Raw genomic sequence first — 143,309 nt, 5'->3', positions numbered from 1 at the left:
TATAGTTATTGAGAATGATTTTCAGAATATTGCAGATTATATGTCAATATTCAGTTACAGCACAGAATAAATTACTGTCTGTGTGGTGAAGCTCACAGAGCTGATGGGTTAAAGTACTCAAAGTATCCAAAGTAAAAGTACTCATCATGCAGACTGGCCTGTTTCAGCGTGTTAAATTATGGAGCCTGTTGACCTGATAGATGATGACTCTTTGGTTTTATGTGCAGTAGATAATATTTAGCTACTGTGTTGTGCAACCAGATAAGACAATAATGATATCTTGTTCAGCCTGTTAGTTTTACTGCAGGACGAGTTACAACTTCATCCTTCTTCATGTGAGCTCACATCAATCCCACAACTCGCCTTCAATCAGTCACATGACTGAGAACAGCTGTGATGCTGTGAGACGCCTTTAATCTGCACTCATTAATCACATTTCATCTCTTAATCGTGTGTAAGACAAACATTTAGCTATCAGACAACAGAGACACAAAACACAGCACACACTGAGGCCGGATGTGTCAGCAGCAGCAGCAGCAGCAGCAGCTCTACCTGTGGTTCACCTGTGCTTGTTTGTGTGCAGGCCACGCTGCAGGTGGGCGGTCACGGCGAGCGGCTCCATCAGTGTAAAGAAGTGACCCTCACCACCTACAAGTCCATCCCCATGCAGGTGGATGGAGAGCCCTGCAAACTGGCACCGTCCATCATCCACATCAACCTGAGGAACCAGGCCAACATGGTTCAGAAGGCCAAGAGGAGGATCTCCATGCCCCACCTCAACGAGTAAGACTACACCCGTCTTCACAGTACTAACACACTGACCTGCAAAGGTGGAGGAAGCATTCAGATCCTTCACCGCAGTAAAAGTACTAATACAAAATACTCCACTACAAGTAAAAGCATGCATTCAAAAACTCTATATAAATAAAAGTATCTAAGTATTATCAGCGGATTGAACTTAAAGTACTTAAAGTGAAGTGTTGCTGTAGCAGTAAAGTGCTGTCCTGTGAGAACCTCGTATCTCAGAAAAACAGCCTGTTTTCAGCTTTGTGACGATGCATTTTCAGCTGATCCAAGAGGCTTTTTAAACAGTTTATTTAGCTGAAGAAGGGCGAGAAGTTTCTCAAGACATGAAGGAAAACTTCATCCTTCAGTTTATCACAAACATTCAACTCATCTGGAGATACGAGCTTTTCACTGGAAAGGAAGGAATCTGAAGAGTAACTAAAGCTGTCAGACAAATATAGTGGAGTAAAAAGTCATAATCTGTGTGTGTGTGTGTGCAGTCAGCAGCCCGTCCCTGAGAAGCTGCAGATCAGAGTGAACCGGATCAGCATGGCGGCGTACGAGGCTCTGCACTACGACAAGGACCAGCTGAAGGAGGCCTGTGAGTCACTGAAGGGTTAACTGAGTCTGCATCAATAACCTCAATCAAACAATAACATCATTAATCTGTCACACACACACACACACCCGATATGTTGTATCAGCTGACACGATGACATCACATCAAGAGTTCAGTTCTTTAGCGTCGTCACTCTGACCTCGCCGTGTCGTCCATGTCTGCAGCGACACCTCTGGGCGTGATCACCGTCCCCGGAGACAGCGACCTGGAGACCTGCCGCCTGCTCATCGAGAGTCTGCACGACAACCTGGACCAGGTACAGCGGAGCAGAGGTGGAAGAAGTACCAGCAGTAAAAATACTGCAGTATAATACCTCATATGTAAATACAGCAGCAGGGATGTGTGTCAGGGTCTGTCTGAGGTGAAAATAGTTTTTGATTTGATTGATTGTTTTTGATGTGAACGTTGCCTCATTAAGGTTCAAACAGTGACTGTTGATTATTATTATTATTATTAATGTTCAGTATCATGTTGGGGAAAGTAGAAATAAATGAGTCAGGACACTAACTGGATGTTTGTGTTCAAGTGTGAGTCGTATTTAAGCTGCTGAAGTCGTGACGTTAATGTGACGACATTCTAAAGGTCAAAGGTCGCAGTCAGCTTCAGTCCTCCAGAGGACCAGCTTCATCAGGCCTCGCGTGTCCTTCTGCTCTTTCAGGACTGCGATGAGATGAAGGAAGAGTGTCTGTCCTCACAGAAGTTGTCCATGAAGTGGTGTTTCCTCGACTGTAAGTCCAAACCGACACGCAGCTTTCTCGCCGCAGAGTCGCACGGAGCACGTGACCCCTGATCTTTGTCTTTCAGGTACGACCGCAGATCGTTTCTACAGGATCGACCGAGCTCAGGTGTGTCGGGAGGACTGGACTCTAACCTGAGTGCACCGATTCTTTAACAGAACCAGTAATGGTTAAAACTGTATTTTCAGCTGATCACTGGAGAACGACACAGATGTAAACATTAACCTGGACTGTGATCAGCAGCACAAGCTGCAAGCTTTAGTGACAGTTTTAATTCTAGTTTTGGTGATTTTATTCTTCCAGTGAAGAAAGTTTAAAAGCATTTATTAACATGTGAAGTCTGTGTGAACGAGCCTTCAGTCACTTTGTGCTGAATCCTGTTTCAGATTCATTGACATCAAAATCACAAAAATGATCGTAGACTTCAGAGAAATGAACCTTTTTAATCTGCATCCAATGAAAAATGAAAAACTGGAAGGAAGCTAATGAATAAATGAATAAAAGGCTCAATTCATCCATTAGACTGAGGAATATAAATGATAATAATATTGGTAATAATAACAAGTGATAGTGACAATAACACCACTCTCAATAATAATGACAATTAAAAATCTTTGTTATTCTAATTCAGTTTATTCAGAATCGTCATTCATTTCCTTCTGCTGATTGATTATTGATAAGAATAGTGAATTCATAAGATAAGATGAACTTTATTAATCCCCAGCTGGGGAAATTTGCTGTAACGGGCAGCATCAATAAAAGGCAATCGAAAATAAAAAATTCCAGATAATAAGTTAATTATATACATGTACATTTTAAACAAAAGACTGTCAATGGAACGTATTGAGAAATATTGAAAAAAAGAACGTCGTGTTGCACGGGATAAACGAAGGACCTGCGTCACAATAAGTGACTGTGGAGACAACGTGTCCTGTAGACAAACCCAAAACCTGGACCGGGTGCTCCGGGTGTCCTCTTTCTCTTCCAGGAGCACCTGAACTACGTGACGGAGATCTCTCAGGAGGAGCTGTACATCCTGGACCCGGAGCTGGTCGTCAAGGAGACGGTGGGGACCTCCCCCGGCATGCCTGACCTGGTGGACTCTGAGGAGCACCAGGACCAGCAGAGACAGTTCGCCTTCCCCTGCTCCCCGTCGTCCCCGTCGTCCTCAACCACAGCGAGGTGAGAGGCAGGACGGGACCTTTACTCCTCTGAAATCTCTGAAACAGTCTTATTATACGTTATGTCCAGTGAGCACAGTCGGCAGCGTGTGATTGGACCACAGTATCATTGGTTCAGTGGACTCCATGTGGACTGAGCGCCCCCTGCTGGGTAAAGCAGGTCCCGCAGCAGCTCAGAGGCTGAACGGATGTAACGAAGCAGCTGTGATGAGACGAGGTGGTATCAGCAACAGCCGTCACACATAAAATGAGCTCCTGCAGCCGATTGAAGCCTGTTTCCATGGAGATGCTCATCTCAGCGTTTGGGCCCTGAGTGGGTTCAGGTTTCTGGGTCACCTGATGGGACCACCTCTGCAGGTTTACTGAAAGAGTCAGAACAGCAGCATGATACGCTCTGTGTGTGTGTGTGTGTGTGTGTGTGTGTGTGTGTGTGTGTGTGTGTGTGTGTGTGTGTGTGTGTGTGTGTGTGTGTGTGTGTGTGTGTGTTAGGGTGAGAGACTTTCAGAGGAAGAGGATTTCCAGTGACAGTTCAGTGGCTGATGCTTTGTCCCAGAGCTCCTCTAAGACTGCTCTCTGCAGGTAGCATCACACACACTCACACACACACACACACACACACACACACCCCCACACACACAGTCACGTAGGACATTGTATTGATTTACACTCATTCAGAATCAATAGGATCAATAAGAGTTTCACATGTGAGGACTCAGCTTTGGTATTTGGTGCATAACAATCAGTATAGTAAGTGAAAAAACAAATACTGCAAAAGTCGAGAATTATAAATGTAAAAAACATGTAGACGTACGCAAAATGTGTGTTTTAAAAAGGAAAAAGCTGCACGTTGTTTGATACAGAGATCCAACGAGCACAACAAGGTGATCTGAAGACAGTTACTGTAGATCCTGTAGATCCTGATCCGGCTGGACTGTGGCTGATCCTCTCTGGGTCTCTAAGCTGAAAGACGTTTGATCAATAGGTTTTTATCGTTTGCTCACGCAGTAACAGGCTTGCTTCTTTTGCATCTTTAATTAAATCCTTAAAACACTCGCGGCTCTTGATTTTGTGGATGTCGGACTTCTCCTCCACTTATCTCCGTCACAGTGGATCCATTCTGCCTGGTTCTCCTCCCCCACCTTCGGTTAACGAAGCTGAGTGATGAGGAGGCAAAGCTTTTATCAGAACTGGATCATTTGTGGTGGTGGAGGAAGTATTCAGATCCTTTACTTCAGTCAAAGTACTAATACCACACTGTAAACGTACTCTGTTACAACTGAAGTAACAGTACCTGTGAGTGCAGTGTCATGTATTGTACTATATTATATATAACTGATGCATTAATATATTTACTGTTGTGGAGGTGAAGCTATTTTTTACTCTTTAATTTACTGTTGGTGAGTTTAATTTGTAGTAATTTGCCACATTTTAGAAGCCTCACATGTGCTTTTTCTTTAAAATCTTCATCTGTAAAGTAACTAAAGCTGTAAATGTAATGGAGTAAAAAGCACATGATCCGAGTAGATACACAAAGCAGCATAATTTGGAAGTACAAGTACCTCAAAATTGTCAAGACTTTGTGTTGTCATCGTTATGAGTCTCATCATGTGTACATATATATGAATGCATGTGCACATGTATTGATATATACTGTGTGTACATATATACGTGTGGTTGTGTGTGAGCTCTGAAGTACTTCATGGTACTTCAGTATCTGTGGTACCGTGCTGCTGACGCCGCCACTCAACCTGTCACCTGTCCATCTTGTCCTCGCTGTCTCTCGTACGCGGTCCGAAGAAGAGGGGCAAAGATTCTCAATGTCCACCGGTCCAACACCACCCTGGCTGATTTCAGGCCCATCATTAGGTACGATGCGTCGCCGCATCTGCTGAGGTTTTCCTGCTTCCTGCTCGTGTCTGACGGTTTGTTCTGCTTTGTTCTCTCTGACAGTCCTTCCAGTGCTACCTCACACGACCCTGACAAAGGTAAACCTGAATGATTTTTACAGCATGTCATTAATTCTGCTCGTGGTCTTCATCGAGGGTTCAGCTCAGCTCTTAAAACCACGTCAAACTTTACACCCACAACAAACTCAGCAGGGTGTGCTGGACGAAGGCGTGTCAACAGCTGCTTGGTAGTTTAAATTTCTCACAATCCCTAAAATAAAGAAATGAATTTACAGTGTGATGCTCCGAGGTTCCCAACCTCTGGGTAGGGGCCCCTGCCAGGGCCACAAGATGAATCTTTGGGGTCGTGCACACACTATAATGTTTGAAAATTGACAGACAGGACAGTTTAACTCCTTCATGCCTCTAAACAGACACATCCAGCCTACAGTAACGTGCCCTCGTGTTCAGGGGTCAGAGGGTTTCACAGAGGGGATCAAATCATCTGGTTTTGATCTGGCTGAATTTAATTTCCTGTTTTTCAGATGCAGAGTTGATCGACTGCATCAAGACTGAAGACCTGAACAGAGTGAGTCTGAATCTTCAGAACCTGAAGACTCGTTTTCTCTCAATCTTCTTGTTCTTTACTGGATGTTTTGTTGGTGGCTGCTGGACTGAAGTTTTGAAGCACTTTTTCTTTCTGTGTTGATGTGCAGCTGATGGAGCTCCACCAGCAGGGGGCAGACATCCTGCTGCAGGACGCCGCCGGCTGCACGCTGCTGCATCACGCTGTGGAGGCCGGCAGCAAAGAGGTCCTCAAGTACCTCATCGACAACGGTGAGAGCTGCACACACGCACTCACACATACACAGACACACATACACACACACACTCACATACAGACACACACACGCACACACACACACACACGAATGCGCACACACACAGGCATGCACACACACAGGCATGCACACATACACATACACAGACACACACAGGCGTGCACACAAACACACACACAGAGACACACACGCAAATGCACGAACACACACGCACACACATGCACGCACATGAATGCACACACATACATGCACAGGCGCACAAACAAACAAACACACACACAGACACACACACACACACACACACACTGTACTTTGCTCAGTGTTTGTGGCCAAACTGCTGAAACTTTCTTCATTTTACACAGTTCAGACACATTTGAGTGTTTTTTTTTTTTTTTGGCTCTTTAATTTGATCGAATTGGGAGGAGAAACAGATTTTTCTTTTGTTACCTGACGGCTCAGGATGAAAAGAGAAACGTCTGCAGACAAACCTTTAAAGATGTGATCAATAGGTGAAATACTGTAGTGGCCACTGGAGGCCTGTTTCAGCCCCAGAGGCTGATGCTGACTCAACATGTTCTAAAGAAGCACAGAACAATGTGAAAAGGTGATTATAAACAGGGTTTCTATGTCAGATACTAGAATAAAAGAGGGAAGCTACGGGGCAGAGTAAGAAAGGAATGAAATGCCCAAACTTTATTTAACAAAGGCAGAGAATAAAGTAACCTTCAGAGCTGTGTGAGTTTGTGTCTTGTGGCTCTTTAACCAACCAGTTTGACATTGACATTATTTCACCTGTTTTAAGAGAGTTTTCTCTGATCAGGTTTGTTTTTCTGTTCCAGAAAATCCCTGAAACAAAGAAAACTCACTGTTTTACTTTCTATCTGATTCCTTCCTGAGAAGCTTCTGATAACAAACATTTAGTTTGTAGGAAAATGGGAGAAAATGCCTGTGAAGTCTGGTGAAGTCCGTGTGTTCGTGTTCAGGTCAGACTCAGACTGTTGATGTCGGCCATGATGTTTTCTCGCTGTGGCCACCGGGGGGCGCCAGCAGCAGCTCACAGTGTGATGAGACCCCTGGTTTGATGCTGCAGAGTCCAGCTGCATACACACACTTCAACTCTGTTCTGGAGACAAATCAAACACACAGTTCAGTTTCTCAGTCATTTAGCTACTGCGTTTCAGTCATCAGCTGACATCCTAAATGATTTTCAAGGTGTTCATAAATCAAAATAGATTAAATGTGACTTTTTTAAAGTTAAATGAAGCAAAGTGAAAATGTCTTTTTTTAAAAAGCCACAATAAATCAAAATAATAAAATATGAAAACTTCTCAGCACTGTGATTAAAATATGAATGAGAAACAGTTAAAGTTTGAGCTCTGCAGCAAAGTGAAGGCATTCATCTGACAGGATGCACTGAAAGCAGTCATTGAACTGCTGACACAGTTCGTCGTTAATAGAGTAAAACGGGCAAAAAACACCATTGAGTCTGGTTCTGGTTTGCAGTCGACTGAACAAAGACTTTCCCACAGTGCACCTGCGTGTTACTGGTGTCAGACTGGTCCGGTTTGGCAGTTTTCGCTGGTTGGTTGCATTTGTCACGTCCGCGGTCGTTAAAGCCGAGTGAATGCAGCTCTGTTCGGCAGCAGCGGACTCGTATGTGAAGCATGTCGAGCTTCCCAGCAGCAGGTGAACATACAGGCTCCGTATAGAACAGCTCTGACGTCCGATTAATCACTTGAGGTGTGATTGATTAGTTTGCTGTGTGACAGAACGCTCACGGCGCTCTGCACGCCGCGGCTCCGTCGGCGGCTTCGCTTTCCTTCTTATAGATTTGCAGAAGAGTCGACACGAGCAGCACAATGCATTCATTCATTTATTCTTTCAGTCTCTTCCGTGTAAAACTCAGCATTAGATACAGTAAGTGCAGCAGTGTGGAGCAGCGTAACACACATTCTGTGCTGCAGAGAAGCTGGAAGACCCCGTGAGACCTGATACAACCCCCCCACAACAAGTAACAATGTCGTTTAATGTCGCCCACTCTGCTCAGGTACAGCAAGTTTAAAGCACATTTTGTCAGGTTGTAGAATTAGCTTATCACAAGGCCGGTATACATGGCGGCATAATCAGGTGCTGAGAAGCTTAGCCGCAGGCATTGAGGAGAGAAGGAAGCAGGTGAATTCTGGAAGTTCTAGAAAGGAGAGGTTAGATGTGCAGTTTGTTCGAGAGGGGGAGAAAAATAGAGCTGCTAAGTCAGGGAGAAAGCAGGGAGGTGGCTGCCTGGTAGGGGCTGATGATTGGCAAATGCAGGTCGACTTGGGAGGACAGCTAGTTGTGCCCCAGGAAATAGTTTATAGTAATCTGAGGCCAGACATTGTCTTATGGTCCATGAGTAAAAAGACTGTGTATTTTATTGAGTTAACAGTCCCTTGGGAAAATTCAGTGGAGGCAGCTTATGAAAGGAAGAAGACTAAGTATGCAGATTTAAAGACAGAATCTGAGCAGAGGGGATGGAAGACCAGGGTCTGTCCGGTTGAAGTGGGGTGTAGAGGTTTTGTTGCAGGGTCAGCTGTTTCACTGTTGAGGGAGCTGGGAGTGCATGGGCAAAATTTAAGAAAGACAGTGAGGGAGATGTCAGATGAGGCTGCTAGGTCTAGTCAGTGGATATGGATCAGGAGAAATAATAGTAGTTGGGGGGTGAAATAGGGACAGTGGGGGGGCAGGCAGAGGACATGCATGCCTAACCCGGCAAGAGAAGAGGTTAAAGTCTGAACAAGACACCTCTCCTCTGCTCTGCTTTCCCCGCCCCATCTTCTCGCTCTGCCAATAGGAAGAGAACCAGGAAGTTTAGATAAGGTGGGGGTGTGGCCAGCTAGAGTCTCTCTTTGGGACCATGCGGCCTGTTCAGGTGAGTTTGCGTGGTAAGACACAGAGTTGGCTTGTTTTTTGATCTTTTTGGTTGTTTTCCTGTTTTGTCTGCTTCTTGAAGGAAATGTTAGGGTTTGTTTTCCTGCTCTGTTTGCTTTTTGAAGGAAATGGTAGGGTTTGCTGCTTCTTGAAGGAAATGTTAGAAGAGGCTGTTAAATCTAGTCTGTGGTTTAGGCCTCCACCTTCAGCACCTTCTAAATTTTCCACCCCCTACCCGAACAAGGGTCTGTATCCAATCCCTACTTTCATCTTTTGACTCTACCTCTTTATTTTCTATCCCCTACCCGAACCAGGGTTTGTATTCCCACCCCGCTTTTTCTTGGTGCAGTTGGTGAGAGGCAGGGGTAGATGATGGTAGTGTGGCAATCGGCAGTTACATGTGGCATCTAGGCCTGTGGTAGCATTGTAGCAGCTAACAATAGCTAAAGCGGTGAGAGTATGATAGTATCTTAGCAGTTAGTATTGGTAGCTAGCAATTAACATTAACAGTATAGGTGAATCTAGCGTTATTGTCTTCTTCTGTTCCTCTTAGCAGGTAGCGGTTAGCACATAACATTAGCTAAATGGTAGCATCGGAACTGTATTGTCTTCTTCTGTTCTTCCTAGCGGTTAGCAGTAGCATTAGCAATAGTTAAATGGTAGCATCGGTACTGGCCACTACCTGGAGCATCTCTGGGTCAGTTGAACGTGGCGGTGCTGTTTGGATTGTGTAGGAGCAGTGTGAACTGGCACTAGGGGGGGTGACTCTGGGACGCCGGAGTTCACTGCCTAACCTCCTGGAGGTGTAGTGGGACTAAGTAGGCGAAACACTGTTGAAGGGAGGTTTCCACCTGATGACCCCCAGAGACGTGTTAGGAATCACTGCTCTTTGGCAGGTATAGAGGCAGATTAGAGCTCCAAGGTTCTTCACTGAGAATGAATCCTCTTTTTGAGCACAAGTATCTTGTGTTTAAATTAACAAAAGTTTAGCTTTGCGTTGACGTGTGTAATAGTTACATGTTACAGGCGTGATTTTACAGGTTATCACGTCACAGTTTATTGATGAACGCTGTGTTTCTGTCTTGTTGCGTCCAGTGCCGACGTCTCACCTGGACATCACAGAGAGAGAGACGTGAGTCCTGTTTTTCACCTCATTCATTCAAACCTTCGTCAGCCTGCAGGCCCGCATCCATGTTTCTGTGTCGCGTGTTTCAGAGGCGAGACGGCGCTCCATAAAGCCGCCTCCTCCTGTCAGAGGAGCATCTGCCACTACCTGGTGGAGGCCGGGGCATCGCTCATGAAGACTGACCTGCAGGTAAACCAGCACTCACCTGTAGCACACACGGCGTCACACAGCGGGCGGCTCAGGTGAAGTCTCAGTGAGCAGAATCGGCTGTCAAATGTATTTAGTTCCAGTCCACCACTGAGAAAAGGAGACATTCAACGAGCAGCCAATACTTTGGAGGGATTCACTGATCACCCGGCAGCTAATGTTAGCTTAGCATCAGTGACTGCACACAGAGCTCCAGAAGTCTCATCTGACCACACGGCCTCCGACTCTGATGTCAGGCTAACAGGTGTTTACCTTGTTCACCATCCTAGTTTAGCATGTTAGCATGCTAGCATTAGCTAATTAGCAGTAAACACAAAGCAGAGGCTGACTGAAGTTAGTACAGTTCATCCTCTGGGGAGCGTGAACATGTGAACATTTCCTCACAGCGTTTCAGACGGAGGACAGATGCTAACGTGTGTCTGTGCTGAAGCTACGCTAAGCTTAAAAATGACTTTATCACTGAGGTAAAAATAAAACGGTTTAACTCTTGATTTTATTTCCGGCTCTGGAAGTTTTCTGGGGTTGGTCATTCTGACTCTTATCGCGACGTTGATGATGACACTTGTTTTCCCGTGTGGCGCCCAGCGGCGGCAGCTTCCTGCTGTACGAGGCGGCTTCGTGCGGCGTTCTCAGGCACAGTGGCGGCCACCAGCCTCGGCTGTCCCCCCGCACTTTAAATGGATCTCCAGCAGTATTTGACCCACTTCTATAAAGTGATTAATGTTGTGTGTCATTGAGAAACGAAGCGCCGCGGGATCCCCGGCCTCGCTCCGACACACACAAAGGCCGCGGCTCACCGTTGCCATGGTGAAGCCCGTGGTAACAGGAAGCAGCCCATAATCTGAGGTTTTTTCTCCTCTGGTCTCCAGCGAATGAAAAGAGTTCATGTGTTTGTTAGTGTGTAAACTGTTGGTGTGAAGCCGAGACTCAGAGCTGTTAGTTCCCTTCATTTCTCACAGTGTCATTATTGATCTTCTACTGATCATCATCTACTGATCATCTTCTACTGATCATCTTCTATTGATCGTCTATAAACTGTTGGTGTGAAGTAAAGACTCAGAGGAGCTGAGCTGTTGTTCTCTTTCATCTACTGATCATCAAACATCGTCTGTTTTTTGATCATGTGTCTATTGATCATGTGTGAACTATTGATCATCTGTCCTGACTGTCCTCTCCCACATTACACAGACGGACTGAGTGCAGTTCTGTCTCATGATCAAAGCTTCTCAGCGTCTCTCACCTGTTTATATATATATATATATCTAATTGATGCTCATTCACTCAGTAAATTGATCTCACCTGTTTGTGTGTGTGTTTGTGCTCCGCTCTGTAACACCACCGTGAAACCAGAGTTAGAGTGAGACTCTACAGATGATCTCAGTCACTGAACCTTTCAATTATAAGAGATCAATAATTGAAGCTGATTAACTTCATGGTTTTGAATCAGGACCTGCAGGGTTTGGATCCATTAAGATCAGATCCGCAGCTGTTATTCAGAGTGTCAGATGCACATTTCATCATCACTCATCACATATGTGATCAGACTCTGCAGGACTAAAGAAACCTTGACTGGGACTGGGTCATGTCTGTCTTTCAGGGTGAGACCCCCAAACAGCGCGCTGAGAAGGCCAGCGACCAGGAACTGGCCGAGTACCTGGAGAACCGGCAACATTACCAGATGATCCAGAGAGAAGACCAGGAGACGGCGGTCTGAAGTCCACCCTGTCTGTCCGAAGCGTCTGTCCGTCTGTAGGTCTCACATTTGTTTCCTCCTTCCTCCCCGTCCATCTACAGCCAGGGTCAAAGGAGAAGAGTCCGCAGACCGCAGACACACATGAGCCTGGATCATCCTGAATTTGTTGCTTCGTCACGGATGCTTTTGGTTCGTCGACGGCTGAAAACGCCTCCGTCCTCCGGCGGGGTCCAAACTAAAGAACATAAAAACCTCTGGACACTAAAGTGGATTCAAACTGGTCTCACACAGACCTTCAGATCTCCTCCAAACTGCGTTTTGAATGTGGCTTTTATGAAGTGAACGTCGGCGCTCTGAGCTGTGTGTCGAACGATGAAGACGTGCGTACAGAAAGAGAAACAACAGCCGCTTTGACCGAACAGTGAGCGTATTCATCCGTCTGCAGCTGAACGCTTTTCGCCATATCAGATAAAACGGCTGCGAAAACGTGTCTTCGTCCGAGCTTGTGGTGACTTTTTGATGTGTTCGTTTACTCGACAGAAGCAAGTGTTCGTTCAAACTTTGGATATTTAACGTAGACACAGATGAATTTAGATATTTATGATTTCTCTGTAGAGATAAAACACATTTTGCTTGTGATCAAACACAGTGAAGCGAGTCGTCGGCCGCTTCGGTCCGAGTTTTAGATATTTCAGATTTTTTTGTAACCTTCTGTCTGTTACATAACTGTAAAGGCTGCGAGCAGGACGCTTTCGTTGTGATGTGTATCTGCTGTGTAACTCGTCAGTGTTGGACATTTGAAGCTGAAGCCAGATTCTGCCGAAGCGGTCGAGTCTGTATTAATGCTAATTCCCTGACAGCCAGGATGACGTTAAACTGTACGATGCTGGAGTGATAACTGTTTGCTTTGGTTTTATCATTTCTGAGTGACCTGCAATAAAGCATGTCAGCTGCAGCTCTCCGTGAGGACTGTGACGTTTTTCCCAAGAAGAAAGCGATTGATTGACAGACAGTTAATCAGCAACTATTTCTCAATGAACCACTGAAGCAGAACTATCACATGAGTCCAGCTTCTTAACTGTTTAGATTAGATGATTTTCTTTCTTACATGATGCGAAATTGGTCATTTTGGGGGTTTGAGTGTTTTTTATTATTATTTGGACAATTTCTTGACTTTTTCTTTTTCTTTCTTTCTTTGTTTCGGGCAGTGATGAACTGAATGTTTCGCAGAACTCGAGACTGTTCTTAACTTCAGAGCTGCAACAAAAGTCTGTTTATCTCTACTTTTATTTAAAAAAGAAACTTCCATCACTTTCACTTCCATAAGAATCAGCTTAACACGTCACAGTGAAGGCTCTGAAGGTGCAGCTGTGGACCAGCAGGCTGAGGCTGTGGCTGAAGCTGAGTCTGAGGCTCAGACTGAAGCTGAGTCTGAGTCTGAGGCTCAGACTGAATCTGAGTCTGAGGCTCAGACTGAAACTGAGGCTGAAGCTGAGGCTGAGGCTCAGACTGAAGCTGAGGCTCAGACTGAGGCTGAGTCTGAGGCTCAGACTGAAGCTGAGGCTCAGACTGAGGCTGAGTCTGAGGCTGAGTCTGAGGCTCAGACTGAAGCTGAGTGTGAGTCTGAGGCTCAGACTGAAGCTGAGGCTGAGGCTCAGACTGAAGCTGAGGCTCAGACTGAGGCTGAGTCTGAGGCTCAGACTGAAGCTGAGTCTGAGTCTTAGCCTCAGCTTCAGTATGAGGCTCAGACTGAAGCGGAGGTTGAGGCTGAAGCTGAGTCTGAGCTTTTGCAGCACGTATATCAGGATGAAGGTCGGACATTTCCTGTCGTTTATTCACATTAAAACATCATCGTTCCTCGCCGTCGGTGGAGAGAGAACAAAGCGAGTGAACGCGAGATAAAACTTTATTTTCTGATTGTTTCATGTCAGAAGTAAAACATTCATCAGACTGTGGAGACGCACCGAGACGACAGGAAATACAAGCTAACGTCAGTCTACGCTGGTTCAGCACTTCCTGGAACCTTCTGGTCAGAAAGAGGTTTTAGAGAAACCTGAACTGGCCAAAAGGTCGGTGACGGTGATCAAACCTCTGACATCATCATTTTCAATTGATCGTTGGCCGAGTTGTAACGTTTTGATCACATGTCACCTCACTGACAGTTACTTCCTGCTCGTCACTCGATGGTTGATCATCAAACCGTAACGATGCGTTCTGGGAGACCTGGAACCTGGAGGTCTGAGGTCTGCAGTGCGTTTAGTCTGAGAGAGTTGGTCCATGTCCTGAAGGGGGACGGGAAGGCTTCCCTCCCTCCCGCTCTGGGTTCCCAGTGCAGACTTTAACAATGGCCTCCACGCATGACTGAGCCATCAGAGCGCTGCCGGACTTTCTCTTCTTCTGCTGCTTGTTTGTCACCAGAGAGCCTCGAACGCTCGAACGCTCGGTTCTGACGCGAAACTCAGCAGAACCTCGTGAACTAAAGAGATCTTAAACCAAGTGCTGCAGTCCAGGATCTTTGTGACAAGGTCGAGTAATGATTGGAGCTTTGTGTAGCCAATGAAATTCAGGAAACAAGGCCGTGAGTCGTTCAGTCAAATCAAGAAGTGCAAATAAGGCAATGAATCAGGGTTTATGATCATAAATACAGCAAACAGTGTCAACAGGAGCATATATAGCCGAAATATAAGTACAGATATTTATGGAGAGCAATGTGTAGTAAATTGGCTTTTTAGAGAGATAAGACTGTTAGAGAAGCTCTTCAGAACACACAAGTGGGGGGTGGGGGGTGCAAATGGTATTGGAAGGTGCAAATAAGAACAATGTAATTGTGCAAATAGGTAACAATAAAAATAATTTTTAAAAAAAGGTATCTTATGTACAGGTTTTATTGGGACGAGTTTCAGGTGTCATGCTTTGGTCTCGCTGTGTTTTCCGGCGGATCTGGACCAGACGTCTCATGTGGAAGCTCCTCGGGTGGCTGTGCTCGGTTCCTCTCAGCCAGCAGCACTAACACTCACTCTGATCCGTCTTTGAATGAGTTACATTGTCAAAGCTGTCGGCAGCACAAACAGAAAAGAAGAAACACTTTGTTTTAGAATATGTAGAACATTTACACGTTTGATCTACTTGTACTCGACTTCAGCATTTCCATTTTACAAACTAATATACTTTTACTTTATACTTTACAGAATATGTATTTTAGAGCTTAAGTTACACTTTAAAGACTTTCGTATAAAACATATCAATGTGAATGTGATGCGTTAAAGAGCGTGAACGCGTTACATGAACGAGCATCAGCTCGTCATTAAAAACAATAACACAGTAGTACATGAAGAATACTTGAAGTTTGCTGTGCTGATGGTACTTCAGTCGAGTGCTGAATGGAGGACTTTTACTTGTGATGCAGTATTTTCAGTCTGTTGTTGGTACTTTTACTGAAGTAAAACATGTTGATATTTGCACACAGCAGGAAGTCAGTGCAGTTAAACACTGTGACTGAGTGAACTTTGCTCCAGTCTCCATCACACACCTGCAGCACACCTGCACACCTGTACACCTGCACACCTGCAGCACACCTGCACACCTGCAGCACACCTGCACACCTGTACACCTGCACACTGTGATTCAACTGTTTGAGTTTCAGCAGCCACAGTTTGAGTAAATATTAGCTCTCACAGTCTGTACCCACACACACACACACACACACACACACACACACACACACACACACACACACACATTTTATGCTAATGAGCTGAGCTTGCTTTGTTCCTCAGGGTATGGACTAAAGCAGGCATCTCAAACCGGTTCCATAAAGGGCCGCGTGGCTGCAGGTTTTCATTCCAACCCAGGAGGAGCACATCAGGCCAACCAATCAACATCAAGGGATCACTTAGTTATCAGCTGAAGACTGAGATCAGCTGATTAATTGATTCCAACCAGGTGTGCTCCTCCTTGGTTGGAATGAAAACTTGCAGCCACGCGGCCCTTTATGGAACCGGTTTGAGATGCCTGGACTAAAGCTTGTGATGTCACTGTGAGGCTGGTTTTCAGCATTGTCCATATGCTGTGTGTGCGTGCATTTGTAGAACCAGGTTTAGGTTAAGATCAGGGTAAGAGGCTGTGTGTGTGTGCCTCTCTCTCTCTGTCTGTGTGTGTGTGTGTGTCTCTCTCTCTCTCTCTCTCTCTCTCTCTCTCTCTCTCTCTCTCTCTCTCACTCTCTCTCTCTCTCTGTGTCTCTCTCTCTCTCTTTGTGTGTCTCTCTCTGTGTCTCTCTCTCTCTCTCTCTCTCTCTGTGTCTGGGGGGGTGTTGTTGGGCAGCTGAAGGCATCGTCAGCGACAGAAGGCTTCAACTCCTCGGCTCGACCGGCTGCTTCTCTGAGCTCAGAAAGTAAGTTTTCATGTTTTGATCAGTTTAGTTTTTGCTGTTTGTTTGTGAAAGATGAAGAACAGAGTGAAGGAGAATTAGCTGATTAACCCTCTGATGATCAGCAGAGAATTAATCTCTGCTGTAAAATAAAGAATCATTTGAGTCACTTTACCAACTGAAAATCCAAATGTGATCATTTCTGGATTCATTTCCTGTTTCTGAGCTGTTGTTCTGACAAAACTTTGATTATTTCTCAGCATTTATTCAGGATTGTTTCCTGTTTTATGGACAAAACAAGAATCTTGATTAATCTGTTCGTTAGTGATGAAAATAATCAGAATAAGCATCTTTCAGCTAACTGAGGCATAAATAAAGCTCATGGAAGAGCTTTATTTTGAAGGAGTGAATTCTTTGAATATCAGTCGATTCAGAATGTTAACTTTATTTTGAAAGGACGTCACAAACAGGTATCATTTCAAACTTCTTGAAGTTTTTTGTGGCTGAAAAGAATCACTTTTCAGTTTTCCCACAACAATTAATGTTCAGTTTGAGTCAGCTCGCATTCAGACGTTTGATTTCATGTGTGATGTTTGTTTCGTCTCTTAATCTGCTTTTATTAATTATTATTATTATTATTATTATTATAACTATTATTTTTATTATCTACACCGTTTGAATCGAGTCTGTGTTTTTTCCACCTGATGAAAGAAGAGACATGTCTGGAGTACTGTTTGTAGTACTGTGTGCAGCATTGTGTACAGTACTGTGTGTAGCACTGTGTGCAGTACTGTGTGTAGTGTTGTTGTCAGGTGTGCAGGTGTTTTGGTCTCTGGCTCAGTTTATATCACCTTCATGTTGTTGTTGGTCTCCAGCTTTAGATGTGGTTTTATTTTAATGAACCTCGCTCTCCATCAGTCCTTTTCCTCCCAACAGAGACGAGAATCAACGTTTTGTGTTCAATCCAGGAAACGTTTGTTGTCGCACGTTAAACATCCGCCTCCTCGTCACCTGCTCAAAGATCAGATCACACCTTTGACGTCAGGCAGATTTTCTTTTAGCCTCCACATGTTTGTTAACGGCTCTGCTGATTGTTAGCTGCTGCAAACGAGCCGAAAGCGAGCCGAAAGCGAGCTCTGCAGCAGTGAACTCCCCAGCTTCTCGTCTCCAAACTTCGCTTCGTGTTTCCGGATGTGCGAGTGAACCCTGAGACTCAGGAGGAACTTCCTCTAAATGTTGTTCCTCGTTTGGAACCAAAGGGAGCATCCCTCTCCTTTTCTTCATGCTAAGATTTCATTGTTTTCTTATGCAAATAAGTTTCTATTCAGGGCGGGGGGCACAGGGGGGAGCGTGGGGGGGGGGGGGGCATGGAATCTGTGTTCAGCCTTAGAGAAATGAAACCAGGCTAGAAGAGGCTTTGTTTTGGGCCAATGAATCAGTATTCTTTTGAGTGGAAATCTAAAGGGCTCTTTCAGACGCTGCTTGGCCTCCTCCCCCCTCCTCCTCCTCCTTCTCCTCCTCCTCCTCCTCTTCTTCATTGATGGAGGACAGACTGGAGGCCTGCTGAGAGCCGGTTCTTTCCTCATAAAAGGCCGCAGGAGGAGCGAGAAGAGCAGGATTTGCTCTGCCAGCTGACATGTGAAAGAGGACCATTGCTTTAATGGAGGCCTGAAAGAGGAGTCTGTCATTTCTCAGCACAATAACAACAGCGAGGGAGAGAGGGGCTTTATGGGTAATTGACTCTCTTTTTTTCACCGCGTTTCTCCTCTGAGCTGATGGTGCCGCCACCAAACACTGAAGAAGCTTTAATCAGGAGAAATAAACCAAAACCTGAGTGAAAAACATCCCGTAAACATGTGATCTGAGAGCAGCAGCGTGTCTGAATACATTAGCCTACTTCCATAATCCCGCTGCTGCTGCTCTGAACAATAGTCAGATTATTGGGTTTAAGCGTTCTGAGATTTGGGGGCCCGATCTGAAAAGAGCAGATTTGATTTGGACTAAATTTGGACCATCTGGCCGAAGACAGACCAGACCGGGTCAGATCACGCTACGGTTCAACACCCTGTGGGCCAATCGCACAACAGGATCAGATTAGGACCAAACCTTTTTGATCGGAGGGTCGAAAGCTGGCAGGATACTCTGGACCCTGTCACGGACAGACCGTGAGACCATGTCCAGCACCTGGCCCACATCGGAGCGAGGACCCCCAGACTGAGGGGATGTCCTTTAGTCCACGTCACTTCTTCCTCCTGGTTTTCTGTTCAAATGTTTTGTTCCAGATTGTCACAATTTCCACATAAAATCACACATTTTTACATTCAGTGAGTCCACGTAGAGATGAGAGTCATCATCAACATGTCCCCCATCAAGAAACATCCCGATTAAAGACACTCCACAGAAGCCCCCCGAGAAGCTCCATGTTTTTAACTTCTCTCCAGCATCACAGTGATCCAGCGAGAGTCGACTGAACGTCCATAAGTTCACTGCTAACAGGTGCTGCTAATGGCAGCTGCTAGCAGGAGCTGCTCACAGGCGCTGCTAATGGTAGCTGCTAACAGGAGCTGCTCACAGGCGCTGCTAATGGCAACTGCTAACAGGAGCTGCTCACAGGCGCTGCTAATGACAACTGCTAACAGGAGCTGCTCACAGGCACTGCTAATGACAACTGCTAACAGGAGCTGCTCACAGGCGCTGCTAGCAGGAGCTGCTCACAGGCACTGCTAATGACAACTGCTAGCAGGAGCTGCTCACAGGCGCTGCTAGCAGGAGCTGCTCACAGGCGCTGCTAATGGCAGCTGCTAACAGGCACTGCTAATGGTAGCTGCTAACAGGAGCTGCTCACAGGCACTGCTAACAGGAGCTGCTCACAGACGCGGCTAGCAGGAGCTGCTCACAGGCGTTCCAAACAGGAGCTGCTAATGACAGCTGCTAACAGGAGCAGCTAACAGGTGTTGCAAACAGGAGCTGCTAATGACAGCTGCTAACAGGAGCAGCTAACAGGCGTTGCAAACAGGAGCTGCTAATGACAGCTGCTAGCAGGAGCTGCTAATGTGCATACTTTCCTGAAAAACAGTTTTCTGCTTCAATGAAGGTTAAATATATAAAACAGATTTCAGTAAATGCTAAATATCACAGTCAACAGCGTCGCTGCAGAGACCACAGTCACTGCAGGAGGGGCTCCGGTCTTGTTTCAGATGCAGAAAATATCCTTTGTAATGTATGTATAATGGAAATAATGTCACATGTTAAGCAGATAAAAGCCAGCTTTTCATTTGGTTGGTCCTGGTTCCTGCTCTTATGCTCCGGCGGAACGTTAGCTGCAGCGTGTTCACGTTTCTTTCAGGATGAATCACAGCTAGCTTTTTATTTTCCAGGTAAAGTCGCTCATGTTTGTGTCTCTGCAGAATGCGAAGCTTGTTCTCAGTGACGCTGCTGCTGCTTCTGGCCCTGACGCTCACCGCCGAGGCCAACAGAAGAGCCAAAGCTCACAAAGGTGAGGGAATCACCTGATCACCTGGTCTGAAAGAGGCTTGTTCAGATGCTTCTGCTGATTCTCGCTAAAAGCAACCAAAACAGAATACAGACTTGCTTCAGGAAGAATCTGGTGTCTCCATGTTCATTCACTGTTAGATTCAACCAATCAGCAGCATCCTGAAAAATAAAGTGACAAAAACTGACTGCAGTTCCTAGAATAGCCTCTTGAGGCTCCAAAAGCGAGTCAGTCCCCATAGACCACCACATTAAAATTTCAACTGAAGTAAACAGAAATGGTTTTGTTCTCTGTAGTTAATTTCTCTGTTTATAATGACTGTACAGGTTTTATTTGACTTGTTTAAATTATATTAAATTCAAACATGGCTGCTTCGAGTGACAGCTAGCTGCTTCATTTCAGTAACCAGGCAACCATGTTCATGTTGAATCAATGTCCATAAATCTACTGCAAAATCAGAGAAAAAAGACGTTTCAGCTCTCACCAGAGAAAAGTTGATCAGTGATCCACTGATGGCTGTCTGAACATCAGTGAGTTCAAAGATGAGTGTAGTCCAACCCATCAGTCCTGAGTACTGTTGGAAGAATGTAGAACTGACCACTGTGTACTGCTGTAATAATGTAGTAATAAGTACTGAGTACTGCTGTAATAATGTAGGATTTTTACAGTTTTGTGAAACCACATCAGACTGAAATTGTCTTTCTTTAAATTAGTTAATTTGTGTGTTTTTTTTTTTAAACATGTCTGGAGGGAATCTTAAAGTATCATCATCAGTACTCAGTACTCCTTCAGGTGTGTCGTGTTGAGTATTATTGGCTGGCTGTGGTGGTCTGACCCCAGCTGTGGCTCTCTGCTCCGCAGGTGGGAAACATGAGAAGTCCAGACCTGCTTCAGAGTGCTCCGCTGCAGAGACGCAGTACGGGAAGTGTGTTCCAGAGCACGGAGACTGTGGAGACGGTCTGAGAGAGGCCACCTGCAAAGACCGCACGGACAAGATCCACTGCAAGATCCCCTGCAACTGGAAGAAGGACATCAGTAAGACTAAGACCACCACACCTCAGAGGCACCTGACTCACACTGAACCATCTTACTGATGCAGTCACCAATATCTTCGTAGGAACACTCTTTGACGACGACGATGATGATGATGATGATGATGATGATGATGATGATGATGATGATGATGATGATGATGATGATGATGATGATGATGATGATGATGATGTCTGCTGGGATCTGAGGGTCCAGTGCAGAACAAACTGTGTTTGACCAGGATCTCATTTGAATTAGATCAGGACCCTCGGAGGCCTGGAGGTGTCATAGAGAGAAGAAAATCTGATTTGTGTTCTAGATTTAATATTTTATCATATGTTTTGCCTCCTCCTGCCTGCAGGGGGCAGCCTTTGGTTTGTTTTGGAGGCAGCCTCCGGTGGTCATTACAGGAAGTGCAGGCTGTGGCCCTGCAGTGGATGTTTGCTGAACATTTATCTGCTCCGTGTTTGGTCGTCCAGATAAACTTGAACCTTTTCCAGTTACTGTTTGGGTTTGGGTGTTTGGGAGGCGAGGCCTCGTTTATCCATGAATGACTCTTTGATAACGATGACGATGTTTTCAGTGTGATTATTGATTTCAGTTTTTAAACAGGAACAAACATCACCACGTCCACATGTAACACCTGTGTGTATTTCCTGCAGGTGACTGTAAGTATAAGTTCGGTCCGTGGGGATCCTGCGACGCCGCCACCAACACCAAGAGCCGATCAGGAACGCTGAAGAGGGCGCTGTTCAATGCTGAGTGTCAGACCACCGTCAAGGTGTCCAAACCCTGTTCCCCCAAAGTCAAGAAAACCAGAGGTGAGGGCGTACTCAATGAGTACTCAACTTCTACTCAAGTGAAAGTACTAACACCACAGTGGAGAAATACTGGAGTCAACATTTTACTTCAGTGAAAGTTCTATACTACAGTGGAGAAATACTCCGTTACAAGTAAAAGTGATTGAAAATCTTACTTAAACATGTATGCTAATAAAGCTAATATCTTATTACTCAGTACAAGTACCTAAATTTGTACCTCAGTTCAGTACCTGAGTAAATGTACTGCATGAAACACCAGAAGTCAAAGTTTACATCAGGAAATATTGTATTTATTGATCAACGCGATGATCAGACCGTGTGAAGGCAATGACTGTGAACATCTCACTGACTTAAAAACAGAACGTGAAGTTTAGCATCATTCAGTCAAATCATTTGTTCTGAAGTTTGAATTTGACTTTCAAAAGTTAAATAACAAGCAGATTTTTGTTTAGCTCTCAAATGAAAGTTTTGAAGTGATTTAATCAGCAGATTTGTGGTTTAAAGGTTCAGAAACTTTCCCTGAGATCACTGAGAGCTGAGCAGCCAAAGACAGCCAAATCCTCCAAACATCAATAGTGAGACATGAGAAACTGCATCAAACTCTATCAAACTTTATCAAACCGATTCAAACTGCATCAAACTCTATCAAACCACATCAAAACCGCATCAAACTGCTTCAGTCTGCATCAAAACCGCATCAAACTGCATGAAACTGGCCTCACAGTGGGACAGTTTGCTCTCAGCTCAGTGTTTCCACAGCATTGTTTGTTTCTGCTGCCCCCAAGTGGCCAAAAATCATTCAAGCAGGTTTAAACAGCTGCTGTGTTTTACAGATGACTCAATATTTTAACTTTTACTGCACTTTATTAACAAACAACAAGATTTTATTGCAATGTTTTTGGGAGGGTTGGATTTTCAGAAAGCATCTGTAGATTCAATCAATAATCAGAAAACACCTGATCAATAAGGAGATATTTCCCAGCAGAACTGCATTGGTTGGTGATCTGTCACAGCTGACACACAGTGGAACTTTAAATCTGAATTTTATGACAAAATAACAAAAAGGTTTCAGCTCACGCATTTGGAAAAACTTTAAAAATGAATATTTAGCAGCAGAATTTTACTCCTGTGGACAGAAGTCAGTTCAGTTAACTGAAGAAATTAAATACGATTAAACTCAAAACCCCAATATTCCTTTTCTACAACTAAAGTTCCCCGAGCGGAACCTTTTCTAACCTGAAGCAGCTTCACCGTCTGCAAGAAACACAAATAAATCTGATGAGTTTTCAACAACATTTTATTGCAAAATTCAAACATTTTAGCAGAAAACATTTGAAAAAACTCAATAATCACAAAAACCCCTCAGTGAGAGCCTGAGGAGTCAATCAGGACTGAAACAGCCTGAACTCATCCTCCATGTTTCTGGTTCCTCCTGCAGGAGACAAGAAGTCAAACTGAAGGACGAAAAGAGACGCAGAAGACGGCAGGATTCATTTTCTTCCTCCAGCCGAACAATCGTCTTCCTCCTCCATCAAACACAAACAACCGAGAGACTCCTCCAGAACACAACAACCACCTTTGACCTTTGGCCTCCTTTACTTTTCTTCTCGTGTTACAGATTTGATGTTCTTGTGTTTATTTGGATGAAAGTATGAAAAGATTTTCCAGACTCCTCCCACTAGATTATAATGAATAATTCTGTCCTCATAGCCGATAGTTTGTATTAACAGTAAATTTCCGATAGTCCTAAAAGCTTTGACAGTAGCTGAAGTGAAATTAACATCTGAGAAACGTTGTGATCTGCTCTGAAACTCGACGGTCCAGGACGTTCTGCTTAGAATCACCTTTAAAATGTGTCCAAAATGAGGACACCTGGATGGATCTGTCCCCTGTCAAACCTATTTTTTTGAACTGTAGATTGTTGATGCTGTGAATTGAGACGTGTATAAATGAACAAATTAAATACTGTACATTGTTTTGGTGAAGAGTTTGTTCTGTTTATTAATGAACTCGTCCACACAAACGTCAGTCTGAGCTGAACCTGGTTTTAATTCAGCAGTGAAATAAGGTTTGATTAAACTCTGAGCTGCTGCTCAAAGGCACTTTGGCAGGAAACATGTTACATGTACGTTAACGACCAGACATCGACATGTCTGCATGTTAACTCAGCATGACAGCATATCTTAACATTTAGCATTAGCCTGGTTCCAAAGTCACTCAGTCATGACACAAACTTGCACTTTTACTGTCCAACGTTTTGGGTGTAAATTTATGGACAAATTTCCAGTTTTAGCAACAATAAAAGCAACGTTTGCAGCAAGAAGAGCAAGTAGCAACAGGCGCAGCAGCAGCAGGTCGACGGACACGCTAAAACAACCTGCTGGAAGCCAGAAAAAATTCAGTTTAGCTGTGAATTTGTATGTTAGACTTCATGTCTGACCACACACCACCTTTCATAGACACAACAGCTCTGGTTGGCTAACATGCTACATACTCTAGCGCACGCTAGCGGTGTCATCTGATTACCAGGCTATGTTAGCATGTGGACACATTTCTGTTATTGTTAGCATGCTATGATAGCAACAACAGTTCAGTTTTGTGCTGTCGAGCTAAAGGTATTAACAAGCACGATGATGAGAGCTGTGATGTTGGACCGGCTGCTGCAGCGTCAGGTAACTGTCAAAGTAGACAACTACAACTCCCATGATGCATTTCAGCAAAAAACATCCAATCAGAGTTTCACATGCCGTGAGTGTTCTGAGGCAAACTGAAGCTGAACTTTCAGTGTTGGAGCAACAAAAGACTGAAAAAGATGTGGAACGCTCCAAAAACACCTGTTTGGATCATTCCACAGGTAAACAGGCTGGTTGGTAACAGGTGATAGCATCATGATTGAAAGGCTCAGTGGTTCACAGCGAGGATGGAGCGAGGTTCAACACTTTGTGATCACATGATTGGTCAGTAAACACCGTGACCAGTGGACTGAACTCGTCCTCCTTTACCTGCCAGACAGCCATAAACCACACCGTGAGAAGACACACCTGGACAGCCTCATCGGAGCTTTGACCGGCGGCAGCGCAGGAGGCTGCAGAAGGTGTTTCTGAAGGTGACGTTGCACAGAGCGTAGCAGCCGGGGTTGATGGCGCTGTTCACGTAACAGAGCCAGTACCCTGTGGTCCACAGGACGCCGGGGACGCAGACGTGACAAAAGGCAGCGATGACGGCCAAGATGTTGTACGGCGTCCAGGTGAGGATGAAGGCCAGGAGGATGGCCAGGATGGTTTTGGTGACCCTCCTCTCCCGGGCCATCACTCGACGTCTCCGTCTCTCCTGGGACCTGAAGCTGGGACAGGAAGAAAAGGCTGCAGAGGCCGTCCTGTGGAGGTCAGTGTTGGACGAAGAGTCGTTTTCAATCTTGTTGTAGTCTTCGTCCCTAGGGTGGCGGGCAACGGCTCGAGGGTGCCACTGATGAGGGGACAGACAGACGTCCGTCAGCTTAGAGGTGTCCTTCTGGTTCCTCCTGGGTTTCGGAGTGCTGGGCTCTAATTGGTTCAGAGACTGGTCTGAGCCCGGTTCACTGGTCACCCGGCTCCGTCTTTTCAGGAGGAAGTCTTTTATGGACGGACTGGATGTCCTGAGTGCGCCTGGCTCTGAGCGCAGCGCGCTCAGTCGACCGCGGCTGGCGGCGGACAGACGGCTGTACAAGCCGATCATGACGAGCGCCGGCAGGTAAAAAGAAGGAAGCGTTGTCCCCAGAGTGACAGCAGGGCTGGCGAGGAGCTGGGTGTAACACTCTCCATCAGGGACCACACGTTTGCCCCCGACATTCTGCCAGCAGAGGATGGCGGGGGTCCAGAGGACGAAGGACAACAGCCAGGCAGCTGCGATCATCAGCCTCGCCATCCTGCCTGTCCGCCTTGCCGGGTAGCTGAGCGGCCGCGTCATGCAGAGGTACCGATCCAGACTGATGATCAGCAGGTTCAGAACAGAGGCGTTGCTCACCACGTGGTCCACAACGAGCCACATGTCACAGACAGCGGCCCCCAGGGGCCAGCGGCCCCACAGCAGGTACAGCGTGTACAGGTTCATGGACGACAGGCCGACGATCAGGTCGGCCACCGCCAGGCTCAACAGGAAGTAGTTGTTGACGGTCTGCAGTTGACGGTTCACCTTGATGGACAGGATCACCAGCGTGTTGCCCAGGACAGTGACGAAGCTGAGGGAGGTGGTTACCATGACGATGAGGATGAACTGAGCTGTGCTGTATGAACACGCTGCTCTGATTGGCGGATTACAGGAGGTGTTAACGCTGGAGTGGAGCCAGAGGGAGGTGTTGAAGTCAGGCTCAGGTGCTTCTCCCATGTTTCCTGAAAACCCACACACACACACACGCAAACGCACACGCACACACACACGAAGCGAATCAGTGGAGGACTCTCACTTTGTTGTTCATTATTTTTTACTTCTTCATCTGTTTCTCTGCCTGATATCAGACGAAACTGTCGACCCGTCACTCTTTGTTTCTATATTCATCTGACATCTCGTCCACTCCAACTGAGTCAGGGAGGGAGATTCACCTGTTCATCACTAGAGACCAGCGGCATTTTACATCCACACTGACGTGTGGCCATGACAACAAGCTGGTTTCGGAGTTTCAAGAGCTGAAGGAGCAAAGTAAGAACAAACTATGACGTCACTGTTGTTCTAACTCTTCATCATCAGAATCATCAATCAAGGATCAAACAGAAGATGAACAACTGTTAGAAGAGATCTGATTCTAGACCCGAAGGACAGAAGTCAACTACGACTCCCAGGGTGCATTTCACCAACTAACATCCAATCACAGAGCTTCACGTAAACATTGAGCTGAAACTAGAGATCAAACTGAAAAACGTCAGATTCTGGCTCGGTTTCGGATGAATTCAGTAACCATGGTGACAAGTGTTCAACTGCAACAAGGAGGGATTTTAAACTCGCCAACACTCTGATTGACTGGCTTCATCTCCATAGCAACTGCAGCTGAGGCTCATGGGTGTTGAAGTGTTTAGAGGCAGAAAGCACCTGATTGGTCAGAAACAAAAGAACTGAAGGTGGAGGTGTGAACATGAAGCTGAACACAGAATCCAGCCGTCTCAGTGTCAAATCTTCTACAAAGTAAATGTAGGCGAATAAAAAGTACAAGATTTATCTCTGAAAGTCAGTCGAGGAAAAGTGAAAATAATGATTTTTAAAAAGAATCCAAATAGTTGATTATATTTCTGTTAATCGATGAATTGATTACTCAACTATAAGTTTCAGCTCAGTAAGTCATCACAGTACAAATATCATCTGAACAAAAGGTTCAGTTCTGGATCTTTAAAAATTGGAAAATCTGTTTTTTCCATAATTTCACACTAAAACACCAGTGAGCAGATTCTGAGTGTCGAGACTGAAGGGAAACATGAAGGGAGAAAAGTTCAATGCAGCTTACATGCTGATCTCAGACCAGGTGATGTCGGACCCTCTGACTTCAGACCAGTTGGTGTCGGACCCGCTGATCTCAGACCAGTTGGTGTCGGACCCTCTGACTTCAGACCAGTTGGTGTCGGACCCTCTGACCTCAGACCAGTTGGTGTCAGACCTGCTGATCTCAGACCAGGTGATGTCGGACCCTCTGACTTCAGACCAGTTGGTGTCGGACCCGCTGATCTCAGACCAGTTGGTGTCGGACCCTCTGACTTCAGACCAGTTGGTGTCGGACCCTCTGACCTCAGACCAGTTGGTGTCGGACCTGCTGATCTCAGACCAGTTGGTGTCAGACCTGCTGATCTCAGACCAGGTGATGTCGGACCCTCTGACTTCAGACCAGTTGGTGTCGGACCTGCTGATCTTGGACCTGCTGATCTCAGACCAGTTGGTGTCGGACCTGCTGATCTCAGACCAGGTGATGTCGGACCCTCTGACTTCAGACCAGTTGGTGTCGGACCCGCTGATCTCAGACCAGTTGGTGTCGGACCCTCTGACCTCAGACCAGTTGGTGTCGGACCTGCTGATCTCAGACCAGTTGATGTCGGACCCTCTGACTTCAGACCAGTTGATGTCGGACCTGCTGATCTCAGACCAGTTGGTGTCGGCCCTGCTGATCTCAGACCTGCAGTCTGTGTTCAGCTCCTCAGCTGTGCCTCCTCCGTCAGTCACCAGCAGCAGCAGGAGCAGCTGTTTATATGCAGCGGAGGAATCCCTCATTTATTCTCATTAACCGACTCGACGCTCCGCCTGAGTGTCTCCCCAGCAGACGTCACCTGCTGCTGTAACTGTCCTCAGATCAGACTTCATGTGGGATGTAATGACTCTCTGAGAATAGACAGAGTCCTGCTTCCATTACAGACTTTCACTTTATTTTCCTTTCAGCACTGGCGCCACGAAAAGACTCCAGAAGCTTTTACTGTCTGTTTATCTGCAACTGTCATCAGAGCTGCAGGAAGAACTCAGGTCCTGTACTTCAGTAAAATACTAATACCACACTGTACAAATACTCTGTTACAAGACATGCATTGAAAATTCTACTTCACCTTTAATCAGGGAGAAGTGAATGAACCTCCGACAGAAGATCTGGATCAGATCTTGGATCCTTTTTAAACCAGGAGATAAACAGTAACTGACGACTGATGACGACACATTCAGCGAGAACACGAGACGACTAAAGTGTTTGGACATCTCATCGTCGTCGGTTATAAATACACCATAAACACAACATTCAGCAGACGGCAGCGAAACAATCAGGTGTGAACACAGAGACGTTAGACAAAATAATGTGAACACCTCATGGAGACAAACTGACTGGAACAGTGGAGGAAGAAGTTTTCACATCCTTTACTACAGTACTAATACTGCACTGCACAGGTCCTGCATTCAAAGCCTTACTTAAAAAAAAGTATCTAAGTATACTCAGCAAAAAAGTTCTTCAGGTACAGTGGATTCGCCTAATGTGGGAAATTTTTGCACCTCTGTCTTCTGGTCTATTTTGCAATATGAAGCAAACATTTTTCATTTACAACCAGCAGCATCCTGACCTCAGCAACCACAGCGGTGGACAGGAAGTGATCATGTTTCGTTGCAGGTCCGGATATGTTCGGGAACGTTTTGTAAGCCCAGTGTCTCAACCAGTTCATGATATATGTCAAACCAAGCGCTCACACGAGTGGGGTTGAATGCAGCTGCCCTTGCTGCTGAGAGCCCCTCTGGTTTGGGGATACTGAAGTTGGGGTTTCTCCTCAAAAATCCCTGAAACCATTTGTAACCTGCCTATTTAAAATTCACTATAACCTTTAATCTTTTTTCTCAGCAAACTGGTAGGCCAAACCGTGTTCATCATCCATCCTCAGAGGGAATCCCCGTTTTCCGAGGCTGGAGATCATTTGTGCCAGTTCTTCTTCATCTTTTACAGAAATGAACTGCTTCCTCCCAATGGTGTGGTTGTAGTGACTATCACCTGTAGCTCTCCGTTGAAGGGCTGATTTTGGGACATTCCAGGCCCCGGCTAAAAGCCTCAGCCGAGGGACTCCACCCTCTTCTATAGTTTGCCTATATTCAGCAATGGCCCCGCTCATTCTTCCCTCCCTCCGCTGATTGAGTTTTCTCAGCTCATTCTTTTTCTGCCCCTTCCTCTCAATACAAAAATATTCAGGAAGAAAACAAGTGTCCGAGTTGTTTGAATTAGAGTGAGTCCCATTTGGTGCTGCACATCTTGTGAATTAGAGGAGGCGTGGTGTTGTTCCTGAAGCATGACGGGCTAGTTTCTGGTTAATGAAAAGCTGGTCGGCTTCGCTTCGGTTGAAGTTAAATCTGCGGGTGTCTGGGAGCAGACAGACATGTGGCAGAGGCCTGCATGCCGTGGTGGGTCGTAAGTGGAAGACAATCCTGGGCATCGTAAACCAAAGAGGAACATTGATTCGAGGGTCGAGTCGGTGGAAGGGGACAAGTATTCTACATGAAGGGTTTGGATGCAAACCTTTTATGTAGCCTGGAATGTGGGGACATGAAGGGACGTGATGGCGGCGAACAGGGACTGTCAGTTGGCGAGGAAAGATGGACCTTGAGGGATGATGCAGAAGAAGGAGTGTCTGAGCGGGAAGAGGGCACAAGCGGAGATTCGACCTGGTCCTCGCTGAGGGCTGGAGCGGTTTGGTGGGTGGCACTGGGTAAGGAACCTGGAAGCGAGCTGGCCTGAGCGGTGATGGAGGAGGTCATGAAGAGGTTGAAAAGCCTGGTTTCACTGCTGGTCCGGTGAGGACACACTGGAGGCGGGTGACTGTCCAGTCCAAGATAGTTTTTGTACACGGGAAGGAGTAGATCTGGAGGGTGCGACTTGGCCACTGTGTGGTCTTTCTCCTGAAGAACGGCAGCGGTGACTACAGCCTGTGTGGATCCGGTGGTGCCCGGTTGGAGCTACTGGATGGAGAGTAATGGACGACACAGTGTCGTGGGACATGGAGAGCAGAGCGCAGACCTGATGTCCACGTTGCAGTGGAGGCAACTATGGACAGAAGAGCTTCAGAGGCCGTGGACCAATCATCAAACAGATAGCCGTTGATTGGTTGATTGAATTACCTCAACACATACACAATATGCTCTGTGCTGTCCGGGTCAGGAGGGCCAGCTCCGTCCTGGGCTGCCCACTGGAGGAGGCTGTCGGCCAAGCTCTCAGCCACTGCAACGGACTGTAGAGGAGCTGAGCAGCTCCTTCAGTGGCCGACTGAGGCCCCCCCAGTGCAGGGAGGAGCGCTACCGCAGGTCCTTCATTCCCACTGTGATGGAATTTTTGCATGTTTCTATACTTTTCTATTTTGTTTTCCGAGTTTATTTAGTTGATCTGTAGTCATAGCTGTTTTACTGTTATATTGACTAGAGGATGTCCTGATGGATTTGTTGTTGTAACCTACAGTAATTAACTCCCAGGGTGCCAAAGTAAATGACCTGATGTTATCACACCTAACTGTAAAGTCCTGAGAACAGGACATCATCAAGTTTTATTGCAGACAACTGTTTTTCTGTTGCCATCTGTTAAACCAGTTCTGCTAAGACCAAAGGCATGTCAGACTATAAGAATGGGGTGAAAACATCTGATCAGGGAGCACAACTCTGAACTGCTTACTGCCGTGTGGTTCTGTGGCTGTGTCTCCTTTTCATAGAGATTAAACACTTCGTGCACGTTACTTGCTTTCCAGAGTGGTTTGTTTGGCTCTCTATAGGCAGACCGGGAAATTTTTCCACACCACCGCTGTCAGACTGTACAACTCTACTGTACAATTATTTTGTGCAATAACCTCTGAATCTGCTAACACCTGGACTCAGTGTCACTTCATCAAACACATCTACCTCCTTCCTTTTGCACTAGAAGGCATTTTTATAGATTTCTATTTTTTTTCTTGCAATACCTTATTTTTAAATTCTTTTAACTTTTGCCTATTAGCACTGTTCTCATTTGTACCTTTAATTACTGTTTGCGCCCCCGTGTGTTCGAAAGAGCTTCTGTGACACTGAATTTCTCCACTGTGAGATCAATAAAGTCTAATCTGTTTAATGTTTGACCCATTCACTGACTCATTCATTGATTGTTGTAAATATCTGCTGATTCTGAATCTGATGCAGCAACACGTTTCAAACACATTGTGACAGGAGCAACTAAAGACAGGGAAAGATGTGGAACGCTCCAAAAACACCTGTTTGGATCATTCCACAGGTAAACAGCTGATTGGCAGCAGGTGATAGCATCAGGCTCAGTGGTTCACAGCGAGGACGGAGCGAGTTCACCGCTTCAGAAAACTGCTGTCAGGAAACACAGTTTGATCGGAAATGATTGATTCTGGTTTTATTGGTTTTACAAAGTCCAGACTGGAATCAGGGTCGTAGATACTGGAGTCACGTTTGATAGTCTGAACACAAACAGCTGGTCTGGGAGGCTGACTGGATCACTGAAGCACTGCAGCGAGATCTCGTCTTCATTATAATTTTTTTTATTTTTGATTCATTCTGAGCTCTCCAGCACTGCAGTAAATGTTTTCTACCAGTGATTTCTGATGTTTTTGATGATCTGAAGCTGTTTTTGTATTTCTGGACCTTCTCTGTGCTGTTTTTAACGCTGCGCTCTGCTTCTGGCTCGTATGACTTCCTGTTGTCTTGTAGGCTCATGTGATCTGGGCGGTTGGAAGTATGCCGAAAGCAAAACGTCATCAACAGAGGGCTAAAAATTCTTGTTGGAGGGCCTGATTTGGTCCACGGGCCACTATTTGGCTACCATCACCTGAATTTCAATCCATTTTGGCTTTAACAGAACTTGGAGTTGACGAAGTCAAAGACCAAACAGCCAAAGAACTAAAACTCCGGTTTTGCCTGATAAATTATTTATTAACTATTCATCTAAATGACTACCTGAGTGTGTTTTTACATCACTGTTGCTAAGAGGAGTCGAGATAAACAGGAGATAAAAGATCTGATTGGAGGTTTGGAGCTCAACACATCTGGATATTTTAAAAGCTTAAAAATCAAAATGGTCAGAAACTTTTCCACTTCCAGTTTTAACACGTCATCATCCAATCAGAAACAGCTTCACTTAAAAATCTTCAACAACTTCATCCGATCACAGAAAAACTCTCAAAGCTCTTTAATTACATCACGTCTAAAAGTCAAAGCAAAGAATCGAGCTGTACAAACTCCAGTCTGATGTAGCAGAGGGGGTTCAGGGGGGTTCAGGGGGGTTCGGTGACACGTGGTACCTTTGATATCGACCAGTTGCATTATTGAATACGGTGGCGCTCAGTTCATCATTCACAGGAGAAGAAGGGCAGAAAACCCCCCGAAAACCCGAACAAACACACACAGAACAGACACGAGGTCACCCGAACAAACGCTTTGTAAAATGTTCATTAATCAAGTAAAGCCAGGAGGAGCATTCAGATCAGTTTGTCACCCGCTGCTCGTCTCAGACAGATTCTCACATGCGCCGCTGGAAAACGAGATCCCTGATCTCACCTGGACTAACCTGCAGAAAATAAAGGTTAAATAAAAAAAAAAAAAAAAAAACAGAAGGTAAACAGCTCTGCCTCCAATCACACAGTGTCTCTGCACAGCTCCAATCAGGGCTCTCCCTCCTCCACATCTTCATTTTCATAGGTCCGTTACCAACCCCCACCCCCGACCACTATATACACAACTTAAACACTATCAGTACATGAACCTCTATGCAGCCGTGTGTGTGTGTGTGTGTGTCTAAGCACGTGTGGAATAAGAATAAAAAACAAAGTAAAAGCAGCAGAGCGTTGGCGGCTGTACAGTCTCCGACAGGCTGGAAAGGAAAAGTAGCACTTGATCAAAAAATTCAAGTTTTCTTCTTCAGGAGTTTGAAGGGAGAGAGAGACAGGTGGGGTCGGGAGGGGTGGGGTTCAGCGTGCACACACACCAATCAGAGAGCCTTTCCACTACAGGAAACAAACGCGTGACGCCCGCTGTCGGGATTGCGATCAGGTGATGCGTTCGAGGACGCTCGGAACAGATCAAACAGCTGGTTTGTGCTGCTTCTCCTGCATCTCACCTGTAGACTGTAGCTTGATTTATGGAGCGCATAATTAAACAAGACATCACGATATGTTTAGTCCACTTCCTCGACTTCGGAAGCTTCACTCACTTCCTGTTCAACGAAAACACCCTAAAAAAGGAAGTGATGTCACAGCTCTGAAGCAGGTAATAAATATTGATCAGAATGATCACAAACTATAAACAGTGTGTGTGTGAGCGGTTTGTTAGTCTGTAGTGTAACAATGAAGTGATGATCACGAGGAAACACAACACGACTTCTGCACACACAGAGCAGCGTTCCTATTGGCTGAACAAAAATGACCTCCGAGCTGAGAAACGCTCGAAGTCGTTCGTCGTTTGATGCAAAATGAAAACAAAGGCGGAAATATTACGCGACCGGACATACGTCACAGCAGCGTTTTAATACAGAGCAGAGAGAGACCAGGACCAGGAGTCAACTGTTCTGAAGGACTCAGGCGGCTCTCTGGAGCTGGCCTGGAGTCAGCTTCACGCTCCATTCTATGGTTATGGCTCTAATGGTTAGCTTAAATCTTCATCAGTTGTCTATGCTGTCTGTCCCACAACTCGCTGACCAAACAAACTGAAACGCTCTGGTTTGTAAAACACAGTGGAAACCAGAGAGAACACAGAACCCAGAGTGTGCAGGTCCCTCCAGGTTCAGGTTCTGGGATGTTCCACACATTATAGTTCCTGTAGTGGAAAAGAGCCACCAGATACGAGCAGAGAGACGCTACACGAGTCTCCTGCCTGGTATCAAAACAACAGACAGACACACAGACACTTCACTCTGCAAACACTCACTCGTGCTCCGTTCACACCTGGTTGGACCACATTCATCCACGTGTTCAGATTAACCTCAGACGGATTGTTTTCGTCTCAACTGACACTTGTGAGCAGATGTCACTTCACTTATATTTAACGTCAAACTGTTTCCAAACTACTGAACATTTTCAGAGGATGTAAGTCATCGTCAACATGTTCAGACTCAGTGAATGCTAACAGCTAACTGCTAACTGTTCTGATTTATCTTCTTCGATTCAGCTCCAACTCATCAGTGAGCCTCACTGCTGTTCCTCCACCATCAAAACACACATTTCTTTAAACACAGATTTATGTCTTCAGCAGGAACCAATCAGCTGAGAGCCACAGACAGGAAGTCAGAAAGTGCTGAGAGGTCGACTTAAGTGTTGTCGGTTTCAATCTGAGCTTTTCCGACAGTGAGAAAACCTATTAATGTCTCCCTCATCCTTCAGGCTGTTCAGTTCCAGGCAGCCACTGCTGATATAAAACTCCATCAGGAGACTCTTGAAAACGCGCTTCAGTCATGTGATCAGTGAACATCATTCATGAAAGTGGTGAAAGCACCATGAAAAGTAAAACATCCGACTTGATGTGGCCACCTGGAACTGCAGGAACAGATTCAGAAACGTTTTCTTGTAGTAAAAACACATCAACAACCATTTTAAAATGGTTATTTAAATATTGATGACCGTAGTTCAGGACTGACTAACTAACCATTGTTGTCATCATTAATTAATCTGCCAATCATCTTCTTGATTAACTGTCTGGACTATAAAACACGGTCAACATCATTTCTCTGACTGCAGGGTGACGACATCAGCTGTCTGCTTACATTTAATTTACTGTCGCTTTTAAAATCGTGTTTCAGAAGATGGCGCATGACGGTGGTATCGACACACTTCCTGTCTCCTGACTGGGCGTGGTCACCTCCTCCCACCTGAAAGACTCAGTTTAACATCAGAATGTTCAGGTGATGTGAGGCTTGACCTTCACCTCAGCGAACAGACTCAGGAGTCAGGAAGTGGCAACGCCCACGTGACAGACACAGGAAATGACCGAGTGCGCCGCCGTGTTTCTGAAGCCTCTCCTGAAGGTCCGTTTAGTAGCTGTTAAGGAGCTTTTAGTCATACTGAATGATCTTCATCAGTCATTGGAGTCATCAGTTGTCAGATGTTGACGTTTCTTTTTTTTCCTGTTAACACTTGGAGATATTTTATCTTTAAAGGTCATGTGATATGAGCGAAAGCTCCGGAACAGCTTCTAAATGGACGTTCAGGTGAGACTGTTTTGTCAACGGCGGAGAAAAAAACTGAACCTCAGCTGATGACTGAATTATCATCGGTTTGTTTTATGTGCTCAAAGTAGTTTAACTTCAATTAGTGGGGTGGCGAGTTGCACTGTGGGTAATGTAGGCGCCAGGTTTCGCCAGTTTCTGCTGCGTCTGATCAAGAGTCCGACTGTCACAGCCGGGAAATGATCAATCAGATCAATAAATAAAAACAGCCAACAGAGACGCTTCGTCTTCTTCCGTGTGAACATTGTGAGGTTTGCTGACTCGTCTGTGAAGACCACAACGTAAAAACTACACATTTCTGAAATCGTCATCGGCACTGGGAGCGAAACAAAGTGTCGAGACAATAAAGACAAGATTAAGAGATAATGTTAGTCAGTAGCAGCCATGATTGAACAGGAGGAGGAACTCGCTAACAGATGATGAACGTGGTCTCTCACACACACACACACACACACACACACACACACTATAGTGCAACAGGGTTGGGTGGGTTTTTAGAGGGGTGGGGGTTTGGAGCAGGGCATGATGGTCCCCCCCCCCCAACTAAAAAGGAAATAATTCTTCTCCTCTTCAGCCTTTGTTTTTAAAAATCAACGTGTTTGTTTGATGAACTGCAGCATTACTGAAAGACATGCAGCAGATTGAGTCCATTCAGTCTCAGGTGTCCGTTCAGTCGTCGGCGGTGGATTTTCCTCGCGGTGGGACACGGTAACTTCCTCCATTAACTGCAGGCCGTCATACAGAGTCCAGCCAACATCATAATTACACACGGTACAAAAACAGGCTTCAAAATAAAGTAGTGCTGAATTCACTTTTAAACACTTCAATCACACACTATTTCACATCAAATTTCAACATCACATGGCACCGAATGCAGCACGTTGGAGTAAATGTGTGTGAGATACCTCGTCCCACACCCCCCTCGGACACGGCACTTTGACAGGAACCTCGTCCTCCGTCGCGCTGACGCTGAAAGAGAAACGGGCGGAGAGGAGCTCAGCGCTAACTGGCCTCCGTTCAAGTAGGAGCCCGTTCTGACGAGGAATGATGCGGTTCAGCTTCGGTTCAGTTTGTAAGTGCAGAGGAAGTGCGGCCGACGCCTCTGACGGTTCGGGGCTGAGGGGGGGTGACGGGGGGGTTTTGTGTCCCTTCTTTTCCAGGCGGGAGACCCTGTGCAGAGTCAAAGCAGCACCCATTTCTTTGTGAGATAAGGCTTTGAGGAGCACCCTCTGCTAAACCCATCGGCCAGCGCTCTGCTTCTCTCGGCCGACGGGGGAACTACCTGCTGTACGGGTCGCCCGGGTAACTGTTGGGGGGGCCGACCCCGCTGCCGGGGAGGGGGCTATGAGAGGAGGAGGAGGAGGAGGAAGAGGGGGAAGACAACAGGAGGGAGGATGAGGAGGGACCCGGCAGGGAGTCGTCATCTGTTCGCCCCCCGTCAAACACGTCGTCCATGTCCACAGCCAGAGAGAGGCCGGAGTGCCGGGGGCCCGACAGTATCTGGGGGCCCCACATGGGGGCCAGCTGTTCAGACGGGTTGGAAGCCTGGGGAGGGGCGTAGGTTTGGGTCTGGGTGATGAGCAGAGGACCTGAGGTGGAGGGGGCCGTCATGGTGGGGTCGGCCGCAGGCCTGGAGGCCCCCGTGCCCGTCTGGGAGCCGCGGTGGATGCGGTGACTGACGATGATGTTGTTTCCGAAGCCGCCCATGGAGGCCATGGTGGTGCTTTGCTCCCGCTGGACCACGGCCGTCATGCCGCCTTCAGCGATCAGCCGGCGTATTCGAGCCAGAGCGTCTTCCCCCGAGCCGAACTCTGGAGACTCCCCTGGACCAACGAGAGCAACAACAGAGGTCACATGAAGTTCTCAGTGTTCCTACATCACCTTACAACATGTTACCTCCACCTTAAGACACGACTGAAACAAACGGCTTTTAGCACTTTTATTATTACCCCTTGTCTTTTTGGGGATAATCAGGCTCTTCAGTTTGGAACTACAGTTCCCATAAAGCTTTGGGGGTTGTAAACAGGAAGTAAAATATCACCATGGAGTCAGTTAGCTGTGGGCAACACGTTCAGCCCCGTTTTTTTTTTTTTTTTGCCTATATTTGTTTACATTAAGTCAAATTGTCTCCATTAACAGTTTGTTGAATTAGCTGTTAGCAGCTCCTGTTAGCGGCTCCTGTTAGCAGCTCCTGTTAGCGGCTCCTGTTAGCGGCGTACTCATGGATGTACAGACTCTCACTGGATCACTATGATACTGAAGGAACCTTCAAAACATGAAGATTTCAATACTTTGGACCTCATGTTTATTCATATATGCATATACACACACACACACATATATATGCATATACGCATATACACACACACACATATATATGCATATGCGCACACACACATATATATGCATATGCGCACACACACACACCACACACACCACACACACACACACACCACACACACACCCCACACACACACACACACATATATATATTTCCCCACATTTGAGGACACTTGATCACTTCCCTCTCATATACATCTCATATCGGTTTATTGATGAGGATCAAAAACTGGAAATCAGCCAGAGTTCAGTTCTGGGCACCTCTCGTGCAGCATCTTCAGTATAAACAAAGGTGGTGCTAGTCATGCAGATGTTTATTGCACGCTTTATCTTTTAAAGTTTAGTGAGTCTGTAATCACTTCATACGAGAAGTGGCTGTACACAAACTGAGCTGAGAAGGACAACCAGAAACCAGAAACCAGTGTTGTTCAACAGAACAGGTTTAGAGTAACATGACAATCATTTTGGTTTTGGCTTGACTGTAATTTTGGACACTACAGTTCAACTGGAACATAAAATAAAAATGGCCGTCATTAATTCATATCTCTAACACAGCTGTGAATCACCTGCTCAGCGTAGTGCCGCTATGAGCTCATATATTACTGATTTAATTTCACAGAAAGAAAGAAGAAATAAACACTGAACAAAACAAACAACACTGAAACAAAGATGAGCCAACGTGCACGTCACAACAGAACAGCCAGAGTTAATAAAGTGGTGTTAAACCCTCAGTGTGGCTGTGTAGCACACAGTGGAGCAGTACCAGTACTAGCTGCGGATGTGTTCGCCTCCGCTGCAGCCTCGGCCTGGCTGCCGTCCGGAGCTCCGCCCGTCTGGGACGCCTCCGGCTGCCCCGGAGCTCCTCCGCTCGTGGATGGAGTCTCAGGAGGAACGTCTGAGGAGAGGAGCAAAGATCGCGCTGAACAAAACTTCAGTGATTCATTAAATCCAGACTGTACAACACAGAGCAATAAAGGAGCAAATGTCTCATCTGAGACATCTGAGCAGCAATTAATAACTAGTTTCACTGATTATTATTTTCTACATGAATCAACTGTTTGATGACAAGACATCAGAGAGTAGTAAAAAATCCCAAATGCAAGTTGACAAATTCAAATCTTTTTTGTTTTTGTCAAAAAACCCAAAAATATTCAATTAACCATCATAAAACCACAAAAAGCTGCAAATCTTCAAGAACCACCAAACAATTTTACACTTTTAACAGTTCACAAATCAACAGTGGCAAATATTCTGCAGCCTAGAGACTGGGATCAATGGGATCAGTGGGACCACTGGTTTTGACTCTACGGGGGGGGGCAGGTAAGCTCATTGAATGAAATACTGATGGCAGCAGTTTGTGGCCAACAAGGATCAATATAACTGAAATACATCTGCTGCAGTGCTGCAGCTGGTTTAATGCAGGTATGATAGAGGTTCAGTACTGAGTGCTGGCTGGGAGACGCTGGGCTCTGATAGGTCCCGCTCCGTTTGCGTCTCGGCGTTCTGCAGCTGGATGATCGGCGTCTGGGTCCCTTGTGATGTCACTGAAGGGACGGGGTGTCGGGGTTGAAGACCAATCGCGTTCATCAAACCCATGTCTCTGTCCAGCCTCCAGCCAGAGCGATTCGGCCTAAAACAACAACAACTCAATGTGACTACAGGAGTATTTTAACGGCTTTAAGATAAAGTCAGGCCACAAGAAAAACCCCGCGAGCAGACTACAAGGCTTCATGCAACACTCCTACGGTGAAATGCTCAGGATAAACTAAAGTTTGAGGTACTTTATATAACCAGGCACTGTTCTTTAAATGTGGCTCAGCTAATCCAGGCTAACGGTTAGCCACAGTTTGTTATTTTGTTGTGAGTTTCATCATTAATTCTGTTGGTATTTAGCTCGTTACTGTGAAATTAAAAAGAGATGACCAAAAAATGTCTCAATCAGTTGACAGGTGTTGAATTTCTCACCCGGGTCTGTCAGAACCTCGAGTCCGGCTGGTTCCACTGTTGTTGACAGAGAATAAAGGTTCACTGCTCGACTCTGCAGGGCTCTCGCCATCGCTTCGGTAGAACCTGAACACACACACACACACACACACAGACACACAGACACGTTAATTCGCTTCCATTCAGGAAGTCTTGAAAGCAGAGGAGGGATGTCTTCGTGGAATCACAAAGTCAACGACCTCATTAAAAGCTCTAATTGACCTTCTCCAAATAATGGTCTTCCTGTTCGGTTTGACCATTAGGATAATCACATCAGTTCACGTCTCAGTGTGGAGGAGGTGGAAGGGAAGCGCTCTGCGGCTCACAGGAAAACCCGACAGAGCAGAAGGATCGAGCTAACATCTGGATTCCTTCTCGTTCGAGTGCAGCGCTTTTTCTTTGAGTTAGTGCGGAAGCAGATTCAGGGAAGGACGAACTGCGATTAAATCAAATCAGGTTGTTGACGACTCGACTGAGCAGAGGAACATGAGAGCGCGGTTTGTACAAGCGGCTCAGGAGAGAAAATCAAACACAACTCTTCCACCTCAGGACAAACATTCTCAGCAACGCACTTTAGGTTCTACTTTTGGCACAAGGAGCTTTTCATCAACTGGCTGTCTAAAGTTTAAGAGAGCTGTAGAAGAGTTTAAATCAGGGGGGGGGCAAAAACTTTTTCACTTGTGGGCAACAAAGGGTTCTAAAATTTGACTGGGGCGGACCAGGAGCAGATGGATGGAGTGTTTTGGTAATCCACCTCATAAGAGAAAATAAAATATCACGGGATATGTAGAAAACATGTAATTTAATTTCAATTGAAAATGAACAAAAGCATTACAACTAAATATCTGTCTTTGAAGTCCCACAGAACTGAGCGATTTATTGAAATGACTCTTAAAACACTGAAAATTAAATGAATAAAATATTTTTTCATTATTTTAAAGCACTGAAAGTTGTGTTATCCTTCAGGCTATCATCCTCATCACTCTCCTCCTGACTGTCTTTATTTAACAAACGGTAGGAGATGCAGGTCTACTGTCCTCTCCTTCTATTCAATCATCCCTAAAGCCAAAACTCAACGAGCAGCGCGAGGACGGAACAGTGACAACGCGCCAGTATGTGGAGCCGTTATATTTGATGGCGCTGCATTTGCGCTCTTGGTTTTGAGAACGTACATGCACCTGAGCACCACATATGTGCATCCCTGAACAGACAGGACATGTAACATGTCAGGCTGATTGACGAAATTATTTTCAGATGCATTTTTTACATAACACAACGGAGAAACGTACTTTTAATTTCAGTGGGAACAGTGTTGTTGGTCTCCATTTTTATCCAGCGCATCAAAGTCTGGAGTCAGTTTCATAGTCTTTAAACACCGCCACAGTCTCTTGGCATATCAGGCATACAGCAGCTGATCGGTGTTCAGTAAAAAACATTTAGTTGTCCTCTCCTTATTAAAAACTGGACATTCTCTGTCCACTCTTCTTTTCTTAGCTCGGCTCATCTTTACAGAAAGGCTGAGGGTCGAAGAGTAAAGCACAAATGTGGAGAAATACACCGCACCTCAACAAAGCTCAATGTATCTAGAGTGCGCCATCTATTGGGAAAAACAGAATTGCAGGGAAAATAAAACATTAACAAGGTTTATTGATATAATTTCTTCAAGGTCGACAGGCCGGATTAAAATTTTTAACGGGCTGCATATGGCCCTCGGGCCGTAGTTTGCCCATGCCTGGTTTAAACTATTGGGAGCTGCAGGAGCTGGTTTCCAGGCAGAGATCATCTATGAGAGGCTCTGAAAACACCCGATCACAGTCAGCTGATTCATTTTTGTGACTGACGCAGAGTGGGGTCTAATAGCTGACACATGTGTTTCTATTGTTGTGTTATATTTCCCAACACTGGGTGACATTACAGAAATAAACCCTCCCTCCTGTAGGGGACAGAGCCCCACAGCCCACTGAGGACTATCAACATCAACATCATCTGTGCAGAATCACACAGCACATGCACGATGCAGCTCAGACATAATAAAACCAGAGGACTGCAGACGGCTGACATGATTATTACTGAGGCTACCCAGTGCCTTTCCAGTGTTTACCTGCAGTAATACTGGGATTCTATTATATAAGCTTCTATCTGTAATAACAAAACACACATCTTATATCACCTGCCTGCATGCAAGTAAAACCAGAAACAAATGATTAACCAGAGACAGTAACACGATGCTCTGCTGAAAGTCTGAAAACTTCATGAATAAGACTCAGTCCAGCAGTTACAGTCACAGGTTAACTCTGAACAGGATTCTCAGGAGACGTTCTGAGACGTTTGATAGCTACGGGTCCAGAACCTGAATGTAAAGCAGACATTCAAATCTAACATCAGGCTCACGGCTGAAACAAGTCTGTGTCTGCAAACACCATGTGCAATAAAACCAGCGACTGAAATCAGAAAGGAGACTCACACGGGCCGGCAGATGACCAGGTCTCCCTTGTTGGTTCCATAAGCCAGACCCATCCCTGGATCCGGCAGCCAGCGAGCAGAGTTGATACTGACGTGACGCCTCTGGTCCGGAGCCATGGGGTAAACCACGTTGAACACCATCTGAAACACACCGCAATTCAACACACACTGACGACACGCTGCAGCTGTGGTACATTTTAGGTCTGCAATTAATGAGCATTTTCACGATCAATTAATTTACTGATCACTTTCCGTGTATTTAACTGCTTCATCTACAACATGGCAGGTTCCCTGAGCTGGAACAGACAAACGTCTGTTGCAACAACCATTAAAGGGTTATAAATGTAGTTCTCAATTCATTTTTTGTAGCTTTACTGATCAAATCATTGACAAATTGTTTCAGGTCCATTATTTACCCTCAAATTTGACAAAAGCAGACGAAATTAAAACATTTGTCAAAGGTCAGTTTCCCCACATGACTCTGAGACTTCTGCCTCCTCCAAATACAGTTTGTTTCACTGTATAGCCATCAATAGTGACTGATAATACACTGAAATACCTACAGCCAAGTTACATCCACACATTCCACATTAGTAAACCTTTAAATAATTGTGATTAAATTAATATTACCGTATTTTCCGCACTATAAGGCGCACCTAAAAGCCTTTAATTTTCTTGAAAACCGACAGTGCACCTTATAATCCGATGCGCCTTTTATATGGATCAATATTGGTTAATTATGGCTATCGTAGTCAGGGGGCGTGGCCGAAGTAACAGTAAAAGTGTAAAGGGTGTTCCACTCTCTGTGTGCCGTCATCCTTTTACTGGCGCGTGCAGTCAGCTGTCAACCTGAATAATAAAATGACTATTTCACTGGACAAAGAAAAAATATGAATATATGCTAAATAATAGGCAATTAAAATATTAATCAAAAGTGGTTAATGTGATTTCTGCTCCTGAACCTCAGCGCACAGCGTCTGCACATCAGCGCTGTGCGACGTCACCTGCATCTTTACGCATCATAAGCTGTCATCTGTGAGCGCGCGGTGTTTGTTTCAAAACAAACAAACTAAAATAAAATACATTTTAAATAAATGCTCATTAATTATTTTCAGGAGCCGCATCAGAGGGATGAAAGAGCCGCGGGTTGCCGACCCCTGATCTAGTGGATGCATAACGCAACCCCAGACACCACAGGACGGTACTTTCTGTCTATGCGCCTTATAATGCGGTGCGCCCTATATATGAAAAAAGTTTTAAAATAGGCTGTTCATTGAAGGTGCGCCTTACAGTGCGGAAAATACCGTATATAGAATTAACTTATTAAGCAAAGCTTCAGGGAGTTACAGTTAATTGCGAGTTGATTTTTGGCTGTTCGGCTGCTCAGAGACGTCGTCATCTGATTGTTTTATTACAGTTTTTTTAGTCTTGCTGTTTCTTTAAGCATTCGTAGGTGAACTAGGAGTCCTGTCCGACCCTGCTGGTGGTCTGTCTGTCTGTCCTCTGTCATGAACTGTGCAGTAATTACAACAGCGCCAGTAAAGTCAGAGAACTGGTTGTTCTGTCTCACCCTGATGGAAGTCTCTCCTCCGTGAGGCTGCTGCAGGCGGAAGACTTGCGCCACCATGTGGTCGGTGGTGGGATGCAGCAGGATCCTGCGAGAGGCCAGGCCGACCATCACGTAGCAGCCCATGGGAGACAAGCTAACAGAGATAGCATTGGGACCTGTTGAAGGAAAAATAAACCTTTTCAGATCAATAATCTGACTGGTATATACATTTTAGTATAGAAGTAGAAGTTCTATAGAAGTATATTCAGCTGTTGTTGGTATATTTTCTTGTTTTAGTATATTTTTATTTCTGGTATATTTTTATTGCATTAACGCATATTTTTACTGCATGTAAGTTTAATTTATACTATTATGTTTATTTCATTATCTTTCTTATGATCTTGTTTCTAACACCGGGGTTGCAATGCAAACTTTGTTGACATGTCCATACTCAATGACAATAAAGGCAATCTTGAATCTTGGCAACATTACACAAGAAAGACCTTTAATTTCTGAATCAATACAAAGTGGACAATTTCCTATTGAATTTAGAGATTTGTGCATAATTAGAGTCACAAAACTGCGAATTATCCCCGGTTCAGACCCGCCTGGGATCTTTCTGTGTGGAGTTTGCATGTTCTCCCTGTGCAGCGTGGGTTTTCACCGGGTTCTCCGGCTTCCTCCCACAGTCCAAAAACATGCTGAGGTTAATTGATAACTCTAAATCGTCCGTAGGTGTGAATGAGCGGTGTGCGTGGTTGTTTGTCTGTAAATGTAGCCCTGTGGTAGGCTGGCGACCTGCCCAGGGTGTCCCCTGCCTTCGCCCGAGAGACGGCTGGGATAGGCTCCAGCCCCCCCGTGACCCTGCAAAGGATTCAGCGGTGTATAGATAATGGATGGATGGATGGAAAACTGCGAATTATCTTTCAATCTGAAATGGAAAGGGCATGAATGGAGGAGTAACAGTTGCCGTGTCGAACATATTTACAGTCTGACACTGTACCGAATCTCTTGGTGTAGAGCATCTCTCCGAGGTTGTGGGGAGCTAGAGAGTAGATGGCCAGGATGCCCTCGTCTGGGAAACCCCGCTGACTGCTGGGAATGAAGACCGCCAGCAGCTGACCGTCTGCAGAGATGTCACAGCTCGCATCGTTGTAGATTTTACAGTTTGGCACCAGAACGTTGACGGACGCTGGACGGGGAACAAAAAAACCCAGACATGTCTCTCTTCAGCATTTCACCCACGTTTGGATCATCAGCACGACTCTAAAACAGGACCCAGACCAGCATTATTCCAAACTTTTTGGCCTTAAAATGAAGCATTGCTTGTGAGCCCACGTCACAGCGATAACAGGAAGAGATGGTGAACAACATGCTACACATGGCCCCGGTTGGACGTGAACCAGGGACATTGCTCCCAGGTTGTCCCATCACATCTCAGATTATTTCAGTTTGGACTAACTCGACCCTACCAGCGGCTCTAAAGCTTACTGACGAACATGTGATATCTCTCAGACTATTTCTTGGTCAAGACCAGTTGCACAAATTACCGGAGATTCCAGAAATGTTCTGGTCCTGGTCAAGAAATAGTCCAGCACACGATGTAACGTGTTAATCAGTGATGTCGATCTGAACATCTAACTCTCAGCAAAGAGGTGAATCTCATCTCAGATGGCCTCAGTGACTACAGGACAAAGTGACAAAGGAAGGCGAGGAGCTGCTGTACCGTTGCTGATCTCAGGCAGGTCAAATTTGGTGAAGTCCCACCACTGCAGGCGGTAGGTGGTGTTGGCGATGTTGCTGGCGACTGCAGACTGACCGTCCCCTATCGACGCTCCTGAGAAACAGTAAACACTGCCAACGTTAATTTCTTCTGATATACATACAGAGAGGAAACAAAAGTGCTCTGTGTTTTCTGATAAGAGAATAAACACTTTTTATTTTCACTATCCTACCAGTCAGCTCGACTTCAGAACTGAATGTTTCCTGAAACCGAACAATAAGCATCAAACATTAACAACATCTGGCTTGCAGCTGGTGGTGACCTAAAACAGGTAGCAGTGCAAAGTGTGTGTGTTTACCGGCGAGCACTCTGTTGACAGAGGAGTGCGTGGCCAGGCCAGGCTGCCCCCTTTCATGGAAAATCCCAGCGTAGGGAAGGTACTCAGGGAGGAGGAAACGCCTGGAGCAAAACACCACAAAAGATATAAAACCAAACCAGGGCTGGAAACAATAAAAGACTTAACTAAGATTTAACTTTCTGCACACGTAACAATGAAAACTGAAACCACATAAAACTAAAACGTGCTCATTTGAGGCTGTGTTGTGCATGAACTCCAAGAATCTCCACTGACAGCGTCTGCAGACTGTTCTGCACAGACGCAGCAGAGAAGAGTTCAAGTCTGGATTAGATCTTCCAGCAGACTCACCGTGGGACAAAGCGACCCAGTGAGGGCGCAGACATCCTGGCATTACGTGGCGTCCTGTGCCTCGCTCTGTCTCCATTGTCACTAGAAAAAAGACAGTAGAATAAAACTACAAGCACGGCTTAACACACAGGATGGGTTATACAGCAGAGACTATTATCTCCTCCTCACAAAGACAGGTTGTGCTGAAACTTTGAAAAAAAAAAACTGTTAAGTTTGTGGAAGTTACAACTAAATAAAAGGAAACTTCAAATCTCAGGAATCAGGGCTGATCGGGGGATATTTAAAGGATTGTTTCCAGGAAGTGGAAACAAACAGTTTGATGAGTAAACCGGACTGTTCACAGTTTCAGTCTTAACCCGGGGACACATTACTGCAGTGCAGACTCCACAGAGAGAAGACAACAGGACACATCAGTTAACGGTTGTCTTGGCACAAATCAACCACTTCCATTACCTTAATGCTTCAACTCCCTCGAGCGACTGTTCTGATAGAACACCAGCTTTACTTTACAGTGTTTTTACAGTCCACACACACTTCCACAAGTTCAATCCATGGAAGAGATAAAAATTAAGCTTACTCCAGTTCCTCAAAGTCCACATCGCTGTTGTCCATGGAGTTGGACGGGTTGCTGGCGGGGCTGTCGGATGAAGACGACATGGCCCGTAGGCGGTTCTGCTGGTAGCGGAGCGAACGCTGACGGATGCTGTCCCGCCTCGAGAGATACTGGATCATTCTCTGGGCGTAGTAAGCAGCTGGAGAAAGCCTGGACAACACAGAGGACGAGTTCACGTTCAGACTTTTAACAACAAACTCGAAAAGCAGGAGTACAAGGTGCGACTGGGGTAGTGAGAAGGTACAGTCGGCATATGACAGACAGTAGAAACCGTCTCCTGTAGTGAGTCAGAAAGGCTCTGTGTGGTGAACATATGATTTCCAATCTATTGTGTCTTATCTAATGTCAGAACCAGTGAGGGTGCAGATGGGGAAGAGAGATGTCAACAAACTCAGTGACCCCTGGCTTTCTGCCTGGCACAGGAAGCCCCTCTACTATCCACTGTTATGAGAAAAGGAGTGCAGAGCCTGTGCAGCGGGCATTCATTTCATACAGGCAAGAGAAGTCAAACAGAAGTCAGTTTGAAAATTGTCCGACAAAATAATTACAAGGTTGTACGAACTTGTAAACCAGATGGAGCTCACAGACTCTGTATCATGACTGCCGGCTGTGCGGTTTATTTAGTGACAAGGCACAAACCTCCATCACCCAAATGATTCAGCTGCTCCAGAACACAGCCAAGAGGACTGCTAATACAGTGATCCCTCGCTATAAAGCGGTTTACTTTTCACAGTTTCGCTACTTCACGGATTTGCATCGTGCATTGTGTTCTGCATTCTGATTGGCTAAAAAGTCACTCCGCTTCTTCTCTACCTGTGCGTCAATAACGTTGCAGTTTAAAATGTACACGTACGTAAAACAGCTCGCCAAATTTACTTTACGTATGTGCAAATTCTCTAAAACCCATAATGTCGACAAAACGCTCTGGACCGACAAAAGCACCTGCAGCAGGGCCCAAAAGGCAGCGGAAGATGCGGAAGAAAAAAGAGCGACAACAACTGCCTATCACTGTGTTCTTCTCCCGAACAAACACACCTGCACCGCGGGCTTCAAAAGAAGAAAACACTGCAGAGCGGAGTCAGGATGCAGCGGCTCAGTCTGAGGAGCAGTGAAATATACCTGAGTCACTATTTGTCCGACTGTACTTTGTATTTTTTTCATAATCATTTTTAATTTTCTCCCGTTTAATCCAATTACTCGGGTTGAGGTGGGCGGCGCTAATCTCTGCAATTTGAAGCTTTCTGTTCACATCGATGATTAAAATTATTATTTGCCAGTACAGTACAGAAGTTATTTGTTTCAATGTATAATAGAGTATTTAATTGTATAATAATTGTAAAAAAAAAAAAAGGTTTCTACTTCGCGGATTTTGCCTATCACGGGTTCTTTTTGGAACGTAACCCCCGAGAATAACAAGGGTATACTGTACAACAAATCCCTGTAACATCTTTAATAATGGTGCAAAGAAACCGTCCAGTTTGCACATGCCGATGAGTAATGATTATATTACATTATCTAGCTGGATCAGGGTAAATCCAGTGTACTAGTGTACCTGGCTGGATCAGAGTAAATCCAGTGTATTAGTGTACCTGGCTGGATCAGGGTAAATCCAGTGTCTTAGTGTACCTGGCTGGATCAGAGTAAATCCAGTGTATTAGTGTACCTGGCTGGATCGGGGTAAATGGGGTGGTCTCTTGATCCTGACATGTCATAGCGAGACAATGATAACAGAGATGATTCCAACAGGCGCCTGTTTGAAAGAAAGCACAACGTTATGACTACATAATAACTCAATAAAGTAATCTGAACGTTGATATTTAACTCACACTGTGGCTAAAGGCAGCATGTCGGCCATGGATGTTTGACGGGCCGTGACACAGAGAGTCAATCTCACAAAAACTAAGATTAACCCAAAGCCAGATATAAACTTCTACTTATTACACAGATTGAATTTAAGACTTGAAACTTCGGGTGATTATTGTGACTGTGTTCAAAGTAAGAGTGTAGGTATGCTTGTGATGACACAAAGAGATCGTACCTCCTCAGGGAGTCCTCATCTGGGGGGTCAACAGGCATTTCTTGGCTTAAGGCTTCCGGTGGCTCTGCCGATCTGCCAGCAGCAGCCTGCCGGTACACCCTCTCCCACTGTGCTGTGTCCTGGTTGTACACCAAGCCTACTGTCTGCTCTCCAGGCTGGCTGGGGGTCGGGGCTATCGGGAAGGCCAGCGTTCCTGCTCCTCCGCCTCCAGGGGGAGGCGGCTGCTCGATGGGCTCTGGAGGCACCCTCCTCTCTTGGGACTGGGCTTCTAGTGTTCTCCTGCCTTCCTCAGGCTGCCAAGGGGAGGAAGAAGAAGGGAATGAGGAGGAAGAGGAGGAGGGCTCTAGAGCAGAGGCAGAGGTGGAGGAGGCCTGGTTGGTGCGCTCCCAGCGCTGAGAGTCATGGTTGAAGGTCAGCAGGTTGTGGCAGGCCCGGCAGCGGTTCAGGTGGCCTCGGGAGGCTGGGGGAGGGACATTGTTCTCCAGGCTGTGGGAGGAAGGAGGAGGGGGGAGAGGAGGCTGGTAGTGGATGATAGTAGGGGAGGAGGTGTTGGAAGATGAAGAAGGCCCAGGTCTCTCTGGGTCCATGTTGTTATTCAGCAACTCTTGGCTCTGCTCCTGACTTCCATCTGTAATGCCGCCACCTAATGGTGGCTCCAGGTCCTGCATGCGGTCAAACTCCATGAAGTAGCGGCTCAGATTGCACTGCAGTACATTGCGGAAGGAGGCTGTGTTGCTGCGAGAGCCGTCCCAGAACGGATGGTGGCCGCTGCTTGTACCGGCACCATCTCGGGCCCCCGGCTCTCCTTGTTGGGGGAAACCCCGCCCTTCAGAGGCAGAGGTGTAGACAGGGGACTGAGAGGAGCCATCCTGCTGACGGAGCACTGAAAGCAGGCTGATGGAGGAGGAGGAGGTTCTAGGGGGCAGCATACCCGGACCAACCCCACCCTCCCTCATACTTAGCAAGTTGCGTGTCCAGTCAGGTCCTGGCCTGGAGGTGGAGTGCGGCTCGATGCCGCTCGGCGCAGTGGGATTGAGAGAAGTGCTGGCACTGTAGTAGACCGAGGTGAAGGCAGAGGGTCGTTCTGAGGGCTGTCTGGGTTCTGTACGGGCCGAAGAGAAAGTGGAAGCTGGGGGAGGCTGGGGAGTGTCAGATGACATCCTGGGGTCAGAGGGGGTCGCACTGGCAGCCAGGGAAGGGTTGCGACTGACGGAGCAACGACTACACAGACAAACCATGCCCAGGTGCTGGGTGCAGCCCGGGAACGGAGGCCCACGTTCAGAGCTGGGGTACTGAGCCAGAGGTATGCTGGGAGATTCTCCTATATTGCTTCCATTTTCACCGAGAGGGCGTGGCTGCTCACCTCCCGCCTGAGCCCCCGGGGAGCGAGACGACAAGATGTGGAGGAAATTGTGGAGGATGGGTGTGCGACGAACCGGTTGGGAAGGCAGGAAGGAGCGCTGCCGGAAATGAGGCATTTCAACACTGTCCATAGGAACCTCGGAGTCCTCCTCATTCTGAAAGAAACAACAGCTCTGAAACCTCCACTCGACAAATGATTAACGACAGAAACACAGAAAACAGTGCTCACCTGCTGATTGGATGGATTCACGATCGCTGTCAGTAGGTTGTGACCGAGAGGGTCAAACCTCACCAACCTGAAAGGAACACGTGTACAAATAAATGACAAAGGAAAACACCGGTTTGGGTTGGTGTTAGGGTTACGTGTATTCAAATAATAGCGGTCAGCACAAACAAATAAAGGCCCGTCACTGATGGTTAACACCAGGAGCTCACATGGTAAATTGATAAATGTTTTAATTCTGATTAAAGCTGACCTATTCTGAAGATTTGAGTTTCATCCATGGTACATTAACATCAGTGGGGAAATAACTTGAAGTGAACACCTGACTGCAGTTGTTGCAGTGTTGTGGAAGAGGACATAGCGATTTTATCAAAACAGGTAAACATGGAGGCAGCGTTGAGTGGAAAAACAGAAATAAAGGCCTAGTTCTTATACAAGCCTGTCCCACATAAAGGCCCGGTTCGCTCTGCCACTGAAGTAAACAAAGGAATGGTTATGATATGGTTCATTGTTGAACAAGAAAAATATATTTCAAAATAAAATGAGGCTACAAATAAAAGAAAAAAATCAGACATTTAAATCAGATACAGTTTGTGACTATTATTTTACAAAAATAAAAACACCCTGAGACGCAGACATTTGTGATGTTATTTTGTAAGTTGGGCCTGTTCATTAAAACGTCCACGCCGTGACTTGGAGGAACGCTGTTGGTACAGTGTGGTCAACTTGCAGCCACATGTGCTGACTCTTACTCTCTAAATCTCACTAGTAAGCCCTCGAACTCATCGTAGTGACTCAGAGATACCACAGCTGCTCTGCCCAACCCACCGGACTCGCTCTGTGTCACTGCCCGTCTTGACCACGGCGAAGGGCTCCGGTCGGCTCCAGTCCCAGAAGTGGAGCTCGTTGTTGGTGGCGATCAGGAGGAGCTGAGCGGTGGGGTGGAAGGCCAGCGATGCAATGGCAACATTGCTCTCTGTGAACCAGCTCTCGCTTCCGCCCTGCAGAAAGAACACACACTCCTGTTATCACTGCAGATAATCAAATACGTTTGTTTCTAAAAGGGTCATCTGCTTGACTTCAGCACTGACTGAGTCCTTGGTTGGTATTTTTATTCACTTGATTTTAAGCAAAAAACTGCAGTTTTATATTTGACTCCTGCAGATCATTTTACCACAGAGAGTCACTCCAGATGTCAAAGTCATGTGACAAACAGAAGTAATAGGAAATATTACACCAGTGGCAGCAAATCTCTACAGCTGCAGCTAACAATTATTTTAATTACTGATTCGTTTCTCGATTGATCTTTTGATCTACAAAATGTTGAACAGTGAAACCATCAAAACATCCGAGGTGGTGTCATCTAATTTCTTGTTTTGTCCGGCCAATAGTTCAAAACCCAAAGATGTTCGTTTTACGAGACAAAGAAGCAAACTGTCACATTATTGATTGTCAGAATAGTTGCTGAATCAATCTAATCAACTTATTGTTATAGCGCTACAAATCACTCAGTAGGAGTTTAGACACAATCAAAACAGGTAAATAAATAAAAACTATGACACTCAGGTAAAGCTAAAGGACAAAATAGACACAGGTACATCATGCTGTGCTTCACAGGGTAAAGTTACGTGGAATAATACCTGAGAGGAAGGTTGTAATTGTCCACACTGTAGGACACCAAAGCATTACCCTCCTTCAGAGGATGATACTCACATGCAGGTCCCAAATGCGGACTTCGCCATCAAGGCACCCTGAGGCCACGAGACCGGGGATGGTGGGGTGAAAGGTCACACACCAGGGGGTTCGACGGTGGCCCACTAGGGAATGTAGGCACTTTCCAGTCTTCACCTCCGTTATATAAATGTTGTGGTTGACGTGTGTGGAAGCCATAAGGGTCCTAAGAGAAGCAAGAAGTTCACAGCATTATTCAATAACTACTAACTTAAAGTTAAAGTTCTTTCTCTTCACTGCTGATAAAAACCTAATCAATAAATAAACAGCATGCCAGTCTCACTAAGGAAACAAACTCACTCATTTAAAACAAGCTTTTAGATGGACAAGCTACAGGGTGCTAAAAACAGCTGGGACTGGAGTACTTCATGACTGCAGTTTTAAGTGTTCATGCTCAAATAATATGTTTCCAGGACGATTTCTGAAATGTTGTTGATGGATATCCTCACCTGTCGGGGCTGAATGCCAGCAGGAAGGTTGACCGAGGGCTGTCCGGCAGCTCCACTTTCTGTCGGGGGCACAAACAAACATTTTTATAGTCAGCTAAGTGGATTCAAACTATGTAGCAGCTCTAGAGAAACAAATTAATGCCAGCTAATAAAGGGAACAGAACAGTATTAATCAATGCCAGGTGAACCATATATTCAACATAAAGTACTTGAAGTGCTGCTGTAGCAGTAAAATGTTCCTGTCAGTGTTTCATCTCTGATGTTTGTGGATTAATATTCCTGCTGCATTAATGCTGTATTTTACTGCTGCAGATGTTTCAGGTTGAGCTCATCTGAACTACTTTATATACTGTTGGCTGGTTTAATCTGCAGCGATGCATCATATTCTATAAGATCATCATATGTTTGTCCTGTGAGAACCTCGTATCTGGTCTGTGAGAACCACATATATCTGAACAGTCTGATGAGCTCAGAAAAACTGTTGACCAGTTGTAATCTAAACAGTAACTAGTATCTAAAGCTGTCACAAAAATAGTGGAAAAAAAAGTGGAAAAGGGATATTTTAATAATAATAATAATCATAATAATACATTTTTTTTGCTTAAAGCGCCTTTCAGGACACTCAAAGACACTGTACATCACAAGAAATATCAAACAACAATACGATAAAATACAATAAAATAAAATAAAGTGATAAAACAAATTAGTGTAAAATCAGGCTGACCAGTTGACCTCATGTAGGATAAGCGAGTCTGAACAGGTGTGTTTTGAGTGTGGATTTAAAACGGGAAAATGAATCAATGTTTTTAATTTCAGGTGCTAATGAGTTCCAGAGCCGGGGAGCAGAGCGGATGAATGCTCTGCTCCCCAGTGTGGTTTTAAGTATAACGTTCATGGGAAATGGGAACACAGATACCTAAAAATGGTACTTAAGTATATATGATCTGATCTCTGATCTCAGGTGAGTTGAGTTTTTGTCCTTCTGTCCCGTCCTGATTAATTCTGTCTTACTTCCACTCGGTCTCATGACGTTTTTTCATGAAGTTCAGAGGAATCACTTCTCACATGTTCCTGTTCTTTACAAGAACATGTGAAGGTCTAAAACAACCAGGCAACATTTTAAATGTAAAAATGTTCTGAGTTACAGCTCGACTGATGTGGCGACACTTAGTAATATTCTTTAATTTAATAAAGGTAATAATCCTACATCCTGCTGAAATGACTTGTTGTCCTGTCCAACACACGTCACCAATAATTTTATCAACAACTTCTCCCCTGAAACGTCCTGAGAGGCAGAGCATTTGCTCTGTGAGGACATGAATAAATGTTTCTGGTTGTTTGTGAAGGCGGCTCTTCACTTCCGCCCTGCAGTCCGGACTGAGACCGGACATTTATTCTGAACAGGCCTCGCTGGGCAGCGTTTGAATAGTGTCGTGGTGCGATCCAGGCTTTAGAGGTGCACACACAATAAGACCAGTGTTGGTGCAGAGGGGACACACTCGAGGTGGTGGAGGAGAGAGGGCCGACCGTTGTTTAAGTCTGGCTGATTTAGCTTTAAATACAGCAATCACAGTGTTTGGGTTCACAAACAGACACAATGTGCTCGAGTCAGTGGCTACAGCTTGAACAACAGTGTCTGAGGCAGACTGTGGCAACGAGACGGGACGGCCGGCAGTTTGTTACTGTGTCTCCAGGATCACACATAAACACGAGGAAGAATAATAATCCGCATATTTAATACAAACTGCACATCTACTCAAACTCTTTTAAATCCAGAATTTAAACTTTTCTGTTTGCCTCTTATTAAATGATCATCGGGACTATTTATTCAGATTTTGCACTACACTCAACATTTATCCTCCCACTGCAGTAGTTTTATTCTGTGTTAGCTGATTTTTATCTTGTTTTTTTACTTTATATTTTCTTTTTATACTGTCTCGTTTCCTTTTAATGCCTTTTATGTCTTCTGTGAAGCACGCCGTCTTGCCTTGTTGCTTAAAGGCGCGGCACAAGTAAACTTGCTTTGCCTTATTAGTATGTTGTCAAGCAGCATGTCTTTAATGTTTAGAGTGTGTTTACATTGTTAACATAATTCAGTGAAATTTATTGGACACACTGAGCTGAAACTGATGCAACAGAAGCCCTTCTATAAATCCAGCAGTCATCAGAAGTCATACATACGTCAATATTTCTCTAAGACACAAGATATAACTGCACACCGTCCCCTCGTTTCCAGACACGACAGTTCTACTACAACCAGTCTTCCTCAGGTAAAGGTGAGGCTGTGAGTACACCTGGATATATAAATGAGCTGTGATGACAACTGTGAGTGATCACACAACATCCATGTGTATATAAAATCAGTCACAACACAAGAATGACTGGGAACAGAGTGGTGGACTGCAGATTATAGCTCACAGATTATTTTATTTGACCATTTTTTCTTGATTTTTGTGCTTCTACCATGGGTCAGTAGGCTTCGTGGTTTTATTATTTCTTTTTTTGTCTGTTATAATTGTGTCTATTGTTGATGTATGATCACGACTCTGCTTATTTTTATTTTGAAAATTGACTGGACTGTCGTGACGTCGCCAGCATATATTCTCCGCAGAGCAGAGGGATGCTTCTGAAACGGAGACGCCATGCGGCCAGTGGAAATGCACTAATTGACTAGAATGAATAGAACATATTAATACAGCAAACTGAGAAAACAGAGGTCACGGTCAGATGAGGAGCTGAACAACAAAGCAAATGTATTTAAAACCACCACACGAAAAAACTGATGTTCATAGGAAATTAAGTTTATTTCACGTTATTTATCTTTTGTCTCTGCTTGTCCAGCTCTCATGTTTGATTGTTTTGGTTTTCTTCTTCTTCGTTGTCAGTATCCGGACAGGTGTGTTACATGCAGGTCGTTTATGACAGAATAAAAACAAGCTACACCCAACTAATGTTTTTACTGGCAGATGTAGTGCAGCCTGCTGCAGCTGGTCTTTCAAGGCCATCATCCCTATATTCAGGACAGTCAAGCAGCTTGGATCAAACGCAGAATGATCATCTACAGAGCAGCTTCAGACACAGAAAGAGGAAGAGCGGCCGAGTTTAAAATGACAGCAAGGACGAAGACTTGTTCTCTCTCTATGCGCATTTCCATCCACCTGTTTTTATGTTTTTATATTTGAGTTTTGACTCTTGGCTGAGACGGAAAAGTTTGTTATCATTAAAAACAAAATGCAACAAACAAACGTCAGAAGGTGTGAACTGTGCTAATGTGTTAGCTGTTGGTCCAGAGTCTGTGGATCAGGTTGTGTATACTGGGCTAATGTGTTAGCTGCTGGTCCAGAGTCTGTGGATCAGGGTGTGTATACTGGGCTAATGTGTTAGCTGTTGGTCCAGAGTCTGTGGATCAGGGTGTGTATACTGTGCTAATGTGTTAGCTGTTGGTCCAGAGTCTGTGGATCAGGTTGTGTATACTGGGCTAATGTGTTAGCTGTTGGTCCAGAGTCTGTGGATCAGGGTGTGTATACTGTGCTAACGTGTTAGCTGTTGGTCCAGAGTCTGTGGATCAGGGTGTGTATACTGGGCTAATGTGTTAGCTGCTGGTCCAGAGTCTGTGGATCAGGGTGTGTATACTGGGCTAATGTGTTAGCTGCTGGTCCAGAGTCTGTGGATCAGGGTGTGTATACTGTGCTAATGTGTTAGCTGCTGGTCCAGAGTCTGTGGATCAGGGTGTGTATACTGGGCTAATGTGTTAGCTGCTGGTCCAGACTCTGTGGATCAGGGTGTGTATACTGTGCTAATGTGTTAGCTGCTGGTCCAGAGTCTGTGGATCAGGGTGTGTATACTGGGCTAATGTGTTAGCTGCTGGTCCAGAGTCTGTGGATCAGGGTGTGTATACTGTGCTAATGTGTTAGCTGCTGGTCCAGAGTCTGTGGATCAGGGTGTGTATACTGGGCTAATGTGTTAGCTGCTGGTCCAGAGTCTGTGGATCAGGGTGTGTATACTGTGCTAATGTGTTAGCTGCTGGTCCAGAGTCTGTGGATCAGGGTGTGTATACTGTGCTAATGTGTTAGCTGCTGGTCCAGAGTCTGTGGATCAGGGTGTGTATACTGGGCTAATGTGTTAGCTGCTGGTCCAGAGTCTGTGGATCAGGGTGTGTATACTGTGCTAATGTGTTAGCTGCTGGTCCAGAGTCTGTGGATCAGGGTGTGTATACTGTGCTAATGTGTTAGCTGCTGGTCCAGAGTCTGTGGATCAGGGTGTGTATACTGTGCTAATGTGTTAGCTGCTGGTCCAGAGTCTGTGGATCAGGGTCGTGTACTGGAGTGCATGTAAGAAAACATCTAACATTAGCATAATGAACATAAACAACAAACATGGCTATTGTTAGCACTCACAGCTGTTGAGCTAGCATGTTAGCATTGGGACATTTTGGCTGCACTTTCTCTGCCATTCTTTTGCCACTAGCTCACAACAGCTTTAGCAACATATCTGCTGAACCTTGTGGAATGAGCGCTCACTGGTGGGCAGGTAGGTCGACAGACAGGCGGGTAAAATATCCGATCATTTCATTTGAGCCAAATAAAGTGATTGGATGGGTTTGTTACAGGCCTGCAACAGCCACAGAAACCAGATTTAGTAATTCGATGAATTGATTGTTGTCAGAACGCAAAGAGAATTTCAACAAACATAACAAAGCAAGCCTCTACAATACGCTAACTGCTCTATCCATCTTTAATACATGAAACTAACAAACGTCTGATTTCCATCAGGTTTGTCATTCATTGAGCTCTGACTGGAGCTCTTTTATGACCTCATTTCGTTGTGCCTTTTTCTATGATGGTTTAATGGCACCAACTGGAGATTTAGCTCCACCAGCTGTTTATCTCCATCAACCAATCAACTGATAAGCACAACAGGAGTGGACGGACACAAGCGTGAATTTGCATTTTCTTCTGATGATTTTCCTTGACACAAACATTTGCACCACGTTTGGATGGAGACTGGCGTCAGGCCTTATTTAAGAGGCTGCAATTGTTTGGGAACAGCTGGAGTCCATCGACTCGTGAGCCAAACAATCAAGCCAAAAAATATTAAAGAGGTTTCAGTTGTTTTTGTTGAATTGGCCATTAAAATACCCATAAAACGAATTAAATATCTACAAAGTCATCATTATGCTCTATTAACCATAGAATAGAGCCATCATGAGGAGATTTAGGTCATAGTCCTCAAAAAAAAAACAAGCTAGACCTATTTCACTGGCAATGTCAGACAATCATGTTCCTTCACAGAAGAAGCCAAATTAATTGTGTAATCATAGCCAGGTGTGAACATGGTTAAATTGATGGTCATGCTAGAGCCTTAGGACACAGCCGTGTGATTCTTTTGAATGTACAAGGCCGATCTTGCTCATTAAGTGAATGGTCACATCAGGGTTTTGTCACTGAGGCCACACCACCAATTGATATAAATTCAAAGGTTTTAGAAGTAGTCTTGAAGCACATGTTGCTCTTTGAGCATGGCTAAGGTGGAGAAGGAGCAAAAGAGCTTGAATAAAGGCAGGAATCTGCTCGAACATTAAAAATGATGGACTGGCCTCCTTAAAGTCCGGACCTCAACCCCATCAAGCAAATTTGGGGCGAGTTGGAAAATAAACTGGACAGATCTATTGTACATTCAAAGGAAAGCCTTTGTCTTGAGTTGCAGAAGGCATGAGAAAACATCAGTGTTGAAGTTTCCAGGAAATATAGAGACTCGATGCCAGAGAGATGTGCTGCTGTAACCGCTCCACAAGGTGGACGTACCAAATATTTAAGTTAAATGTGGATAAAAACAGCAGGACTCACTTAATCTGATATTTGTTGTGCTCAGAGCAAACATCTGCATCTGTTTCATGAACATTATGAAAAGAAATCAAGTTTTGGAGGCAAAAAAGGGTCAATATTTTCACCACTGTATCGATATGAAAAGATTTATTTTTTTGTCAATAACGTGAGCAAACACTAAAGAAATCCAGCTAATGTTATCCTCCTCTTAACAGAAGCATACCTGACTCTGCCATTTCATCCAGCGGACTTTCTCCTCCACCAGCAGCTGCAGGAGCCTCTGCGAGCCGAAGGTCTGGGAGCCCCGCTCCCGGCTGGACAGGATCCGGACAGAGTTCCTCTGACGGGACGCCATGCTGCTACCGGAGGCCTTGGACGATTGGCTGCTCACTCCCACTACTTCCAGTCCGTCGCCATGCAGAGTCTAGGCTGAGAGAGAGCAGAGCAGTTGTTCAGAGTGAATACGTGAAAGGAAGTCTGCCAGTGTCACGAGCGCAGGTCACGTTGCTTCATAAGCCCAACACAAACTGAGATAACAAAGTCAAAAACAAGCCATTCTGGGGTTTCTAGTCAATTTAAGAGCAGCCTCTTCCTGCTGCATCATGGTATTTCTCAACGGAACTAACTGTGTAAGTATCTCAAATGATCTAAAAATATGTCTAGAAGTACAAAGAATATTTTTTAGATACTACGATTTAAAAGGGTCAAAATCACAACTGATATCTTTACATGTAAATTGGTTCATAAGAAGCTGAAACAATCAGTCAACTAATGTTGATGTGCAACAACAGCGATAATCAATTATCATCGTTTAAATCCTTTTACAAGCAAAAATGACAAATACCCACAGGTTCAAGATTCACAAAAGTGAAGATTTATAGGATTTTCTTTGGTTTCTCTCATTGTAAACTGAATATTTTTGGCATTTAGACTGCTTGAATATGTCAATTTAATGGGAAACTGTATGGCATTTTTCTGATATTCTTTTAGACAATTAACTGATTAATCATTAAAAAAATCGTTAGTTGCAGCCCTGGATACAGATTTTTATTCCTACTGGTTATTATGCACATGAGCTTCAGTGTAGAGAAGTAGAATAACCAAAACATCACGAAATGCAGCTGATGAAATAGTCCACACAAAAAACACAAGCAACGAACAGGTTCATCAAGGTTAAAGCTGATTATTTTCAACACTTGACCAGAGGTGAAAGTAAAGGTTAATGAAGGGCTGCAACAATAGTTTTCATTATCGATTCAATTGACAATTATTTTCTCTATAATCAATTCATTCTCTGGTTAACAAAATGTCATAAAATGCTCCAAAACCTACAAAGCTGTTTAGCTACAAAGCTACAGTTTATGATCATACAAGAAGGAAGACAGACAACATTCACACTGAAGAAACTGGAGGACAACAGACAGACAGACAGACAGACAGGTCCTGTCCCAGTCAGGAGTCAAGCCCTGGAGCTTCTGGCTGTGAGGTGCTAACACTGAGCCACCGTGCTTCCCACTGCAATAATAACCCTCCCAGATGATCATTCACTGTGATGTAAAACTGCAGCTGGAAGAAGCTCTGCAATGTAACAGACATCAATAATCTTAATGCGCTCATTCATTTTAACTTTCAAAGTGGTGGTGAAAGTTTAATCAGAACTTTAAAAAAAAACTGTCCTGATGTGCCCTTGAGCAAGGCACTTAACGTCCCCGGGCACTTGAATGCAGCCCACTGCTCCTGTGTGTTTCACTGCATGTTGCATGAGTTTCAATGGTGGGTTAAATGCAGAGAAGTAATTTCCCAGTTTGGGATCACAACATTAAATTACAAAACACTGCCATCAGAGAGTCAGCCCTGATCAGTAGAGCTGGCAGCTTTCCTACAAGGGAAAAGTCCTGTTTCTGTGACCTCCATTAGTTAACTGAATGTTGGTCAACCACAGTTAAATTCACTAGAAAAGCCCTAAATGTTCTGTAGCTAATGCCTGCTGCTGATGACACATCCAACTCGTCAATAAAGTTCACATCTTGATGCTGGAACAGAAGGCATGCCAGCAGATAGGCTGTAGTTAATTTAGCCTCCAGTCAGTGATGCATAGTTATATGCATGCGTAGAACATACTTAGCTGCAGCCCAAATCTGGTCCCTTTTCTCTTTGTGTTTGATCAAATATATCAACAGATCATCCCATGCAAAGCTCGAATAGAGTCCTGGTGACACACACTGCTGAAAACTCTGGACACAGTGGCGAGATGTCACAAATATCAAGCGTGAAAGGAAAAGTAAGTGTGATACAGAGAGACTGCTGCAATTGTTCGGGAACAGCAGGAGTCCATCGGGTCATGGACCAAACAATCAAAAACATTTTGAATTCATTTGAAAAACATAATGTTAAACCAAAGGAATAGTTTGCGCTGTCAAACCTATGTAAACTAATTTTACATTCACATTGACTGATTGTCTGATTGACTGATTCTGTTAACCCCCGTTCGACAGTATAAAACACTCCATGAACTCACTGAGAGTTTCGGACTGTAAATGTAGCTGGGGATGGAAACAAGTGCAAGTTCTGCAAGCCGGTGTGCACACACAGTAACAATTACAGGCAAATACAGTACTTAATACTGTTTGCAAACCAGCAATTTGTCTAAGCAAACACACCAAATTCAGTGTAATTTTCAGGGCAGTTTTAGCATGCGCCCAGGCAGGTTTGGGCTGTTTACAGCTTGTCCTTCCAGAGTTTTGGATCATTTCCTGTTAGGCTACTGCCAGACATCCCAGCATGGGAAGCAGCAAAGATCAGATCTAAACCCCCACAAAGGGAGAGCTCAATCTGTCCAGATAACATTTTGTAAAGCTGCAACAAATAGTCAATTAATCTATTGGGTGATTGGCAGCAGATTGATCTGCAACTATGTCCATAACCTTTCACTGAAGTTCAGATCATTGTTAACAAACCTGCCAGATGTTTGATGGTTCCAGTTTCTCAAATGTAAAAATGTGTTTCTTGTCCTTGTCTTGAATCATAGCAAACTGAATGTCATTGGGTTTTGAACCGTTACTGAGACACAACAAGGCATCTGATGATGTTGCAGCATATTTTTTTAAGAAGGCTGTTATTACACTCATATTGCAGAGTAGCTGTAAGGCGTGTTGAAAAAGATCATATTAGAGCCTCTGCAAACAGCAGTGGCTTAAGTGGCTTTGTACTTACTCAGTACAAATTTGAGTTTTTCCATTTCATACCACTATATACTTATACTCCACTACATTTGTCTGACATCTTTAATAGGTAGTTGCTTTACAAATTAAGATCTTTAACACAAAAAATATGATTTTATAAAACATGTTTTGCTATAAATTTAACTACCCAACAGTTTATGTAAGTACAACTGAAACAATTAGTTGTTTAATCAGTTGACAGAAAATTAATTGGCAACTATTTTGATAATGGTTTAAGTCATTTTTCATGTTGACCAAACAATCGATCAATCAATCAATTAATGGAGAAAATAATCAGCAGATTAATCCAGAATGAAAAGAATCATTAGTTGTAGTCTGATACAAAATAGTTGAAAATGAACCTCAACCAACTCAAACAGTAAAATCCTGCTTTGGCATGAATGCATGAGTAATTACCATTTAAAGACAGACGCAGTAAGCTCAGTTTAGTTCCAACAAAGACAACCAAACACAGATCAACACCATCACAAAGGCTTTCTACAGCCCAGACAGAGCACATCACATTGCACTGCGACTCTATGACACAGCACATCACGTACTGCTTTTAGATTTTGCCATGTCATTTAATTTCAAAGTCTCTGCGATGGCAGCAGTCTGAGAGGTACAGACACAGGATCGCAACTGGAAAAGCACCAGTTCGGATCGGCAGACTGGCTGGGAAACATCGAGGCAAAGCACAAGCTAATGAAGTAAAATCTCTCAACAACTTTCATCAGGCTGTTGTTGACCCCACCTGCTCCAGTGGAGCAGCTCGGTGACCGGCAGCAGAGCCCTGTGGTCACAGTGCTCAGTTCCCACTGTGAATGTTTGGAATTTTTTGGAACAGAGTGAATGTGGAGGAGAGTGGAGCTGAGTTCAATCAACTTACACTAGGAAAAACAGTGTAAGGACAAAACCTTCAATGCCTTAGAAAGAAGGCAAATACAACAAGCGTTTCTTTACAGCTGAAAACATTTCCCATTGTCGAAACTGCACCTAATTAATTAATTCACACTGTACAATACAAAACAGCTGCACTACCAAAATCTCTACAGAAAGAATAAATTCTCTATGACCTCTGACAACAAGCCCAAAGTGCAACCTGCACCTGAAATACTCGAAGGAGCCATGACAAGCATGTATTTCACATGAAATATAAGTTTAAATGATTCCTTCTGATACCAATGTTAATGCTAGTAGTAATTATGACTGAGCTACACCAAATCATCGAACAGCTCATTTCTACACACCCTGCCATTCAAACCCAAAACAGCTGTCTCAAAGTCTGGCTGATGCTTCATTAATTGCACATTGCCTAATAAAAGACAAATGAGCCATTTTAGATGCAAGCAGCACCAAAATAAACACTCGACAGTTAGCATTCTCAAATTTACCTATTCCAAACAAACAAACAGACACCAATTTGTTCCTGGCAGCAGTGTTTTAATCTTACCTGAATGGGTGTGTTTACTTTACTTTGGCTAACATGACACTCAGCTAAATGTTAGTTTTTACAGAACCACTGACAACCCCCTATAAAGTTAATTTAGGTGATGTAAGCTAGCCTTTTAAACCCGTTCAGAGGCAGCTAACCACAGAGCTAAATTAGCCCATTCCGGATATAGTGACCAGCCAACGATTTGGTAAATACAACGCCAGGTTCTTGAGGGTTTCAATAAGATTGGCGTTTACTTACAAGCATAAAGACATTATTAACGTATGCTTTCAACGATATTGATATTTTAAAAATCCAATAAAATAACTGTATGGCCTACCTTCCTTTATCGCGTCGCTCCCCGGCTGTGCCATCATAGGCGTTGCTAACAGGCTATATTGAGTTAACAGCAGCTATGCTAGCTAGTTAGCTAGCTCGGCCAAAAACGGAAAATGTGGCCGCTGCAAATAATAAGCTGTCTGACGCTAACATCGGTGTTTTGCGGTTTTTCTAGTGAACAGCGTCCATTGAAATCAATGGAAAACATTCATATTATCTGAAGGAGTCGAAGAAAAAATGTTTTCTAAGGCATTGGTCCAATGTTTCACTAGCTGCCCGACGCCAAACTGCTACTGCGTAACTAGCTAGCTGCTAGCTACTCACACACGCAGGCTTATAAACAGAACACCGAGTACAACTAATCGAACGCGCCGTAACACAACCGTTCATTCAACAAAAACTTAACGTTTTTTTGAATAATACAGTAACCACATTAAAAATATTTGTGTTTGTGTGTCTGGAAATGTTTCAATTTCTTTGAGATAATGATACAATGAAATGCACTGGGAAATATATTAATTTGCACCAGCAAGAAGCCACTCTTACATTGACTAGAAACCCTGGACATGGTTTCAGTCTGGGTTATATTTTTATTTATTGAAGAAATAAGACTGGGCTCATTATGGAAGTAAGCAAATTCATTCCAGTCATTTAGAAGGCATTTCACTGATACAATCAGCTGTTAGACAGACCCCCCAAAATAAATACACTGTAATAAGACATTTTGAAAATTAACATTGATGGATAATATTATCTCAATATAAGATGGGTTCTTTATTAAGTGGGTAAAATTGCTGATAAGCGAATTTCACATACAAACAAAAACAGATTATGTTTAAGTAAAACTGAAGGGGTCATTTGCAAAAACAAACGTTTCCATTTTTATTTATTTTCCTTAATCATGCTGTGTGTGTGTGTGTGTGTGTGTGTGTGTGTGTGTGTGTCTGTGTGTGTGTCTGTGTGCTCTTTTCAGCAGCAGAGACTGGGCAACACTGTTCCTGGCAGGAAAAGTCCAGTATGTAATTTCTAGAGGAAAGCAGCTTTTGAAGAGCAGAGAGCAGGTCACATTCGAATGTTTCCTGTTGAAAATCAGTTGACTGACTTGCAGAAAGCTTTTACCGTCGTCTTGATGAAATGTCTGACGGGACTGAGACGAGCAGGCTTTCTTTCCTGTGGAGCTCTACAGTTTTCCTGCAGTGATGCTGACAGACGTTCTGCCGAGTGCAGGTGATCCTCACAAACACACTCACACACCTGCACTCAGTGACGCCAGCAGGACGTGAAGTTACTGCAGATTCATTTCACTTTGTATTGCTGCTGTGTGAGTTTTCCTGGACTGTAACCTGCTGCTGTTTGCACAAAGTCAAAGGTATCAGGACTCGTTCTCTTTCAGAGGAAAGACTTTACTGAAGGTGGAGAGTAACAAAGTACATTTTCCCAAGAACTGTACTTCAGTATTTCCATTTCATGCTACCTTATAGTTCTAGTCCACTACCTCTCAGAGAGCATTATTGTACATTTCACTGGACTGCATTTATCTGACAGCTGGAGTCACTGGTTACTTCTGAGATGAAGATTTCACATTAAAAACAGGATCAGTTTCTATAAACCATCACGTGTGGATCAGGTCTGCTTCCTGTCATAGAGTCCAGACTGAACCTGCAGAAGCAGCTTTCAGCTTTTCAACACACAGATCTGCTCTGACTCTCCGTGCTTTTCAATCAGGGCTTCAAACTTTTCTGTTTCTCTTGTATTAAATTACATTTGGGGCTATTTATTCATATCTCACACTGCAGCATGATTTTTACTCCACTGTTTCATCTATTTTAGCTTATTTGTATGTTCATTTTTATGTTAAAATCCTGTTTTAATATGTTTTTAAATTGCTGTGTGTTTCTTTTCTTGATGCCTTTTACATCTATTGTATCATCGTCAAAGATTGATCAGATCAGTGAGGAGATCAGAGGAAAAGATCATTTAATGAGAGCAGAATGTACCTGATGAATTCCTAATACAGACCTAAATGAGTCATCACCAGGTCTACACAGGTACATTAGATAATGATGTGTCACCAGTAAAACCACAGCATCAGCAGTGCATATGTGAGGTAACAGCTAACACGTCTTCTTCTACTGTCCAACAAACAGGCAGGAAACACAACACACACACACAACGTCATGGAGAAAAACACAGCAGAGGCAGGCAGACACACACACACACACATATATATATATACTGTACATACACATACGCAGGCACACACACACACACACACACATATATATACTGTACATACAGATACGCAGACACACATACACATATATATATACTGTACATACACATATGCAGACACACACATACACACTTTCTCACACACACATATATATATACTGTACATACGCAGACACATACACACACACACACACACACACATATACACACACACATACACACACAGACACACACACATATACACACACAGACACATATACATACACACACACACACACACACACACACACACACACACAGCAGGAGTTGTGTGCGGAGCAGCAGGTGACCTCCTCAGAAGTTCTCCTTGTAGAAGTTGAAGCTGAAGTGTTCACACTGAGCTTTGATGACTTTAGCCAGAGCAGGAGAGCCGCAGTAAAACACGTGGACTTTGCCTTTATTCTCCTCAGACACTTTCTGAAACACCTGACACACAACAGCATGTCTTACTGGAGAGCTGAGTCAGGTTTAAACCACACTTAAACCAGGTCTGCTGTAGGTAAGTTAAACCTCGGTTAAACCAGGTCTGCACCAGGTTTCAGTCTAACCTCAGCTAAACTAGGTCAGCTTCAGGTTTAAGTTAAACCTCAGTTAAACCAGGTCTGCACCAGGTTTGAGTTAAACCTCAGTTAAACTAGGTCAGCTTCAGGTTTAAGTTAAACCTCGGTTAAACCAGGTCTGCACCAGGTTTCAGTCTAACCTCAGCTAAACTAGGTCAGCTTCAGGTTTAAGTTAAACCTCGGTTAAACCAGGTCTGCACCAGGTTTGAGTTAAACCTCAGTTAAACTAGGTCAGCTTCAGGTTTAAGTTAAACCTCAATTAAACCAGGTCTGCACCAGGTTGATACAGATGTAAAACAGTTCTCCGTGCTTCTTTATCTTTCTTTTCTCCTGCTGGATTTATACAAAGTTGTTTCTTTGGTGGTTAAATGCAACAATCTGTTCACTTTTAAAGGAATAAAATACACAAACTCTGTACTGAGTAAATAAAATTAGAGCTGAAACCATCAATTGATTCGTCAATCAAAAGAAAACTCAGTATTCCTTCCGTCTTCTATCTCAATAAAATGAAGATCTGAAAGTTTTGGACTGTCAGCTGGACAAAAGGAGGCGTTTGATTAACTAAAGGATTTATCAATTAACTAAAGACCTCCATGAATAGATTCATAAAGAAAATCATCCTTCAACATGCTCATTCCTAGAACGCTCCGGATGAGAGCGCGTCCTCACCTTCCCCCACTCAGGTCGTCCAGGTTGGGTTCTGGTCCTCAGTCCAGTGATGGAGTCTCTCTTCTCCTTCTTGGCCAGAAGGTCCAGCGCCATCTGCAGGCCGATGGCCTTCATGTCATTCTTACTGAGCGCTGACGTCATGTACATGTGCATCTCCAGGAAACGACCTGACAGACAACAGAGCTTTATTTCTTTCTGCACGGCCTTTGTTTCTTTACGTGTCGCTCAGCTTCCTCCTCATCTCTTTTATTTCCCACCTTCTGGCTCCTCGTCGGCCTGGTCCATCTCCAGTTTGGTCAGCAAACTGACGAACCATTCAAACGATTTCTGGTCTCTGTTGATCCAGATGAAGTCCACCTGCAGGGTCCAAAACAGACTCATGTCCTCGTCTACTCACATCAAACACATTTTCTCAATGACTTCAGGAAAACGTGATTAGTGCTGCGGCCTTCGCCTCGGGGCTGTTTTCTTACTTTGCGAAGCTTCATGTCGCTGTCTTTAATGTTTTCACACCACGAGTAGTTGCAGTTGGGACAGTTCTGCTTCCTCCTGCGATATCTGTACCAGAGAAGCACATACGATACATATGAAGGTAGTTCCACACATACAGTACATGAAGAACTCATTCGTTCTTATAGAACAAAGGTCTGCCCTTTGATCCATCCTCATGTAGACCAGCTCAGATCCCCTTCGGCGTCCTCCATGTTGAGAGACAGAAGCTGTGCAGTGTGGATGTACGTAAACTCATCAGAACGCAGTAAAGTAGGTAAAGTTCACGTCACTATCCCTGAACTCTCGGTTCTCTGACTTCATCTGATCAACAGTCCAAAAACCCAAAGACCTTCAGTTCCTGATCTGATCAGACCAAGAACACAAACCTGCACCACTGAGCAGCAGAGAACTCTTCAGCGTCTCTGCTTCAAATGCCTGAAATCAGAAACTGATTATCACTGACAGTTCATTCATTATGTTTCTGTGGGTCAAACTGAAGGACCACTTACTACCTTCCAGAGCTTTCGACCATATCACACAGCTCTATGTCCTGGTGACAGATCTGCATGCTGGGCCCACACAGACAGGCGGATCCACGGCAGCTGCTGAGCTCCCGCATCATCAGATTGATCTCCATGACAACTGAGATAAACCGATGAAGACTGTGTGATACAGCTGAGAGCTCAGGAAAAAAGGCCTCAATTGCCATTTAGTCTTTTCAGCAACTCATCTGAAGCATGCTGGGAAATGTGGTTTCCCTAAGTGAACCGAAGGAGGCTGTTCTACCCGCTGCCCCTGCCCTCTGAACCAGAATCCTGAACCAGGACCACAGTGGAGTGAGAGTCCGGTCTCACCGGTACATGATGCTTTGCAGGATGGAGGCGAATGGCGTGATGCCGATCCCGGCCCCGATCAGGACAGCATGCTCAGAGGCAAAGATCTGTCTGGTAGGAGTCCCGTACGGTCCATCTACATAACACTGACACAGAACAGAGAGCAGAGCGTGTGAAGACCACGAGACCACAGGTGCACACCGTGAGGCGAGGAGGCGCCACAGTCGGGCTGTTTCAAATCCGACACTCAGATGAACGATGAGTTTGTTCATGTCCTGACACTTTTGCTCACCTTGATGTTGCAGAATCTGTGATTCTCACCAAACTTGGCAGAAACCTGCAGTTTAAACAGCAGAACCAGCTGATAAAAGTTAGTTTTCCTGTTTGAAAAGTGACGCAGCCGATATTCGTTAACAAACTGAAGACGCTCTTGACCTCTCTGAGCGGAGGAGCCTCTCCTCTCTCCGCCGGGCCCGGCTCGTCCGGAAGAGGCTCCGCCGGCCCCGGAGACCCGGACATCGGGGCCGGGTCCGCATCGGGCCGGGCGCCGCTCTGACGGTACATCATCAGCTCGATGGCGTCGTCCTCATTAGAGGCGACTGCTCCGTTACAGTTTGTAGAGTTAAACAAGTCGTCCTGTAAGAAACTCACAAGTAAGACAGTGTGTGTGCATGTCTGTGCGTGTGTGTGTATGTCTTTGTATTTCTGTGCGCGTGTGTGTGTGTGTGTGTGTGTATCTTTGTATTTCTGTGTGCGTGTGTGTGTGCAGGTCTCTGTGTTGAACCTGGGCCTTCCTCAGCTGTCGGTGGTTCCTCAGGCTGGTGGCCAGCCTCTTGGGACTGATGGTCTGGCTCTCTGGTTGTCTGAAGTACTCGTACAGGCGGTTGGTCCACTGACCCATCGAGCGGATGTGAAGCCAGAGAGAATCTGCAGGTCAAAGGTCACAGCGGTGAACCTGTGTCGCCCTGATTTTGGCCTTGAAGGCAGTCAGTAGAGGTGTGTGTCTGCAGAGATGCTGCACTCTGCCTGAACTGTCTTCTTCTGCTGTGTTTGAGACGTTTCTGGACGTCAACATTTGGGCTGCGGGTGTGTCGCCCCCAGCCAATAACAATGTGCAGAGTGTGAGGGCGGGACTTAAATAACGAGGGACCGAGAAGGTAACATCTCTGTCTCCTTCTCTGTAGCGACATAAAATAATCAGAGAAAAATGTTTTATTTCTATGACTCACTGCTTTGTCTTTGTCTCTGTCTCTGTCTGTCTGTCTGTCTGTCTCTCTCACTCTCTGTCTCTCTCTGTCTGTCTGAATCAATGCTGCTGTCAGTCAGAGCAGCAGTTCACTAACATGCTTCAGTGTAAAAGGTGTGTGCGTGTGTGTGCGTGTGTGTGAGACAGAGCTCAGGTGTACCTGACTGCTCTGGGGCGCTGCTGATGGTGAACGGATGCCACTCGTACTTTGCTATCACTGGGATGTTGATGTAGACGTAATCTCCAGGTTTGAAATGGAAGAACTGAGGACGTTTGATCACCAGGTGAGTCACCTGCACACAGACGGAGAAGCAGCTGAAATCACTCCTGACACACCATCAGACCTTCATCCAGCACAGGCTCTCATCTTATTCAATATACACAAGATAATCGAGACAGAACTTCAACATCGACCATTTCTCAACTTTAGGTCAGTAAACATGTTACTGCTGCCGGAGCTCGCTGAGCAACTGGCGTTCAGATCCAGTGCTGGGATCTGTCAGAGCTCCGCACCATAATCACACCAGAAACAAGAGAACACACGGATATATTCAAGTTATGAAGTACAACAAGTACAAGTACTGCATCCAGCAAGAGTAATAAGATTCATGTGTTGTTGTCAAAGCAACATGCCCCGAGCCATCATCCAACAGATCTGAAATCAGCCAATTATCAGCCAATGATAACTGTACACCTGCTTTAGGTGGACGACACTGGTGGAAAGGAAGTAAGTACATTCACGCAAGTACTGCAAAAAAGGAAAATTCTGAGGTACTTCTACTTTATTTGAGTATTTCCATTCTATGCTATTTTATACTTCTACTGCAGTACATTTCTACTCAGATTATTAGTACAAAAGATAATGAAGTCATAAATGTTGATATTTTATTACAGGTTAAACCTTAAAGTGATGAACACATTAACGCATCAATAATTACAGTCCAATCATATAATATCTTATTCTTAGTACTTTTACTTTTAGTACTTTAAGTATACATTGATGTAGTGTTATTGATGTCAAGTTGTGACTGCAGGACTTTTACTTTTACTAACAGAGTATTTCTACACTGTGGCATTAGAACTTTTACTGAAGTAAAGAATCACAGTACTTCTTCCATCACTGAGTCTAAATAAGCTTTCTTCTAAATGGAAACAATGTTGCCACCACTCGGACCAATCAGACACAAGATCCTCCTCTCTCTGGTATCCAGAGAGAATATCACAGTGTGGAGCACAGGCATCGACAGATCACACCTGGCCTGTCATTTAAACTGTAACATGCCTTTAAAGTGAAAAACATGTGATGTGGAAGCAGCTGTGACACTGAATGATTGGTGAACAGGTGACAGGTGACAGGTGACAGGTGTCGGCAGACTCAGTGTTCGTCACCTTGGACGGCAGCAGGTTGACCTCCACGATGTAGAGACCTCCCATACGAGAAACAGCGATTCCCACGATCTTCTCCAGCAGGAAGACCAGACCGGGAACCACAAACCATTTCCAGAAGTTTGCACAGTGAACCATCAGCAGAGACCAGACCCACACGTAGGACAGGTGAGACCAGTAAAACACCTGGAGGACAAACAGGATCATCCAGTCAGCTGTTTGTTAACACTGTGTGCGGCTCCTTCATATTGATCCTAAATTGAGAGGAGTTTGTTAATTTTTCTGTAGCACATACAATAGATATAAATTTAGGTAGGTTCCCCAACTAGAACAGGGTTCAAACAAACAGTATATGTCCACTTTTTTCAATGCTTAAATGCAGTAAAAACATCTTTTTTGTGTATTCAAAATTCTTTTATTTCATCAAAACAGCAACAAAATTGGTTCACAACCATTACATTGTAACAACAATAAGAACAGGGGTTCTTTCACTTTGACCGGTCCGACGAGGAACCAGTGCTTGCAAAAGGTTCCTAGGTGTGTGTTTAATAAGCACAAACCGGCATTAGAGGAATGCAGCGTGATTTGGCTTCAATGTGGATTAAAGCGGTGTGATGCGATTTCTCGACAATAGACGTTAAGGGGATAATGCCGTCATTATTACACACTTCAGCAACACGGCGGAGAAAACGTGGTTATTATTATAAGTACTTGTATAGCGTCCTTCAGTCTTACTTCAAAGTGTCCGCTGCGTCGCACGAAGGTGCTGGAGCAGAGCACCATGAGGCAGATGACGAGCTGCAGAACGACTCCGGTCACTGAGGCCGTCCCCTTCACCCAGCCGATCCCCGGCCTGGTGGTCAGCAGGTACTCCCACAGCCTGAACTCCCCGCTCTGAGAGAGCTGCACTGCAACACAGCAACACACAGCAACGCACACAGCAGCACACAGTGACACACACAGCAAAACACAGCAACACAAAGAGCAACACACACAGAGCAACACACATCAACACACATAGAGCAACACACAGCAACACAAAGAGCAACACAAACAGTGACACACAGAGCAACAAACAGCAACACACAGCAACACAAAGAGCAACACACACAGAGCAACACACAGAGCAACACACAGAGCAACACACACATCAACACACACAGAGCAACACACAGCAACACAGAGAGCAACAAAGAGCAACACACACACAGAAACACACACAGAGCAACACACACAGCAACACACAGAGCAACACACACAGAGCAACACACAGCAACACACACAGCAACACACACCAGAACACACACAGAGCAACACACAGCAACACACAGCAACACACAGAGCAACACACACAGAGCAACACAGAGCAGCACACAGCAACACACACAGAGCAACACACACAGAGCAACACACAGCAACACACACAGAGCAACACACACACAGCAACACACAGAGCAACACACACAGAGCAACACACACAGAGCAACAAGCAGCAACACACAGACCAACAAACAGCAACACACACAGAGCAACACACAGCAACACACACAGAGCAACACACACATCAACACACACAGAGCAACAAACAGCAACACACAGCAACACACAGAGCAACACACAGCAGCACACAGAGCAACAAACAGCAACACACAGAGCAACAAAGAGCAACACACACAGAGCAACACACACAGCAGCGCACAGCAACACACAGCAACACACACAGAGAAACACACACAGCAACACACACAGCAACATGCACAGCAACACACAGAGCAACAAACAGCAACACACACAGAGCAACACACACAGCAACACACAGCAACAAACACAGAGCAACACACACAGCAACAAACACAGAGCAACACACAGGAGGAAAGTCATGAAAACCTTGAACATCTGGACTGAAGTCCCGCTCAGTCCCACATCGTGATCGTCTGATCAGCACTCGGTTTGTACCAAAGTTGAAGATGTGAGCGGTGGTGTGGACCACCGTGTAGCAGAGGATGGCGTAGCCCACGATCTGGTGCAGCAAGATGTTCTGGTCCAGAGGCAAAACCCGCACCACCCACGTCGCCCTCAGCCAGGTTAAACAGCGACGCAGCATCAGCATCTGCACACACACACACACACATACACACACAAACGCATATATACACACAGACACACAGACACACACACAGACACACAGACACACATGGACATGTGTTTCCATCAGTTTGGGGACATCACATAGACATAAATTCATTTCCTGGAGACTTACCATAACCTTAACCACTACTCACCTAAACCTAGACCTAAACCTTAATTACTTTTAAACCAGTGACTGAATTTTCTTTAGAAGCTGAAATAATTCATATTGAGATTTGAGTCAGTTGTTCATTCACACCTTAACATAAATAATGATATATCTATATTAACTCTCTCTATATATCTATATCTATATCTATATCTATATATATATATATATATATATATATAGAGAGAGAGAGAGAGAGACAGAGATGTATAGTGGTATTCACACGCCTTCGTCTGCAGGTCTGAGCTGCTGCTGCTGGTTTTTTCCTCTCTGCAGGTTTTCAGGCGTTCAACTGGTCTATTGAGAACCAAAAAGCTCCCCCTGGTGGAGAACCTGAAGCTTGTTTTGTAGGTTTTTGTAATAAGACCTACCTGTTCACCCCCAGTGTTCCCCTAACATTTATTTTCTGCCCTACGCTGCCCCTCATTGGCTGGTACTCGCTGCCGCTGCGGGCCGGGCTGGTTAGGTTCAGGCATGGGGCGTGATGATTGGTTCAGGTTAGGGCCAGAATGTTTTTTTCATATGTGTGACTGTATCTTTATTTATCTTTGTTTCTGCACTGGAAAACACATTCTGCTCCTTAAATAAGGTTATTACTGTCATTAAGAGCAGATGTTTTCATGTGGAACAGCCTGAAATTAAGACCCCCCCACCGGACTCGTACCATGACAAAGGTGCAGTTGAAGTTGAGACACTGCCCGCAGCCTTTGGCCACCATGTACCAGGCCCCCCCCTGTCTGTGCTGCAGCACGGCCCCCGTGAACAGCAGCAGGCTGAGGCAGGCGTACAGACACAGGAACAGCAGCTTCCGGCTGTTGTTGTGCCAGTAGGCTCGAGTCAGGTAGCGCGGAGCGTGACGCTTCTTCTGATCCAGATCAGGAGGCTTCAGCCAGTTCGCAGCACTGAGGAGAGGACGGGCGACAAAATGAGCCACAACACCAAAAGACCAGACCACGTGAGTCCAGCTCAGCCTCGTCACTGGTTACCAGTCAGGCTGAGAGTTAACATGTTGCTGATCAAACTTTAAACCACTTCAGGGTTCAGCTCCCAGCTGGAGCCTCAGATCCAGATTAATCTGCTAATCAAACAAGATCCAGATATTATCATTTCTTCTTCTTGATGCTGCAGCAGACTGGACGTGACAGCTTTAACCTCCGTGGAGAAAAGCAGAATTCATGAATCAAACACGTGATGGGAATAATGAATGAAAGGACGCACTGGGAATGAGGGCAGACAGTAAACGTCTGTGCTGGCTGACCTGATGGTGAGGTTCTCCATCACCTCGGGGAAGTTCTCCAGCTCCGCTTTGAGCTCCTCGAAGGTGATGGCGCCACTGTTGTCTTTATCGGCCGACTCGAACAGCGCCAGCGTCAAGTCGTCCAGCTTCTCCTCCGGCAGAGAGATGGCGCTCTCACGCAGACACGACTTCAGAACAGTTCGCAGCTCGTCGGGATCGATGGAGCCGCTGCCTGCAAGAGAACCACCTCCGTTCAACACGAGGCTGCAATGAGTTCACTGACCTCACCGCAGTTCCTGGCCAGCTTCCTCCCATAGCTACTGCTGAGTTCACTGAACAGTGACACAACTACAGATTTACAGACACCAAGAAGGCTGAATGTCCTGAATACACTAGATAAAAACATGATCCACATGACCAGAGAAGTGTCTGAGAATATTCCTGTTCTTGAACACGTCTCCAGTTTCCTCTGGTGGACTGTGGTGGAGCAGTAAAGTCTTGTTGGAGCAGATAATCAGCCCCTCGGATAAAGTCCTGTCAATAACTGCTTTCAATCAGGTTGAACTATTAAAATGAAAGAAAAGTCTCAGCTAGCAAAGATTTTTATTCATCTGATGCTACAATCAGTGATGTAAACAGGAAGTCACTGTAGCTTCACAAGCTAGCATAAAAACTACAGTTTTAGAGGCTAAAGGCTAAATCTTTGTAAACGTAGGTTTTAGTTTTATTTCTGTCTGCATACGAGAAATCTCAGTTTCACAGTTAGTGTTCATACAGTTTAATAAGAGAGGGAGATGTCTGATTATGCTAAGCGAACATTTACCCATTTGATTAAATGTTATTAGCGTAATGTTGTTATTTTAGTGAGATGTTATCCAAAATCCTTATTAAACAGCATTTATCAAGTTTCAGACATGCTGACTGCACCCCTTTACTCGAAGCTGCTCAGATATTAGCATGCTAACATTAGCTTTGTCAGTTAGCTACACACAGCTACACCTGCAGTTAGTGGCTGTAAATATTCACTAACAGCTAATTTCTATGGAAGAACTGGTGTGTGAGCTGCAACCTGTTGGAGTTCAGTGATAATAAAACTAATCTTAGTAAAACTGACAACAGATTCACACGTTTGAGTGAGACGAGAAAATAAAAGTGCATCATAACTCTTGATTACTCTTATATATTTTATTTAAGGGTTCCTGCTGAAGACATTAATCTTTAAAGACTCCTCACAAATATCTAGTTTCATGTTAAAGAGGTTCAGTGATCTCCTCAAACAGCTGCTCGCTGTAGTTTTTGTCAGACAAACAGGAGGAAATAGAGCTTTTGTTGGGACTATTTTCAGCGGCAGATGAATCCACATTTGGTGCTGCAGTGAGTGTTTGTGGCAGCAGGACGGGGTGTGTGTGTGTGTGAGTGTGTTTGTGTGTGCTGGGTCGCTGACCGTCCACATCGTAGACCTGGAACAGGAACTTGAGCTTGTCCGTCTCGCTGCCATGGATCAGGAGGTCCAGAGCCTCCAGCAGCTCGTCTAGACTGATGGAGCTGCTGCCGTCTGAGTCGAACAGCGCGAAGAAACGCTCTGCAAAGAAAGACTGAACACACACACATTATAACACATCTCATGACAGTGGCCACATTTCACAACCAGGTCAAAAGACCTGAGTCCCCTGAGCAGATCCAGTCTGCTCTGGTCTTTCCTATAGTGCATTTGTGTTGTCAGTCCAGTACAGCTTATTATTCAGATGAACACCTGTAAGACTCCACCATCTCACTGTCTGTTCACTGGTGGAGGAGGGCAGTGTTTCACCTGCAGAAGTACTAAGTGGAGTACAAATACCTGGGCATCCACCTCAACAATAAACTGGATTGGTCCACCAACACTGATGCCCGGTACAGGAAGGACCAAAGTCGTCTCCATCTTCTGAGAAGACTGAGGTCTTTTGGAGTATGTAGGACGTTACTGAGGACTTTCTATGACTCTGTGGTTGCATCTTTGGTCTGCTGGGGCTGTGGAAGCTCTGAGAGGGACAGAAAGAGACTCAATAAACTGGTCAGGAGGGCTGGCTCTGTCCTGGACTGCCCTCTGGACACCACTGAGGATGTAGGTGAGAGGAGGATGTTAGCCAAAGACCTTCTGCAGGTAGCAGTTAGCTGACTGTGAATTTGAGGTCTTCAGTACAGAGGGTGAAGAGGAAGAGAGCTAGGGCTGCAGACAACCATGGACCCCCAGTCCTGCATCCCCACATAGTACCTGTGTACTTTTACTCCAGTAGGGTTTTTCATGCGGGACTTTTACTTGTAATGGAGACTTTTTACTTTGCTGTACTGCTACTTTTACTCAAGTATCTGAGCACTGCTTCTTCCATCACCGTCTTTCTCACCTCTTTGACCTTCAGAGCTGTTTTGAACTCATCGATGTCGATCTCTTTGTCGTCTCCAGCGATGCTCTCGAACTGCTTGGTCACCCACTCCAGCCAGCGGGCATCCTCGTCCAGACTCATGCTAACGGCTCGGCTGCTGCTGCTGACGGACACAAACCGACAGATTTGAGTCCAGATTAGCAAAGCCACCGTTCAGAAAGGTGCTGAGGACAGATGGAGCAGAGTCCATGTGGATCTGATCCTAACTTCACTGACAAGGAGTCTGACCGTGCTCCTCTGAGCTCCTGGGGGTCCAAACTTTTGTCTACAAAACTTTATGTATATATCATGTACAGACAGGCTGAGGTTTGTAGATGTTTTATGTCCGTAGACCCTGAAATATTTGACTGAAAATTCAGTTATTCAAATTTTTAGTGACTTTCAGTTGAGATAAAAACTAATTTAATAAACTAATTTTCTGCTGTTTGTGTGAATGAAAAGGAAAACTTTTGATTTGCATCGTTATAGCTGCCTGTCATTTTCTTTGAATTTGGGTTTCTGGCAGTTTTATATTTAATCAAACTGAACAAAACGAGACGTGAGACTCGTTAGCGCTGAAACCAAAAGGAATCCGTGAATGTGAAACCAGAACAGACTAAAAGCTGCTAAACACCTGAATGAACCTGATGAAGCTGGACTCCAGGTGTGTTTCTGTACCTGGGAACACACCTGAGTGTCAAACAGACAGCGTGGACATGAACACTTCCGCCATGCCAGCGGCTCTGTGAGGCTGATCTCAGAGCTGTAGGACTAACGTTTAGCAGGAATAAAGGTCAAAGAACAGAGGCCTGCGGAGGCCCACAGGTGATATTTACAGGTGGGATTCGTTCTGTGTCTGAGCTGCAGCAGCAAACCGGCAGGCTGCGCTCAGCCAAAGGCCAACCTTCACCAACAGCTGAAGTCCTGCGGACGTCCTGCTGTATTCCTACAGAGACCGCTATACACAGCCTGCAGCAACATTTACCATGTTGCCATGGAGACGTCAGCCACAGAGAAAGAACACACACACACACACACACACACACACACTGTGGCTACAAACTATCTGTTAATGGACACGTTCAGACGAGACAAGAGACGCTTTCATGTCAAAAATCCTCCAAATGTTGATAATGAAATAAAAAGTCACCTTTCCTTCCTCTTCTCATTACTTGTGATGAAAACACGTGTTTGTGGTAAACAGTTCAGGTGCTTTTCTCCCAAAAAATGAAACACTGAAGCCCGAACAAACGTCAGATGGAAGAGAAACAGCTCACATCATGAGAGCTGCAACAACTAACGATCGTTTAACTGATCAATTAATCTGCTGATTAGTTTCTTGATGGATTTGGTCAATAAAACGTCAGCTAACGGTGAAAAATGCTTACTAAAAGCTCCAGAGAACAAAAATAAAATAAGACCAAAAACAGAGCAACTTCTCACATTTGAGAAACTGGAACCATCAAATGTTGATTTTTGCTCGACAAAACTGACAATTAGTAAAATAATTTAGTTTTTAATCAACCAATTGATCAATCGATGAATTGTTGCAGCTCCACAGGACGTAAAGTCACAAGCTGCTGAACAACTGCAGTAAAAACAGAGAAAGAAACAATCAGACATCCAGTAATGAGTCAAAGTTTTACCTGCTGCAGAGAAAGCTGCTCGTCCTCAGCTCAGACTGCTGATATCCTCAGCTCAGTGTTCCTCTGAGCCTCCTCTTCTTCACCTCCTCCTCTTCGTCAGAGGTTCAGTCGGCGTCAGCTGGAGCTGACAGACCGCCGCCCACTGAGCTCTAAGCTGATCCACGTCTGCGGACAAACCGGGAGACGACATGACAAGCACTGAATCCAACGAGCAGCAGACAGTGAGAGAGTCCAGAGGCAGACCTGAACCCAGTGTGTCAGAGCCTGAACCCAGAGTTTCAGAGCGTGAACCCAGTGTTTCAGAGGCTGAACCAAGTGTTTCAGAGCCTGAACCCAGAGTTTCAGACCAAGTGTTTCAGAGCCTGAACCCAGTGTTTCAGACCCTGAACCCAGGTGTTTCAGAACCTGAACCCACTGTTTCAGAGCCTGAACCCAGAGTTTCAGAGCCTGAACCCAGTGTATCAGAGCCTGAACCCACTGTTTCAGAGCCTGAACCCAGTGTGTCAGAGCCTGAACCCAGTGTTTCAGAGGCTGAACCAAGTGTTTCAGAGCCTGAACCCAGAGTTTCAGAGCCTGAATCCAGTGATTCAGACCAAGTGTTTCAGAGCCTGAACCCAGTGTTTCAGACAAAAGAAGAAGAGGAAAGCATCAGTCACATCTGGAAAGCTGAAAGTTTAAATTATTTCACATTTTACTTGAACCGATGAAACAATAATTAAAATGACTGCTGATCATTATTTCAAATAATTGATCAAAATAATTAAGACAATATAGATCCTCTACAACCTACACAGCTCTCGCGCCGAAAAGCAAACACACAACACATGCTAATAGTAGTAGTAGTAATAATAATAATAATAATAATTTCTTCTCATTTAGCTTCTCTTCCCTCTGGAGAATAAAACGCAAACAAAAAGCTGACGATCTTTTGTTGATCAATTAATCGATTAATGGCTACAATAAAGATCAGGATTAGGAAGATTGAATCATTTCCCTCGTGGATCAATAAATGTGCTTATCTGTCTCAGCATGTGTCTCAGAGGAGCAGAAACAGCTGTTATTCACCGCTTCACGTCAGCTCCTCATATTTATTGGCTGTACAGATGTAAGAGTGGAAAAAATAATTCACATAATGTTGAACCTTTGAGTCAAAACCTTCGGAGGCAGGTAAGAGCAATAGAGGGACACCTGGAGAACTGGACCCTCAGTAGACCTCTGAGAAAACTGTTCACGTTTCCACAGTTTGAATTCATGTGCAGCTTTAAGTCGACCGCAGACGTCTACAGCTCTGTGATGAAGATATGATTAAAACACTTTCAGCTTCCTGAAGCTCAACAAGAGTGAAACACATTTGTTTTCCCACATTTACAGAAAAACAGTCTTTATTGGAGCACAATACAAAACATCATAGACAAAAAGTCAGATTTAAGGCACGTTTGTCAGACTTGTTTCTCTGTCTCTCCTGTAAACAACACACATTACTCTGTTATAACTGTGTAGGTTTCACCTACACTCACCTGTTTCACTTAAACAACTACATTAAAACAACTAACACTCAAACCTGAGCTATATAAATATTACATGAACAGTTGTAGACTCACTAACGAGTCCCTGCTGCCAAAAAATACACAAACAGACCTGAAATCTATTCAGTAACGGCAGGATATCAACACAGACACAACACACTTTAAATTATTCGTACTTTTAAAAATAGATCATTGGAACAGCTACTTTACAGGATATCAACATATTTGGCTTCATTCATTCATTCACATTGTAAAATAAGATGAACCAGACCACACGCTGTCACAGCGCTCCTCCCTTGTGTGATTGGTCGGTGGGGTCAGGTGATGTCCAGTTGGTGTTGCTGCCTCATGCTGATGGAAGCAGAGAGGAGACAGGGGTTCGCTCCTGGTCCTGGTCCTGATCCTCCATGATGGCCTGCAGAGCCTCCAGTCCCTCCACAGACACGATCAGACTGCCGACCACCTCGCTGCTGTCCTCCACGTCAAGAACTACAGGAGACAGACAGTTAGACAGTCAGACAGACAGACAGACAGACAGACAGTCAGACACTCAGACAGACAGACAGACAGACAGTCAGAGTATGAGTACCAGCAGGACGACATCATCAGAGTACACTGATACACTGTCGGTGTGTGTGTGTGTGCATGCACATGTGTGTGTGCACGTGTGTGTATGCATACCTGTCTTTGTGTGTGTGTGGTGCGTGGGTGCGTGTGTGCATGTGTATGCACATGAGCATGTGTGTGGTGAGTGAGTGAGTGAGTGTGTGTGTGCTCACGTTTGTGTTTGTGTGTATGTGTGTATACGCATGTGTGTCCGTGTGTGTGCATGTGTGGTGAGTGAGTGCTTGTGTGTGTGTGTTCGTGCATACCTGTGTTTGTGTGTGTGTGGTGAGTGGGCGCGTGTGCATGTGTGTGCTCACGTTTGTGTGTGTGTGTACGCATGTGTGTGTGTTTGTGTGTGCGTGTGTGTGTGTGTGTGTGTGTGTGTGTGTGTGCATGTGCGTGTGTGTGTGTGCAGACCGCTCAGACTGGTCTCTGTCAGGTCTTGTTGTTTCTCCAGGATTTCGGGGATCCTCAGAAACGCGACCCCCACGTCCTCACACTCCCTGTCCTGCTCTTCTTCCTCCGGAGGCTCGCTCACCACTGTGAACCGAATTCTGTCCAACACGCAGATTTATAATCAATAATTATGATCAGTTATAAACTGTTCGTAGAGCACATCTCTAGTCTTGTTCTGTCCATCAAAACATGTTGAAACCTGCATCAGCTGGTTGTTTTGTCCACTGGGGGGCAGCAGAACAAGCTGCAAACACAACACTGACACCGTCAAACACATTTTACACACTCTTTTTTCTTTATGCAAATTAAGTATTAAAAAGAAAGAATCTGCATTCAAGGAACTCTGCGTTCGTTACTACGGTGACATGTTGTCATTTCATCCTTTATTAATGTGTACATAAATAACGAGGAGCTAAGCAGCTAATTAATATCACAGCGATATGAAACCAAAGAGCAGCAGATTGGAACAAGCATGAAGAAACCTCCTGGTCTTCACTTCCTCTCATCACATTCAGGTCTGATTCAATCAGCAACAACACGTCACTGAATGATCCACAACTGAAACGACTCTTTGTTTCACATCCACTGTGACTGTTTCACAGATCTGAATCCAAACACAGCATCTGTCTCCAGCTGTCTCCTCTCAGCCGTCTCACTTTCGTGCCCTCACCTCTCCATCGGGGGGTTTCGTCCCCGCAGGACTCCCCTCAGCAGCCGCCGCCTCGCCTCGTTGTTCTCAGCGTCCACGGGAACGACTGTGAGGTCAGAACCAGGAACAGCTTCAACGTCACACATTCACAACACGACACTGAGGCCGAGTTTCATTAGAAACACACAGAAAACAACGAGCGACTGCGAGCCCACAGAACGTTCACAGTCCCACAGCGGTGAAAAACGTCCTCGCAGCACTTCCTGCCCACATGGTGTGACTGAGAGAGACGAGTCTGAGATGAGACTAAAACAACAGAAACCTGCTTCTCTGAAGGGTTTTCTGACCCAAACACACACAAACACACATCAACACATCAACATCTCAACACAAACACACACAAACACACACAAACAAACATCCACATCTCAACACAAACACACACAAACACACACAAACAAACATCCACATCTCAACACAAACACACACAAACACACACAAACACACACAAACAAACATCAACATCTCAACACAAACACACACAAACACACACAAACAAACATCAACATCTCAACACAAACACACACAAACACACATCCACATCTCAACACAAACACACACAAACACACATCCACATCTCAACACAAACACACACAAACACACATCAACATTTCAACACAAACACACACAAACACACACATCAACATCTCAACACAAACACACACAAACACACACAAACACACACATCAACATCTCAACACAAACACACACAAACACACACAAACACACACATCAACATCTCAACACAAACACACACAAACATCAACATCTAAACACAAATACACACAAACACACATCAACACATCAACATCTCAACACAAACACACAAACACACATCAACACAAACACACACAAACACACACATCCACATCTCAACACAAACACACACAAACACACACAAACAAACATCCACATCTCAACACAAACACACACAAACACACACAAACACACACAAACAAACATCAACATCTCAACACAAACACACACAAACACACATCCACATCTCAACACAAACACACACAAACACACATCCACATCTCAACACAAACACACACAAACAAACATCAACATCTCAACATAAACACACACAAACACACACATCAACATCTCAACACAAACACACACAAACACACATCCACATCTCAACACAAACACACACAAACACACATCAACATTTCAACACAAACACACACAAACACACACATCAACATCTCAACACAAACACACACAAACATCAACATCTAAACACAAATACACACAAACACACATCAACACATCAACATCTCAACACAAACACACAAACACACATCAACACAAACACACACAAACACACACATCCACATCTCAACACAAACAAACATCAACATCTAAACACAAACACACACAAACACACACAAAAACACATCAACATAAACACACATAAACACACAAAAACATCTCAACACAAACACACACAAACACACAAACACACACAAACACACAAACACACACAAACACACACAAACACACACAAACACACACAAAAACACATCAACATAAACACACATCCACATCTCAACACAAACACACACATCAACATAAACACACACAAACACAAACACACACAAACATAAACACACATCCACATCTCAACACACAGAGTCAAAGAAAGCAGAGCTGCAGCCTCCATGAGCAGGCTCTTACCTTTGCTGTAGTTGTAGTTGATGCTCTTGCCCCGGGGGGGTTTGGGCAGAGACAGGGGGGTCTCCTCTGTCGGCAGATCCAGGAGGGAGTACTCCACAAACAGACGCACCACGCTGCCGTCCCGGGCCACCCGAGACTCTGGCCGCAAGCTCAGGGACATAATCTCCACCCGCAGTCGCTCGGCGGGCTGAGCACCGAGACAGGGATCGAGAGGTCAGATCAAATCCTTCACACTTCATTAACACTGTGGGTTTGATCAGATGCTTGATCACACTGTGACACTTTCATCTGCTTTCTGACACGAAGCTGAGCAAACCATTAATAGATTTATTGGGCTAAAAACTGGCAGGTTAATCAATAACGAGAAGTTGTTGACTGGCTGGACTTCATCCTGTCTTCTGTGTAACAACAGCAGAGAATCAGAAGCATCACACTGACTCGAACCAGGAGTCTGAAACAACTTCCTGCTTGAACGCACAATAAAATCGAACTGAGGCTCAACAAAAATAAAACACCTTCACAGATCACTCCACAATCAAAACATGAGTGCAGCTGCGTTTCCCTTCCTCCTGAAGCATCCTTTCCTCTCAGGTGCGAGGAAGGCGAACACTCACCTTCCTCCCCGCAGCCCGTCCATGAACAATGCAGTCATCGCTGTCGGACTGAGTCGATTCACTCTGATCCTCGCCGGCTGCCGGGACCTCCTCGACGTCTGGACGGATCCGGACGGGGAGCGGGAGACACAAACAGCGGTGAGATGAAGCATCGGTACAACAGAAGAAGAGTTTGATTCTGATTCTTTAAGAAGGAAATAAACAGACGAAGATAAACATTTGAACGCAGCATTTGGCATCAGGAGGTTTGCGGACGTTAACAAGGCGAGTAAGACGTACGCCGCTTCTCGGACGGCTGTCATTAACATTTATGAAGCCCGGTCTAAAGATTACTGGCAGCCTCATTCAATATTTATGTCTGTTCTGCTCAGGAAACGCTGAGAAAACACACATGTGAGTCTGAGCGCAGGTTTGGGGAGAAGATGTCGGAGTTTGACCCGTGATTAAAAACAAACCAGTTCAACAACTGTTTTCCTTCCACAGTTTGAATCAAAATATAAGAAACATGCTGTAGATTCTTGTAAACAGAGGATTGAATGAAAAAGCAGAAAACTTCGGTCGACACAAAAACTAAACTACTTTCAGCTGGAACACTACTTTTCCTTTCTTTCTTTGACGAAATGTTTTTTCTTTTTTACCCTGAAAGCAGCAAAAAGCCACTTTTCCTACCAACACACATTATATAGAAACAAAGTAATACAATATGCATACACACCAGTCATCTACAGACAGGATGCTATAATATAATAAGTGCCACTGCTAATACTGCAGGCCATTCCAATAACTATCACCAATCAATATCTCCTCACCTTCGATGATTTCCTCAGAGATTTCAGAGTCGTCGGAGACAGACTGAGAGCTGACTGGGACCAGCTGTCCTTCAGAGAAGTGAGACTCTTCTTCTTCATCTTCCTCTGCTCCTGCGCTGTGAGCGGCTGGAGTCACAACGTGCTGTTTCAAAAAGTCACAAAGTTGCACAGCGACTGATTGATTGATTGATCGATTGAGTACAGAGTGAAGTGACGTTAAAGTGTTTATTTAGGACACAACAGGCTCATCAGTGCAGCCAGACTGGTTCCAGTTTCCAGGTCAAATGGTTTGTGGCAGTTTGTGACGTTTGGTTTGCCTGCAGGTTTACCTTTACGGCAGGTGATGATGTAGTTGGCCTCTTCTCTGCAGACACACCTGCTGGGCTCCTGTCCTCCACCTGATCGAAAAGCACAAACACATTCAGCTGATTTCCTCTGCTGCTTCCTGAAAACTGCAACTTTCACAATCCGACAAACTCAACATAAAGCAACAATGTGCAGAATTTACACACACACAAACACTCTGACAGGGCTGATGCTACAGCAGCAGCTAGGCTAACCTGGGTGCCGTCTGAGGCTGTGGGATCCACAAATGAGACCTTTTTGGCAGCCGGGCCCTCTTTCACTTGTGCCTTATGTGAGAGCTTTGGCAGCAGTGTCTGACGGACAGAAAACAGTCACATTAGTACACCTTCGCAGGTAGACTTCAACATTCCCGCCACTGATTTCACAAGCAGTATTTCAGCACTCCGTGCTCTGAGCAGAGTCATCCTGACCTTCGACGTGGAGACCTCAGGCAGAGAGGTGGACAGATGAAAAAGGTCTCTGGACTCTGTCTCCTCCTGCAGTGTCTCATTAACATCCGTGTCTTTCTTCTCGTCCTCCACACTGTGATCTTCCTGCTTGGGCCAGCTGGCTGCTTCTTTGGGGATGAACTCAGGCTCTTTGGTCCTGATGGAGGCTGAAGGTTGGAGGTAAGTGAACTTCCACCTCAGCGTCACCTCAATATGACCGGCTGGGAGTCCCGAGGGATCCGTCAGCTCAAACACACCTGAAGGACAAACAAGAGACACAATCGCTTTGAGGAAGCAACAAAAGTGTGAAAAAACTGAAAAACTCAAAATTTTGCCATTTTAGTTTGAATATGATTAAAATGATGAATCAGTTGCAGCTCGAAACCAGATCAGTTTAGTTTGAGGAGATTTCTGACACCACAGAGGACAGACTGTCCTGCAGGTGTGACGAAGGAGCAGGAGGTCTGAGAAGCCTCACCAGTGATGCCCTCGTCCTGGACCAGAGCCAGCAGAGGCACCCTGGTCTTCCCCACGTACTCGTCCATCCGCTCCTCTTTGTAGTCGAACACGTAGAACTGAAGGGCCTCAGACTTCAGGTACTGGTCCAGGTCTACGTCCATGAGGACGGAGTAGGACTTGAGGTCGTTGAATTGGGGGTCGCAGCAGTCGTGGATGGTGGCGGTCGGGTAGTCGGGGAAGTCAGAGAACTTGTAGACCACGTAGGGGCTGGGCGGCTGGGAGCTTCTGGACCGCAGGTCTCTGCAGCGCTGGACTGTGATGTGGAGTTCATTCCAGCTGCTGCTGCGGGCCGGCTGCAGCTGAGGGGAGACAGCGGGAGAAGATGAGTGGCGAGCACTTAGCTGCTGTGTGGTGAGCACGATGCTATTAGAGCTGATGGAGGCGATGGCCGACAGACGCTACAGCAGTAAATAATAAAGTGCGGGTACCTGCGCGTCTCCGTTCAGAGCGGCGTGGACGTAACCGACGGCCTTCACCTTCTCTTTAAACAGGTGGACGGTCTCCGTCATGGGGATCCTCAGCCTCAAACAGTAATCCAGTGAGCCGAAGGACCGCAGCTCATCAGACGTACCTGACCAGGAGTCGTCAGTCACATGTTAATGACCTGCTGAATGTGTGCATGTGAACAACTTTAGTACAATTTTAAAGTACTTCATTTTAAGAAGTTTTAATTCTAACAACAACAGTTTTGATGTACTTTTACTTCAGTTTTTCAATTTCATGCTACTTTATACTCAAATAGTTTTCAGATGTAAATACTGGACTTCACTACAGTTTTAGTTACTAGTTACTTTACAGATAAATGTTTAACAAACAAAAACATAGAATCAATTAACAAAATAAGACGCTGTGCTACAGATGAAACTATCCAACAGTGTCTCCACCTTCAGCAGCAGTAATATTAAAACTCTGCTTACATGTTAAACATTCAGTAATAACATGACACAGAACTCTCTTTACTTAATACTTTAAATACATTTTGCTGTTAATATGCAGGACCTGTAACAGAGTATTTGTTCAGAGCAGTATTACTACTGTTAGCTCTGAGTACTGGTTCCAGCGCTGCCAGCAGGGCTCTTAGTTTGATGTGACTTCACTCACCGACCAGCGCTGCGGTCCCGTGAACTTTTCCATCTCGCTCCAGCAGCTGCTGCAGCCGAAGCTGGCCGGTCGCCAGAGTCCTCCAGTCTAGACCCAGAGCCTGATGCAGCTCCACTGTGACGCAGCATCTGTGGAGGTAGTCCAGGAAGCACTCGTCCATGCTCACCACGTACTTAGACGTGAACCCATATTTGGGTTTCTGGCCCGTCACCACCGGAGTGGAGTGCAGCTCAAACAAATAGAAGGCGTAGGTACAGAAGGTGGAGGGTTCACAGTCACCCAGGACCTCCAGGGCGGACGGAGACAGCGCAGCGCCCACTATCTGAAGCTCAAGAAGGTTCTCTCCACGTTCGAGATGAAGAGTTTCATCAAAGTCGTCAGCCTCGTCTTCATCAGCGGTGTCCGGTCTGAAGACGTAGGTTTTGGTGCCATAGGCGATGTCTCTGAGCTGAGCTGAGGAGCAAAAGCAGAAGAGACAGACAGTTTGAGTTCAAAGGTGATGAAGAAGAGGAGCAAAATCAGATGGAAGAGCTCGATGGATTCCTGCACTGTAGAGTCGTGTGTGAGGAGCAGCTGTGATTCCCCAGTCTGTTACATAATAATATAGATTTCTTTATGCTAACAATGTTTAAATGACAGCATGTTGGTGTCTGTCAGTGATCATCAGCTCAACCTGCATCTCCTCTCAGCTAAACCTGCACCTCCCCTCAGCTCAACCTGCACCTCCCCTCAGCTCAACCTGTACCTCCTCTCAGCTGAACCTGCACCTCCCCTCAGCTCAACCTGCACCTCCTCTCAGCTCAACCTGCACCTCCTCTCTGCTGAACCTGCACCACCCCTAAGCTCAACCTGCATCTCCTCTCAGCTGAACCTGCACCTCCTCTCAGCTCAACCTGCACCTCCTTTCTGCTGAACCTGCAGCTCCTCTCAGCTAAACCTGCAGCTCCTCTCAGCTAAACCTGCAGCTCCTCTCTGCTGAACCTGCAGCTCCTCTCAGCTAAACCTGCAGCTCCTCTCAGCTAAACCTGCAGCTCCTCTCAGCTGAACCTGCGCCTCCTCTCAGCTAAATGTGACTGGACATAGAAACTCAGGACTCTCCTGGATGGTGTCACCATCAGGTCTTTAAATACTGCAATACCCATGAGCCTCAGCGGCTGCTGACAGGCGGGGTGTGATTCAGATCAGTATTTAAGTCAAAATGTTCTAATCAGTTTTCTCAACAGTGAAATCTGGAGCACACAACAGACTTCGAGCTCTGTGTGAAATGCATCCTGGGATTCGTGGTTTACGTCTCTCCTTCAGTTCTGATGTCCACATGGTTAACTAGATCTGTTTGGATGCTGACAGAAGGAAAAACACGTATTCGCTCCCTTTTTAAGCAGCGAGCTTCGGGGCTGCTGTTACCTTTGGGCAGAGCCAGGCTAGTTGTCTTCATGCTAAGCTAAGAAAACCTGCTGCTGGCTGCAGCTTCATATTTACTGTACAGACATGAGGAGGGGTGATCAGTCTGAACATGTAACTCTAAGAGAAGCAGAGGATTATTCACATGCTGAACAGATTCTCTGCTTTCAGTGGAGGGCATCTGCTGAGCCCGGATGAAGAAATACCTTCCAGTTTCTTGATCTTCGCCGCCTTCGTGTCCAACAGCTGAGCCTGTCGCTCCAGCTTCTGCTCATACTCGACTCTGTCAGCGTCCATCTTCCTTAACACAGCTTCCAGCTCCGCCTCGAGAGAAGAGACCCACGGCAAAGTTAACTTGCGCTGGATCACATCGCATGAATCCATGAACTTGATTTACTCTCTAACGCTGACTTTGTTTAACTCGACTGGATAACGTGAAGTACAGAGTATACAAGAAACAAAGAGGGAGAAGAAGGACGATGACGTGCAACAAAGTCCACCAGCCAGACCCGAACCAGGGATGCTGTGATTGATGGTCGGACGCTTCTAGCACACAGAATTACAACACTGAGATTAAAGTGCTGTTTCTCAGCTTTACTGGGGTTTGAGGGTTTAAACATCTGTACTGGTTGATCCGTGCAGGACTTTTAGTCATATTTTAGGACAACAGAGGAACAAAGAAAGGGCCAAAAACACAGACCAGGCAATTACTTTTTAAGGCCAAACACTTGCACATTCTCGACGGGTGAAATCAGCCAATGAACCTCAATTCAACTGGTCACATGTTTCACTGCTGAAGACCAGACTGAAGGAAAAAACCCTGAAACCTGGAAAGAGGGTAAAGCTGCCTGCTGAACCAGTCGACCCTCTGCTGCTAGAAGTTAAAAATCTGCAGATCAGAGCTGATGAGGATAAAAAAGAAGCGCCCAGACGTTAGCCAGTCTGCAGGGGACCCCCTCCACCTTGTAGTCTTTGCAGATCTTGCTCTCCATGCTGAGGATGTTTCTGGTCTTCTGCAGCTCCTGGATGGTTTCGGCGTGAGCGGCTCGCAGCTCACGGAGGGAGTTCGCTCCCTCCTCCACCTCCTTCAGGAAGCTCAGGTCTCCGTTCTTCTGGGACTTTTGTTTCTGTGAGGAGGTGAATTTCAAGAGTTAGAGGCAGGAGGGAAACGCAGCGAGGAGGAGAATCTGATAATGAGCAGGAAGAACCAGATTCATCATGAATGAATGAACACATCAGAAAATAAAAGCCAGACATTATTATCAGGACCTGCAAGCAGTACAGTCATTTACATCTGCAGGTAACAAAGCACACCTGACTCACACACACTCACACACACACGCACTCATTAGCTGCCAGTGAGCAGGTGTGATTTGTGTGTTTTCCTCTTACTTTAACGAGCAGCAGCGCCTCGGTGAGTTCGGACACGTCGTACTCGTTCTCCTTTAAAGAACACAACACGAGAACAGTGACGCTGATGACATGATCACATGACTGTGACCAGACACTCGAATCAACCACCAGCTGATCAGTTTTCAATGTGACTGAACAAGTTTGTTAAAACTACTTTCTACCTAAAAGGTGAATTAGCTAATGATACAACAGCAAATGTAAAAAAAAAAAAAAGCACGATGAGGCCTCGACAGGTGGGAAACACTCCTGATGTCAGCAGGTGAAATCTGACACTGATTATAAATCAAACTTACGCTGCAGGACTTCCATGAACCCTCCAACCAGAGGAACTCTGCGTGTGACACATCATCTCTTATTAACCTACAGGCCTCTCACCCTGCTGTACGACTTCAAACGGTCGTTTAGTTCCTCCAGCTGCTGCTTCTGTTCCAGAAACCCGATTTGAAGTTTCTTATTTTCTTCTGTCAGCTTCTCGCTTGTCTCTGAAAAAACAGTCGCACACATTAAATGAAGATTTCATCATTATTCATGTGTATTCTTCTGATTATTAGTAGATTTACACGGCGCTCTGCAGCAAAACAATATTCTTCATATGACAATAAATGAAATGTCAGCAGCTCTAAAACGACATAAACTCAGTGAGTCAGTAAATTATATATTTCTAACATTTCAGTCACATCAGACAAAAGTCCAGTAACAAATTATTAATAAATACGACATTATCACATCAATTCTGTTTAGTTTCTGGACCTTCTGGGTCACAGCGGCAAAATAAACTCAGTTTGGTGCTCTGGCTGCAGATCAGAGATAAAAAGAAGGTGAAAGCAGGAAACTGACCTCTTTCAGCCCTGATTTTGTCGAGAATTTGGTTTTTGTCGACAAGGTCGGCCTTTAGCGCCGTCTCCAGCTGGACGATCTGTAACTTCAGCTGCTGCTCCTGAATCTGCCATTTCTGCTGCTGAGACACATCGAAGGCGCTGGAAACACACAAAAACACGGAAGTGATTCGTCACACACACACACACGGTGTGCAGCTCCATGTTTCACCATCTTAGTTTGTTGGCAGCTGGGAGCACTGGGAGCACTGGGAGCACTGGGAGCACTGGGACTTTGCCACCCGGATGATGATCAGGTGTTTAACTCTGTCACTGGGAAAATGTAATGCCTTAGATGATGGCGGGAGGATTAGACCCTGCCAATCATACACCTGTGTGAGCGTCCATCCACCGAAGCATCAGAGGGGCAGAACTGACTGTTTACCTGTTGACCAGCTTTTCATTGTTCTCCTTCAGCAGGTCGCGCTCCTGCTCCACGTCGCTGATCCGCTCCTGCAGCTACAGAGAAGCAGGAGATGAAAATTAGCAATTTATTGCTAATTATTGTTATGAGTGCAGAGAGAGATTCAGTCCAGCAGCAGTCTGCAGTTTTAATCGTCGCTGAAGAGTCTGTTTTCTGAAACATGTTCATTAAGGCATGAAGTGATTTAAAGAGGTGGTTTTGTCTCAGTATTGCATCATGAGCCTTGATATCACTGATACACACATGATAAACGTTCTATGATTGAATGAAAGTGTTGTTGTCTATCATAACTGTTAAAGTAAAACAGGCGGAACTCACATGAATAAAACCTCAGTACTTGTTTAGAGAGCCATATTCCATGACACCATGTGTAGTAACCGTGTAGCTGTGGTGTAGCGTGGTGTGGCGTGGTGTAGCGTGGCGCTCACCTGCTCCATCTTTATCTTGGCCACGGTCGAGCTCTGCAGCAGTTTCTCCAGATCCAAACTCTTCAGCCTCTCGTCTTTGAGCTGAGCCGACAGCTCGTCCACCTTCATCATCGCCGCATCGTGACTGGCCGTCAGCGTCCTCTGACTCTGAATCCACAGTAAACATGTCAGCAAAGGCCGAAGCTCAATTTATTCTGCATTTTTTCTTCTTGTCATCAAATCACGTGTTCAGACCCAAACTAACACTGGAGTTCTGTGTGTATCACAGACTGATGGATCTTCTTCCTCTGAGCCTCAGAGCTCCATTAAAACACATCAGTGAGCCTCACTGTTGTCCCTTCATCACCATGAACACACACACTGTAGTTTATTCTGACTCTCTCACACACACAGACAGACAGACAGACAGACAGACAGACAGACACACACACACCACCCTGCTGCCACAAACACTCACTACAGCACCAAATGTGGATTCATCCGCCGCTGAAAATAGTCCCATCAGATGCTCGATTTCCTCCTGTTTGTCTGATAAGAACTACAGTGAGCAGCTGTTTGAGGAGATTACTGAAGCTTTTAAACATGAAACTAGATATTTGTGAAGTGTTTTAAAAGATTCATGTCTTCAGTAGGAACCAATGGGAGCTGAGAGCTGCAGACAGGAAGTCAGAAAGTCTGCATGTGATCTTTTGATCCTTTAGTAACTTTCCACTGCTGTGATGTGTCCTGCAAATGTTGAAACATCATGTTTGCAGCTTGGCTACACTGACGCAACACTGGATATGACACCTTTCTGACATCAAATTACAGAATCAAACAGTAAAATCAACACCTGCGTGACTCATTCATAAATCATTCTTATTCTTTTCTTGTCTTCTTCAGGATTCGTTGTCTCAGAGAAAACAGGTGAAGCTGATTCGTCATGGCTGGATCTCATCATTTGTGTTGTGAGTTGATGCTGCAGCAGGATGTCAGTGAGGAAGACGCTGTAAAAGCTTCTCCATACAGTCAGTTCAGTCTCAGTATTAACTAACACACACACAGGGATTCACAAATGTGTTCTGGGCTGATCGTAATTGTAATTATGTATAATAGATAATTCCCTGTTGGAAAAACTGTGAATGGAGCCACATCAGCAGAGCCTCAAAGACCCACACAGACGCAGTGAAGTTTGTAAATGCAGCTTCAACAGTCTGTATGGAAATATAACAACATCCAAACATGTTTATGATGAAAACACTTTAAAACACATTTAATTGTGAATTTCTGCCACATTTATTTAAACCAATAAATATTCATGTGTGTATCAGAAATACATCTGAACCTTATTTTTTCATTCAAAACACAACAAAACCTTTTGTTTGCATAGAAACTATTTACACAGAGAGTCATTTATATATGAATCCTGGGAATCATTTATGAGTCCTCCTGTGTTTACTCATTAATAGTGAGCCTGATGGGAAACCTCTCACCTCCTGCAGTTGTAGAAATCGGCCTTCCAGCTCTGTTACCGCGTTGGACCTGTCAGCCAGCTGCTTCTGCAGTTTGATCATCATCACGTTGCTGTCGACATGTGACCTGAGAGACAACACGCGAGTGTTACTGAGCATTCATGTGCGAAACCCTGAGTTGTTTGTTTACACAGCAGGTACATGTGTACAGCCTCTATCCTCTGTCTGGTGTAACGGAAAAAACACGATCAATACTTCTGCTCAAACACTGTTTGCAAAAAGCTGCAGACGTACAGAAATTCCCCAGAATTTTCATTTATTTTTTTATTTGTTCCTTTATTTCACAGGGTCAGTAAGGAAGAGAGTGTAGCTGAGGCTAATTAGCAGGTCTGGTTAGTGTGTGTGTGTGTGTGAGTGTATTATTCTGTATGTGAGTGTGTATGCACTGACCTGCAGGTGTGAGTGTGTGAGGATATATATAAATACAGAAAGTGTGGATCAATTTAAAAGTTCTTCAGTGTTCTCTTGAAACTTTGAGCTCTGATTGTGTTTTTAATTCTGGCAGGAAGTTAATCAACTAATGATTATATTTATTAACAATTAATCTGCCAATGACTTTCTCAACTAATTGACTGATTAAAAGCATGAAACAGTTTTGGAGAACTTGACAATGGGCCCATTTCATCGGTCTCTGACTGGTTATCAATAAGGCTGCAGTGACTGTTGATATCTTAAACTTGTTGGTTTGTAGAGTGACACTGTGCTATTATTAATAATAAACATACACTAACGTTTCCACACAAAATATTTTATTGTGAGAGAAATACAGCCCACATCAAAGCTTTTAAAGGGTCATTTCACTCACTTCAATGAGAGAAAAACCATTTTACCTCAGTTTGGAGGTCTGTTGCTGTCGAACCTGCAGGAGTCCCTCCTCGTATTCTGCCTCCTTCTTCCTCAGTTCGTCCTGAAGCAGCTCGGACGCTCTCTCCATCTCCTCCATGTGGCTGCGCTGGAGCTCGATCACATTCTCTCTGGTTAACAGAGAAGGCTAACTGGTTAGCTTTAAATATTTTAACTTACAACAAAGACCAGTCAGTGAGCAGGAAGGAAAACCTGCATTTCAGAGGCAAAATGTCTTCCTCCACAGTGATGGACATGTTACTGGGAACATGTTTTACTAACTATCAACAGCTAACTTAGCGTTAGCCTCTGACTGCACACAGCAGCTCTGAAGCTGAACATCACATCCTCCAACTCCAAGAACACACAACACGTAAAGCTACTACTCCTCCTCTTCCTCACCTGCAGCTCCTGCCCCAAGCCAACATGCTCTGTCTGAATGAGACCAAACTGTCACCAAACCTCAATCAAACTGTAATTTAACTACTGAATTTCAAGTCGTAAACATTCGGCACTACAGTCGCTGAAGAAAATAAGAGCATTGCTGTAACATTCAACATGCTGAACGCTGCTGCTGAAGGATGATAAGTTTGTAATGAGTCGAGGATTTTTGGATCATTTGCTTACTAAAAATTTAAAGAAGTGGAGTTTTGTGGGGTTTTCATCAACATCAAACTGATTTTAGAGACACAGATTATAAATGTGCTCCGTCGGTCTGATGGGCAGACGCTTGGTGATGAAGGTGCAGCACTCACAGGTTGCGGATCTCGGCCCTCGCCTCCTCCAGCAGGTTGTGTCCGAATCGAGGTAAGAGGCCGGTCGGAGGTCTCCCTCCTCCGTCCAAACTCCTGGTACCTGCGGGAGACAAAACCACAAGTTTGTTAACAAAAGATTTTACTCCAGTGGTTGAACAGTCTGTTCCACTGCGACAGCGTCATTGTTCGAATCAGTAATGTAGAGACTGAGGTTACTGTAGCAAGAACAAACAGCAGGATGACACACTGCGCTATAAAAAGAGGTTTGGAAGCAGAGTGAATGGAGGTAAATATTGGATTTATGGACTGAGATGTTCTTTAGCTACAGAACACCTGAATGAATGTTTGGAGGAACTCTACAGACGAGTCCACCGGCTGGTTCATGTGTTGTGCTCTGTTGTGCCATCTATGATTAGAAATCAACAAACTTCTTCATCGTAATGAGGGACAATCAAATCTAATAAAAACCTAAAAGACTTGAGTTGAGTGACCATGTTTTAAACATGTGTCAGGTTCTGCAGGATCAGGAGGAAAAATCATTTCATACATCACTGAGTCACTGTGGGAGTTTAAAAGTGATGACGAGAAGAAGAAGTCTATAGAGATCAGCTGGAGCTACAAACAAGCATCTTTATTACATTACTATAGTCATTAAAACCAACTCAGGCACTCTACAGTCTTATTCGCTTATAAAGATCTGTGACGTACTTTTTGGTCGAATCTGGGAAGGAGAGGAAGCGTCATCTCGCAGCTTCTTTAGCCCGGAGTTGACTCGTGACTGGACGTGGCCGTAAGGTGTCGGCCTGCTGACCTGCGAGTTGATGAGCTGCTGCTTGGCCACAAGGAGGCGCTGTTTCAGACCTTCATTCTCCGTCTGTAGCCTCCGGACTTTCTCCTGGAGCTCCTCCATCATCTCCTCCATCTCCACGTCCCGCACTCTGGAGACCGGCTGGCCTCCCCCAGCTGCCAGCTGCTCCATCCGCCCCCTGTCCTTCACCAGCCGCATCAGCTTAGTGCCCAGCCTGAAGGGAGGAGACGACGATTACAGAGGAGAGGTCGAAGACTGCAGTCTTTAGAGTGCAGATCTCCACCAGGCATGTAAATCCGGACACGAGTGATTCCAAAACACCGTCAATGAAAATGCACCATGTCTCAGTGTCATGAACGTTTGCAGTGTAGACACGTGACCACCATGTGTTGTGGCGGTGTACAGTAAAACAGAACAGTCACTAAAACAGGTTTTACAAAAATTGTGAATCATCGCAAACACAAGAGGCTAATGGGTCCAGTAGCATGAGAGATTATCTGCGGACAGACGGATACTAACTGCTGCATTTACAATCCCTAAATGTGTCTTAAAGCATAGCATGATCTAACGAGGTCAAAATTCCAGTAACACGCGGCCAGGTAGCTCACCTGGTAGGGCGTGTGCCTCATGTACCATGTACCTTTGCTGCATGCCCCCCCTTTCCCCTCTGCACTGTTCTGTCTGATAAAAAAACACTCCAGTAACAATAATATAACTAATTATTGTGAGACTAACTTGTTCTGTTTGTGGGATTCATCAGAGTCATACAACTTTTCTTAAACCTACAGTCTGATGTTTTTAAAAGCAAAAAATCTTATTTTATTTCAAAACTGATCAAATCATAAGGAGTCTGGATGCTTTCATTAGAACTGCATTTTAAATGATAAAGTCATTCATATTCTAATGATAACATTATCTCAATCAGGCCTGTATATTTGTGTGTGTGTGTGTGTGTGTGTGTCTCACTTCCTGATCTTGTCGTCCTGTTTGTGAATATGCTGTTTGAGATGCAGGGTCTCCTCATGGAGGCGCAGGAACCGGTCCTCCAGCTCCTCCCTGGACACCCGAGAGATGTCCTGTCGCGTCCGAGCATTATGACACACTGATGAATCTGTCAGTATATAATAAAAACAAGTTAAATTGCTGTTGTTTCTACAGTTTCCAACATGGAAATGTGAGTCAATAAACTGCAATTCTAAGATTTAACATTTTCAAGCAACACACACACACAGAACCATATTCACAATTGCTAAAAATGAAAGGTAACGTAGAGCACATGTAGTTATGTATGTTGTAGGACAGCAGCAGTGACTGACCTTGTGGACCTCCTGCAAGTCGAGACAGATTCACTGTGATGTCTCTGACTGGCACATCTGCTGCTGTCTCATCCAGCATAGTGGACATGTTTGAGTCTGAAAATGAAAAGCTACTTCATTAGATTTCAGAAGTTTCAAACTTTATGTTAACCTTAACCAAACACTGAGCCCGTGATAAATACAAACCGTTCTGGTGTGTTGGAGGAGTTTCTCCAAACTCAGTATGAAATCTGTCTAAATTAAATCTAATGTCCATGTGGAGATAACACCACAGACGGCAGAGTAAGATTGAAGACACTATACTGATATATTGTGTCTCATAATATATTCGGCATACCAAGAGCATGTCATTTTAATATTCTCTCAAATTTTATTACGAAAGATTTCCCTGCTGCCACTGCAATCACAGTTTTAAAGACTGGAGCAATACGACGCTCGCTGGCTCTAAAAACCTAAAATTACACTGAAATATGTGCTATCTGCTAACTTGGTTATGAGCCGAAATGAAACGAGACATTTGATGGTGTCGGGTAATTTGAGCCATCTGTCTAAAAGAATATGTACCGTTACCTTGGGCAGTGAGCAAGAAAAACTTCCAGATTTTAAACCAAGTCTGGCGTTACATCCTCTGCATAGATTAAAAAATATACTTGATGAAGTATTTCATATAGCTGGACGTATGTAAATGCATCAGCGACAGTTAGAAGATCGTGTGTGGTATAAAATATCCTGAGATTTTGTGTTTGTTTTGCTCTAGCTTACTATCTCAATCAAATCTCAAACGAGCGGTGACTTCGCGTTAGCTAACTGACGGCTACGTTAGCTAGCTCACCTCTGCACCTCGGGCAGCTAATGGGTTAGCTCACTCTTTTAATTATAAAAAGCTATTGCGATGGTGACATATGTGGGTTCATATTGTACAAAATCAGGTTTCCAAGCTTACTTCTTAAACAGTTCTTACCTTTTACAAATACTTTATTCAGTCCAGAGTAACGGTTGCTACAGAAAACATATCATGTCGTTATGATGTAAGTACGCATGCGCATTGTGCAAAGACTTATGGGAAACGATGTTCTCTCTGAACTGTGAGCTTAATGCCACATTTGGTTCTTTTACTGCTTGATATTTACACGAAACATATTTTGTTTTCATTTCACATACATAAGATTGTTTATCATACTTTGCTTTAACTAGAAAACATCACATAAAGAAAGATGGTGACTTTGACATTAACCTCTTACTTGTTCCTGAATTTTCACGTATATTTCTACTGCAGAGCTCATATGCCTCCTGTGTACATCCATCAGCTCTATTTCAGCTGGTTTCCATCATCTTTATGCATTACAATCTTTCTGGAGGGACGTTGGGCCAATTTGAGGACTTAGTCTGACCTGACTTTACATGTAGGCCTATTTATGAGAAGCGTGGCGGTGCGATGGCTCACTGGTATACATACATCCCGGGGAGCTTGACAGGCGTGCTGTCAGATGTCTGCCTTTCATGAATTGGCAATGGATCTAATTTAGTAGCCTGAGATGAGTGTGCTGGCTGGACAGAATGAGTTCACTCTACATGTCAGGCTCACTGGGCCGTGACAGTCTCCCATCACTGCTGCTTCTTTCAGCCATAACCTTTGACCCCCCCCCCCATCTCTTTAGGCTGGGACGGTGGGCAAAAGCCGGCAGCCGGCTGGCAATCGAGTGAAATGTGCGTCTGTCAGCAGCGATTGTCAGAGAGTCAGCCTGTCGTTGAAATCTATGATGCCTGCCGACCTTCTGTTCAACAGGCCGTGCCCACCTCCATGCAACAACTGTCAAGTGCATGATCAGACGAGCATGGAGGCCCTTTTTACCTGCATCTCATCGCCATATTGTAATATAGGCAGATTTTCCCTCAAACATCCTGTCTGGGCTTTTATTCCAGGCAAAAACAGTCTGACCTGTCACGTAATTTGAGATCATCTGAATATATCTGAGCCTCCCACAATTTAACTTTAAGTTAAAGTAAACATATTTTTCTTCACTGTGAAGGAAAGTTTCTCTGAGCTCACCTTCAATGTCAGCTAAACACCTGGACATGCCTGCAGGTTTTATGACATCAGCTAGTTTGGGTCTAAACAGGGTCTAGTCTGACGTGGAAACCTGAAGCCTGCAGGTGTTAAACACTGCAGACAGCAGTGCTGAGCAGAGCTGAGCTGGACCATCGGCGTCTGATCAGGAGTGGTGGGATCATCAGTGAGTCCCCCACATGTGACACTAGGTGGCAGTTGGTGAACACGTCTGAGGAGCCCAAGTCTTCCTGCTCTTCATGACTGCTGAGCGTGAGAGGGACGAAGGCCTTTAAGGTGGAGACGGAGAAGCAGCAGCAGTGTGTTTTGGTGATTTTCAGTCTGATGGTGTCCATTGAACTCTGAGCAGGTGAAGATTTGAGCTTTAACAGCTCAATAAGCTTCAGACTTTAGTATGTATGTATGTCTGTGCAGTAATGTGTTACCATGGCTACACACTAACCTGCAACTGGTCAAAGTCAGTGATGGAAGGAGTCATCAAATCTTTTACTTCAGTAAAAGTTGTAATACCAGAGTGTATAAATACCTACAATTAAAATGTGCAGAAGTATTATTATCAAAATATACTTAAGATATCAAAGTACTCATTATGCAAAATGGCCCATTTTAGAATAATAGGTATCGCTATAATAATTGATGCTAAGTTATAGTTATTAATGCATCAATGCGTTGATCACTTTAATGCTGCAGCTGGTAAAGATGGAGCTCATTTAAATGTGTTTATATATATTTTATATATCTTGAGGCTTCAGAATTTCCCCTCAGGGATCGATAAAGTTATTTGATATAATAACATCATAATTTATTGGTTGATTTTATTTTGTGTAATTAATCGTAATCTGCAATAAATAACCATCACTTTCAAATAAATGTAGTGGAGTGACCAGCACAATATTTCCCCCTCAAACTTAAATACTCAAATAAAGCACCTCAAAATTGTATTTAGTTACTTTCCACCACTGGTCAATCTACAAAATGAGAAAGGCTTAATATGTGTAATATCCAATGAATTTTAATAAATTACAACACAAATCTAAAGTCATAATCAGGTTTTATTATACGCACAGTGTTTGGTGTCGCTGTGATTCGAAACACACTGATTTATTCTTAAGGCTATTAATTAATTGCAGAAGTCTAATTTTCTTATAAATAAATGCTTCCTTTGTTCTTATCAGCAGATACAAAAATATTAAACAATATAATATAAATATAAAAGATTTTCTATTTAAATATTTCTAAACTGCATCATCACAAAGCTCTCATTAGTCAAAGTGGCCCCATTTAGATTATTATATTATTTTACAATATCTATAATATTTATTCCTGATACATTAACATGTACGGGACATTTTACAGTTGTAGCTGGTTGAGGTGGAGATCATTTAAACCAGTGGTCCCCGACCTTTTCTGTAGCAGATAAAAACAAAATAAAATAATAAGATCGGCATTAAAAACTGTGGTATTTTAAACCAAGTCTGGCGTTACATCCTCTGCATAGATTAAAAAATATATTTGATGAAGTATTTCATATAGCTGGACGTATGTAAATGCATCAGCGACAGTTAGATGATCGTGTGTGGTATAAAATATCCTGAGATTTTGTGTTTGTTTTGCTCTCGCTAACTATTTTAATCAAATCTCAAACGAGCGGTGACTTCGCGTTAGCTAACTGACGGCTATGTTAGCTAGCTCACCTCTGCACCTCGGGCAGCTAATGGGTTAGCTCACTCTTTTAATTATAAAAAGCTATCGCGATGGTGACATATGTGGGTTCATATTGTACAAAATCAGGTTTCCAAGCTTACTTTTTAAACAGTTCTTACCTTTTACAAATACTTTATTCAGTCCAGAGTAACGGTTGCTACAGAAAACATATCATCAAACATGGTATTTTCTCTTTAATAATCAAAATAACAATTCTAATGAATGTAAATCCACTTTTCAATCATGTCAAGAGGACCTGGTTGCAGACTGGCACTGTCAGGCACCACCTGTGAAAAAACAAAATAATGGAAATTATTTTTTCTTTCTGTGCGTCCCAGTACCAAATGACCCACGGCCCACCCACGGGTTGGGGATCAATGATTTAAACCACTTCATGTGTTGTTGGGCACTTTGGAAACAGATCATCATATTTTACAGGTTGGTCTTATGTTTGTCAGATAAATGTAGTGGAACAAAAACTATTCAGTTAAAATATTTCCCTCTGAAATGCATAAAATGGAAATATTTGAGGTATTTCAGTAAATATAGTTTATAACCAGAAATCCTTCAACATTATATGATACACACATGAATTCCTTATACATTTAAATTCTACTTTTGACTCATAATGTCTCTGTTGACTTTACAGGGACCTGTGGAGGTCTGGGACAGCGGTGGTGTTATGGAGCCGTGTTTTTATGAGTGGGCCCCCGTCGTGTTTGTATGTTGTGCACATGGACACAACACACACTCTCAAGTTTTCATGCTATTTCAGGAACACACAAAGAAACACTGCAGGTTAAGACTGGAAAATTAAAAATGCAGAATTTAAAATGCTTTAAGATGTCTTTTTTAATGAAGGGAGAGCTTTCATCTCCACAGGGCGCCTTTAAAACCACAACCTTTACTCTTCTGGATCAACAGTCTGATGTGATAAACTGAGTCGGGTCTTCAGACATCTTTTTGAATTTTTCCAGAACTTGAAATGAAATCTCAGTCTGGCTGTAAAACATGAGATATTAATGTTGGACCGATCAGGTGTAGAGCAGTTTCACCATTTAAAAATCACCAGCTTTCTTTCTGTGCGTGATCAGATTTGACGAACACCTGCCAGTGAAGGCGGCCTGCAGTGGACTGGTTTTCCTCATCCAGACCACCGCAGTGAGGATGACGGAGGGTTTCGTCTTTTCACCTCAGCGTCGCTGTTAACACGCTGCTGTTTAGCGCGATGAAGAATACTTTCCCTCGGCCTGCGGGAACAATTAGACGAGTCCTGTGTTGAGCGTGAGAAGGCTGTTTTATCTGGAGGAGTCATTTTTCATCTGTTCCAACAGTCTGACTGTCAGAGTGATGGAGCGGCGGCTCGTCTTATGTGGGAGTGTGTTCGCCAGCGTCTCAGTGTGTGGACAGAGTGTGTGTGTGTGTGTGTGTGAAGGAGTGTTACTCATAAATCTGATTACACAGTCACACTGCGGGAACTCGCCTTCCTTATGGGGACAAAACACAAGTAATGTGAAGCATTACAGCTTAGTTGGGGTAAGTGTGTGTGTGTGTAAGTGTGTGTGTGTGTGTGTGTGTGTGTGTGTGTGTGTGTGGGTGAGATGCTGACTGAGCCGTCACAATGCAAAAGTAAAGCTGGGCCTCACAACAGTTTCTGATTGGATGAGATAACTGCTGAGCATCAAGATAACATGACCCACAAATTTAGCCAGGCTAGCGCTAACACAAGCGCCGCTGAGCTAAAGTCTCAGCAGTTGTTTGTGGTGCAGCAGCTGAACACAAAGTCCTTCCTCAGTGATCAGCAACAACGTTTCAAACTAATCAATTACTGAATCAGGTCGAGGGCAGCTGCGAGTGATAAGCTAACATCTTTTTGTTGCTATGGGTTCCACGTCTCAGGCCACATACAGACTAGTGTTCTATCCTCTGATTGGTGGAGAGAAGAAGACCTGCAGGAACTACTCAGCGCTGCAAAGACACCTCAAACTCCTCTAAACATTTTTCAATTAAAATAAATCTGCTGTATAGTCAGTGATTTAAAAAAAAAAACAAAAGAGACAAACTAATGACATTCCATCATCTTCAGCTGTAGTTATTAGCTGTATTATACAACACAGGGTTACACACTGAAACGCAGCTGTAGCCCCCTAAATGTTGCACACACACAGGAAATATAGACACAAATGTTAAAATATCTTAAATTAGAATAGAATAAACCGTCAGAGGCAATAAAATAGCAAAAAAAAAAAAAAACAAATATAAGAAACATGAGCTACACATGCCACCATCTTTATCTAGCACGCTGACATTAGCATTTAGCTCAGAGTACCAGAGCTGCTGGATTTTAATGGTCAAACGCAGAAGTGACAAAAACACGCGTGAGTTTGTCTCGCGTCATGTGACGACAGGGACGATCCGACGCTGCGGCTTCACGAAGGATGAACAGCTCCTTCAGCCCACCGTTAGCCGCTTCCAGCTCACACTGAGCACATTGTCTGCTCGAGGATCTCTGGAGCCGCTCATTAATTATGTTGAAGGTGAACTATGACTTGGGGATAGACGGTTATGAAAATTTCATCAATCTGGTGAGTTGGGTGTTGGTGAGGTGGGGGGACCAGCTGCTCCTGTCAGAGGCCACTTCTGGTGGACGAGCAGGGGGTCAGATCAGGGGGGCGGCTGGGGGGGTCTGAGGTGGAGAGTGTGTGTGTGTGTGTGTAAGGGGGGGGGGGTGTTCTGGGATCTTACTCAGAATATAATGAGTTGAGAGTCTGTGATTTCTCTGGTTTCTTTGCAGATGTGCTTCAGTTTTGCAGGAAAGAGACCCTGAAAACAGCAGAGGAGATCTTAAAGGTGTCAGAATACCTGACAGACATCAGCTCACACACACACACACACACACACACACATACTTTATATAGTCAGCTTTTATTTTGCATTTTTTTACTCTATTCTTCCTTTAACACCCAAATTTCCCCAGCTGGGGATTAATAAAGTCTTATCTTATCTTTGATATTCAGAAAAATACTTCCATCATTAGATTATTTTATTAGATTTTTATTGTCCTGTTGTTGGTAGCAGGATTCAGTCTGACTTCCTGTCAGCGGCTCTCAGCTCATTGGCTCCTGCTGATGATGTAAATGTTTAAAACGCCTCACAAATATTTAGTTTCATCAAGCAGCTGCTCACTGTAGTCTTCAGTCAGACAAACAGGAGGACATCAAGCTATTTGTTGGGACTATTTTCAGCAGCGGATGAATCCACATTTGGTGCTGTAGTGAGTGTGTGTGTGTGTGTGTGTGTGTGTGTGTGTGTGTGTGGGACTGAGGCAGTGTGTGTGTGTGTGTGATGAAGGAGCAACAGTGAGGCTCACTGGTGTGTTTAATGGAGCTGTATGCTGGTTGTTTGGTTGGTTTTATGTTCACGGAGGTTAATAAATTAAACAACAATCCTCGAGTGGCTGAGACAGCAGACACCCTGAGTTACCCTCCCCTGCCTCTCTTTGCTCCCCAGGATGTCCCCCTCCTCCCCCTCCTTCCTCCTCCTCCCCTGTTCCTCCCGCAGAGCCAGTGACTTCCAAAGCAGGAGGACATGTGACCTTCTGTGTCCGGGGTTGTGCCCTCCACCGCCGCCGCCTCTCCTCCTGCAGCCGCCTCTCCGACAGACGTGTAAACAGATGCAGCCGTTGTTTGCTGTGACAGGTGATTATAGTTGGCACCGGTGCCAAGGCAATTAAACCCGAGGGCTGACAGCACCATTTGGTGGGCTGTTCTTTCCACGCCGGTGTAATTGTAGCGGCACGTTTTCACCTGCTAGGCCGAGGCCTCCGAACATCATTAATCCGAGCGGGAACACGGCCGGCTGGAGGCGTTCGACGTAGAAGAACTGGCTTTAGCTCGTGTCGGTTTGATGTTCGGTAATGAGGCGGCTACTGAGGACGCGGCGAAAGATTTCCTTTATGATAATGAGCCTCAGCGAGCCGGGCTGGTTGCGCGTCTGGTTTTCTAACTTTATTTATTTCATTTTAGGTTCACATTTAGATGCTCAGACAGTCTGCTGCAGCACCGGAAGCTTCCACTCGTCTCCAGATGAGATTTCAGACTCTTTCATTCACACTCAGTCACATATTCAGATTATAATCCGTCTTTGTCTTCTGGCTTCATGTAAATCAGCGTCAGTCCTCCTCCAGTCCAGAAGGAGGCGCTGATGCACCTGAAGCAGTTTGTGATCCAACACTAACGGCTGAGCAGTGAGGTAATGAATATCTGTGATATGCTACGCAGAAAATTACAGCCTCGTGCATGAACACCAGAGATCAGCCTTTCAGCGTTGACGGATGGTGACGATGCTCGTTTGGTCTGTTCATCACTTCAGCTGCTGAACTCTCAGAACTTTATTGAACCTCTGACTTTTCATGCAGCGCCATCATCAGGTCAACATGTGTCCAGCACTTTAGTTTATGACCAAATACCTGAAGGACTAATGACATTCCCATCAGCTGCATGTTAGCATGCTAATGTTAGCATTTAGCTAAAGTAGAGCCTCACAAAGCTGCCAGTACGACTCTAAACTCTTCGTCTGCTGAAACCCCGAAGGTTTTATATCACTTTTCCGAGAAGTGTTTATTTTTCTGTGAGTGATGTCAGATGCATGAAGTTCACATGACGAGCGGCGACACCACATGGAGGCAAAGCAGGAAGAGAAAAACCTTCTGGATGAGAAACTTTCACTGAAATAACATCATGGTGGCGACGCGACCACGTCAGCCTCTGCAAACATACGTGTGCTTTACTGTCTTTGTTCTTGTTTTCAGTTTTCTGCATCTGTTCGTATCGAGTGTCGTATGTGAGGAGAAATGACCATAAATCGTACCCTGAATGAGCCGTCTTGGGGTCCAGTATCCAGGTCTTATCATGCATCCATTCACAGAACAGCAGCTGTGAACAGCTTCGAGGACCCTGGTAGAACACGCGGGCTCATATGAGTCCAGATCGTCAAACCTGTGCAGCTGACACGAGACTGTGTGAACCAGGTTATCCAGATAATATTTACTGGTGAGTGTGGGTGTGTGTTGTGTCTGTCAGATTCAGTGTGTAAATCCACAGAAACTCTGCAGGACCGAGTCGGCGTTGGCCGAGTCTGATGTGGGAGAAGAGCAGCATTAACTGTGGATCAGTAAATCCTAGCAGGCTCAGTGTCGGTCACTGGACCAGCTGGTCCGGAGGAACACATGACACCGCTTGTCGGCGCCGAGTGACGCACGCTGTTTTTCTTTAATTACGGTGCTGGGACTCAGTTGACCTCCGCTAACAACATTTAATCAGCAGAGATTTGACTAATGGACAGACTTTGATGAGCTTCAGCCTCGACTGTCACGACTTCCCTGCAAGAAAGATCTTGTCAAGCGTGTGAAGGACCTGAAGCAGCCGGGTCCGCCCCCCCGGAGTGGTTGGTCTTTATTTAGCCCAGTGGGAAACCGGAGCACGAAGATCACGGTCATATAACGTGTGGAAGGCTGGGATCAGACCTGTGGACCACACAGGGAAATCCATTAGCTGATCTGAGATCTGCGCGTGATGACTGTCCACATTCAGATGTAATTCAACAAAAACCAGAAACACAGAAGTTTCCTGAATGTGGAAATCTAATCTGACGAGTCTCTTTCTGTAAATAAGGATCACTGATCGGAATAGTTTGATCCTGTTCTCTTCAGAGGTTTGCTGTCAGCGACTGTGAACGCCTCACCGTACGCACAGATTCATCGTGTTGTTGTCGTCCTCAGGCTGAGGAATCAGAGTTCATGGTGATGCTTTTTATTTATTTATTTTTTTTAATACTTTATTTATAGTTTTTCATTTATAAACAAACATGCCCCCCCCACCCCCAAAAATCAAGACTGAAAAAATAAATAATACAAACTGTATACTAACAAAATAATAATAACAATAACAATAACAATTATTGAATGAGTACATCTATAAATAAGTAAACATATGCAAACATCTAGGATTTATGTATGACACATATTTATGCGAAACATAGAAAAAATAAATACATAAAAAAACATAAATAATAATAATTAAAAACAAAAGGGGATATTACTCCATTACACATACTCCGACAGGGAAACTTTTTATGATAGGTTCAGGTTTTTAACATATTCAATGAAAGGGCGCCAGGTCACACTAAATTTTCCATAGCAATTAGTCCGACTGTATCTCAGTTTTTCTAGCTGCAACAAAGAGAGCATTTCTTTAGTCCAATTAATCAAAGAGGGGGGTTTATCTGATTTCCACTGAAGGAGAATGAGTCTTCGGGCCATTAGTGAAGCGAAGGCGATTGCCTTAGCTTGAGATGTAGAAACTGTAATTTCTGGAGGAGGGATCCCAAAGATTGAAATATGTGGGGATGGGGCAATTGTTTTGCCACTTATGCATGAAAGAACCTCAAAAACTTTTTGCCAGAAACTGCTCAAAGACTGACAGTGCCAAAACATATGACCTACAGTAGCTGAACTATGATGACATCTTAAACACATTGGGCTGACATTAGGATATATTTTAGCAAGTTTTACATTTGAGTAGTGTAGGCGATGTAGCACTTTAAACTGAATAAGGCACTGTCTAATACAAAAAGAAGAAGAGTGAATGCCTTCTAGACTGCGCTGCCAAAATTCCTCAGAGAGTTTAATGCCCAAGTCCTGTTCCCAAGCTAATTTTGTTTTGCCCCATGAGGGTGGATTAATATTTTGAATCATAGTATAGATTTTGGAAATATTACCTTTTTTGTAGCGATTTAGAGCAAGTATATCATCAATAACATTCTTTGCTGGTATATTAGGAAGTCTAAAATGTGTACTAGCAAAACTTCGTATTTGTAGAAATCTAAAAAAATGTTTTTTAGGAATATGATGTTTTCTTTGCAGTGTTTCGAATGACATGAATGTTCCTTTGAGATAGAGATCTTTTATAAAGACCAGACCATTTTTATGCCAAATTTGAAATGATGTGTCAGTTTTAGATGGTGGAAAAAGGTGATTATTAACCAGGGGGGGAGAACGAGCTTAACTGTTTAATATGAAACTGTTTCCTGAACTGAAACCAAATTTTCAGGGAGTGTTTCACAATAGGATTTAAGATTTGAGGGTGTGGGCCTGTAGGTATTATAGAACTCAATAATGAAAAGGTGAAATTGCTAAATCGCCATCTAATTCCATGCTAGCCCAAACAGGACCCTGATTTGTTTCCCAAGTAGAGACCCAATACATTAATTTACTTATATTTGCTGCCCAGTAATAATATTTAAAACTAGGCAAACCTAGCCCCCCAGATGATTTGGGCACCTCTAAAAAAGTTTTCCTCATTCGCGGGACAGACTTGTTCCACAAAAAGGAGGAGATTAAGCTATCCAATTCTTTAAATACAGGATTAGGCAAAAAGAAAGGGATCATTTGAAATAAGTATAGGAAACGCAGCAGGACTGTCATCTTAATTGTGTTCACCCTTCCAGCTAAAGAGATAGGCAGCGGGGACCACCACAACAGATCTTGTTTTGTGTGCTCTAGCAAGTTTTTAAAGTTCTGGCTGTACAAATCTTTAAATGAACGTGTGATTTTGACCCCCAGGTAGGTGAATGTTTCGACTTCCATTAAAAGGGAAGATACTATAGTCTAATGCTCTGCTTTTTATTTTTTAACTCAGTCAACCTGAACATTAATATTTTTAGCTTTGTTAGCAGTTAGCTGAGGTTCATTTTATAAAGCAACAAATCCAGTGAAGCTGCTCTGATTACACTGAAATATCAAATTAATTCAACAATACTGAATATTAATGTCTGAAAACAGAGCAGAGCAGAGTGAAACAGCAGCAAACTAAAAAATATAATACGAACTTCCTGTTTCTTTTGCTCTTTTTTCCTTCATTTAATTATTTGAATGCATGCATGAATTTACGTGCATGTATTGGTATGCACACATTTGTATGTATATAAGTACGTGTATGTTTAAAATGTTATCTTATCTTATCTTATCTGAATTTCCAGGATTTAAATTTAAAGAAAGTATAAACTGAAATAAAATGGTGGTTAATCTGAATTTCCTGTTAGTTACACTGAGAAATGTTTGAATGTGTTGCTGTTTGAGCTCGTCTGACGAAGGTGTTAATCTCAGCCCTGCAGCTCCATTTGTCTGAGGGATCATCTGTTCATCAGAAACACTGAAGCAGTCCAACCTGTCTGTGTGGATCTTTGGGGGTCAAAGGTCACCGTCTGGCCCAGCAAGTGGAAGTTAAGTGAGATTTTAATACTTCGACTTCTAAAAGCGACTCAGGCGAGGCTGCGTGACATAAATGGGTGATGGCAGTCAGCGTCTGGAGGAGAAGAATCCTTGGATCATGTGAGATAAATCATGCGAGATCACGCTAAGAGAGCACGTTTTCATTCCTCCCAAAAAGACGGCAGACTTTTTGTCATTTCCATAAGTTATCGGGAAAACTGTCGTGCTTTTCAAGTTCGGAGATGAAGTCAGCAGGTTACTTTTTTACTTCTAAACTATAAATCTTCTTTTAAGCGCGCAGTCAAACTCCTCAAAGAAGCGCGGCAGCTAAAACAATGTTTAATGTCGGCCTCTGGGGGATCAGGCGGTGCCGTTTGAAAGAAGACGAGGGTGTCAATTAAAAAGAAAAAACTTCAAAATGCAGGCGATTAAACTTTGAAATCTTTAAAATGCTCCCTGCTGAATTGTCTTCTCTGTGGAAAAGGTTGCCAAAGTGCACAGTTTTATTCTGCACCGTGCAATGAGGAGAGACAAGTGGTGTTTATTTACTGTGCTGCCGCTGTCAACACGCCTCCGCCTGAACGTCTCTGTCGACTCGCCACGTCGAAGCTGTCAGCGGCGCTTCAAACGCTCGCTGCGAGATGTCACGTCAGCCGGCCGACGACAGGATTCCAGTTACATGTGAGGAAGAACGCCGAAGACTGAGAGACATAAACCCACGTTATAATTCCTGCTGCTGCCGGTCAGAAACTTAAAACTCATCAAGTCTCATTTACAGTCAAGCAGTGGTGGAAGAAGGACTGATGCAGGTTTTACGTCTTAGAGGCCAGAAAAGAGATTTTAGAGAGATTTAAAAGAGATTTTAAAGAGATTCAAAAGAAATTTTAAAGAGATTTTAGAGAGATTTTAAAGAAATTTTAGAAATTTTAGAGAGATTTTAAAGAGATTTTAGAGAGATTTTAAAAAGATTTTAGAGAGATTTTAGAGAGATTTTAAAGAAATGTTAAAGAGATTTTAGAGAGATTTTAGAGAGATTTTAAATAGATTTTAAGAAATTTTAAAGAGATTTTAGAGAGATTTTAAAGAAATTTTACAGATTTTAGAGAGATTTTAAAGAAATTTTACAGATTTTAGAGAGATTTTAAAGAGATTTTAGAGAGATTTTTAAAAGATTTTAAAGAAATTTTAAAGATATTTTAGAGATATTTTAAAGAGATTTTAAAGAGATTTAAAGAAATTTTAAAGAGAATTTAGAGAGATTTTAAAGAAATTTTAGAAATTTTAGAGAGATTTTAAAGAGATTTTAGAGAGATTTTAAAGAAATTTTAAAGAGATTTTAAAGAGATTTTAAAGAGATTTTAGAGAGATTTTAAAGAGATTTAAAGAGAATTTAGAGAGATTTTAAAGAAATTTTAGAAATTTTAGAGAGATTTTAAAGAGATTTTAGAGAGATTTTAGAGAGATTTTAAAGAAATTTTAAAGAGATTTTAAAGAGATTTTAGAGAGATTTTAAAGAGATTTAAAGAAATTTTAAAGAGAATTTAGAGAGATTGTAAAGACATTTAAGAGAGTTTTTAAAGACATTTTAAAGTGTGACATCCTGTTTAAGGTCTGCAGGCTGAGTAGGAGAAACACTGCTGAGCACGAGCAGTGGAAGCAAACCTGAAAACCAGAAACTGTTGAGGTTTTTGGATCAGATGAGGTTTCATTCATGAAGAGGACACCTTTGAGTCCAGATCTGAAGACATCCGTGATCCAGCTCCTTGCTGACATGCTGAAAACCAAAATATGAGAAACTTTCTGTCCTGTCTCAGTTTTTATGATGATTGTCCATCTGTGTGAGGAACCTGCTGCAGTTTGTTCTCCGTCTGTCCCACACCGTCCACTCCTGCTCCACCTTTCTGATTGCAGCTGCCTCCTCACATCAGAGGACAGTCCAGACCTGCTCTGTCTGAAGAGTGTGTGTGTGTGTGTGTGTTTGTGTGAGTGTGTGTGAGTGTGTGTGTGAGTGTGTGTGTGAGGCGGTCCGGATTTGTTAGAACCTGCAGATTAATTGCAATATTACATAAATAAAACATAAACATGAAGGTCAAAGGTCAAAGAAGAGTCGAGAAATATTTCAGTTAAATATGTTTGAAGCTAAAAAGACAGAAAGTTGATGGAAACTTTGATTCCAGCAAAAATAGACAGAGAGCCTGCAGCCATGCTAGCAGCTCTGTGAATGCTAACATCAGCATGCTAGCATGCCCACAGCGACAATGCTAACATGATGATGTTCAACAGGTATGTTTAGCGTGTTTGCATGCTAGCATTAGCTAGTTAGCAAAAAAAAGTCCAGCTGAGGCTGATGGGAACGTCATCAGTTCTGCAGGTGTTGAACACATTAACATGTTGACCTGATGGTGGCGCTGATGAACAGTCAGAGGATCAATGAAGGCATTACAGTTCAACCTAAAGGACCACGAAACATCTGAATCACCCAAGACGTGTTGAGACGTTTAGTCTGGACCTCAGAGAGGAGGACAGACAGACGGATGACAGACGGATGGATGAATGGGGGGACAGACAGACAGATGGATCCTTGCTGCTAACGTGCTAAAGTATGTGAGTATTATTGTAGATTGGGAGGAGGTAAAACTTTCAGAATAAAAGTCTGCTGTCTTTGTTTTCTGTCTTTGTTATTTCAGTGCTTTTGTTCTGTTGTCGCAGACTTTCAGCTGCACGTGTAAAACAAAGCGTGCCGTATTACATTTAGATAAACATCTGAGGTTTACTGAGCGCAGCTTCTCGGCCGCCTGCAGCCACGGCGCCGCTGTTCATCACGGCGCCGCAGTTCTTCAGGGTTTATTCAGCTGTCACGAATTATTTAGATCCATATCGTGATTTCATGATGGAGGCGGAAATATTTCAGAGGCGCTGAAAGAGACAAGAAATTCTGTAAGGTGGACTTATTATTTCTTCTCTTGGCTGCAGACAGTCTTCTTTATTACTCGCTGATAACGTGCAGAGTTTGAGTTCGAGAGCATTTTTGTCTAAATTTGATTTTGAAAATCTCTTGTTAAAATCTGAGTCCTTTTGAAAATCTTATCAAATCTTTCTCACATAAATTGCTGGAGAACAAAGGAGGATCGAGATTCGTCACACGTGGAAACGTCGTCTGCAGCGGCTCCAGTTTCAGGTGGAAACATCCGTTAACCTGCTGCCGATCGAAGACGCATCAAATGCAAGTCCGAGTTGTTCTCTCCTCGAGTTTCCTGCCTCACGGCGTCGTTTTTCACTTCAATCTTTATTGGCAATGCATCAGAACATTAAACAATGACAACGGAAAATGGATTATTTGCAGCTCTGCTCCGATGTCACCATTTTTGTCTGTTTTATTACATCAGTTTTTCCGTTTTTATCAGGAGCGCTCAGGCACAAGGTTCTGGACTCAAATGCACGACTCTTAACACCAGGGACGGGAGAAAGGCTCACAGCCGTATTTAATGACAAAAGACTCTCAAAAATACAACGATGAACAAAAGGCGCAAAGGATAAATTCTCTGTTCTGAAAAATAACAACAAAAACAAAACAAAACAAAAACTCACAGGGCAAGGACTACGAGGTAGCCCGCTGGACTGACAGGGATCACAAGACAATCTGGACAAAGGGAGACGTGGACTATATATACATGAGGTGACAAGGAACAGGTGGAAACAATCAGGGTGGGGCGGGCGATCAGACAGGCGGGAAGGACACCAGGAAGTCAAGGGTCTGAAATGAGAGGCAAGTTAGGTTTCACATAAAACAGGAAGTGCATAACAAGACATGACGCCAGTGAACAAAACACTTTAACAGACACGATGAGACGTGACAATTTTTCTTCCAGTTGGGCTGCTTTTTCGTCCTCTTGTAAAGATTTGAGTCGTTTTTCTATTTCAAAGATTAAACGATCAGTTCTTTTTAACGTCTTCTTTCCTCCAGTTCCTTGTTTTTTTACTTGACTCTCAAACATCCGTCGCTTCAAAAGTCACATTTTGAATGCAGGACTTTTACACTGTGGTATCTCTACTGTCAAGATGTGAGTACTTCTGCTCACTACCATGTTTGTTTACATCACCCTCATCATCCTCATCATCCTCATTTGACTGTGTGAGTCTGAAAACTGTGGCAATCTAAAGTGAAAGCAGACGAATGGAGGTCGTCCAACCTCTCAGATGATTTTATTATTAAACCCTGAAAGTAAATCAGACCCAGTTTCATCTTCGTCCTTCAGGACTGTGAGTGTGCTGATGACGCTGAACCTGGTTCTCACAAGAACACACAGCCTACCACAGTGTAGAAATACTGTGCTACAAGTACCAGTCCTGCATTTAAAATCTGACCTAAGAAAAGCACAAAAGTATTAGCATCAAAATATACTCTAAACTACTGTAAAAGTACTCTTTATGTAGAATAGCCCATTTCAGAGTAATATATATTCTATTACTGGATCATAGTTATTGATGCACAAATGTGTTCATCGTGCTAATGTTGCAGCTGATCAAGGTGGTCGATAAAGTTTTAACTTTAACTGTTATAATAATAAAGTAGTTTAAATGTTGTTTTTTTTTATCAATTCAGTCTCTAAATTTCTAAATTATTTTCTGTTTTCTTCTGACAAATGTTACATAAATGATGCATTCATGCACATACAGATGCTGGAGGTCAGAGGTCAGAGGTCAAGCTTAGAGAAAGATGCTTCTAGTCAAAGTCATAGAAGTAGGCTATTAAGCAGCAGAAAATGGAAAAGTTGAAGTAAAATATAAATATGTCAAAATTTGACTAAAGTACAGCTGAGTAAATGTACTCTAAAGGAAATCCTGCATCTGAATGTGACCTGTGAACTGACATCACAACACAACATTTGTTTATCATCACTGAGCCCAGCGACACACGATCACCAGGAAGTAAAAGATCAGGGAATTTCAAAATAAAATGCCAGAGAATAAACGTGCTCATAGCTGCGTTTGAATATTAGCTCATAAAGCGAGAGCGAGCAGGCTGAGAATTATTTCTGCATGTTAACGCTGCAGCCAGATATTCTGAGCGTGAACGTCCCCCAGCGGCTCATTGTGTGTGTGTGTCCTACGTGGATTTCAGCAGTTATAAATATTCCTGCCGGCGACACCAATCAGCCGGACGCTCGTGGCCTGTCATTGCCCCCCGCCATCTCGCCACAAAACTTTCACACCCTCTCAACTTTAGCTGTCCTCCAAATTACTGTTGACACCGTGGAGAAGCGTCTAATATCAATCTGTAATGGGTTCTGATGACAAACTACATGGTTGGAAGACCATGTAATCTCCCCTCAATTAATTAAAGCACACAGAGCTTTCCAGCCCATCGCCTGCCGGCCGCCCTGAACCAGCTGCAGCTAAACGCCTCCACCCGCCGCTGCTGTCAGCTGGAAAAGATGGAGCTGCTACGTGCTGAGGAAGGTGCTGCGTGTGTGTGTGTGAGTGAGTGAGTGAGAGAGAGAGTGTGTGTGTGTGTGTGTGGGTGGGTGGGTGTGAGAGAATGTGTGTGTGTGTGTTTGTGTGAGTGTGAGGATTTCTGAAACAGGCTGCTTTTGGGGACAAATGGTCACTGAAGACCAGTTAACGGGGGACAGCTGTTCGGGGACAAGTGATGTGTCCATGGATGGGAAAAAGCTGAATTATGGTTCAGTGGTTGTAGTTAAGATGAAACCAAGTCTCCAGGAAATGACTGGAATGTCCCCAAAAATGACCTATGTCTGCGTGTGTGTGTGTGTGTGTGTGTGTGTGTTGCAGCATTGTGAGTCCTCAGAAAACATCTGCACATTTAGTGAGTTAATTACCTGCACCAGTTCCCCAGTCCATCAACAGCAGTTCATTCAGCCTCACACACACACACACACACACACACACATGAAATACCAGCAGTCGTTACCAACATGTGAAAGATTTAATGGTTTAATTAAAAGGATCAGTTCACACCAATGACAGAAGAAATGTTTGTTTTTATTTCCTCGGCTGATATTCAGCCTCACTGTTTCCACATTCTGTAGTTACTCTTCTTTTAATGTAATTAGTTACTTATCCCAGCAAGTAACATTTTGATGTAACAAGTTACTTTTTAATATCTGTGAATATTCTCAGTCTTCCAGCTGCTGGAGTTCTTGAAACATGATCCGGTTTGAGTGACAGATTTAAGTTTGAAGGTTTATCAGCGGAGGTGGAGGAAGTACTCACATATTTTACTTATACTTTGTTACAAGTCCTGCATTCAAGCTTTTACTTGAGTATTATCATTACAATAGGGCCGACTTGAAGTACAAAAAGTAAAAGTACTCATTATGCAGAGTGGCTCATTTCAGAATAATATGTATCATCTTACTGGATTCTGATAAGTGAAGCATTCATGTGTTCATCAGTTTAACGCTGCAGCTGGAGCTCGTTTTAATAACTTTATAATTACACACTGTGAGAAGTTTAATCCATAAAAACACATCACACATTATTAGACGATTATATTTTCTTTTAATAATTTCTCAAATAAATGTAGTGAAGCAATAAGTACAACATTTATTGAACTGTAGTGGAGAAAAAGGATAAAGGAGCAGAAAATGGAAATACTCAAGAAGTAGAAGTACCACAAAACACAGCACTGAGTAGAAGTACTTAGTTACTTTTCACCACTGTTTGTCAGACACTGAAATGCTGCCTGGAGGTTTGTACACTGAGACGGTCCACCTGAGCGATGGGAGGGGGAACGGTAGAAATACTGCGTTCATGTTGTCCATCTGGTCCTTCAGTTCTGGACTGTCTGATGCTGGACCACCTGAGTCCGCTTCACTTTGCATGTTTCCGTCTGAGCGTTCAGAGTCTGAATCCCTCTGAGAAACTGGACGAGTCTCATTGAAATGAATGAGAGGGTTAACGGCCCCTGGGAGGGTTGTGACCAGACGTTGGGCCACCTCAGCTGGCATGAAGACAGTCCTGTGGTGGTCCTGTGGTGGTCTGGTGTTTGGATCAGTTTCTCTCTCTGTCTGACTTTTCTTTCTTTCTTTGCACATTCTGTGTTTCTGTAGCTCGACGTCGTGTTTGGGAATAAAACTATTTATTTCTCGTCCTCGTCTTCGTCTCCTAAACTCCTTAACCGAGGAGACAAACATCTTCGTTTCTTGTTTGTTTGCCTCTTAAATCCCGGCCGGTCTTTCTGCTCGTAATTAAAATGCGAGTCGACTGCGGCTTACTGGAGCTTTGATAAGAGCTATCAGTTTGGAGTTACTTTGGCTATTGATTTGATTAAGAGGCTTATACATTGTTTAATGAGTTTTCCACTTCGCTGCGCTCCTTCTAATCAGGCACATTGCCAGGTCCTGGGACCCCCCCCTCTCTCTGTCTCCCTCTCTCTCTCTCTCTGCTGTCTGTGTCAGTGTCTCTCGCCCTGGCAGCTGCTCAGCCTGCTCAGATGTCCACGAGGTTGCAGAAGATGATGGAGCTCTTGACTTTCCTTTTAAAACTCTTCCTCCTTTCTTTCTTTTGCAGCTAAATCAAAATGTTTAAAGTCTTATTAAGTGCATCGAGTGGCGCTGAGAGAGAAACGTTCTTTAAATGTGATGATGTGCAGCTCGCACACAGCAGAAACATGAGAGGAATGAGATGCTTTCTTTCTGTTATTAATCCAGGAAATAGACTGAGCCGTTTCTGGACTCTCAGTTTTAATCTCTCGGCGCAGCGTGGACGTCTTGAACCATTCAGATGTCTCCTCCGTGCTGTAAAGGTGTGGGCGAGGTGGGCGGGGACCAGCGGCTTCGGGGATTTTCATGTCACAGGTCTGAAATGAACCCACGTTACATCTTTAAGCCTCGTTTGATTTCTCTGTGCGATGATTTTCTTGTAGGAAGATTTTTCTTTTGGGATGAAACGGCTGACAGCTGAAGACAAACACTGTGAAACGTCTTCAGGCGTCGAGGAGCTCGTCCCCTGAAAGGCCCGAAAGTAAGCCTCAAACCGCCTCCTGGATTTCCTGTGTCAGATATTTAACATGTGGTCAGCGGTGGGACGGAAGACGAGTATTAATAATTAAATTCTCCTGTTTCCTGTATGAAGCTCACCCAGACCCCCCCCCCAGCTTTAAAGGACTCGGCCTCAGCACTGACCCTGAATCTGGACTGTCAGGACTGTGGAGCAGCTCTCACTGTCACTGCTCTCGTTCTCATATTTCAGTTTTTTCTTCTAGCAAATAACTAAATCAACAAAAGTAATAAAGTACATTTACTCAATTACATGTATTACTTCCATTTTATACTACTTTTCACTTCTGCTCCATTTCAGAGAGAAATATTATTCTTTGACTTCACTACATTATATATATATATACACACACATATACATATATATACACATATACACGTATATACCTGTATGTATATACACATACACACACATATACATATATACATATACATATATATACACACACACAACACACACACATATATATATACACATATACATGTATATACCTGTATGTATATACACACACACATATATACATATATATATACACATATACATGTATATACCTGTATGTATATACACACACACATATACATATATATATAAATATATATATATACACATATACACGTATATACCTGTATGTATATACACACACACATACATATATATACATGTATATATATATATATGTGTGTGTGTGTATATATATATATATATACACACACACACACATATATATACATATACAGGTATATACGTATATATATATAAACAGACATTTCTACAGAGGCCAAGAGAGGTCAAATTATTCTACATGTCACCAAACACAAAGATTAGAGAAAAGTCACAAAATTTAGTTTTTTACTTGTTTCTTTAATTGTTTTTTAACTCACTCATATTGTTTATTGGTGATCTGTTGATCTTAATCAATATTTTTATTGAATTCTTATTTTTCACAGGCCTGTATAATTTATGTGTCTGCAGCTTCCTCCACACTCTGTGCAGCACGTAGTGTTTCCACCTTATAAATAAAGTTTTGCCTGCTTTTCTTTCTCCTGCCACCGTTGATCAGGAGTCACACGCAGACCACCTGGTCTCAGGTGTGGCTCAGTATTTACCTTCATGAAACTTGGAGGTTTATCTCGTGTTGCTGCATCAGAACTTTGCACGGTTGATCAGATCAGATCATTTGTCTTCGGCTGAGGATCCCGTGGGATCTGAGGCCTCCTGAATCCACCGACAGGTCTGATGTCGACCGAGCTGCTTTGTGCTGGTTCACAGTCAGCTGATCTCAGGTCAGATAGGTGTGAAGTGTGAATCCACCTGCACGGACGGCGGGAGGAGGCGCTCTCGCAGATCTCGCCCTGAGTGCTAGAATACACTGAGCAGATCATCGCTGTCAGAGAATAATAAGAATAATATTCTCATGTGCGCAGTGGATAGCTTAGCGTATACATAATGCAGGGTATCATTCTCGTTTAACGTGTGATGGCTCGAAGCACCTCCGTTATGAAAACGGCCCTCGCGCGGCGCTCAATCTCCGCCGTGATTGACAATTATAGCCGCATAATTCAGCCTCCTTCAGTCTGCCGGCCGAGTGACGGCAGACAGATAAATATGTCATAAATCACGGCGGCGGGCTCCCAGGGCTCTCTGGGGAGTAATCTTCTGCCGCCTCGCTCGGCCACTATTCATCATTAGATGGAGAGTCACTCACCGCCTCTTTACCGGCGGTGACAGAGCGAGCCGGGGGAGGCGGCGGGAACAAAGCCCTGCTCGCCACCGCCAATAACCCACCATCATGAGCTCGCCCGCCCCCCTCCTCCCTCCTCCCTCCTGCTTATTTTTTTCCCGCGGTGGTGAGATAACTCGATTTGATGTCGACAGCGTCCTTTTTTCTCCCCGGCTTCCAAGAGGGGCCGGTGTCAGCCATTGTTAGCCTCTGGAGTTATTAGCAGCCTTCATCTCCGGCGCTTCTCGCTGTCACTTTCGTTAGCCGCGGCTAGCTTGACAGTTGCAGAGTTAATTAGCCCCGCTAATGGGGAGCCGGTGTTTGGCCGGATGTGACATTTGAGGTGTGTCGAGAGAGAAAACAAACAAATCAAGCATTTCATTATCCGGCGGTGACAGTTTGTTTTCAGGGCTGTGATGAACTTCTTCTTCTTCACAAGCTGCTGCTCGCTCCACTTATGACGCCGCTACAAATAAAATCCCACTCTCCTCTGCGTGTAAGAACACATTAATAATTTATCGATGTAACGGCTCGGAGCAGAGAGCCGATCTGAAGCCGGATAATGATCGACGGGGCGCGAGGCCCGCCGCTGTGCGACGATCCGGATTATATTTACTCCTCCGCCGTTGTCAGTTCCTGTCACTCGGTTGGTAATGAGAGCAGGGGAGGCCTCCGAATATTACATGCCCATCAGAGGGAGGCGCCCGGAGTAATTACACAGCCGAGGTGGTGACAGGAAGTGGCGTGTTAACGGCTCTGGTGTTTCGCCACACCTGACAGACGTCTGTGTCGATAGCTCCAACCCCTCAATCTGCTGACGTCGACCAGGTCTGAGATCAGGCCTCGATTAGGCGGCCGCGTCTCATTCGGCTCCATCCTCCGCCGTCAGTCCAGACCGCCGGAGGTGGTGCTGAGGATGAGGAGCCGGGATCCTCCCTCCATCAGGAGCAGAGGGCTCGTTTAGCCGCCATTGTTGTTTACAGATGAAATCACTCTGCCCAGCTGCTGGCGGCTCCCCGCCGGACGCTGACTGGTCCAACCCACAGCGCCACGAGTGTGGATGGACTCTCGTGTCACGTGATCTGCTGTGATCTGGTGAATCCTCATCTGGTCATCCGAAGCTTCATAACAACCACTCTTCATCCTTCGAAACCCTCTCTGGACCTTCAGGTTCTCCTCTTTCGCTGTAATTCCTTTATTCTCCCGTTTCCTCGCCTCTCGTCTCTGGAAATAGCTGCTCGCTCTCTCCATCTATAAATCACAGCCTGAGACGGCGCTCTTTGTCGCGGCCTCTGCCTCGCTGTGATAACCGTCCTCATCTCTGGCTGAGCTCTGCAGATTTATAGCTCTTTGATAAGCAACAAGCTGGCCATCACTCTCAGCCAAACAGGCCGCCGCTCGCATTTATGCCTTAATGCTTATTGTGTTTGTGTGCTTTTCACCCCTCAGGAGGTCTTCACAGGCTGCCAAAGCAGCCAGCGAACGCAGTCTGTGTCATTATTTTGCGTTAGATAAAGAAATAAATGGCCCACGACGGGCTTGGCTTTGATAGAGAGGAGGTGACAGGCTCCTGAAGACACTTTATTGTGTGTTTGATGTCGGTGTTTGGAGCTCTGGGACGAAGCCTCCTCAGCCTCCTCAGCCTCACTCTCGCAGCCGCTCTTTGTTTATCCCCTCCGCTTAATTGGCAGTGAAATGAATTTATCAGCAGAGAGGAGACGTGACAGGAGGCCGCACACATCAGTCCTGCTCACGTTTAAGTACCAGAAGGATTCATACTGAAATGTCAGAATCACTGCAGGACTGTTCTGAGGTACTTGTACTTTACAGGAGTATTTCTGTCTGCTTTGTACTCCACTTTCAGAGAGAAGTACTTTGCTTTCTACTGCACTACATGTACTGACACATGATAAAACAAAATCAGCTTCCAGTGACAGAAGAAGTACTCACATCTTTTACTTCAGTAAGAGTACAAACACTACAACATCGTGCAGTTAATATTTGTGTACTTTTACTTTAGGGGGCTTTTAAACTCTTGGGGATCTCAGGATCTTCCTGCAGCCACATGTCAGGGTTATTGCTGGTGGTCCGGTGCATCCGTCAGACCCATCGGCTGGCTTCACGTATTTAACGCTCACTGTGTTAACAGCCATTTGTTATCAGCGCGCACAGATGTCTGTTGACATGTAAATGGCAGCGTGGCGAGTGCTGACCGCGGCTGAGCCGAGAGAGCAGCAGCTAATGTTGCATGAAGGGAGCGTATGGCGCCCTGGACCCGGGCCGTTATTTACATTTGAAAGATATACGTCACGGCGGCCGTCCGGAGCCTCGTTTCCACTTATTATCACGTCAGCCAGATTGAGTCCGCTCCACTCTCACCGCTCGCTCTCAGAGGTAAATTAGCCGCCGTTTGATTCATAAGCCCGCGGCAGCGATAATGCGAGCGAGCCGGCAGCTTCCTGGGCGATGAGGCAGAGTCACTTTAACCAGCTGATCTGAGCCGTGTTCGCCCTGCGCCGCAAACTGAGGAACACGATTAGGGAAATCACACTAATTATCATGAAAATGTGCTCCAGCGGAGGACCGGGGTGCCGTGTTCTACTCTAATTCTTCTGTCTGTGACAAAGCGTAACATTATGTCGGGCCTTCGTCGGGGTCAGAGGATGAAGCTCGAGGCCACGTTGTGTCTCTTACTGTGATTCTTCTTCAGATTATATGCAAATACATCCAAATGCTCTTGTTATTGTCGAGTCGCGTCCTCCGGCGCTCGGCTCGGTGACTCTCTGCTGGACAGAGCGGCCGGTTTGTTATCAGCACATCAGAGTTTGTGCTGCAGTGGGTCCCTCTCATGATTTTATGGTTTTAGATGGAACAACAGCAGGAAAGTGTCTTTTATTTGTCTTATTTAGCACAAAGACTAATCAATGTGACTGATAATGAAGGAGAATCAGCGGTTTAATTCTGTAAAGTGTGTCATAAGTAAAAGTACTGCATTTAAACTTTAAAGGATAACTTTCGTTTTTTACAACCTGGACCTTATTTGTAGCATTAAATACGACCATTTACTCACCCAGACAACTTTGGTGGCATTTGGAGTCGTTTTGAAGAAATTATCCCCAGAGGAGCGGCGCGTATATCCGTGGTGGCATGTTATCAACATCCGGTGTCTCTAGGCAACTACCTCTGACGTGGATGATGTCATTACCGAACGCCGCGCGCTGCGAGCAGCCAGCCACAACACGGCTGACTCTGCGGCGGTCGGCTAGTTTAGCTGTAGTTTGGCCACCAGCATATCATAACTAAATATTGGAATATGAACGAGTTTTGCCGCAGATTATGTGTTATATAGAGGCTGCGCATGGATGCCCCGAGTACTCGCATTATACGGATATACGCGCCGCTCCTCTGGGGCTAATTTCTTCAAAACGACTCCAAATGCCACCAAAGTTGTCTGGGTGAGTAAATGGTCGTATTTAATACTACAAATAAGGTCCAGGTTGTGAAAAATGAAAGATTATCCTTTAAGTGAAAATACTAAAATTTTTGCATCAAAATATACTTAAAGTGCCAAAAGTAAAAATTATAATTATGCAGAACGGCTCATTTCAGAATAATTTATGAATTATTTGATCGTAGTTATTGATGAATTAATGTGTAAAACTGCTTAGTTTAGCTGTTAGCGTCACGAATATTCACACGTCATCATGTATCAGCTGATTGTCGTCCCTCCAGCTGCTGCTTGACGTCTTCCGGTTCCTGTTTGGCCTCACTGAGCTCAGTGATGAGCGTCTGTTTTCCAGCTGAACGCTTCCTCTCCGCCTCCTCCAGCTGTTGGAGTTCCTCCTCTGTGACGGAGCAGGCCCCCTCCTCGGCCCTCCACCTCACAGCCCAGCACGGTGAAATGTTGAACGAAACCTCGGACTCGTTAAAGTTGTTGGTATGTTTCATATGTATCGCGTTTCTACGACAGGTGACGTAGCTCAGACTACTGGCTCATGTACATGAGCAGAGCTTATCGTCACGAGGACGACGGGATGATGGCGAGACGACTGCGGCGGACCACTCCGAGCTGCTTTTGGCTGAACCACATGGTTTTAGTGCCTGAACCAAAGCAGACTGGAACCACTGAAGGATCTGGATCTGGTTCCTGATCTCTGAATGAAAAACAGAAAGCTCCATGAGTTCAACGTGTCATTTCTGTGTTTTATGAGGACGTGACTCAGACTCAGCAGGACAACACGTCGGTTCGTTCTTCTGACAAACATCTACAAAGTGATTTTATTTTTACACAAAGCCACAGAAATCTGTTTGTTCTTTGTGTTTTTCTCCCAGAATTCAAAGGGAGGTTTCACCGACTTCATCCAGAATCAGCCTGTTATGTTTGATTCCTCCTCAGAGCAAAGAAGACGTTTCCTTCTCTCCTTCCTCCCTTCAGCTCGTTGTCTTCTCAAATCGAGAGCATGTTCGACGTGTGCGAGACACAAATTCTAAAAATGAGTTTTTATCTCAACAGTTTCTGCGTTTTTGCTCATTTTAAGCAACTTTTTGAAAAAGTGCTTTTTCTGAACAGGTACAAAGTTCTTCAAAGCCTGAACTCAACAGAGTCTTTCCTGTTTTGTACCATTTAGCCCAACATCATGGCGCTAATTAAGACGGTAAATAACGCTGCGGTTCACACGTCTTCGCCTCTGTTTTAATATCGAGGAGCGCCTGAACATACGCGCCTCAAAGCAACATCCCCTGGAAACACTTGTTTTCTCTCTCCGGCAACAGTTATTCATCAGATGCTAATTTCATCCGAAAAGTTCCTCAAAGGGAGCAGGAATGAAGGGAACATATGTCAGCTGTTTGATTCCCTCTGTGAGCGGCGAGCTGCCGGTGATCAGGAGGAAACTGCAGCGTTTCCCCGTCTGGTGTCCGCCGGCGTGTTTTCGGCAGAGCAGCCTGACAGACCGAGGCAAGAGCCGGTGACTTCCCGTCCAGCTCAGGTGACACTCGTCTCACGACGGCACGATTACCAACTCCGACAGAATTTACATGACTGAGGTTGGTTTATATCTATTTAGATTTCTGATCAGGTAAAACACACAAAACACTGAACGAAAGCCACGAAAAGAAGACACCCAATCACTGAGAAGCCACAGAGGCCTCAGCAGCCACTTCACTGCCGCTTCATGAAATCTGAATATTTAACATCGCAGCAGCCTGCGAGCTGCAGCCGGAGGCTCGTCATATCAGCTGTGTGCATCTTCTGCAGCGACGGATCTCCACTAATCTTCTTAGCGATTGTTTCCCTTTATCTTTATTATCAGTCTATAAAATCAATCTGTGCTCCGATGAAATGATAAATGCTTCAGTTGGAGGAAAACATGAAAAGGTTTCTTACACTGTCGGACACTGTGTCCAATTTAGTGAAAGTAAATGATTACAGAATATTTATGCTTTCGTATCTCCGGACATTTTTTATTTGAAATATGTAGTTTTTATAATTAATTCAGTGTTTGATTCTGCTGCGATGTCTCAGGTGTTCCACCTGAAAAACAACGAACTGCGACACATTTTGCTATGAGAGAAGGTGAAAAGTTTAAATTCATTTTTCTTCGACTTGTGAATGTTGTGAAATCTCACCACCTGATTCACTTCATCAAGACACACAAACCCCTGAATGAACTCTGCTGCTGGCTGGAGACGAGAGCCTCCGAGGTTCAATCCGAAAACAACTAATTCATTATTCGAATATCTGAGTGTCCACCAGAGTCCAGACACAAGAAGAGATTAAAATATTGATGAAAATGTTGATAAGCTTGTCATTACGTCAGCCATCACTTTGCACTCGGAGCAGTAAACTAAACGAGCAGGAAAAAGTGGTAGCAAAGCTTTCGTAAATGTCATTTTCCCTGAGTTTTGCCTCTCAGGTCCTCGTTAGTGCAGAGAACACCTGCTGGCAGAATTCGGGCACAAAATCCCCGTAATATGTTTTTCCTGAAAAAAGAAGAATCATGTAATCAGTATTTTGAGTTATTCTGCTTATAGAACGTCGGTCAAAGGTAAAGCAGCTCACTGCAGCAGCCGAGCTGTGTTTGGCAGGAAGCTTTTCACTGATTGGTCCATGCGTTCTGTGGGGTTTCAGGTGAAGCTGGATAAACATCAGCTGACCCTCGTGTAGGCCCACATGAATCTCAAATCGGTGCCACAGCTGATTTTTCTGTCAAAGGTTCATCAGCGACGTGTAGCAACGATGTGTTCAAGGCCTCTCCGTCGTATGAAACTTTAAGGCTGCAGAACAAAAGAAACGTCCACGTTCATGTTGCCTTTTTTCAGCGAGTCCGTGTTTGCTTGTGGGTTTCTTTTCCTGACAGTGTGGATGGTGAATGTGATTCTTTTTTAGAGGTTGTTGTTCAAATCTCGACGGCCGGAGCGTCCCTGAAGGCCTCGAACATGCCAAACTCTAATCACGCTCTGCCAAAGCATCTTTCCTCTCCGCTGCGTTCTCGCGCTGGAAGTCGCTGCGGGTAACGCCGTCGTCTCCGAGGTGTAAAACCGAACACACAAACACTTTATTTTCCTCCCTCAGTCGATTCACTTCTGTTTACACGCAGGTTTTATTGTGGAGGGAATTTGGCGAGTTGTTTTTCTTTGAAACTTCCTGGAAATAGGCTCCATTTTCTCCCGGTTTCTCTTCATCCTCTTGTTTTCCTCCTCCTCCTCTGGGCCGTCCTGGGACTGTTTATTGTCTGGGTGAATATTTCATGACCCTGGCCTCTCATCCACAGGACCACAGTTTCACACTGCTGCTCACAGCCCGCATGAATAAATGAGGAGAGACAACAGGAGAGGCCGGCTGTCTGAAAGCATGTTTTCCTCAGCAGGTGAATCCATATCGCAGTCTGCTGCAGGCGGCGGCGGTTCAGATCGCGGCAGCTCCGTTCGGCGTTTTAACCCAGAAAAGAACAGCTGAGGGGCCAAAGGTCACGACATGTTCTGTGATCCACAGCTACCGTCCACACATGCTCGTCCTCAGGGTGCTGAGCAATCAGCTGCTCTTCATCTGCAGAAGACCTTTCAGATCCATTTTTAAGAATCTGTGAAATCGTCCGAATGAAAAGTCCTCTGTGACCTTTAAACATGGCGCCATGAAGACGAGCGAAACCACGAAATCAAATGGACGATATTTTCTCCAGAAAATGTGATTCAGTTTCACCAAAATCAGTGAATGAAGTTAGAAAGAAACACGACGAATGAAGGTCAGAGCGACGAAGTGGAGGACAGACACACACACACACACACATACAGTATATACATACATACATAAACACACACACGTATTTAAACACACCCACAGTCACACACAAACAAACATTGGTTTCATTGTGTCTTGTAAAGCACTTTGTCACTAAGGTCTTCTGTAAATAAAGTTTATTCCGGGTCAGTAACAGGTGATGGGGGCTGGAGGTGACTCGTTATTTTCTTCTCTTCGTCTCCGTCTGCCTGCAGATCTGATCTGAGGTTCAGCTCGCTGAGGAAACTAAAGATCGAAAACTTCAGACTGAAAAGCTGTTGAGTCCTGCTGATTGGACGAGGGCCCTGAGATGAGCCGGATATAAAAACTACTGAGAAGTTATTTCCAAACGGCAACATATTGCATCGTGTACTCAGAAGGAACGACATATGGTGATTTTCAGTTTCCCTGAAAAATGAACCAGCAGAAGCTTCAACGACAAGAATTCACCACTTTATAGTCACATGAAAGCGACGACTGTCAGAGTCTCCATTTTTAAAAACTGTGTCTCTGTTTCTGTGTGGGGTTTAAAGGAGCTCAGAGACACTGCAGAGGACAGTTCACGCAGGTCGCTTTGTGCAGATTTGCAGGATTTAGACCAGCAGCTGCAGACCGACTCTGGTCTGTATGAGTCTCGCCGTCCACATCGATCAGCTGATCCATGTCTGATTATTTCATCATGTTCCGTCCAGACTGGGAACAAACCAGCACAAATGATTTCCTGTCCAGCTCAGATAAAACCGAGCGTGTGAGAGGATTTTTAAATTTGTATTTGAGTCGAGTTTAAGAATTTAGATCCGTATCAGGTTTAGTATTGATCCTCTTAGCGAGGCTGATTACCCATAAGCCTCTGACAGTGAGCACATGTGACCTGTATTAACTCATGCTTTAAAGACAGCAACACAAAATGATGATGACTGTTTGACTTCATCTTCCTGAGTAACCACGGAAACCAGAAGCCCCGCAGCGACAGGTAAACCAGCCACCTGAGCTGCTCTCGGATCAGCTCAGCTCTGCTTTGTTTCCAGTAAACTTTGGCGAACCGTTCGGTCGAGCATGTGATTACAGAGCGGCGTCCGTCCGGCCAACAGTCTGCTGATAAATATCCCCATCCAATTACAAGATGTAATAATTTTGCACTCAAGTCGGTAATGAGGTCTAATGCCAGCCCCGTGCGATAATTCCCCGCCGGATGCCGGCTGATCAGATGTTGAGCTTTGTAATTAGACTGGCAGAAAATCATTATTTGGTGTTGAAATAGAAAATGAGGTTGGTGGGAAGTCAATTTGGCCCGGCTCTGTGAAGCGTAGACAGGAATTTAATGATTTAATTACTGTTGTAAGCTCCTTGGATGAGACTAAAGTCGAGCCGCCACTCGAGCCGGGCTGCCGCGCCGAGGACGAGGAGGGTGGCGGAGGAGGCGGAGGAGGAACTAACCCGGCTCTTGACATCAGTTTAGGAGCGACGAGGAGGTGAAATCATCTGCTGCTCAGAGGCTTCAGCTTTCAGCCACAGAACACTGAAGCTTTTAGTTCACACAGATCAGTTTAATGATCGATTAATGTGTCTGCAAACGGCTGGTTCACACAGTGGAGTCAGTTCACACACACCTCCTTCAGAATAGTTTTTTATTTAAAATTACTTGATCGGTGTTGTTTCTCTGGGAATCATCAGCTAATTATAAACATTACAAAACTAATTCAGGTTTAATTACTGTCTGAAAACAACGTCAGCTCGTTCAGAAGGAGAGAAAACGTTCTCAGATCAGCTTCCAGAAGCTTGTTTATCCGTCATCATTGATCTGTGGTCACTTCATGTATTTCAGTGATCTTATTGATTTGATTGATTCTCTGATTGTTTCTCTGCTTGTGGAAACCCTGTTTGGACGTTCTTTGTAAATGAAGCCGATCGTAGAATCGACTTGTTGTTTGAACACGTCTGACAAACAACAAACACGTCTTCTCGCCGTTTCTCGCCGTCGCTTCTCCTCAAGCCGACGCCTCTCATCGGCTATGATCTAAGATGTTTGTAGTTTGGCTGTGAGGCTCATCTACCTGCTTCACCCTGCTGCTGCTCTGCTTTCTGTCACCTGTCAGAGTTTAATCAGCAGGATGAGACACACCTGCCCAGGTGTGTCCAGACCTCCTCTCCCCGCCCACCTGACCAGTGGCCTCTCGGCGTGTCGCTCAGGTGAGCCTGAGCAGGTCATGTGACACCGCCTCCTCAGAGTGAACCGCTCTGTTCTGAATGTTCTGCAGCTCCGTGGCTGTGATTCAGAAAGGTGTCTCTCACTGTTCTCAGATCAGATCGTTAGGGCCTGAGGGTCGAATGCTTCCTTCATGTGCTGCTCTGACTTCAGCTCCAGACGAAGGTTTAATTCGGCATGAGGACGGCGACTAGTCCCTGTGTGACAGGATCAATCATTCCTCTCACCTGTCCGTCACCTGCCCGCATTTCTTCTGCTTACATAAATAATTGACGCATTAATCAGCAACAACAGAAAGCAAACGGTGAAATCCGTCAGACCGGCGAGCCGAGCGTCACAGGGCCCTGATCGCCTCCTGCTGAGGGTATCAGCGCTTTCACTGTCGCATGTCGTCTCTCATAAACCTCCGCTGCACTTTGCAGGTTTGTGGTGCGTCTGAGTGACGGCGCCGTCAGAGGCCGCCAGCTGTTTGCTGTAAATCTGCCTGCATCCGCTGTTTTTCTTTGTCGAACGGACTTCACATGCAACGACAGCAAACCTGAACCAACGGCAGAGAGACAAAGAGACAAAACCTCAAAATCCAGCAGTGGAGGAAGCGGTCAGATGTTTTACTGAAGAGAAAGCAGTAATACCTCCGTGTACAGCTCAAATACTCTGAGTAAGTAAAAGACCTGCATTCAAAATACTTCAGTACAAAAGTAATTACAGCAAAATGTACTTCTAATAAGAAAGAATTCTGTTAAACTATGGGATCATAATTACTGATGCACTGATGTGTTTTAATGGCTCATTTTCATCACTACATTTACTCTGAGCAGCTCGTAAATTCCTGAGGATCAATAAAGTTTTATCTGAACCTGTAATAATACATCGTGAGTTACCAGTTGTTTAGATTTTGTATCATTATTCTGACTTTGCAGGTAACTGAAGCTGTTAGATGAGCGTGGTCGAGTACTTCAGATGATGATTTCTGACGTGTTTGTCTTCAGTAAACTGAGCGTCTGCAGGGATTCAACACTTCTCACCTTTCAGATATTTTCAAAGAAAAATAACTTTGAAGAAATCCTCGTTTGTCCTCCAAATCCAAACACACACACTCAGACTGCAGGATCACAGTGAAGCTGCCGGCCCGCTGCGTCGTCTGACACCACGCCCACTTCACATTGTGATTGGTCAGCTGTGTGGAGGTGAGGAAGTAGGCGGGGTTTGAACTTCTTTTACTCATATCATGTCTTTTCATGTCCCCCAGTGTGGACGCTCAGAGATGGAGATCTGTTCCAGAGTGACTCCACCTTTGTTACACTGGCTAAATAATAAAGCCTCCACAGCCCTGAACATCCTGACACCACCTCTTCATCCAGCCTCCTCCTCAGTTTGTTCCCCCATCAGAAAATACTGTTTTATTTTTTTTATTAAGTGTATGATGATCATATCCTGGTCTTCTCAGCGCTGACTTCCTCCTATATGGCAGCAGCTGAGAGCGTCATAGCGTGCGCTAATGGTGTCCAGCCTGTCTGTCAGGCTGCCGCCTGCAGCTCATTAAGAGCCTCGCTCGCGGCTCTCCGCAGGCCTGCTGGGCACACCTTTACACGAGAAAACCCGTCGCTCCACGATGGCGGCAGCCGGCGTCGCTGACTGACAGCCGGCCTGTCACTCAGTCGCTCTGCTGTGAAGGATCTGGGCCCTCGGCTCCGCTGAGACAGACAAAGAGTGACTGTTCCAGCAGAAAGACGATGAACTAACATCAGACAAACACGATACAGCTAGTGATCAGCAGAAGGACACTAATCAATACTTGGATCAATTATCTGTGTAAAGTGGCACACAGCGACTTGTTCACACAGAAAACTGTCTCTGCAGCTCTGCTGAGCGTTTTAGCCTCTTTTAGCTCCTGGTTTTGACTCTGCAGCAGACAGACTCAGTCAGAGAGCAGCTGCTGAACATCCTGCAGCATTTAGCCGCTAAAGAGCTGGAGGAGGCCAAACACAGAGCTAAAAGAGGGAGAATCCTGGACTGACGTTCATCAGGTGACACAAACACAATGTTGTTCTGGAGCTACTGGATGTGGAAATAAACAACAGTTTGTTCCCATTTTAGCATGAACGGCTTCATAAGCCGATGAAGTGTCAGATGTGTGTACAGCTTCTCCTGAAGTGACCAAACTGTCCACTGGTTCAGGTTTAAACTTTGCACCAATCAGTGAGCGACGCCTTCAGGTTCACATCATGATGTAAACTACAGACGTGCTCATCACTGAAAACATCTGCACTGAGCATGCTCAGTACGGCCCTTCTTCATCCAGCCCAATGAGGACATGCACGTCACCTGACTTCCTGTTGGCTCCCTGCATATGTGAGTGATGCAGCAGCTGTTTTAACCTTTGCTCCAGTGGAGACGATCACAGTGAGAACTGGTTGAACTGGGGAACTGGGTGCTGGGGGGGTGAGCTGGATCAGTGGACTTCTCTCTCACAAAGAGTTGCTGTTCATCTTCAAAGAGCGACTGAGCTCTGCTGGAGATGAAACTTCAGGTTTAAACTGTTTTCTATCAGCTGCGCATGTTCTCTGAGTTAAAGCGCAGCAGCACCTTCGTCGTCCCTCCTCTACATCTAGTCTGCAGTTTAACTGATCTTTACAGCTGCTCAGCAACATCAGAGCTGCTTCAGGACTTCAGTGTGAACACATGAGTTTGTCCCTCCGCCAACGCCGCCTGTGGACAATGCAGACATTCTTCCGTGGCTGCAGGCGGTAACACATCACAGGGCCGCTGGGATCGCCTTCATTGTGTGAACCTTTGATGTGGCTTTTCAGCTCATTAGGCCCCATTTCCCATTGACCGGGAGTCATGGTGACAGCCATTTTGGGGCTGAACAATGACCCTCAATGAGCTAATGGCTGTGTTTTCATTCTCAGGCTTTAAACGGCCCGTCGTCAACGCAGCGCCGACGCGTCCTCGCCGGCCGGCCTCTTCGCAGGCTTTGTGAGACGTGACAGCTGTGGGAAAACACGGAGGTCAGAGTTCAGCGGGGCCACGCAGGAGTTCAGAGGTCATCACATTGTTGTTCCATCGAGGAGGAGGGACACTGGAGGGTCCACAGACATCACTCACCCCCCTCCCTCCGTCCCATCCAGCCTCTTTGTATCACATCATGAAGACTCCCACAGCCCACTTGGCTTTTCAAAAGGCCCCATTCTGATGGGTTTTGTTGCTAAATAGCTCTTGATTAGCTGAGGTGGTGAAATTAATGGCCGCCGAGGGCTGTAAAATGGTGCTTCTTGTTAGGAAATGGGCTTGTAAATGCAGATTGATGCCGCTGCGGCTATCCACCGAGCGACTGCTAATGAATCTCGTGGAGGAGGTCGTGACCGAGCCGGGTACGCCGACATGTCGGCTCGTCACCCACCCGGCTGCCCTGCACACACACTTATTAATGCTTAGAATAACCAGCTGACAGGTGGAGGATCACACTGTCTGCAGTTAAATCTGAAGCCTGCGTGTAAATAATATCACAGCAGGATGAACGATCTGATCCACGCGATGAAGAAGATTTAAAGCTGCTGAGAAAAACATGTTAAACAATTACTGTTAATTCTGTTATGTATGTTAATTAACTTCCTGTGTGGTGTTTTTGTCAACGTGTTGTCGAGCTGTTCATGTTTCAGATCCTCAGATTCAGTTTTCATCCTTCGAGGGCCATAAATCATTGAACAGACCTCTGGGACGGCTCAGCTGCTTCTCTCTGTGAGCTGATGATGATGATGATGATGATGATGATGCTGGTTCTCCAGGTTTGCTGCTCTCAGCAGCAGCTCGTTGCTTTGCAGCTCAGTGATTTCATGTGGTCCGTTGCTTAGTCCAGTGTTTCCCAATCCTGGTCCTGGAGTACCACTGCCCTGCATGTTTTAGATGTATCCCTGCGCCAGCACACCTGATTCAGATGAATGGCTCGTTATCAGGCCTCAGCAGAGTCCAGTAACGAGCTGAGCATTTGAATCAGGTGTGTTGGAGCACGGAAACATCTAAAACACGCAGGGCAGTGGTACTCCAGGACCAGGATTGGGAAACACTGGCTTAGTCTACGACCTGGCCTAACAGTCCAGCGGTGACAGGGACTGTGGTCCAAACTGAGCATCCAAAACTGCCAAAATCTGCAAACACAAACTGCATTTTAAAAACATTTTCTTGAGGACCTGCTCCTGCAGGCCTCTCCTGTCTGAAACCAGACCAGGATCTTTGTCCAACTTGAACACAGAGCTGTGAGAGTCTGAGACACATGAGGCAGAGACACTGTGTGAAGACACATTCAGCCGCAGAACATCCCTGACAATCTGTCCGTACATTGCTAACAGCTAACTGCTAACAGCTAACCGCTAACCGCTAACAGCTGATTCAATTCACAGTGCGACTCAATGTTCAAGCCCACAGCTAACCCACTGACTCCACCATACTTCCTGTTTACACAGCCCAGAGCATTATGGGAGCTGTAGTTTTAGACATTTTTAAAGCTCAGAGTGTCTCATCATGGTGGTTCATGTGCAGATATTTGCAGTGTGATGAAAAGCTGAGGACACAGAGTTTCTCAGACTGATCTCAGATCAGAGACCTGGAGGCTCCACATCCTTTCTACAGATGATGCATTTGAGTTTCCACTTTGCCTCGTGTACTGTATGTTCCCATTCACGCGCGGCGCTGTGTAAGCTCAATGGCCTTTAGTCACACATGGACTACATCACCGGCTCTGATAGCCGCAGCGCTAATTTCCACATTAACTGCAGTGAGCGTTTGTTATTAGTGTCCTCCCACCAATCCGCTCATTTCCTGCTTATCATTTACACAAATGGCGCCGGCCTGCCTTATTAAGGCAGATAATGAGCTTTATGCTCCGAGCCAGCCAATGGAGTGAAGTTAATGAAGACATTTATGAGAGTGTGAAAGAGAGCGGGAGGCTGAAACGTGTTTCACTGTGTCAAACATTTACGGCTGCTTCTTAATGGAGGCGACCAAGATTCAAGTCAAACTCATCTTTTTCATTCTTCTCCAAAGTTCAAACACCAACACGCTCAAAGAACAGTATAACACACCTGCAGTATGACACACCTGCAGTATAACACACCTGCTGTATAACACACCTGCAGTATAACACAGCTGCAGTATAACACACCTGCTGTATAACACACCTGCTGTATAACACACCTGCTGTATAACACACCTGCAGTATAACACAGCTGCAGTATAACACACCTGCAGTATAACACACCTGCTGTATAACACACCTGCTGTATAACACAGCTGCAGTATAACACAGCTGCAGTATAACACACCTGCAGTATAACACACCTGCTGTATAACACAGCTGCAGTATAACACACCTGCAGTATAATACAGCTGCAGTATAACACAGCTGCAGTATAACACAGCTGCAGTATAACACACCTGCAGTATAATACAGCTGCAGTATAACACACCTGCAGTATGACACACCTGCAGTATGACACACCTGCAGTATAACACCTGCAGTATAACACAGCTGCAGTATGACACACCTGCAGTATAACACAGCTGCAGTATAACACAGCTGCAGTATGACACACCTGCAGTATGACACACCTGCAGTATAACACACCTGCTGTATAACACACCTGCTGTATAACACAGCTGCAGTATAACACACCTGCTGTATAACACACCTGCAGTATAACACAGCTGCAGTATAACACAGCTGCAGTATAACACACCTGCAGTATAACACACCTGCTGTATAACACACCTGCTGTATAACACAGCTGCAGTATAACACACCTGCAGTATAACACAGCTGCAGTATAACACACCTGCAGTATAACACAGCTGCAGTATAACACACCTGCTGTATAACACACCTGCTGTATAACACACCTGCTGTATAACACAGCTGCAGTATAACACAGCTGCAGTATAACACACCTGCTGTATAACACACCTGCTGTATAACACAGCTGCAGTATAACACACCTGCAGTATAACACACCTGCTGTATAACACACCTGCAGTATAACACAGCTGCAGTATAACACACCTGCAGTATAACACACCTGCAGTATAATACAGCTGCAGTATAACACAGCTGCAGTATAACACACCTGCAGTATAATACAGCTGCAGTATAACACACCTGCAGTATGACACACCTGCAGTATGACACACCTGCAGTATAACACCTGCAGTATAACACAGCTGCAGTATGACACACCTGCAGTATAACACAGCTGCAGTATGACACACCTGCAGTATAACACACCTGCAGTATAACACACCTGCTGTATAACACACCTGCTGTATAACACAGCTGCAGTATAACACAGCTGCAGTATAACACACCTGCTGTATAACACACCTGCTGTATAACACACCTGCAGTATAACACACCTGCTGTATAACACACCTGCAGTATAACACAGCTGCAGTATAACACAGCTGCAGTATAACACACCTGCAGTATAATACAGCTGCAGTATAACACAGCTGCAGTATAACACACCTGCTGTATAACACAGCTGCAGTATAACACACCTGCTGTATAACACACCTGCAGTATAACACAGCTGCAGTATAACACACCTGCAGTATAATACAGCTGCAGAATAACACAGCTGCAGTATAACACAGCTGCAGTATGACACACCTGCAGTATGACACACCTGCAGTATAACACCTGCAGTATAACACAGCTGCAGTATGACACACCTGCAGTATAACACACCTGCAGTATGACACAGCTGCAGTATGACACACCTGCAGTATAACACACCTGCAGTATAACACACCTGCTGTATAACACAGCTGCAGTATAACACACCTGCTGTATAACACACCTGCTGTATAACACACCTGCAGTATAACACAGCTGCAGTATAACACACCTGCAGTATAACACACCTGCTGTATAACACACCTGCTGTATAACACAGCTGCAGTATAACACAGCTGCAGTATAACACACCTGCAGTATAATACAGCTGCAGAATAACACAGCTGCAGTATAACACACCTGCAGTATGACACACCTGCAGTATGACACACCTGCAGTATAACACCTGCAGTATAACACAGCTGCAGTATGACACACCTGCAGTATAACACACCTGCAGTATGACACACCTGCAGTATAACACACCTGCAGTATAACACACCTGCAGTATGACACAGCTGCAGTATAACAGAAAGCTTTGTAATAAACTCTGACTCACACACAAACCACAAACACTGACACCTTTAGTTTAAATCACAGGAAAAATAAAAAATACTGAATTGTCTTTCTATTGTAAATGGATTTAATTTGTTAACCTCACTTAGATGATTTCAACAGCTCAAGATGAAGCAATTCAAACGTCTGAAAGGCTGAAAGAAAAGTGCCGACGTTCACCAATTTAAAGGCGGAGACACAACAACCAAACATCTACAGAGAAAATATGAAAATTTTTACACTCGTGGTCATTACAAAGTCACTACAACAGCAGATTAAAAGATGCAAGATTATCGATTATTGATTTGTTTCTGGACCTCAAATGAAATCCAACATCGTTGTTTTGTGTAATTTCATGAGTGTGTGTGAGTGTGATCTGAAATAATGAATTCAGGTTGAATTTAGCCTCTTTGTAAACAAGAGATGGTGCAGGGTCACACTTTAACATGAGGTCAGGAGTGTTGAAAGTGTGTGTGTGTGTGTGTGTGTGTGTGTGTGTGTGTTCACTTTCTGGTTTCTGTCTCTATTCTTTTATCCTTCGATTACAAACTAAAAACCTGCTTCGATGTTCTTGATCCTTTAAATTCGGCCTGTGAAAACCACCAGACTGAGCTCAGGAAGAGGTTCTGGTTACATTTTTCTGAAAGTCAGCAGTGTCTTTCCTCAGCCTATCACGGGACCAGGACCAGGACCAGGACCAGGACCAGACTGTGTGGGGAAGCTGATGTCTCTGTCGAGAAGAACTCAAGATGCAGGAGCCTAAAGAACTTTTCAGGATGCTCTGGATCACCATGGAAGGTGGTTGTTGTCCAGCAGGAACATAGAAGTCAGACTTGGAGGTCCAACGCGTCCTGAGAGACAGACTGAGGCACCGTCCCGAAGTCCAGGTTGAGCTGTCCCTGACTGCGAGAGCGGGACATCAGCAAAGATGGAAGAACGTAACGCTGCGTCTGTCTTCCCCGAGAAAACCTGGAACCTGAGGACACATGAACAGTCCTGATGGACCCTGACGGACATTTACATGTTGCTCTAATAAAGAGATAAAGCTGTCAGCCAATCAGGCCCAATCACAGAAGAACTTCCTCTTAGCTCGACCACATTTAGCTGCTTAACATCAGAAAGGACACTTTTATCCTTTTATACTCATCGTGATCTGAAGCACAGAATTAAAGTAAACTCTTAAATATAGAGGAAAGCTGATCGTCTCTAAGGTAACACAGGTAAGGCGAGACTTCCTCCTCACCTGACTGGCAGTCCGGCTTGTTGAAGGCGTCGCTGCAGCCGCTCCAGTAGTGAACAGCCGTCTTCCCGTGATAATCTCTTAAATTGGTTTTAGCATCTGATGGAAACGAGAGCAGAACACGATGTTAAAGCTTTGGTCTAAAATCAGGAGAGTCCCATTTGGAAAAGAATAAAAAAAGACATAACTGAAAGGTAAAACTCATCAGACACAGAAATAAGGTTTCTGTTTACGTTCAGTCTTCTTCTTCGCTGTCTTTGCTGCTGTCACCTTACTGCCACCTGCAGGTCAGCAGAAGAATGTAAAACTAATGGCAGCTGTGGTCCAAACATCCACCGGACACCTTTCAGCCTTCAGTTACCTGCACACCTGGAGGAGCCACAAGCTTCCTGAAATGTTCAGTTTGGCTCCATCATCTCAGGTGACTGAAGCTTTCCACACCTGCTCCTCAGCACCAATAACAAGCCTGAATTCCTCCAGTCTGTCTCAGGTCAGAGTTCAGAGGTCACGAGGTTAAACTATCAGCTGGTGTTACACGATAACACGGCCGTCCTGCTGCCGTCAGCCCGGTGAAGGTGTCGGACAGGTGACCGTTTCTGACTCCTCCTCACCTGTGGGGGTCATTAAAAGCAATATCCTCTCTGTATTGAAGGCTGCAGGAAATATGACGCAGCGCAGCTACCGAGGCTGCATTTCCCTCCTGATTCTCATCAACACATCCTCGGACCTGCGCGCTAGCATCTGGGGGTCTTCACAGGTACCAGGGTGGCTAATTAGCAAACGGCTTCCTGGCTGCGGGCCCGGTGGACGGGTCTAAATCCCTCTCCTCGCTCCTCCCTCATCGCTACGCAAACAAGAGGCTCAGAACGAGACTGCAGAGGCCCCGGAGAGAGGCGGCGGGTAATTATCTGAGATAGCACGCGGCGGAGGGGGGAGGACGGAGGGAGGCGAGAACAGAGAAAGGTCAACAGCTCCTTCTCTCACTGAGGACAGTCAGCAGCCTCTTCAGGATGAATGACACCTCAGACAAACGGCGGCCTGCCGGTCTGAGCTGAACGAAGCCGACCGAGCGTGTTTCTCTTTAACCCCTCAGAGCCGCAGCAAACACACACGTGCTGCAGGCCGACACCTCGACGTCTGCACACATACACCCGAAAAAGACAAAAACTGAAGTGATGAGTCGGCGGGGTTGCCACCCGTCCTCCATCCCAACTACACATCAGGGCGACGCCGCTGACACAAAGACAGGTGAGGGAGATCTGTGATTGGTCAGCAGAGTTAAGTTTTGCTTGTGTTTCTTGCGTTTCTGTGTCTCTGCGTCCATCCGGCAGATTCCACAGCTCTTTGTTCCTCTGTGCAGACTCTGTGTTTCCTCTGGGAGGATGAATAACTTGCTCGTTTGCTGCCATATTTCAAAGTCACGGTAAGTTTAATCAGGACTCGCACGGCTCGTGTTGACGTCCCGCGTGAGGAGCTAAACGCATCATCGTGTTGCAGTACAGAGGAAGATGCTCCTGCGTTCCTCAGTGTGACACTGAAAGCTAATGGTTACACTGTGTAACTGACTCTGGTCATTACACACAGTTTAACTCCCACCGACACTCCTCCCACCTCCATTAAACACAGTTTAAAGCGCCACCGCTGCTTCTCGGAGAAATCAAAGCTCCGCTGCGGCGGGGAGGCCTCGTGAAACCGTATCCTCGCTAAAACCAGCAGCCAAGTCCGACACAGTCCACCAGCGTCCATGTGAGGAAGTGTTGGTGGTAACTTCTTTAGTTTGCCCACTGTCTCATCATTATCTGCTTCAGTTAGTGACTTCCTACATTTCCCAGAATGCTTCCTGGCAACACTTTCACAGGATTGAATTTTATGTCTTGTTCCCAATAAGAAGTTACAAGTTTCCTCAAACAATTAAGAGTAAAAGTTGCAGCTTTAAGGCTACGGCTATGACTACATACTGATAGACAGCAGGGCTATGACTACGTACTGACTAGCTGAAATCAGTTACATGCACAAGCTGCTAAGTTTTCATCTCAGCTTGTCAAAGCGGGCTGAACAGTCTGACATTACTGGCGCAGCTGAGTGACCGGCCTGGTTAACCACCGACACCAGAATAACAGGAAGTGAATCCCTTCAAAGTAAATTCTGAGTTTATTTTCAAAAACAGCTATCTCCATGTTTATTAATTGTCCTAAATCATGTTTGTTATCATGCCCTCTCGGGGACGTCCGTCAAACTGATGTCTAGCTGTTTTTGCTACAAACGACAAACACTGAGTAACCAGGAGGCGGGACTGTGTTTGATTGACAGGTCAGATGAGCTGCAGAACACACATATTTCCAGATATTGTTGGCGTCAGGCGACCCTCCTCAGCAGCCATATGGAAACATCTTTTGTGTCTGGAGATGGTGACCCTGCAGACCGTGTGTGTCGATGGCGGATTGACTCGCAGCATATGGTCGTCCGTGGTTACGGAGGGATCAAACTGAGGTGCGGGGGAGCCGCCGTCACGAATCGGCCCACTGGCTTAAGGCTCGGGTGTGCCTCATTATCAGCGATATGAACTCCCGCCTCTCCTCTTCCTGGGGAGGAGCGGTGGTGGAGAGGGAGGCTGAAGGTTGGAGGGGTGTGTGTGTGTGTGTGTGTGTGTGTGTGTGTGGCTGGTTTGGGTTTGGACTGGACTTGTCAATCTGGCCGTTCGGGTGGGTCTTTTGTCTGGCAGAAGCGATTTGCATCACTGCCTTCTTTGCCTTTCAGAGAGTCTCTGGGGCGTGGAGAGGAAGAATCCCTCGCTGTTTGATTCTGAACGTGTGAATATCAATTCTGAATATGAATAAAATCCTCTCACATGACTGCAATGAGGCCGCGGCAACAATATAAAAACATGTGTCTCTGGTCCAGTTGAACTTCCACAGTCAGGAGGAAAAGGTTCGGGAGAGGAGCTTTGTCTTCTGTAATCTGAGGATTTTTCCTTTTCTTTGTTTCCCATTTAAATGTTGAGCCAATCAGGTGCCTGCTGAAAAAAGCTGAACCAAATCCTCTTCTGTAAAAATTCATCTCTGTTTATTCATGTTTTTACTTCTGGAATAATGTTCAATGTTTTTCAAACATTTATATAAATCAGATATTTGTAGTTCATGCGTGAACTTTAAAGGCCGACATATGTTAACCTACTGATGCAGAAATGACAGAGTATTTTAGATTGAACACTTCTTTAGGAGCTGCTGCTGTTTTTGTGAGGTCTGTTAAACTGACTCCCGTCATGTGTTCACTCCTGATTGAATTCTAGAGCATCAGTTCTGCCTGGCATTTATTGTGTATACGTTCATACATTTTGTCTTTTTTTGTCTGTGTGTAGTGATGTAATAACTGGTGATGTAACAACATTTACGTTGCTAATTAACCAATTAACAAATGACAGGTGACTTGTCATGTGACAGTATCTTTTTTATTGTTTATTTGCTCTGTTTTCTACCTCTATGTTTTATTCTGCTGTCTTATCTTTTCTTATCTTATCTTATCTTACCTTCAGCTGAGGAAGAGTGTTTGTGGTTGAACGTGTTGCTGTGCAGGTATGTGTTCTTATGCATGTTTTTTTTCTACCTGTTAACGAGAAACTCTCGTTGTGATTGGCTAGGATGTGACTTTCAGGTGGTCTGACTCACTGTAAGTGTTGATCAGGGCGTGGGCGACGTGCTGGTGGCCGTGAATGGCGGCGAGGTGGAGGGCCGTGTAACCCTGTGGACAAACACACGGGATGAGGATGATGATGATGATGATGATGATGATGATTATCTCCTGCAGAAAGCTGTGAGTGAAGCAGAGCAGTTTGTTTTCACATTCATTGACCCAAGGCGGAAAATCTCTCTGAGCTCATCTTCAAACTCACCTGGACGTACCTGCAGGATTTATGACATCACAACTACTTTGGAGCTGATGTTTGTGGATTAATATTCCTGCTGTAGATGTTTCAGGTTGAGCTCATTTGAACTACTCTATATCCTGTTGGCTGGTTTAATCTGCAGCGATGCATCATATTCTAGAAGATCATCATGTGTTTGTCCTGTGAGAACCTCGTATCTCAGACAAACAGCCTGTTTTCAGCTTTGTGACGATGCATTTTCAGCTGATCCAAGAGGCTTTTTAAACAGTTTATTAAGCTGAAGAAGGACGAGAATTTTCTCAAGACATGAAGGAAAACTTCATCCTTCAGTTTATCATAAACACTCAACAGCAACACATCTGGAGATACAAGCTTTTCCCTGGACAGGAAGGAATCTGAAGAGAAACTAAAGCTGTCAGACAGATGTAGTGGAGTAAAAAGTATAAAGTTGCATGAACAGAGAAGAGTAAAGGGCCTCGATTTTGGACTTTTTTGTACAGTACTTGAGTAAATATACTTAGTTACTTTCCACCACTGTTGATTGTTTGCATTACAGTTCAGATTTCTGAATCATTTCCATGTGAACGTGTCAGTTTGCATCAGAGCTTTATGGAAAGAGAAGAAGAGCAGCAGCCCGTCAGCCTCAGTGAGATCTTCTCTCTTTGGTTTCCTGACTGTCTCGATGAATCCGTCTCCGCGTCCATCAGCCGTCTGCTCCGATTTCATCGTCAACACCGTCGACGTGGAGCTCTGGATGTGAGTCTGCGGCGGCCGTCGTTTGTACACATTAACTCCGGCGAGTCCCAGCGGAGCAGCCGCCCGTCATCCTGAGCTGCTGTCAGTGTCGGGGACGAACAAACGCTCGCGGCCTGTCAGTCCGCCGTTTACACCGCAGCTAAATGACAGTAAAGAAGCGGGAGCTCGTCTGAAGACGCTGATTAAGAGAATGGGTTTGTAGTTTACAGAGCGCTGTGCCGCTAAACTCTCATAACCATCTTGACTTTAAATGGGCCCTGGAGGCCGTTTGATGTGCGGAACAAAGACGCCATCAAACGCCACGCTGTCATACTTCCTGCTCACAGGCTGCCGTCCCGTCAGCGCCGTTACCCGCAGAGCGAGACGCACATCACATCCTGTGTCCACATGATGAGAAATATACAGCTCTGTCTGTTCAGATGACGGCGCTCGACAAACCGCCACGATCAGAGGAGTCTTCCTCGGTGCTTCTCTCCCGTCACTGATGCGTTATGGTCGTTTGGACAAATAGCAGCTAAACGCTGACAAAACAGCAGCAGAAGCTCCTAACGATGTGATCTGAAAAGCAGGACGTCCCCGCGCAGGGAGCGTGAAGACGTCTGCGGCCGCAAACAGTATTTGACATTTCACTGAAAGGTTGAGCCGCTTTTATGTGTTCAAATACACTTTGAGCTTCGTATCAGAGGAAAGGCCATTTCAGCAGGCGGTCCTGAGAGCGATGGAGGATCAAGGTGAGGCATCGGCCCCGATCCAAGACGTTACAGCGGTCAGTGCGAACATCAGCATCAGCCTCTAGCACAGAAATACATCAGGGAATTCGAGGTGGAGAGCGCCAACAACACGTTCTCTGCTGGAAAGGCGAGAAATATTCTCCATCACACAAAGTTCAGGTGGAGGAGTCGAGAACAGAAACAGGAAGAATCTGAATCCAGTTTCCTGACAGTTCCTCCATCAGCTGTTGGGTGATTCCAGATGAGCGTGTTTCCAGTGTTGACCATCAGCGGTCATGATCAGACAGGACTCGCACTCACACATCAAAGTCCAGCGAGCAGTCAGGTGATCAGAAACCAACCAACGTCTCCGTCACAGACTACTTCCTGGTTTAACACACTTCTGCTGTGAATAAATCAGCAGCGTCGTTTCATGTGTGCTCACTTTTGCTTTTGTCTCAAAATGAACTGGTTGGATGTGCAGTGATGTGAGTTTACTCCCAGGTTTCATATATCACAGATTACACGTGTCACCATGAGCAATAACGGTCAAAACGGATAAAACCAAAGTTTAGTAACTAACCTGAAATCAATCTCACACTTTTTTTTTCTCTGCCAACAGATCCTCATAAATCCTCCACGTGTCCAACGTGCTTCAGTTTTACTGTCTACGGATCAACACTTCACATCTGGAGTTAAATCCACTGATACCAATCTGCATTTAGGGAAAGAAGGATTTAAGCAGGATTTGTTGAACTGACAAGAGCAACAACACGGCAGGACTGAGTCCTTAAATATCACCTTGAAAATCCTTGAATGTTCCACCTCCACACTGTTTGTAAGCCTCCTGCCTGCTGTGAGTGTGTGTGTGTGTGTGTGGATCAGAATGAAGCCTCCAGCAGCTGCATGTTACAAACCACATCATGAATTTGCTGTTAAAGTGGAGTGAAAGCGAATTGACCTTCATCGTGGTGAGAAATGTGATTTGTCTTCTTGCTGGAAGACGTTTTCCTCTGATTCTCTCTAAAACCTCCGTCTCTTCCTTCACATGTGAAGCTTTCGGCCGGCGTGTGACGACTCCCGTTTAACCACATTTGTATCTCATGTGCTGCTGCGTGCGTTTTAAAGGTGCGTGAAACAGGACTTACCCCCTTCAGAGCGCCGCGTGTTGAGAGTGGGCGAGTCGGCACGAGAGAGGTCAAAGGAAACAGAGTGAAGCGCAGAGGATCAAAGACACAG

The 143,309-nt window shown here is 44.7% G+C and overlaps 7 protein-coding genes across 8 annotated transcripts in view; 2 read left to right on the top strand and 5 right to left on the bottom strand.

Moving 5' to 3' along the window:
• dgkzb (diacylglycerol kinase, zeta b) overlaps positions 1-12,936 on the top strand; it is a 25,503-nt gene extending 12,567 nt beyond the window's left edge. The window contains exons 20-33 of the mRNA XM_041938303.1: positions 584-783; positions 1,287-1,387; positions 1,570-1,661; positions 2,064-2,133; positions 2,210-2,250; positions 3,131-3,324; positions 3,813-3,902; positions 5,121-5,189; positions 5,274-5,308; positions 5,755-5,798; positions 5,926-6,046; positions 10,051-10,087; positions 10,171-10,270; positions 11,886-12,936. Of these exons, the coding sequence (XP_041794237.1) occupies positions 584-783; positions 1,287-1,387; positions 1,570-1,661; positions 2,064-2,133; positions 2,210-2,250; positions 3,131-3,324; positions 3,813-3,902; positions 5,121-5,189; positions 5,274-5,308; positions 5,755-5,798; positions 5,926-6,046; positions 10,051-10,087; positions 10,171-10,270; positions 11,886-12,002 (1,311 nt within the window). The 3' untranslated portion in view covers positions 12,003-12,936. The remainder of the gene's footprint in view (positions 1-583; positions 784-1,286; positions 1,388-1,569; positions 1,662-2,063; positions 2,134-2,209; positions 2,251-3,130; positions 3,325-3,812; positions 3,903-5,120; positions 5,190-5,273; positions 5,309-5,754; positions 5,799-5,925; positions 6,047-10,050; positions 10,088-10,170; positions 10,271-11,885) is intronic.
• A 3,087-nt stretch (positions 12,937-16,023) lies between these two features.
• mdkb (midkine b) lies at positions 16,024-23,680 on the top strand. Its single transcript, XM_041939164.1, has 5 exons — positions 16,024-16,371; positions 19,755-19,843; positions 20,702-20,875; positions 21,535-21,693; positions 23,132-23,680. The coding sequence occupies exons 2-5, from the start codon at positions 19,756-19,758 to the stop codon at positions 23,149-23,151; spliced, it is 441 nt and encodes a 146-aa protein (XP_041795098.1). The 5' UTR covers positions 16,024-16,371; position 19,755; the 3' UTR covers positions 23,152-23,680.
• A 964-nt stretch (positions 23,681-24,644) lies between these two features.
• Positions 24,645-26,055, bottom strand: chrm4b (cholinergic receptor, muscarinic 4b). The gene has a single exon (XM_041939163.1). It carries the CDS (start codon positions 26,053-26,055, stop codon positions 24,745-24,747), a length of 1,311 nt encoding a protein of 436 aa, XP_041795097.1. The 3' UTR covers positions 24,645-24,744.
• Positions 26,056-31,524: 5,469 nt separating this feature from the next.
• On the bottom strand, positions 31,525-63,638 carry ambra1b (autophagy/beclin-1 regulator 1b). The gene is made up of 19 exons (XM_041938720.1): positions 63,364-63,638; positions 58,591-58,796; positions 52,543-52,601; positions 52,076-52,259; positions 51,191-51,363; positions 50,369-50,435; positions 48,778-50,294; positions 48,403-48,489; positions 46,704-46,889; positions 46,127-46,207; positions 45,779-45,879; positions 45,424-45,534; positions 44,701-44,889; positions 43,719-43,873; positions 42,150-42,289; positions 39,668-39,772; positions 39,145-39,332; positions 38,466-38,597; positions 31,525-37,185 (listed from the first exon to the last, which is right to left on the bottom strand). The coding sequence occupies exons 2-19, from the start codon at positions 58,720-58,722 to the stop codon at positions 36,641-36,643; spliced, it is 4,152 nt and encodes a 1,383-aa protein (XP_041794654.1). The 5' UTR covers positions 58,723-58,796; positions 63,364-63,638; the 3' UTR covers positions 31,525-36,640.
• Positions 63,639-65,927: 2,289 nt separating this feature from the next.
• Positions 65,928-76,856, bottom strand: nox5 (NADPH oxidase, EF-hand calcium binding domain 5). 2 transcript variants are annotated; one of them, XM_041939587.1, is made up of 15 exons: positions 76,737-76,856; positions 75,689-75,947; positions 74,374-74,584; positions 73,780-74,017; positions 72,765-72,929; positions 71,555-71,722; positions 70,823-71,005; positions 69,594-69,726; positions 68,972-69,114; positions 68,480-68,524; positions 68,209-68,333; positions 67,336-67,420; positions 67,120-67,219; positions 66,863-67,029; positions 65,928-66,059 (listed from the first exon to the last, which is right to left on the bottom strand). In XM_041939587.1, exons 1-15 carry the CDS (start codon positions 76,854-76,856, stop codon positions 65,928-65,930), a joined length of 2,274 nt encoding a protein of 757 aa, XP_041795521.1. The 2 variants fall into 2 exon arrangements, with proteins under 2 accessions (XP_041795521.1, XP_041795522.1); XM_041939588.1 differs by having other exon boundaries at positions 75,797-75,947.
• Positions 76,857-79,776: 2,920 nt separating this feature from the next.
• Positions 79,777-98,030, bottom strand: rpgrip1l (RPGRIP1 like). Its single transcript, XM_041938815.1, has 26 exons — positions 97,953-98,030; positions 96,992-97,087; positions 96,642-96,786; positions 95,576-95,889; positions 94,868-94,967; positions 94,100-94,243; positions 93,231-93,336; positions 91,759-91,905; positions 91,292-91,365; positions 90,869-91,008; positions 90,407-90,513; positions 90,011-90,061; positions 89,581-89,745; positions 88,825-88,942; positions 87,218-87,670; positions 86,545-86,687; positions 86,076-86,415; positions 85,580-85,854; positions 85,364-85,462; positions 85,133-85,201; positions 84,804-84,945; positions 83,995-84,092; positions 83,381-83,567; positions 81,659-81,743; positions 80,950-81,086; positions 79,777-80,415 (listed from the first exon to the last, which is right to left on the bottom strand). Exons 2-26 carry the CDS (start codon positions 97,077-97,079, stop codon positions 80,273-80,275), a joined length of 3,870 nt encoding a protein of 1,289 aa, XP_041794749.1. The 5' UTR covers positions 97,080-97,087; positions 97,953-98,030; the 3' UTR covers positions 79,777-80,272.
• A 37,613-nt stretch (positions 98,031-135,643) lies between these two features.
• LOC121607767 (ankyrin repeat domain-containing protein SOWAHC) overlaps positions 135,644-143,309 on the bottom strand; it is a 37,859-nt gene continuing 30,193 nt past the window's right edge. Inside the window, exons 8-10 of the mRNA XM_041938714.1 lie at positions 140,387-140,529; positions 136,725-136,820; positions 135,644-136,457 (exon numbers count right to left, since the gene is read on the bottom strand). Coding sequence (XP_041794648.1) covers positions 136,309-136,457; positions 136,725-136,820; positions 140,387-140,529 — 388 coding nt within the window. The 3' untranslated portion in view covers positions 135,644-136,308. The remainder of the gene's footprint in view (positions 136,458-136,724; positions 136,821-140,386; positions 140,530-143,309) is intronic.

This window comes from Chelmon rostratus, chromosome 6 (genome assembly GCF_017976325.1).
Source record: "Chelmon rostratus isolate fCheRos1 chromosome 6, fCheRos1.pri, whole genome shotgun sequence".
NCBI classification, from domain to species: domain Eukaryota; kingdom Metazoa; phylum Chordata; class Actinopteri; order Chaetodontiformes; family Chaetodontidae; genus Chelmon; species Chelmon rostratus.
This window is presented reverse-complemented; position numbering and strand designations above follow the sequence as displayed.

What these genes read in the sequence shown, in the direction of transcription:
- mdkb (XM_041939164.1), top strand. Translation starts at nt 19,756, where the DNA reads ATGCGAAGCTTGTTCTCAGTGACGCTGCTGCTGCTTCTGGCCCTGACG. An exon ending in AAGAGCCAAAGCTCACAAAG is followed by an intron (nt 19,844 to 20,701) that starts GTGAGGGAATCA and finishes TCTGCTCCGCAG; the next exon opens with GTGGGAAACATGAGAAGTCC. An exon ending in CAACTGGAAGAAGGACATCA is followed by an intron (nt 20,876 to 21,534) that starts GTAAGACTAAGA and finishes TATTTCCTGCAG; the next exon opens with GTGACTGTAAGTATAAGTTC.
- chrm4b (XM_041939163.1), bottom strand. Translation starts at nt 26,055, where the DNA reads ATGGGAGAAGCACCTGAGCCTGACTTCAACACCTCCCTCTGGCTCCAC.
- ambra1b (XM_041938720.1), bottom strand. Translation starts at nt 58,722, where the DNA reads ATGGCGTCCCGTCAGAGGAACTCTGTCCGGATCCTGTCCAGCCGGGAG. An exon ending in CTGGCATTCAGCCCCGACAG is followed by an intron (nt 52,260 to 52,542) that starts GTGAGGATATCC and finishes TGCTTCTCTTAG; the next exon opens with GACCCTTATGGCTTCCACAC. An exon ending in TGTCAACAGAGTGCTCGCCG is followed by an intron (nt 45,535 to 45,778) that starts GTAAACACACAC and finishes ACTGTTTCTCAG; the next exon opens with GAGCGTCGATAGGGGACGGT.
- nox5 (XM_041939587.1), bottom strand. Translation starts at nt 76,856, where the DNA reads ATGAGTCTGGACGAGGATGCCCGCTGGCTGGAGTGGGTGACCAAGCAG. An exon ending in CAGCTCTGAAGGTCAAAGAG is followed by an intron (nt 75,948 to 76,736) that starts GTGAGAAAGACG and finishes GTGTGTGTTCAG; the next exon opens with TCTTTCTTTGCAGAGCGTTT. An exon ending in TCAACCTGCTGCCGTCCAAG is followed by an intron (nt 69,727 to 70,822) that starts GTGACGAACACT and finishes GTCTGTGTGCAG; the next exon opens with GTGACTCACCTGGTGATCAA.
- rpgrip1l (XM_041938815.1), bottom strand. Translation starts at nt 97,079, where the DNA reads ATGTCCACTATGCTGGATGAGACAGCAGCAGATGTGCCAGTCAGAGAC. An exon ending in CCAAGATAAAGATGGAGCAG is followed by an intron (nt 91,366 to 91,758) that starts GTGAGCGCCACG and finishes GCTTCTCTGTAG; the next exon opens with CTGCAGGAGCGGATCAGCGA. An exon ending in CAACTACAACTACAGCAAAG is followed by an intron (nt 81,744 to 83,380) that starts GTAAGAGCCTGC and finishes CTGACCTCACAG; the next exon opens with TCGTTCCCGTGGACGCTGAG.